At 46.0% G+C, this 144179-nt stretch overlaps 1 protein-coding gene across 1 annotated transcript; it reads left to right on the top strand.

The window, feature by feature from the left end:
- Positions 1 to 43171: 43171 nt before the first annotated feature.
- Positions 43172 to 137742, top strand: PIN4 (peptidylprolyl cis/trans isomerase, NIMA-interacting 4). Its single transcript, XM_069211843.1, has 4 exons — positions 43172 to 43315; positions 49991 to 50061; positions 119519 to 119638; positions 136374 to 137742. The coding sequence occupies exons 1-4, from the start codon at positions 43276 to 43278 to the stop codon at positions 136530 to 136532; spliced, it is 390 nt and encodes a 129-aa protein (XP_069067944.1). The 5' UTR covers positions 43172 to 43275; the 3' UTR covers positions 136533 to 137742.
- The last annotated feature ends 6437 nt before the right edge of the window (positions 137743 to 144179 follow it).

Here is a 144179-nt window from a genome sequence, read left to right as displayed (position 1 = left end):
TATATTCAGACCTTGCTGTTATGCAAGTATGAAATGTACATTCCTTCCTGTTGACTAGTAGCCTTTCCTATGGCACATGATATACCTTATTATCATAACGCTTATACGGGGTACCATCCAGCGTCAGTCTGTATGTATGAAAACATACCAGAAGCCATGAATGCATCTGCTGTCACATATGCCTTTTAATTTTGTCTCTGTAACTAGTACTGGATGCCATCTGAAACTTCGTAAGCTGCCAGGAGCTCAAACATAAAAAAATTTAACCACCACCCTGTTTACCTGTTTCAGTCAATTTAGTAATTTCATTTTTTTTAATAAAACTTTTTTTTTAGAATTTTCAAAATAAGCAACAAGGAACACAAATGGCTTGCAATCAAGGGATCCATTCTTATATACTCCGTTATATATCCTCTGTGTATGAGACTTGTGCAGACATCTATAGTTGAATTGTGCAACTTCAGACTTAGCAGCCACATTACTCTACAACATAGCTTAAAGACATTGGCAAAGCCAATAGATCTGGCTAAACACTTATAAGGTCCCAAAGGCGAGACCTATTGGCTATGCCAATGCTTGTTTTGGTCTGTTCCCCCGCAATGGGTTATGCTAAAGAAAATTCTCTTAGAGCAACTGTGTGACAAGCACCTTCAAAAAATAATTCCAGGTATTTCCCTTTGACTATCTTAAAAATGCACTGCACACTTTACAGGTATTATGGGATTCCTCAGCATCTCAGCGGCATTTCAAGGTTGTAATGAAAAAACATTTCAAAGTTTTGTGCTTTACATGGGACATTAGGGACATAAGTTTCCGAAATATTTGTAATATGTTGAGGGGACTTTTGTTGAAAAAAACTCCCAAACTAACTCTCTGGTTTTCTGGCTAAATCAACAAGACAACATTTTATTCATATTTGCATAATGTGCATACCCATATTGGAAATCAGACATACATGCTCAGCCTACATTCATTTGGAAATCTGTCTCCTTTGTGGATATAATACGAACCACATCCGAATATTCCTAGCCTCAGCTTTTTTCTTCTACCAGAATGACGAAAGTGGCTTTGACCTTTTTCATTAGGAAGGGATGTTGCCAAGTGACAGCAGCTGTGAGATATGTTTTGAGGGGTTTGACCTTCAAATGGCAGTCAAATTTATGACTGTAGCTTTTCGCTATATAAGGATTGAAATAGTCGATAACAATTAACATTTGCTCTCCTTATTTAATGATATGTTAGGCTTGTAATTTAGATGAACTTAGCCAGTCTAGCCTAAATTGACCTTACCCTTTATGCTGCTCTTTTAGCTCCTATGTTTTACTTATACAACTGTTAACACAGTGCTTCCCAAACGTTTTAGAACCAGGACCACTTTTTAGAATTACAAACTTTTACGATTCATCTGGTTTAATGGACATGAGACTGGTGATTTTTTTTTCATGTGACTAAAGTATAGTGTTGCAGCGCACTGTCATTTACAAACAGCACATTTGCCAATAAATGCTCAAAGACATAATTCAAATGTTCAAGGACATACCATTTAACTGATAAAACTACACTGCACGCAAATGATAATGTGTGGAAATCAGGTTTCTGTGAATATGTATCATTTGTGCATCAACAAGTAAAGTGCCTTGATGTGTTTTGATTTCAGTAAAATCTTTGCTTCCATCACAATTCAGAATTACAAACCAATGTGCTTAATTTTTGCTTTCCTAATTGCTGAATGTTAATTTACAGGTATTTACATTGTGTTGCACGTTTCAAAAATTGACATCCTACACACTTCCCTTTCACACTCTGTACTCAGGCAAGACTGTCACATAACGCACTTTACTTTTCTGTCTCAGAATGTGTAAGAAAAGTATGTAAACACCAATCCCCCTGTTGCAAAAATAAGCTGCAAAATGTCAGAAGACACAGCCTGACATTTGCCCACTGCCTTTGAAGCACATCAAATGTGACAAATAAATACAGAATTTAAAGCCATCTTTACTTATTGCTTGGACTTTCACGACCCACCAAAAATCAGCTCATGACCCACACATTGGAAACACTGTAATAAAGTATTGAATTTTTTTGTTGTTGGAAATGTGGATGATTTTAATTCTATGTCAGGACTGGAGGCGGGGATTTTGCATAACTTTCTTCACTTTATTAATACAGCAGATTTAAAGAAATAAAGAAAAAAACGTAATGAAATACTACACGTCCCATGAGGCTCTGAGTATCAGAGTCCAAACACAGTCCAATCGGAGTCCAGTCCAACATATATAAACATATGATGTTGCTTCCTGTTCCGTCTTTCTTCACTGCTCGTCAGTTAAGTGAAATCCTCTTTGTGACGTTTTCCTTACAACTAAAATGCTTTATTATTAATAGTTCTATAAGCGCTAATATCGTTTTGTGTATTTGCGCAGTAGTCTTCTCCGGGAGCGCTAGTTTATTATTTTAGTTCACAGGTCCGACGAGGGCGTGTGCGTGCCACTCGACAAGCTGTCAGGCGCATCAGCAGTGTCTGAGGCTGCTTCTTGGGGGCGCTCCAGCTGACTTCTGCATGCGTTTTGGGAGAAGCCTAACAGAAAATTCTTCGAATTCCTGACAAACCCTGAAGGATCCGCGAACCAACCCTTGCTCGATACACCCGTTAGTGTATATTTAAAGCAATAACACCACCTAGTAGTGTTTTCATTAATTCTACATATTGCTAAATATATTTTATTTAGGAGCACCAGCAAGGGGGCTAACCATATTCAAACTTGGGTGAATAAACAGATTATAAATATTTTTCAACATTCTAAAGATATTCTAATAAAAAACATAAAATATATTTTACTATTTTCAACAAAATATTTTTATTTTCTTTGTGCTCCCACCCTAATAATGGACCATAATAGTGGAAATGAAAATTCATCCTTTCAGAATGCCAAACAGGAGTGGCCTCCTCAACGTCTTCCCCAGAGGTGAATCAAACGCTTTATATCGCCATTGCGAATGCGCTAGCGCCTCTCCAGGAACAGGTAGACAAGCTCGCTAAGAGCATTCCATAGGTTTTTAGCAACCTTGCACAATCTAAACCGGGCCCTAGTGGTCTTAAATCAGGGGTAAAGAAGGCCACTAAGTGACACGTGGGGCACCTGGAAGGCTTTGATAAGCTTACAGAAACCTTCCATAACAGTGCACGCATGCGTAGATATCTGCCCTACTGGGAGGAAGATCAGCCCGGGGAAATGAGCGACTTTGTCACAAAAAATGCAGACCCTTTCTTTGGGGTCCCTTTTGGAAGGGAGGGTGTATTGGATGCCGAAAATTACTCGGACGAGGAACATGAGATAATTAGACCCTGGCATCCTAGTTCTGTTTCCCCTGATTCTCTAGAGGAAGAATCTGATATGTGTAATGCATCAGAAATTTACCACCCCAGATCCTCGGAATGGGCTCCTGAACCTAGGGTGGCTGATTATGTGGCCAGTAAGATTTTCCAGCCTCTGTAAAAAGAAGTCAGAGCAAAACTTAGGACCTTCCCTTCCCGGCAAGGTAGTCGTCACTCCTGACATTAACCCGAAACTATGTACCTTTTTCAGCAAATACTTTAAAGACCCCAAAAAAGCGGATTGATAGATCTGGGAGGGGTTGCCAGGATAAACTCCTAGACGTGGTTGGCCCTCTGACTCAAATCATAAAACTATCAGAACAGGCAAAGCACACCGCAACTCCTTTATCTGTGGACACTGTAGCTGGCCGTGCACAAAGGGCCATTTGCCTCCTTGGAAATGCGACCTGCGCTCTGGCAGCAGGACGCAGAAGATGGCTACTCATAAAAATGGACCCTAAACGGGGGAAATTGGCTATTCAAGAGGCAGGGGCAATTGTCCACAGCAAACTTTTAGGGAATCCTTTTGTTAAAGAACTAGGGAAGTTCGTTGCAACTTTCTCGGCCTTGGAAAAGGCTCAAACTTCCATAAAAAAGATTTTTCCTAATAAGGTTTTTGCTTAGGCCAGATTAGGAAGGGGGCACTCTTCCAGCTGTCTTTATCACCAAGGTCTCTTGAGACCTTTCACAAAAAGGAACAACGGCTGGAATGACGGTCGTCGAGGAACCTTCTATCCTTCCTGAGGTTCCGGAAAAGCCAGAAACAGCTGTGTCAGAGGAGGGGCTAACACACCAGGAGGAAATTCTGGTAAGCATTATACCTTTTTGGCCTCAAGATCTTGTGGGTAGGCTTCAGAGATTTGCTCACAGCTGGGAAATTATATCGAAGGTTCCCCGGATCCTTCAAACAGTTTGGGGTTTTCACATCGAGTTTTATGGCTCTCCAATCCAACAGACTCGACCCAGACCTTTAGTTTTCTCAACACCGGAAATTAATCTTAAAGTTTTGGAAGTGCAGGATCGTCAGCAAAAAAGAGCCTTTTACAGGTCGGTACTTCACCCAAACGGGTTTCTGAGCAATACTTTCCTTGTGGAAAAGGACAAGGGTTTTCGCCCTATCATAAACTTAAAAGAATTCAACAAATGGATAGTTTATCGTCATCTCAAGATGGAAGGTATTCATCTTTTGAGAGACATCCTTCTTCCGAAAGACTGGATGGTCAGGTTGGATCTCAAGGATCCATATCTTTCAGTTCCCATTTTTCACCCTCACCAGAGATTTCTTCAATTTGCATGGAGAGGGCAAATCTACAAATTCAAAGCTCTCCCTTTCGGTCTCTCCTCAGCCCCTTTGTGTTTCACCAAACTCCTACGACCAGTAGTAGAATTCCTCCATACCAGAGGAATACAGATGATTATTTATCTAGACGACATACTCCTGATGGATCAATCCTTAGGTCAGCTCAGATTCAATCTGAACACAACTATTATGCTCCTTCTAAATCTCCGCTTTGTAATCAACTCATCAAAATTTGAACTGATTCCAACCCAACAGATTGTATTCCTGGGGTTCCTCATAAACTCAGTAACAGCATCTCTCAGCCTTCCACTAACAAAACTGACCAAGATCCAGAAAGAACTCAGGAAGGTTCTCAAAAGAGAAAGAATATCTCTCCGCCAACAGGCCAGAATAGTGGGACTTCTAGCCTTGTCAATTCAGGCCATCTTTCTAGGTCCCCTTCACTACAGTGCATTACAGAGACTAAAAGTGTCTCATCTCCGGAGAGGACTGACTTATTCAGAGATAATCTCCGGAAGCCAAGACAGAGCTCCAGGGGTGGATAGACCACATGGAAGCTTGGAATGGGTCAGCAATATTCGGCACATCACCAGACATGGTAATAGAATTAGACGCCAGTCGTCTGGGATGGGGAGCCAGTTGCGGGGACATATCCATGGGAGGTAGGTGGTCAGAGGAAGAACTCTCTCTCCATATCAATAGCCTTGAACCTTTGGCGGGATGTTTTGAAATCAAATCTCTCACCAGGGACATGGGTGGTCATTCTGACCTCGGCGGTAAAAGGCGCCTACCGCCGGTCAGAAATCCTCCATAATCCCGCCGCGGTCGCGGAAACCCGCCACGGTCATTCTGACCCGCAGAAGGCAAACCTCCGAAAATCCGACCGCCACAACAGACCGCCAGACCAGCGGTCGGCGGAAAGGTGGAGGTGACCAAACCTCCACCGCCACGCCAACAGAAATACGCCCATGCCATTACGACCCACGAATCCACGCGGCGGTCATTCAAACGCGGTATTCCATTGGCGGGACACACCGGCGCGGTCAGAATACACACAAACGAACAAAACTCACCCACATTGGACGATTTGAATCCCACACACCTGATACACATACACACACCACTCCCACACACACAATACAATATAAAACACCCACCCACATCACCCACAAACCCCTACGCTTAAAAATTCGTAAAGAAGACAAGAGCGAGACACCAGCATCCAAAACATAACAGCCACAGCCACTCAACACCATCACCCACACACTATCCACACACAAAACAACACACACCACCACACTCAACTCACTTAAATACACATACTCCACCCCACACATCATACACACCACCCCATGGCACCCTAAAGACAACCCCGCTTCACAGACGAAGAACTCAGGGTTATGGTGGAGGAAATCGTTCGTGTAGAGCCCCAGCTGTTCGGCACACAGATACAATACACCAGCATTGCCCGGAGGACGGAGCTATGGCAGAGGATTGTCGACAGGGTGAACGCAGTGGGACAGCACCCCAGAAATCGGGAAGACATCAGGAAGCGATGGAACGACCTACGGGGGAAGGTGCGTTCCATGGTATCCAGGCACAACATCGCCGTGCAGAAGACTGGCGGAGGACCCCCACCTCAACCCCCACAATTCACATCATGGGAGGAGGAAGTCTTGAACATCCTGCATCCTGACGGCCTCGCAGGAGTCGGCGGAGGAATGGATACTGGTAAGTTGAAACTTCAATACTGCTTCCCCCCCACCTGCATGCCAAATCAGACCCCAACCCTCACCCCCATCCTCGAACCCCACCCTCACCCCCACCCCCATCCTCACCCCCACCCTCACCCCCACCACCATCCTCACCCCCACCACCATCCTCACCCCCACCCCCAGCACACCTATTCCCCGCCAATGTCTCACCATCACAACCCACACATCCCAAAACCTAGGCCTGCATGCGTCCACTAAGCATGGACACCCATCACCAAAGCATGCCCAATGCATATACACATCCCCCCCACAAGCCACCCTCACCAAAGCCCCCACACACGAATGCCAGCACTTGGGGACACGGGAACCCACAGATACACCCATATGCCACACATTGAAACTATAACCATACCTCTATACCCCTGCAGGACCCGACCGTCAACACACCGCGGCGGAGGGGCCAGAATTATCCACACCCCCCACCCAAGAGGCCGTCAGCGATGACAGCAGCTCTGTCGATCTGGACACCGATGACCAGCCCGGACCATCGGGGACCTCTGGACAGTCGGTTCCCCTCACACAGGCACAGGCCACTATAGACCCTAACCCCTCTGGGAACACCAGCACAGCTCCCACCCAGCGGGCCCATGCCTCTGTCTCCAGGGCGCGTCAATCTGCGGTGTGTCTACCACTACAGGGCACCCAGGATAACCCACCACCCCAACAACAACAGGGACCTGGGGGCAGTGGTAGTGGGCACACCGGCCAGGGGGCAGAGGCCCAGGGAAACAGGGCAACTCGGTGGGCAGCTGTGCGACAGGGGGGGGAGGAGAGGCCCAGGGAACCCACTCTCCATGAGGTCCTCACCACCATCATGGGAGCATACAACCGCTCCCAGGAGACGATGGCGACGGTACTGGCCCGGTTCCAGGAGATCCAGGTGCTGCAGGAGGAACACTATCGGGGGTACAGGGAGGACATCAGAGCCATCAACACCACCCTGGTTACCATGGTAGGGCTGCTGCAGGACCTCGTAAACAGCAGGGCGGACACTGAACAACACCCAAGGGCCCCTGCCACTAGCCTGGACCAAGAACAGCCATCCACCTCCGCCGGCGCTAGTGGACAGGAGGCCCCCGCACAGCAGCAGCCCACCAGACCCCCACCTCCTGCAGGAGAAGAACCACCCCGCAAGAGGGCCCTGAGATCTCGCAAGACAGAGTAGGATGTCAAGACCCCCGCCAGCAATGGATACCACCTGATGTCATCCCACTGTCCCACATTGTCACCCTGTCCATCCTCGAACTGCCCATGCTCCATCTCTCCACAGGCCTCTGGACAATGCACCTGTGTGACTGTTACTCTGGACTCTGCCATGGACATTCCTTCACCATAGCCCCCACCCACTTGAAACCACCCATCCCATTTTGAGCACTTCAATAAACACCTATTTTGCACCAAAATATCAGGAGTCTGGCTGTGATTTCAATAGATTGTAATTGACATGACAGTGCAAATATGTCCTTGTACATGGTGAAGTCAACAAACAGCTGCCACAAAGCTGTAGTCCATGGGGAAACGAAGCACAGGACTCGTAGTGGGGACCCCAGATCTGAAATAGGGAGGGAAAAGCCAAAACTCAGTCATCATACACTGGGGAAAATAGACAGGCAGCAGAGATGCTGCAGAGTAGTTAACATTTACTAAATTATCTTTGAAATGTTACCTGTGTCCTATTGGAAGTACTGTTCAATGATTCTGTCCCTGTTGTCTGTTTCAGCCCCGTCGTCTTCCTCCTCGTCACTCTCCTCAGGTTCCACCGCTGCCACAACACCACCGTCTCGACCATCCTCCTGCAGGAAAGGCACCTGGCGGCGCAAAGCCAGGTTGTGAAGCATGCAGCAGGCCACGATGATGTGACACACCTTCTTAGGTGAGTACATTAGGGATCCACCGGTCATATGCAGGCAGCGAAACCTGGCCTTTAGGAGGCCAAAGGTGCGTTCGATCACCCTCCTAGTACGCCCATGGGCCTCATTGTACCGTTCCTCTGCCCTGGTCCGGGGATTCCTTACTGGGGTCAGTAGCCACGACAGGTTGGGGTACCCAGAGTCCCCCACTAGCCATACACGGTGTCTCTGTAGCTGTTCCATCACGTAAGGGATGCTGCTATTCCTGAGGATGTAGGCGTCATGCACTGACCCTGGGAATTTGGCATTTACATGCGAGATGTACTGGTCAGCCAAACACACCACCTGGATGTTCATTGAATGGTAACTTTTTCTGTTCCTGTACACCTGCTCCCTGTCTCTTGGGGGAACCAAAGCCACATGGGTCCCATCAATGGCACCAATTACGTTGGGAATATGTCCAAGGGCGTAGAAATCACCCTTCACTGTAGCCAATTCGCCCACCTCAGGGAAAATGATGTAGTTCCTCACGGATTTCATCAGGGCAGACAACACTCTGGATAACACCTTTGAAAACATGGGCTGAGACATCCCGGAAGCAATTCCCACGGTTGTCTGAAATGACCCACTTGCCAAGAAATGTAGTACTGACATGACCTGCACCAGAGGGGGAATCCCTGTGGGTTGGCGGATGGGGGACATCAGGTCGGGCTCCAGCTGGGCACACAGTTCATGGATAGTGGCACGGTTAAGACGGTAGGTCAGGATAATGTGGCGTTCTTCCATTGTCGACAGGTCCACCAGCGGTCGGTACACGGGAGGATTCATCCGTCTCCTCGCCCAACCCAGCGGACGGTGCCTAGGAAGGACAACATGGAGCACACAGTCAGGCAACCCACAGGTACGTACTCACAGCTAGCACAGTATACGATTCTCTATGCAGTGAATGGCGTGTCTGAGTGGCTATGCAAGGCCTAGGCCTGTGTGACGCAGTTGAAATTGAGCCATGTGGGCCCTGGAAATGGCGGCTGCCTGACCTGTGAAGTGTGACAATGGGATGTGAGGTCAATGCGCTGGCGTGGCACACCGCGGCGGGCGGCGGGCGAAGACCGCGGCGCGAAGCCGCATTGGTTAACATTGAAGCCTATGGGTTTCAGGAGCCAATGGCGAAGGGCGCCGGCGGTGGCGGGACGCACCGCCGCGGTACGCACCGCCGCGGACGTGACCGCCATTTTCTATCTACTTATCCACTTGCGACTTGAACTTTCACAGGAGAGGACCTATACTGCAAGTGTTGCTGTGACCTCGGTCTGGAAGGGACAATGGCTGCTGCGACTGGGGAAAGGGCCCCTGCCTTCACTGGAGAGGAGTTGGAGAAACTTGTGGATGGGGTCCTCCCCCAGTATGCGCTACTCTACGGTCCTCCAGACCAACAAGTGAGTTTAATTCAATCTGGATTTGGGGCCACTGGCTGGCTTGGGGGCCTGGCGGGGATGGGGGGCATGTTGGGGCTGGCGGGGGGCCTGGCGGGGGGCCTGGCGGGGATGGGGGGCATGTTGGGCATGGGGGGGGCCTGGCGGGGGGCCTGGCGGGGATGGGGGGCATGTTGGGCATGGCGGGGGGCCTGGCGGGGATGGGGGGCATGTTGGGCCTGGCGGGGGGCCTGGCGGGGATGGGGGGCATGTTGGGCCTGGCGGGGGGCCTGGCGGGGATGGGGGGCATGTTGGGCATGGCGGGGGGCCTAGAGGGGGGCCTGGCGGGGATGGGGGGCATGTTGGGCCTGGCGGGGGGCCTGGCGGGGATGGGGGGCATGTTGGGCATGGCGGGGGGCCTGGCGGGGATGGGGGGCATGTTGGGCCTGGCGGGGGGCCTGGCGGGGATGGGGGGCATGTTGGGCATGGCGGGGGGCCTGGCGGGGATGGGGGGCGTTGGGCCACTGGAAAGGAAAATGCTGAGTAACTTGAACGTGGTATTTCTCCCTCCCTGTACGTGTCACATAGGTCCGCGCCCATGAGAAGATCGGGATTTGGCGTGCCATCGCCAAGGAAGTCCGGGCCCTGGGGGTCCACCATCGACGGGGCACCCACTGCCGCAAGAGGTGGGAGGACATCCGCCGCGGGACCAAGAAGACCGCCGAGTCTCTGCTGGGGATGGCCTCCCAACGTAGGCGGGGTGCCTGCCGTCAACTGAGCCCCCTGATGTTCCGGATCCTGGCGGTGGCCTACCCTGAATTGGATGGGCGCGTGAGGGCAGCACAGCAGACACAAGGGGGTGAGTACAAGCATTATCTACTCTGTTGTCGCGCAGTGGAGGTGTCTGGGTGGGGGAGGAGGGCTGGGGGTCCCCCTAGGCCAGGGCGATATCTGTAGGCTGGGCACCCCCGTAAGCCCCTGTGTCCCCAGCCACCACCCTCAGTAGTTTGTCAGTACAGCCATCCCTGGGCCGTGTCATCCATGGGTGCAGTTGTCAACTCTAGGCGTGTAGGGCATGTTCCACGGAATGCGTAGCGGACCCCAAGTGCGCAACTTAGTGCAGGGGGCATCTGTGTCTGTCATGTCCGCTAACTGTACCGGAGATCCATGTAATCAATATCCCTTTATTTCTCTCTCCCCCCCCCTTTTTGTTTGTCTTTCTGTGCTTGTGTGCATCAGCATCATCAGGCGGAGGAGAAGTGGCATCGGGGCAGGAGGGAGCTGCATCTCACATGGCCCAGGAGGGCCATGCCACAGAGTCAGACTGGACCAGTGAGACGGAGGGCGAGGTAAGCTCCACGACGGGGACGACTGGAGCCTGCAGCGACACGGACACGTCCTCGGAAGGGGGCTCCCTTGCGGGGGTGGCACCATCCGTGCCCCCCGCCATTACAGGTACAGCCGCCACCCAGCGCACCATCTCCGCCCTCCCAGCAGCCCCTCAGCGTTCGCCCCGTGCCCGCTCTGCCAGGAAGCCGGGCATCTCCTTCGCCCCAGGCACCTCAGGCCCTGCCCCTGTTACCCCCGCTGCCCTCAGTGAGGAGGTCATTGACCTCCTCCGAACGCTCATTGTTGGGCAGACTACCCTTTTGAATGCCATCCAGGGGGTGGAGAGGGAGGTTCATCGCAGCAATGCGTACCTGGAGGGCATTCATTCGGATCAGGCTGCCCATCAGCGATCGTTCCAGGCTCTGGCCTCAGCACTGACGGCAGCCATTGTCCCTGTCTCCTGCCTGCCTCTACTAACTCCCTCCTCCCAGTCTCCTGTTCCTCTGCCTGTCCCACCCACACCATCAGACCAGCCTGCACACACCTCAACACCCAAGAGAAGCTCATCCAAACATAAGCACCACAGATCACGCAGACATTCACACACGCAACATTCCGATGCAGACATGCCAACAGTCACTACCACCTCTGTGACCCCCACCTCCTCGTCTCCCTCCTCCCTCCCTGTGACGTCTACACTCACACCTCCATTCACCTCACCATCAGCCAGTGTTTCCATCACCAGCACACCCTCCACTCCAGTCCGCACACGTGCAGTCACCACCCCCACTGCCATTTACACGTCCCCTGTGTCCTCTCCCACTGTGTCTGTCACCCCCTCTTCCACACCACACAAACGCAGCCACCCACCCACCCAACAGCCATCCACCTCACGACAGCCTATCCCTCCTGCACCTGCACCCAAAGACAGCAAACGTGACTCACCTACAACCACATCCTCTCCCTCCACTCCCATTCCCACTGTACCTACCACTCTCCATTGTCCCAAGAAGCTCTTCCTCGCCACTACTAACTTCTTTCCTGACCCTGAGCCCCCCCCTCCTTCTCGTCGGGGTAAGAAGAGCACCTCAGCCACCACCAGCCCTGCAGCCCCCTTGACAAGGGTGCAGGGGTATTGGAGCCCGCCAGCCCGCATGTCTGGATCTTCGCCCAGCAGCAAGGGGACAGCCAGCCCACCCCCTGGGAAGAGGAGCAGAAGGCGGAAGGGGCGCCGCAGGAGCCCGCCTTCTACATCCCCCCCGGACACCACCCAGAGACAGTCACCAGCCACAGCTCCAAAGGGAGGAAAGGGCCACAGGCCGACGACTAAGGAGGGCAAGGGCAGCAAGTTGGAGAGGTCAGGCAGCAGGCCTGCTGCCCAGGAGGAGCCCACAACCCCCATAGCCGCTGCCCCGGGAGGAACCGGCACAGCTGCCCCGGGAGAGCCCACCAGCCCCATAGCCGCTGCCCAGGGAGGACCCAGCCCAGCTGGCCAGGAGGGCCCCACCACCCACAGCCCAGGTGGGCAGTGAAGGAGCACCATCCCCGCTGCCCAGGAGGGCACCACCAGGCATTTAGCAGTTGGCCATAGACCGTCCGCCGTCTCAAGAACCGCTGAACTGGGCCCTTCAAGGCAAGAACCGCTGAACTGGGCCCTTCAAGGCAAGAACCGCTGAACTGGGCCCCGCCGTCTCAAGAACCGCTGAACTGGGCCCCGCCGTCTCAAGAACCGCTGAACTGGGCCCCGCCGTCTCAAGAACCGCTCAACTGGGCCCTTCAAGGCAAGAACCGCTGAACTGGGCCCTTCAAGGCAAGAACCGCTGAACTGGGCCCCGCCGTCTCAAGAACCGCTGAACTGGGCCCCGCCGTCTCAAGAACCGCTGAACTGGGCCCCGCCGTCTCAAGAACCGCTGAACTGGGCCCTTCAAGGCAAGAACCGCTGAACTGGGCCCTTCAAGGCAAGAACCGCTGAACTGGGCCCCGCCGTCTCAAGAACCGCTGAACTGGGCCCCGCCGTCTCAAGAACCGCTGAACTGGGCCCTTCAAGGCAAGAACCGCTGAACTGGGCCCTTCAAGGCAAGAACCGCTGAACTGGGCCCCGCCGTCTCAAGAACCGCTGAACTGGGCCCCGCCGTCTCAAGAACCGCTGAACTGGGCCCCGCCGTCTCAAGAACCGCTGAACTGGGCCCTTCAAGGCAAGAACCGCTGAACTGGGCCCCGACGTCTCAAGAACCGCTGAACTGGGCCCCGCCGTCTCAAGAACCGCTGAACTGGGCCCTTCAGGGCAAGAACCGCTGGCCCTTTGGCAGACGTGGCAGGGCAGGATCTATCTCGGGCAGGGCTGCAGGATGTCCTCTGGCCAACTTGCCTCCTCCAGTGGCAGTGGGGTCTGTTATGGACTGTATGGACTGTGGCTTTGCTCTCCCCAGGATGGCCCAGTGGGCAGGCCACCCACTGTATGGACTGTATGGACTGTGGCTTTGCTCTCCCCAGGATGGCCCAGTGGGCAGGCCACCCACTGTATGGACTGTATGGACTGTGGCTTTGCTCTCCCCAGGATGGCCCAGTGGGCAGGCCACCCACTGTATGGACTGTATGGACTGTGGCTTTGCTCTCCCCAGGATGGCCCAGTGGTCATGGAGTCCCCTCGTGGATCTGGCGTCGTGTACTCAAGTGGCTGAGGTGCCCCCCCTTCCCTTCCCCCTGAGGTGCCTGTCCTATTTTCTTTCTGATGCCCCTGCAGTGTTCTCTCCGTGGAGTTCTTGTCGTGGGACTGGGCCTTGCCCCTTTGCACAGGACCCCTGTGATCCACGGACAGTGGTTGGACTACATTTAGTAGCTGTATATATTTTGTACATAGTTTATTTATTTTTTGGGATTAATGGCGTACATATTTCAATATATCTGCCCGTTTATGATCTCTTCTTTTGGTCTTTGCATTATTTCGGAGGGGGGTGGTTTGTGGGTTGTGACAGTGATCTGTGGGAATGCATTGATGTGTGTGTTGTAGTGGGTGTGGGTGGGTGGGTGTGTGCCGGTAATCTTTTCCCTCCCCTGTGTCGTAGGTGCAGTACTCACCGATGTCTTCCGCGCCGCCGGGCGTGCTCCTGGTATATGAGGAGGAATAGGAGTGCGGGGATGACCTGTAACTCTGGCTCCATACTGCCGGAATCTCGCGTGGAGTGCGTAGAGGTGAGCGTTTTCCCTTTCGTAGTCTGTTTCCGCCGTGTTCTTATCGGCGGTGCTCCCGCCCCGGAAAAGGTGGCAGATTGGTGGGTCGTAATAGGGTGGGCGGTACTTTGTCTGCCGCCGGGCTGTTGGCGGGAACCGCCGCGCTGTTTGTTTGTACCGCTGTGGCGGTCGGAGTGTTAAGTTGGCGGGCTGTGTTGGCGGTTCCCGCCAGGGTCAGAATTGCATATTTTAGACCGCCGGCCTGTTGGCGGCTTGGCCGCCGCTTTATCACCGACCGCCATGGTCAGAATGAGGGCCAAAGTGTGTTGTTCCATTCTCCTGAGAATGGACAACATATCAGCAGTACAGTACATCAATCATCTGAGAGGCACTCAATCGAAAGCCCTCTCAGAAATAGCAAAGGAATTTTGGCATTATTGCTTTCAGAAACAGATCTCGGTAACTGCAGGACATATCTCAGGGATCAAAAACATTTTGGCGGACTTCAGAATACAGATTGGAAACTGGATCGGAACATTTTTCTAGCCCTAATGAAAATATGAGGTCCTTGCAATCTAGATCTTTTTGCTTCTCGACTAACTCACCAACTGATGAGATATGTCAGTTGGAGACTGGACACATGAGCAATAGTGATAGACACTTTTCTCCAGGACTGGCTGAAGGATCTTCCATATGCATTCCCTCAGTTTAAAATGATTCCCAGAGTAGCAGCTCAGGTAAGACGTCAAATTGCATCTTTGGTGCTAGCGAATCCGATATGGAAATCTCAAGCATGTTTCCCAACCCTGATGGAGCTATCCTGGGATCATCCAATAAAACTATCATCATTCCCTTCAATACTTCTAGATCATCAAGGCTCTCCTCACCTGTTAGTTTTCCAGGACCATCTTTCCCTCATGGCCTGGTGGATTTCTGGGGACGTTGGAAAAACAAACACCTATCAAAAGAAGCTACTAACTTCATTCAACAAGTTTGGTCCACAAGTACAACCAAGGCATATAGATCGGCTTGTCATCAATGGAATTGTTGGTGTATGGAGAAACATCTCGATCCCTTGAGGGCAGAACTTACCTACATACTGAGCTTTTTAGCCGAACTTGCCCCATCGGGTCTGTCTTATCGTACAATCAACTCTTTTAGGTCAGCAATTTCTGCTGGACATATGGCCATTGACAGGAAACCAGTTGGCAAACATCGGTGGGTATGTAAATTAATAAAGGGCATTCGCCCTTCTAAACCTCCAGAACCCAGATGTTCGGGTCTCTGGGATATTAACATTGTCTTAAATGTTCTCTCTCAATGGCAAGATAATCATTTCTTATCTCGGAAATAATTATCAGCGAGATTAGCTATTTTTTATTCCTCATATCTTGCAAAAGAGTTTCTGATGTTAGAACCCTCGATATATCAGCTAGGGCCTTCACTCCAGAAGGAGTTACTTTCACTTTTTCCAGAAGTATGAAAACTAATATCAAGTTAGTATCTTATCCTGCTTCCCCAGAGCATCTTAAATTATATGTAGTCAGATGTATCAAGGCATGGGAGGACATGTCACTCAATGTCAGACATACAGGTGAGAATCAACTTCTTACTGCCCTACAGAAGCCTTTTAAAACAGTTTCATCTCCTTCTATTGCTAGATGGGTTTTATGGATCATGACAGAGGCAGGTATTGACATTCGAATGTTTGGCGCACATTCCACCAGAGAGGCAATGGCATCTAAAGCCATCCAGGTAGGTGGTTGATTGGAGGATTGGTCATTGGAATCCACTTTCAAAAAATTCTATTTTAAACCAATATTGGAGGCCGCAACTCTGGTTGTTAGTAAGATTTAAACATGCATAATCCTCGCCTCCGGTCCTGACATAGAATGAACATTTCCTAGCTAACGAGAAGGAAATTATCAATTCTATTAAGGACAAGGAGGCAAGGATTAGCCCACCCAGGCAACTTTTCTTCTTAAAGTACCTCTCCCTCCCATGGACTAATTCTTACTTATTTGTAAGTAATATAAAATATATTTCTATTATTTTATCCTAAAGATAAACTTATTCTTCCATGAATATGTTATAGTGTCTTTATTCAAAACAGATAAATCATTATCTTTCTTTGTGGTGGTTTAACTGTAATACATTATATTATTTGAAGAACCTGATAATGTGGTAAATATTTTTCTCAATCTACGCAGGGAACAATCAAGGATTGGATTAGGATCATCATCAACTTTAACTTCCTCAAGTGAAGAAAACAGAGCAGGAAGCGACGTCATATGTTTATGTATGTTGGACTGGACTCTGATTGGACTGTGTTTGGACTCTGATATCCAGAGCCTCATGGCACATGTTTTATTTCATGGAGTTTTCTCTTTATTTCATGAAATCTGCTGTATTAATAAAGTGAAGAAAGTTATGCATAATCCTCGCCTCCTTGTCCTTAATAGAATTGAAACTTTCCTTCTCGTTAGCTAGGACATTTTTCATCAATCAGCAATACATTTTTTACTTACTAACTCCAATTACAATGTGGGCAGACTGGTTTTATGCAAATTAGAATTATTTTGTTTAAAATATGACAGGGAATGGTGCAGGACATTTTTTACACAGTGGCAGATGATAATGTTGAAAATGTGTGTGTTGGATTAGAGAACTGGAAGCTGCAAATTATCCCTGAAAAAGAGCCTTCCAAGTATATCAAGTATACACTATATCATAAATTATGTGCAACTATTTTCCCCAAAGTCTTCTTTCATACATCCACAAAACGTCTTGGTGAGATTTTAAAAGTACATCAAATGCCAAGTGAATGCATGACCTCAATGTTCTTAACAATTTGCAAGTTGTAATTTTCAAACAAGTCCTTGGGAGAGAATCCCTGCCTTCCCCTTTGAAGGGGTTTTGGAACCTTGGTGTGTTTCCAATAGTTTTAATGCTCCAAACATTTTGCTTGAAAATGCATCTATTTTAAAATATTTTTATTTGTTTTTTCTCCAAAACAACACTAAATAAAAGCAGAAAAAATAGAAAACAAATGTGCTGTGTCCATCAAGAGCACGAATTTGCCACACATCAGTTCTATGGCCATCAGAACGACCTCCCTCAACACATCAGAGCCTTTTGATTGCTTCTCGAATTACTTAAGAAGCTCAAGATCTAGCTCTTTGACTTAGGTTACGGGGCCCAGGGCCTACACACCATGCTCAAGAGCCTGGATACACTCACGGGTGACTCCTCACCTTCATCCTCTATCGCTTTGCACAACCATCAGTCCCAGGGAAGACAACATTTTATTGTACTTTACTAGGGCAGAGTCAACCCACATACTCAGTTGTGTCAAGGTGGTATGCTTTTCAATGTCTAAATGACTACTCTCTTTTCTACCTAAAATCTCTGTACCACTGTGCATCCCCAAATGGTGTTCAGAAAGTCATCTTAATACCTACTGTATCTTAGACTCTCCATTCTGCCATTCATCATATAATACATCATTTGTCACAAATATACAAAATACTCCTATTGTACAAAATACTCATATGTTACAAAATAGAAACACCTATGGGATACTTTTCTTAATTCTATCATGATCCTTGCCATGTTACTTGCCAGAAATGGTTTTAAATGCGCAGCCTGAGTGTGCAGTTTTAAACTGCCATTTCAACATGAGAAAATAAACTTTTTATCAGGGCTAAAGCCTCACTTTTTAATACTAATAGGTCACCCCTAAAGTAGGCCCTAAAGGCTCATAGGGCAGGGTGCATGGTATTAAAAGGTATCACATGTTACGTTTTACGTGCCCTGATGTTGAAAAACTCCTAAAGTAATTTTGCACTGTAGTAAGGCTATCTCTCTTCTAGACTAATAAGGGTGATCATTTCAATTGCAAAAGACATAGAGAAACGCTTCTAACACTCATTTGAATTGTAATTTAAAATCACTTTAGTGGTAAAGTCAGACTTTAAGTTGCTAGTCTGATAATTCCACTTTCATAAAGTTGGCATTTTTCTGCCATTGTCCAGGAGTGCATGAAGGTGAATGGCTCCCCTGTAGTGTTTTGTGTATTCCTTCCAGACATGGGGGTAGAAGGGGCATAGGTGTAGAGGGACTGGGTCTTCCTGATGGGATGGATGGGAAGGATTTGTGCCCTTCCCTGATTACACTTCAAAGGATCCTGTCTGCAGCACACACAGGAACCTGACACCAAGCCTACCCTTGCCTGTCACCCTAGACAGTCTGGAGCAAAGCCCAGAGGAAAATCTGACGAGAACCAATATGGGAGTAGGCTAGGGATTTTTATCCCACACAAAGGCTGGTACTAGATGTAAGGAAATGTCTCCCTGTTGCAGTTACCCCCCACTTTTTGCCTGATACTGAGGCTGACTTGACTGAGAAGTGTGCTGGGACCCTGCTAACCAGGCCCCAGCACCAGTGTTCTTTCACCTAAAATGTACCATTGTCTCCACAATTGGCACAACCCTGGCACCCAGGTAAGTCCCTTGTAACTGGTACCCCTGGTACCAAGGGCCCTGTTGCCAGGGAAGGTCTCTAAGGGCTGGAGCATGTCTTATGCTACCCTAGGGATCCCTCACTCAGCACAGACACACTGCTTGCCAGCTTGTGTGTGCTGGTGGGGAGAAAATGACTAAGTCGACATGGCACTCCCCTCAGGGTGCCATGCCAACCTCACACTGCCTGTGGCATAGGTAAGTCACCCCTCTAGGAGGCCTTCCAGCCCTAAGGCAGGGTGCACTATACCACAGGTGAGGGCATAGGTGTATGAGCACTATGTCCCTACAGTGTCTAAGCAAAACCTTAGACATTGTAAGTGCAGGGTAGCCATAAGAGTACATGGTCTGGGAGTCTGTCAAAAACGAACTCCACAGCTCCATAATGGCTACACTAAATACTGGGAAGTTTGGTATCAAATTTCTCAGAATAATAAACCCACACTGATGCCAGTGTTGGATTTATTAAAAAATGCACACAGAGGGCATCTCTCCCCTGTATTTTACCCAACTGTTCAGTGCAGGACTGACTAGTCTGTGCCAGCCTGCAGCTGAGAGATGAGTTTCTGACCCCATGTGGTGAGGGCCTTTGTGCTCTCTGAGGACAGAAACAAAAGCCTGCTCTGGGTGGAGGTGCTTCACACCTCCCCCCTGCAGGAACTGTAACACCTAGCAGTGAGCCTCAAAGGCTCAGGCTTCGTGTTACAATGCCCCAGGGCATGCATGCCCGCCCCCTGGACACAGCCCCCACTTTTGGCGGCAAGTCCAGGGGAGATCATGAGAAAAACAAGGAGGAGTCACTGGCCAGTCAGGACAACCCCTAAGGTGTCCTGAGCGGAGGTGACTCTGACTTTTAGAAATCCTCCATCTTGCAGATGGAGGATTCCCCCAATAGGATTAGGGATGTGCCCCCCTCCCCTCAGGGAGGAGGCACAAAGAGGGTGTAGCCACCCTCAGGGCTAGTAGCCATTGACTACTAACCCCCAGACCTAAACACACCCCTAAATTGAGTATTTAGGGGCCCCCAGAACCAAGCAAGATAGATTTCTGCAACCTAAGACGAAGAAGGACTGCTGAGCTGAAAAACCTGCAGAGAAGACGGAGACACCAACTGCTTTGGCCCCAGCTCTACCGGCCTGTCTCCCCACTTCAAAAGAACTGCTCCAGCGACGTGTTCCACAGGGTCCAGCGACCTCTGAAGCATCAGAGGACTACCCTGCATCTAAAAGGACCAAGAACTCCCGAGGACAGCGGCTCTGCTCCAAGAAAGAAGCATCTTTGCAACAAAGAAGCAACTTTGAAAGAACACACGTTTCCCGCCGGAAGCGTGAGACTTTGCACTCTGCGCCCGACGCCCCCGGCTCGACTTGGGGAGAACAAACACTACAGGGAGGACTCCCCGGCGACTGCAAGCCCGTAAGTAGCCAGAGTTGACCCCCCTGAGCCTCCACAGCGACGCCTGCAGAGGTAATCCAGAGGCTCCCCCTGACCGCGACTGCCTGCTTCAAAGACCTGACGCCTGGTAAGGACACTGCACCCGCAGCCCCCAGGACCTGAAGGATCCGACCTCCAGTGCAGGAGCGACCCCCAGGTGGCCCTCTCCCTTGCCCAGGTGGTGGCTACCCCGAGGAGCCGCCCCTTGCCTTCCTGCATCGCTGAAGAGACCCCTTGGTCTCCCATTGAACTCCATTGCAAACCTGACGCCTGTTTGTACACTGCACCCGGCCGCCCCCGTGCCGCTGAGGGTGTACCTTTTGTGCTGACTTGTGTCCCCCCCGGTGCCCTACAAAACCCCCCTGGTCTGCCCCCCGAAGACGCGGGTACTTACCTGCTGGCAGACTGGAACCGGGGCACCCCCTTCTCCATTGAAGCCTATGCGTTTTGGGCACCACTTTGACCTCTGCACCTGACCGGCCCTGAGCTGCTGGTGTGGTAACTTTGGGGTTGCTCTGAACCCCCAACGGTGGGCTACCTTGGACCCAAATTTGAACCCTGTAGGTGGTTTACTTACCTGCAAAACTAACAAACACTTACCTCCCCCAGGAACTGTTGAAAATTGCAGTGTCCAGTTTTAAAATAGCTTATTGCCATTTGTGTGAAAACTGTATATGCTATTTTGCTAATTCAAAGTTCCTAAAGTTCCTAAGTGAAATACCTTTCATTTAAAGTATTGTTTGTAAATCTTGAACCTGTGGTTCTTAAAATAAACTAAGAAAATATATTTTTCTATATAAAAACCTATTGGCCTGGAATTGTCTTTGAGTGTGTGTTCCTCATTTATTTCCTGTGTGTGTACAACAAATGCTTAACACTACCCTCTGATAAGCCTACTGCTCGACCACACTACCACAAAATAGAGCATTAGAATTATCTCTTTTTGCCACTATCTTACCTCTAAGGGGAACCCTTGGACTCTGTGCATGCTATTTCTTACTTTGAAATAGTACATACAGAGCCAACTTCTCACACTAGGTATACACGTGGCACCCTCAGAACCTCTCTTCAGAACACTCCTGGACGTGTGGAAGATTCAGAAGGTAGAACGGTCTGCTGTCTGAAGAAGGTCTGTCTTACTTGCCTTGAGACCAGATTCTTAAGAGGAGACTCCAAGGGTCAGGTTGCTGGCTCGCTGTTTGAGGTAGAGGGTAACAAGAAGTTTCCAAAGGCCTCCTTGCAACTGCCCAGATAACCAGCACAAGTTAGACCTGCCTGAGCCCTACTGCTGGTCTCTGCTGGAGTAACTCCTGATCCCAAGGGGTGGGCACCAATCCTGGACACCTTGTCTGGCATCAGAGTGTATTCTTCCTGAACTCCAGGTAAAAATACAGAGGTTTTGGTTCCCCATGATCCGGAGCAGACCCTTTGCACCGTTAAACGACTACCGCCAAAGGAAAGCTCCAGTGACGACCTACTCTTCATATCAGTGACAACCGTCCAAGACCACAACGGCAAATATGACTCCTGCCAACACAAAGCTCCAGCAATGGCCTCCTTTTCATGCCAAATAGAGACCGCGTGCCTTGACTGGCCAACGTGAAGCTCCAGTGGAGAAGTGCTCCTGCACCAACAATGACCTCCTCGCAAACGCTAAGATCCAGTAGTGGTTCTTCATGCTGATTTGGACTCTGAGAAGGTAAAACTCCAACAAGGACACCCTGGTCCCTAGCTCTAATCCATGCTCCATCACAATCGGCCAGACCTGTGACTCTGTTCCAGTCCACTGTGACCAGATAATGCGAGTGCCGCTTTGTGCTTTTTGGCACTATTTTCACCAGAAACTTTCAAAATTCATAACTCTGGTTCTGCTGACTGTATTTTTGCTGTTTTGGTGTCATTTTATTTATAAATATTTACTCTATTTTTCTAAATTGGTTTGGGATTTTGCTGATTTTTTTAACTTTATTGTTTCTTGAGTGCTGCATTAAAACTTTACATAGTGCCTCTAAGTTAAGCCAGACTCTTTTTCTAACAACCTACCAGAGGCTTAAGCACAGTTTTATTAGTGACTTTTGTGGTTCACCCTGACAATGATTGTGCTCACACCCCACTTAATAATCCAGTGTAACTTAAGGACACACTGGAAAAAGCTAATTGGCATGTTTGACTTTTATGCAACCCCTCAGCAAATGTGCATGATTGCAAGTGATATAAATGCCAAATAAGACATGCAGGACACTGCATGGCCTTCCACCACCCATGTGAGACTATCAACATAGAAAATGGGCTGACAGGGAACAATGTAACAACACAGACACATCTGCAGTGTTGTCAACCCAACCCATTCTGACACATTTAACAACTTTCCAGAAATACACTTGCTCCCCATTCCAATATGGTGGGGTGTGAATCAATAGGCGACCAGAGTGGTTGTTATATTGTTGGAACGGGAACATCCCCTGTATGGTAACTGGGTATGTACCGCTGTCCTGAGTGCCCAGCTGCCTGTAAAACTGATATATTGACTTCTTATTTTGGGCCTGGTGTCACTCTAATCTACCAGGTGCGCACAGGCCTTGGTCTGTCCCTGTTCTGTGACCTAGTTGGGCACACCAAGCCCTCATAGTGGGTATTGGATCCCCCCCCTGCCCTGAGTGCATCATTTAAAGCAGCGCTGGCGGCATATCGTGTTTTGTGAGTCTTTAATGTGACCACAACTTTTTCTCTGTCAGAGAGGGTGCCGTCTACTGAACCCTTTCATGCAAACGTCTGCTGTTATATGAAACCGAGACCCTTGCCACTGACATTCTGTGTGAGTATGAATGTGCAGTGAGCCTGAACTACATGCTTGGTAGCAGGACTCTCTGTGCCGCATGAGACACATGGGATCCAATTAGGATGCCCTAGGGTAGAATGACACAAGATGAAAGATAGGGACAACTTCCAAAAATGGTGGACGTGTATTGACTGCTTTCCTGTGTCTGTAGGGTGGAGAGGCTGATCCTGGAGTTAGGAAGGATAGAAACAGGGCTTCCCTTATAAATTCAATGATGATCATGTTGTCCCAGGTCTGCTTATTCGTTCTTCCTGAGCACTGTCATTTGGTAGGTGTTAAGAGAGAGGTGTGGGACTAAGGGCCAGATGTAGGAAACTGTCTGCGACTCGCAAACGGCAAAAATTGCCGTTTGCGAGTCGCAAACCGGAGTTTCCTATGCAGAAATGCATTCTGCGAGTCGGGACCGACTCGCAAAATGCATTTCCGAATCGCAAATAGGAAGGGGTGTTCCCTTCCTATTTGCGATTCGTAGTGGTATGCAATTCCATTTGCGACCGCGTATGAGGTCGCAAATGGAGACGCAGTTACCATCCACTTGAAGTGGATGGTAACCCACTCGCAAATTGGAAGGGGTCCCCATGGGACCCCTTCCCCTTTGTGAATGGACCACAAAATATTTTTTCAGGGAAGGTAGTGGTCCCAGGGACCACTACTTGCCCTGAAAAAATTCCGAAACTAAAGGTTTCGGATTTTTTTTTAAGTGCAGCTCGTTTTCCTTTAAGGAAAACGGGCTACACTTAAAAAAAAAAAACTGCTTTATTGATAAGCAGTCAGGAACATGGAGGTCTGCTGACTACAGCAGGCCTCCATGTTAGCGAGTGCCCATAGTCGCTATGGGGCCGCAATTTGCGACCCACCTCATTAATTAATGAGGTGGGTCTTTGCGACCCCATAGCGACTTGCAGACGGTGTCTGAGACACCGTTCTACATACCAAATTGCGAGTTGCAATTTGCGAGTCGGAAGGACTCGCAAATTGCAACTCGCAATTTGGTTTTTTGCCACATCTGGCCCTAAGTTCTGTTCTTCAAAATGAGGAAGTTTAGACGCCTTGCCTTTCCCCAATTACTGATTCAGGAAGGCTGATACCAGAGAAGTGGAGAGATCTCAAACTTCATTTACCTTTGTTTTGAATACTCCTGCTGAAAAAAAACACCCTTGTGACTAGCAGTGAGATACATCGCCGTGCACAAAATCTGTATCTGAGGAGCGCTGAGAAAACTGGTTTTGGATCTATATAACGCCTGGAAAACTTGTATGAAATTGGGATCCAACCCACCCCATTTAGCTACAGTACCAGGTTTTTCTTTGGTAAGGGAGTGCTTCGCGGAGTACTCAAGTGACCACAGATGGTGTTAACATGCGAGACAGTCTCCCTCAAGTAAGGAGCCCTCTACTAAATCTGCACAACTTGCAGGAGAATCCGAGTCTGCACGTAGAAGCCTGCCTGCTCCAGAATCGAAGGAGATTACCTGGTCCTGCAGGAGGAGAGACTGTCTAGGAGGAAAAGCCACCTGTGTTCCCGGAGTGAGGGAGACCCAAAAGTTGCTGAATGCCCTAGGGTCAAAGCACAGGGCCAACCCATACTGGGCTGGACAATACATTTGCTGCATCTGCTGCCTGACTGTCAAGTTCTGAGCTCTTACTTCCCATATTACCTCCTTGGGAATTTTTTGACTGCTCAACTTCATTATCTGGGAGTCAAGTGTGGAAATTATTACTTTGCCCAGTTGCAGAGCCACAGTTGGACAGACCAAAAGACATCAGTGGCAAATTACTTCAACCACCAGAGTTGGGGTCCAGCAGCCCCTGTCTGCTCCAAGACCACCACCCCCCACAACTCCACCCCCGCCAAAAAAGAAATATATAGGAAATGACAGATATCCTTTGATGTGGAGAATATTGCTACTGGTTAGCACAGGCAAACTAGGAGACGGGTTTTGTAAGCTTATGCAATTTTAGAAAATGTACTAAGTGCTGCAAAACATTGGAGAGGACGGTTTGGGAATATATGAGTTATAAGTGTAGGTGCCACATTTGCTTCAGTATTATTACTATAAAGTAGGGCTCCCACCTTCTGGAACTCAGAATGCTGCTAGAATTTGGAAAACAAAAAGAATGCTACTGGCACACTCCTATCACATAGACCTAAGACTGAAAAACTGATTTATTTTGGCTTCCAAGATCTGAAGGCTAGGTTCACGCTCTAGGGAAACTGGCATCTTGCTGGTTTCACAAGGATAAGAAAGACCACGCACTGATTGAAGAGGGCCACTGCTGTTTATCTACTCCCATGAAGGTAGAAGCATAGAGGCATGGTCACAGCGTAGCGTAGCATATGGAGGGTGCGAGGAGCGCCTTCGATCCCCGGTCCGCCCTCAGCCTAGCTTCACTCGGGAAACTTGGGGACAGCAAACCCAGACCCACGGCGACCCAGACCCAAGTCACAGAAACTAAGGTAGTGGTGGCAGCAGCGAAAGACGAGGAACGTGAGACCCCGCAAGAGCCTCCCCCTTCTCGCGGACACAGACATGCGGGGCTTGGACCACGGACCCTGACATCTCCGCCAGCGCCGGCATCCCTCAGACATCCTCCAGGCACCTTACAGGCACCAACTGGTCGGTGGAAGGGCCTTCGGAAGGCGTGAGCAGAGCCGAGACGTGCCATATAGTTTGGAGGCGGAGGTGAGTGAGGGAGTTGAGGGAGGCCCTGAAAGGACAAAGCGTGGAGGCCTTAGTCAGACTCCGCTAAGTGCATGCTCCAGAGTGCTGCGAAAGCAAATTGACAATCAATTTACACTGCTACCAGCCCAAGTTGGTGCACGCAACAACGATAGCACAAGTACAAAAGCCTTGTGGCTATACAGTTCCGCAATTATTCGACAATCAACCCACATAGCCACTGGCCCAAGTTAGTGCTCATGGCATTACAAGCACAAAATCAAGCGAGTCTCGAGGCCACTTAACTTCAACAAAAATAACAACAGATTTCAAATTGCCTATCTCTGCTGGGGTGAGCATCGGCTTCTCGCATTACAACCCTGAAATGCGTGGGTTAACGGATCAATCAAATGGTGTGTTACAATCTGACGCAACAAGTGGGAACAAACTAAGAGTACCAAAAGTCACTGACAAAGAAAGCAGGGGAACAAAACAACCGAGGAACAGCGCATCTTCTGTTGAGTTAGCCCTCACACCCCAATACTGCTCTGAAGGTAACCATGACATCTTGAACCGTTCAAACTTACTAAGGCTATTCAAGGCACTACCAGAGGTGAGCAACATAAACTCTGACGATATCTTAAGAGTAGCATTCAAGTTGCTACCTGAACACAGCAATCACAGAGAATCTACCATAATGACTCCAAGCAGTCCCTCGAGGAGTGGTGCATAATGGTAGAGCTGATGGGCCATCTCAAATATCCTTACCCCCTTAAAAAAACAAGCAAAACCGTCCATCACAATCCAGCACCCGCAGTATCTTAAAAGGGGTAGGTTACCTCAAGGCAGACGAGTGGAATACCAAACTCTCTATATCCTGTACTTATCCAACTTCAACGAGCTGCATTAGAAAGGTGTATTTTGATCAAGGGAATGTAAGCTACACCAACTGGAGCACCATCACTCCTAATAGAACAACTCGGTATTATGCCTAACAACAACAGCCAATCCGAGAGTGGCGATCACCACTTGACAATCATTTCTTGGAATGTTGCAGGCATGAAGAGACTCCTAAAACATGATGCAGCTCAACAGCTTCTAACAAATGATGATATACTATGCCTACAAAAAACATGGCTAACCTTCCCACTGGTTATCCCAGGATTTTATGAAACACAACGACTAGCAACAAAAATAAATATTTTCGGGAGACCTTCCGGTGGCCTCTCGATCTACTTAAACATTAATCTAGATAAGATTGGAAATCTCTATACCAAAATGCCACATGTCAAAATCTCTTAAAGTCAACCTCTACTTTAACATATTTGGCCACACAAGAGCAGAAAGTATGGCACAAACAGTTGATACCTTGGACGGAGCATTTTGCGATTACATTGTCTATAACATTATAATTTGTGGGGACTTCAATCAAAGATTTTTAGCAACAATAGCAGACCCGGATCACTTGGTATGCTTGGTCACCCAACAACTCCATTTCCTTAGCAAACACGGCCTCGTCTCTATTCAGCATTCTCAAAAAGCAAGCTCCTCTGCACAACGGTTTGTTTTGCTTTACTTTCGACTGAGCCAAGATATATACACTGAAAGGAGTCGAAAAAATTCTCTGGAATGCACTTCTTAATCTGAAGGAGACATTTATTATAGCTTTTTGCAAGGTTCTTGAAGGAACGTTTGAATAGTAAAAAGTGTACTTTCAAAATGTACAACAACAACGTGAGACCATGAATAAAAAAGTCTTCAATCTATAAACAGCAAATATATACAGGCAAGGATACAAACACTTATATATTGATATATAGATATATATTCATATGCAATGCAAAGCAAAGCAAATAATTAATAAAAATTCATCACTTTAGGGCCTGCCAGACGCTTCATCCTTCTCATGCCAGCAAGAAGACGACCCCTGTTCAACTGCGAGAAAGAGATCCTCACCCTCACAGGAAAATGTTAGGCATTTGACATCCAATCCTGACCGAGGTCTCGGAAATCATCGCCACTGAGCAGGGCCATCTTTTTATATCTTAAACAACCATGAGAGAACTTTCTGGAAAGCCCTCCCTCTCAGATGGGAATATTAAAAAACGCTGGCTAGTTTAGGTAAACCTTGACAGGAATGTGTCAGAAGCTGGCCATCGTCCCAAGACATGCCTCTCAAAGTCAAACTGTTCTCTTGCCTATGATAAACACTAGCTTGTTACGGCCTTATCGTACTAACTGCTCACCTCCTACATGTCGTGTACCAGCCGTAGCTCTTCGGTGAGAAGAAAAACACGTAGAAGTAGAAAAACACATTGCATAACTTGTTTTCACAGAAAAATACTTTAACGTGGAGGCAAACCTAAGCTGAACACAAAATGGAGTCTAGACTGAATACAAAAATGGAGTCTGTAACCAGTGACCACTAAAGTGACAATAGGCAGCTAGCCAAGTGCAAAGTGCTGTGACACGACATCAATGGTCAATACTCAAATAACATTACATTCTACCCTTTGACCAATGTGTCGTATAGCCTACAGGTTTAAAATCAACTTTTTTCGGTCTAAACATTGCAAGCAAATTAGGAATACATTGTACACAGCAGCATAATTATATCATAAGAACTAATGCTACACAAATTCCACCAAAAGCTTTGCATAATTGTCCAAAATCATATAACCATTGAAATAACCAGTCCTACAATCCCTGATCAATATCCTGCTTTACCCCTTTCATGAATGTATGTAGTGTATCAATGTGGGCTTGGATTGATTTAGATTGGTCAGAAAGATTGAAACAACACATGCCTTCAAACTCATTACAGCCATTATTGTGTTTTAGCAAAAGATAGTCAATAGCAGCTCTGTTTTGTAATGCAGCTCTCCTGGTACCACGCACATCTAGTAAAAATTCAGATAAAGCAATAAAAGTATGATTAATATTTTTAACTATTAGACACGCTAATTTATTGATCAGCCTGGTGTTGTATACAGTTAAGCCAGGCACGCCTACTATGGAAAGACTTAAGCTTAGATACTCTGATTTGGATAATAGTTGAATATCTGAATCGCATTGTTCATCTAACTGCATAACATCTCTGGGATAGCGAGTATGTATTGAGTTAGATGGAAACATCATGAGTCCCAGGCGTGTAAAAGTACATGGCACGCCCGCTATATTAGCTGGAATGTAAGTGAAAGTCAGGTTTCCACATGAAAACAGCCAGCCAACTGGAAATTTGACATGTTTAATGTGACTGGCGGCAGTCACTAGATGACGACAAACCATGTAATTTAACATATTTTTGCAGTGTCTGTCCATTCGGTAAAAGCACAAAACTCTGTGTTCCCATGGTAAGTTTTGAGAGGTTGATGTTTTCTTTTCTAAGTACAATTGAATGCATTTTCGATGTCACGAGAATTACAAGACATGTAGTAGCACACGTCACCGGGGGTAATGTTGTAAGTGATTATATGAGTGAGATTATCCCACTTTTCATTGGTTGTTTCCTGACACTCCCTGCAATACTCATATGGACTGAAGTGGGTTTCAACATCATGTTCTTACACGTCTTTGTCACGATAAGTAGCACTGAAAATTTCTAACAAGATGCTTGTTGCCGTTGGTATGGCGATCAAACATGTTGACAAATCATCCACAGTGCTTTGCATAGCACCCATGCAAAAATCAGATCTGTTGAGTACGGCCTGCGCCAAATGAATCCAAATGTTGTCATTCAGATGCAGCAAAGGTGTTGCACGACGTGGTCAATCAATCAAGTTGAGATTGGGTGTGTTGGGTCCCTCCAGATGACACACGCCCAAAAGGAGACCACACGGAACACTCACAGCAAAAACAAACTGTACTAGGACCTGTAAAAGAAACAAGTATGTTCATTCTCGCAAATAACATTTATCAGCTGGAATATGTTCCCATTTTTCCTGGCCTGGTTTCATGATCAACAGAACATTATTGGGGCCCTTTGCTATAATTTCTGCAGGTTCTGGAGGGCCATTTGGGGATTCAACCCACACTTTAGCACCAGGGTTTTTATCAGTGGAACCAAAGCCTCCCTCCCCACGTACAGTAAGAAGGGCTGGGACGGTTCCCTGCCTTACCAATCCTCCATACACTGGAATTATGACAAGTTGGGCAAGTCTGTCTCCAATTTGAATGAATAAGTTAACTTCTCCACCATTTAACAGAATAACTGATTTCTCCTTGGTAATCTGCATCAAACACTCTCTCTAAGATCTGAATACCTTTAAGGGACAATCCGGATCTGGGAGCAATCAATCCAAAATGCTCTGGGAGAATCTGTACTCCAACACCTGTTTCACACAACACTATGTCTCGGGGTTTTAGTCTGTAAGCTTGTAAAGCATGAAAGTCAAGACCAGCAGCTTCGGGTGTGGCTCTGTAAGGAGCTAATGCTCCGGGTTTTATTTCCCAGTATGTGATGGTATTGGTGGCCACAGGTGGTTGTATTTGTAAAGCTGGAGTTAACATTTGCATCAAAGGTATTTCAGCATTTGTTAATAGTCTATTGTTCAGAATCTGGAGGGCTTCATTTAAATGCTCTCTCCAGTTTTTCAAAGTTCCATCAGATCATTTTCGCAATTGAGCTTTCAGTAAACCATTAATTCTCTCAATCAATCCTGAGGCCTGTGGATAATAAGGAATGTGATATATTCACTCAATATTGTGCTGAGAACAGTAGAACTGTACAAATTTGCCTTTGAAGTGTGACCCATTGTCACTCTGGATCTGGAGTGTTACTCCATAGTATAACATTAACAAGTCCAGAGATCTGATCTGATAGTATAGTGCTGAGTAGCACGTTTGCAAGGGACAGCAATCAAGTGCTGAGTAGCACGTTTGCAAGGGACAGCAATCAAGTATCCAGAATAAGTGTCCACTACGGTGCAGGCGTATTGACACCCACGACTAATCGGTAGTGGTCCAATGTAATCAGTTTGCCATATCTGTCATGGTAACTTGTCTCTCCCCAACTGACCTTTAACTGTCTGCGGGACAGATCTCTGTTGTGTGTGCTGACAAATAGGACATTGCAAAATTACAGTTTTTATCAAGTCTAGGGGAATGTGCATCCCTATAATCTCTGCCCACCAGTAAGTGGCTTTTTCTCCCAGGTGTCCACATTTTTGGTGCGCCCATTTAGCCATCCCCACCAAGTCAGAATCCGGTATTGCCACTTCTGTCTCTGAAATTTTGGCTTTATTATCTGCAAGGGAATTGAACCATCGTTCTAATGAGTCAATGGGACAATGAGCATCCACATGATAAACTGTGACTTTACTTTGTTCCAACATTTCCCAAATTTCCTGCAACAGCTTTTTGCCCCATACCTCCTTTGAGTGAATGAACCAGTTATGTGAGTGCCATGTGGGACGCCAGGTGGCTAACCCATTGGCAGTAGACCAAGAATCAGTGTAAATGTGACAAGTCCCAGGCAGCTCTTGCTTTAGAGCCTGATACAAAGCATACAATTCTGCATCTTGGTTACTTTTTCCTTCTCCTGGGGTGGTCAGCAACTTTTTGGTAACTGGATTGTATGACACTGCTTTCCAATGTCTTTTGGTACCCACATATTTGGATGAACCATCCGTGAACCACACATGTTTCTTATCCTCAGGGGACAAGGATTCAAATGGCCCACCCTATCTTAATGGTGACTCTTTTACCTGCGGTACCTCCTGCACCCTCTCCTCATCCTGTAAAGGGACTTGTGACACCTGTTCGTGTAGGGCTGCAGTGCCTGCCGGTCCTATCAAGCCCTGTCTTGTATGTACCATTTCCAGCATATGGTGCTAGCCTCTTGTGCATGTCTTTTACTGTGAGATTTAGGTGAACTTATTACCCACTGCATAATTGGGATCTCCGGTTTTAGGATTACATTATGACCTAATGTTATTTGCACAGTATCCACTAGAGCCCAATAACAGGCCAAAAGCTATTTTTCAAAAGGAGTATAGCGCTTCCCAGAGTCAGGTAGCTCACTGGTCCAAAACCCCAGGGGCACTCTTGTCCTTCCCTGTTTTTGCCACATACTCCAATTTGCATTTTGTCCCTGAACAGTTACATGTAACTCAATGTCTCCATCCTGCACTGGCCACAAGTCTAAGGCCTGTTGAATTGCTTCATTTGCTAAATCAAAAGCATGCTCTTCACCCCATTCAAACTCATGTTTCTTTCTTGTCACTTTGTACAGAGGGGCCAAAATCTGACTCAAATGAGGAATGTGCTGTCTCCAAAAATCAAACAATCCAATGAATTTTTGTGTCTCCTGCTTAGTGCGGGGTGTGGCAAACTCAAGAATCTTTTGCTTTGCTTGTGGTAACACCTCTCTGTGTCCCTGGTTCCACTGAATGCCTAGAAACTTCACATTTTGACATGGTCCTTGTGTATTATCTGTGTTAATCATCCACCCCTTACTCTGCAAGAGTTCCACTTCTCTCTCCAACTAAATTTGCACTTGTTCTTCTGTCTCTCCCTGAATCATCACATCGTCAATGTAATGGGTCAGTTGCACACCCGGAATGGCAGACACTTCATTCAGGTGCTCTGCCACCAGCCGGTGACAGATAGTGGGACTATGTAAGTATCCCATAGGTAAAGATAACATCTTACATTTTCTGCCGGCATGGGAAAATGAAAATTGCTCTTGACATTCTGAAGCCAATGGTATTGAGAAGATCGCATTGGCGATATCGATGGTAGCGTACCATGTCCCTGCATGTTTCTGTATCTGTTCAATCAAAGTGATGGTGTCTGGGACCGCGGCTGTCAAAGGTGGTGTATATTTATTCAGCTCGCAGTAATCAATTGTCATTCTGTACCGCCCGTCAGGAATGCGCACAGGCCATAGAGGACTGTTCCATTCAGTGGTAGTTGGAGCTATTACACCAGCCTCAAGCATGTCTTTTATGGTTTCACTTATTTCATAATGCCCTCTAGGAATGCAGTATTGTTTCAAATGAATTACTTTAGTTGCCAAGGGCACCTTCACTGGGGGAATTTTAAACTACCCACTTTCATGACAGCCACTGAAATGTATCGTTTTATTCTAAACTGACAGCAACCATCATCCAAATACAGAGTCATTCCTTTCAAAATGTCAATTCCAAGTATGTATTCTAAAAGGGGCACAATCAGCACAGTATATTCTCTTTTTGCTGTTCTCCCTATTTTCATTTGTACTGTGGTTGGTACAGCGGGGGTCTGCCTACCCTCCAAACCTGTGATGGTGTAATGCGGTCCGTTAAACTTCTTAGGGTTCCCATAAATCAAAGAGGCCTCCGCTCCGGTGTCAACTAAGGCTCAAACGTTTTGCACATTTTTGTGGTTCCAGTGTATTTCTAAATCAACTTGTGGTCTGTTATTTTCACAAGCCCAACATTGTACCGTAGTTTGGCCATTTTCCTAGTCTGATTTAAACCTGTCAACTTTTGCCCAAGTGAGATCTGGATATATGCTTTCATATTTGCGAGCAGGCTCACCCCCGTCTCTGTTCTCAGAAGTCAACCAGTCACTGTCCAGATTTTCCTCACTCTCTCATGAGGAAATAATTTTCTCCCTTTTTTTTCCTTCCCTTGATATCTGTAACTGACTCTGCGTTTCATTCTTGTTATCTTGCTTGCTTATCTTTCTGCTGCCTTCCTTTCAATCTAAGCCCCGCTTACAGTACATTTCCCACAGGCTTTTGGTATCTATCCCATCAATCTGTTCTTTTTTGACATATCTTTAAGTAGCGGCGCAAACATGCCTTTTCTGAACACTCGGTTGTTATCTGTGCAACCTCAGACCTTGAAGATCTCTCAGGTTTATCCCATATTCCTAATTCACCTAACTCACTGACGGCCTCTAGCACGTCTTTTAAAGCCTACCCTGTCTGGTTGATTAATAAAGTCATAATTACTGGCTTATAGGCAGGTGGAGCAAGGCAAATTATTTTATTTCTTATTGGCACAGTAAGCTGTCCATCTAACAATTGGTGTGCAGTGCCCAGGAAAATAGCAGATATCATTGCCTCTTCCTTAATTCTCTGCATTGCATCACGTAATGTATATCATGGTTTCTCAATAGGAGGCCACTCTATATTAGTGGTGTATTTCAAATTACATCCCTCAACCAATGGTTGTAACAAAGTAGTCTGGTGGTTTCCTTGAAAACCCCTGAACTGTTCCTGTATTACTGGATCAGAACTTAAAGTACAGAACTTGCGAGAGTCCCCAATATCTAACATAACACCAGAAGCACCAGTTTCAAACAGCCTCACAACCCAAGCAAGTAGGGACTCCCCTCTTCTCTGTTTAAAACGATCCATTATGTCATTTACTTCTTGCTGAGTGTAATCTTCTAAAGCATGTTGCAACTCCTGCTGGATCTTGTGGTGAGTGTTGCAGTTTTCGTCTAAAAATAGGTTACGCACGCACCACATTGTGTTCAAGTAAGTTCCCCTGTCCCCCACCTTTCTCACTCTCCTCTCCACTAGAATTAGATGACTCACTGCCTATCCAAACTGTATCCGTCCAAGATGAATCTGGGCACCAATCCAAACCAGCATTAGCAATGACTAAATTAACTTTTTTCTGATTTATCCTTCCTCTACGTTTACGGTATCTGTGTTGAGCTACTTTGATCGCAGCTCGTTCTGCAATGGTTTGATACGTGTCTGCCTTATCTTGTAATAATTTATTTTGGCAAGACAACATAGTAACAGTATTCTTTGAATCCACTAGCTTCTTTTTCAGCTGCTCATTTACTTTTGCTAACTGATTATATTTATCATGCATTTTTCTGTAGGCAGACAAAAGTATCCAACCTCATCTGCCAAGAACTGAAAGATCATTTCCTTCAATCAGTACTTTCCTTAAGCAGGTCAGAACATCAACTGGTTCTGCTTCATCCAAAAATTTGTTCCAGCTTTCTGACAAACCAGCTGAATGTGAAAATTCACTAGCTAACTCAACATAAGGTGCACGGCACCATCCAGGAATTTGAGAAACATTCTTTTCACACACGTTTTTAGAAGCAGATGCTTTAGTTTTCCTGCCGAACATATATTCACTTCTAAATGTACACTTTTGACCTACCAACCCTTCCCTTGCCGACTCACGCCAAATTGTTTTGCTTTACTTTCGACTAAGCCAAAATATACACATTGAAAGGAGTCGGAAAAATTCTCAGGAATGCACTTCTTAATCTGAAGAAGACATTTATTATAGCTTTTTGCAAGGTTCGTGAAGGAAGGTTTGAATAGTAAAAAGTGTACTTTCAAAATATGCAACAACAACGTGAGACCATGAATAAAAATGTTTTCAATCTATAAACAGCAAATATATACAGGAAAGGACTGTCGAGTGAAACACTTAGAACTAAATGGCCAGACATTACCAACAGTCTCTTACAACAAGCAGGGTCCTCTATCATCTCTTCACAGCATTTTGCAAAAGTCTTTCCCCAGCATTTCATAATGGCAAGTAAGCGGAATCTTTGTAGACTGAGAGGACTATATGCCAAAACAAGGGACCCTTCAATAACAAAAGAGCTAGCATTAAAATTACAAACACTTACCAAACAACATAAGCAGCTGATCTGGTCCTTAAAACGCCAACAAGAGGAAAATGAGTCTGCTCATATTTATTCCCTGATAAGCAAACACAACCATGGTGACCTATGGAGATACATTAAAAACAAGATGGGCCAGAACGATCAACGAACCAATGTAATAAACGAAGCTACGTGGCTAAAACATGTAAAAGAATTATATACAGTTGACCCATTCTCCCCGGAACAACTAAGGGAAGAACCAGATATTTACGAACCTCAACCGGCCACGGGACTTGCTCCTTCCTCAGGTGAAATTTACACCATACTGCGCAGAATGAGGTCGTCTGGTGCCCCCAGCCCCAATGGAATTCCTGCATACATCTTCAAGGAAGACCCAAAGTTCTGGTCACCAATCCTCTCTGCACTGTATTGCTCCTGTCTTGATTCTCAGGAAGTACCATTGAATTGGAGAGGCCCCATACTACATCCAATTTACCAAAAAGGGAACAGGAAAGATCCAGCTAATTATCGTCTTATCACCCTTTTGGATATTGAAGCAAAAGGTTTTGCCTCAGTCCTCTTGGAAGAACTACAAAGTTGGACAGAGGCCAAGGAGATAGTGCCACTTTATCAAACTGGCTTTAAGGCGAATTCCGCGACCACAGACAACATTGTAGCCCTTTCTTTTTTGGCTCATGAAGCTGTTGCTAAAAAGACACTATCACTCTTTGCTTGCTTTGTGGACTACTCTACAGCATTTGATGCAGTGGACAGGAATTTACTATGGAGCAAGCTATAAAAAATTGGGATATCCCAAGTAAGCTTCTACGTGCAATACCTCTACTGTACACATCCACCTGGGTAAGGGTCAAGTTGTCGAACTCCACTGTCAGCATAGAGATTCCCACTACTAACAGCTTAAAACAAGGATGCATATTAGCACCACTATTATTCAATCTTTACACAGCAGACATGTCGCAGGCGCTAAGACAAGCAAATCTGATTCCACCAAAAATTGGAAATTTTAAAGTTACCCTGCTGCAATATGAGGACGATATTGTTCTGCTGGACCCCACCAAAATTGGCTTGCAAAAAGCATTAACAGCCTTGCACAGCTATAATACGGCAAACAAAATAAAGGCGAATGCTACCAAAACTAAAGTTGTAATATTTGGTGGGTCATCGAAACATCAGCATTCTCGCTGGAGGCTGGGGCTACTTATCATCAGCAGCACAGATGTGTACAACTATCTGGGCGTCCGACTATCTGCCAAGTGAACGTCCAAAGCCCATCTCCATCATCTGAAGGCAAAGGCTGATTACATAACAACCAGAATATATCAGTTAGATAACCTAATAGAAAGCCCTTCAGCAAAATGAATACTCCAAATTCTCCAAGCTGCTTCCCTTCCAGCATTGAACTATGGTCATTAAGGGCCTGATTCCAACTTTGGAGGACGGTGTTAAACCGTCCCAAAAGTGGCGGATATACCACCTACCGTATTACGAGTTCCATAGGATATAATGGACTCGTAATACGGTAGGTGGTATATCCGCCACTTTTGGGACGGTTTAACACCGTCCTCCAAAGTTGGAATCAGGCCCTAAGTCTTTCCCGGCCAATCTACCGCCCTGATAGAAAAGCTCCATGTTAAAATCTATAAAAGAGTGTTCAAGCTGCCACAATACATTAGGAGCCATCTGATAAGGCTGGAATTTGGTCTGTAAGGTCAATACTGGGTTTTGATGGGGACCTTCCTGAAATACTATCATAGGATAGTCATGGCCCCTCCTAAAACCTTGAAATCAGCTCTTCGCCACATCTTTGAAACAAAAATGAATCCCTGGTCATGATATCTGACTGTCGCTTTAAACAAACTTCAAATCGACCAAGCAGAACTGATCAAACTGGCACAGTCACATAGCTCAATCAAATCTGTGCTGAGAAGACAGACAAAAACGCTCTCCCGGGCATGTGACTTGGAAAACCTGAGCAACACTCCTGTGCAAGAAGCGCTGGCTGCCTCTTATAGAAACATCTCACAGCACTTGGCACCATAGCCATACCATACACAAATTGCTTTTGCTAGGCTGCTTGGCCTGAGGCCAAAGGAACTAAACCCAAAATTGAATTCCCTCAATAACATAAAGGGTTGCAGGCTTTGCAAATACAAAACAGAGACTTTTGTCCACCTCTTATGCTGCTGCCCGGCACTGATGAATGCACAACACACTTTATTAAGACCTCTTTTTCTTCGCTGCGGCATAAGAACCTGCATAGAGGCAAGATCATTGGTGTTCACCTTAAAGGAACCAGCCCATCTGGCCAAATTTGGGAAGTTTATTACACAGCTCCAAGCAAAACTGACTGACCACTCTGCGCATCTAGACTTTCCTTTTAGCTATAAACTGCTGGTTACAACTGACCATAATACCATGATATTATCATTTTTTAAGCTTCAACATGTACATATGGGTTTTAGTGGTAATCCTTTTATTTGGGCTAGCCTTTTTTAATGGCAATGATATGCATTCAGGCATTTTACCTTCTATAATAAGTCATTTTACTGAAATTCCATCATGATGATTGCCTCCTGGGCTGCAGTCTATACATATTTATCTTTTGTATTTATTTTCGTGTACTCTTGAAAAGATTTCAAGTAATCACGCAATAAAGAATTCTGAAGGCTGTGATGGGATGAGGTTCCCAATAAACAAAGAGTGGACCATGTGATTCGGTTTTTACTATTATATGTGTGTTTACATGCAAAACAGAAAATAAAAATACATAAATATATTTTTTTTTATCTGGTCTCTTTTTTTAACTGAGTGGTAAAAAATGAACCAATCTGACCTAGTGGTTGTTTTTGAAAAACGCACCCAAGTCACAATAGTAATGAAATTAATTTACCATAAAGTGCTTAAACACAATAAAAATCTAAAGTCCTTGTTACAGATTGCCTCATTCACACATTAGATATGCTTCTTTTGTGCCATTTTAAACAAAACTTTTTTTAACTAAACTTTTTTTTTAAACATGTTAACATGATTATTTCTGAACTTTAAAGTTGTGTTTGTGTACCACTGTTCATAAGCCATTTGCACTTTCGCTGATGGAAGCCTGCACACTTCTGCCAAACTACCAGAGATAAACCCAGGATTCCTCACAGAAACCCACTTTGACTTTTTAGGCACTAAGGGCCAGATGTAGGTAGGAAAAATTTAGCGAGTCGGAAATTGCGAGTCATTGCGACTCGCAATTTCCGACTCGCTAAATGGCATCCAAGAAGAAAAAGCGACTTCAATTTGCGACTCGCAAATGAAGTCGCACTGCAGATTGCGAGTCTGCTGTTTGCGAGGTCGCTTTTTGCGACCGTGCTAAAAACGAACACGCAAATTGCGAGTGGGTGTCGCAAATTGCGACTGTGCTGGAAATTGAATGCAGGTGCAGCAGAACACTCTGGATAACACTTCCTGGCTCCTGATGATGACATCACAGCCAGGAAGTTTACAAATACACCTGGGAGGAGGGAGAACCACACCCATTTTCAACTGCTACACTGCAAACAGGAGGAAGAGCAGCTACCATGGCAGAGATACCAAGAAAGTGCAAATTGAAATTTGCAGAAAAAGAGCTGTAGGTACTGACTGAGGATTGCTGTCAGTACCATGAACAACTGTTTGGTAGGGCAACCCTCAGTGTGCCAGAGGTGGAGAAGAAAAGAATCTGGACCGAAATCCAGGACAAGGTGAACTCCATGGGTGTCAGCCACCGGAGTATAGAAGAGTTAAAGAAACGGTGGTATGACCTGCGCTCCCGGACCAAGGAGAGGGTGGCAGAGCGGCTCCGGGAGATGAGGGGCACTGGATGGGCACCATCCACTGTACCACCACCCACACCCCTGGAGGAAAGTGTGGAGGAGACCTTGGAGCCAGAGGCAGTGTGCGGGATGGGAGAGCTGGACACTTCAGAGCCAGGACCATCAACCGGTGAGTGCCATGAGACATGCATGTACACCCATATATGCCATACCCCCACCCACCTTGTACACAGCAGCATGCACAACCAAAATAGCTCCATTTCAGAGTAGCAACCACCTGCATGGTGCATTATGGGCAATGTAGTCAAGTAGGCAGTTGATAGGCAACAGTTTATTAGGAAGTTGATAACAGATGGTAGATACTGACATTGTGTTCCCTATGTCCTACAGGTCTCCCACACGACAGCACCTCCAGCCAAAGCGTCCAGGGGCCACAGGTCAGCCACCAGCCTGCAGAGGACTCAGGACAAGCCACCACAGGGACCTGCACCACCCACACACAGTCCCCTCATGATGCACCAGTTGCCATCCTGGTGAGTGAGCCAGCACCTGGTCCCAGCCACAGTGCCGTTGTAGATGACACAGAGCCTCCACAGCGTCGCAGGCGACGTGTAAATGTCCATCCAGTGCCGCAGGCTGAGTCAGGGGGCGCCTCCATGTCGGCCGCCGAGGCTGCACTCCTACGGGGTCAGCGCCTGCAGACACAGGAGATAAGGAGAATATCAGGGGCCATGCGCCGCATGGAGCAAAACCAGAACAGTGGCATGCAGCTGGTACACACAGAGCTGCAACAACTCAATACCCACGTCGGCGACCTTGCACTCTCAATGAGACAACTGGTGGCAGAACTCATAACAGAGAGAGAGGGTGCAAGGCGCCGTGACAGGCAGCTAATGCACCGGCTGGACCGAATGTCTGCCTCCATCGTCAGGCTGGCAGTGAACACCACTGGCCTTTCACGGCGCACGGTCAGCCTCCAGGTAGACATGGGCCACTTTGCCAGTGATGTGGCACGTGGACTGGGACGTCTCAGCCACGCCGTAGATATCATGGAGGCACAGCAGGTGGCTAGGGGCGCGGCTGACACGCCGCAGGACAGCGAGGAGGGCTCCACCGTCAGCAGTGTCTCAGCCAGTGACACCAGGGTGTTGCGCAGTGGTAGCGCAAGGCAGGGCACTGCTGACCCACCAGGCACCAGCCATGCTGGGCGAGGCCGGCGTAGAGTGTGAGCTCCGCACTGTCCTGTAGTAGGGGCACATGAGGTCAATGTGTCTCATGCCAGGTGTGCTTTTACAGCCCCTGAACTGTAGTTAATGTATATAGTTTTTTTGGTGCACATTATTAAAATGTCTTGTTAGTTCCACTTCACACCTGGACTCTTTGTGTGTGACATTAGTGAGTGTGGTGACAGTTAGCACGTACCTTCCAAAGTATTGGTTTGCAATGTGGTCCCGTCTCAGTCTGCCTTGATTTGCAATGCTTCTATCCCCATGATGGCGATATGGTAGCTCTTGCTCTTCATCCTCCGAATCTGGGTCTTCTGGGGTGAGAGGTAGCCCACGTCTGGTGGCAATGTTGTGCAGGATAGCGCATCCGCCAACGATCTTGAAAGCTGTTATTGGGGTATACTGGAGGGCACCTCCACTTCTGTGGAGGCATCTGAATCGTGCCTTCAGCAGTCCAAAGGTCCTCTCTATGATATTTCGGGTCCTCCTATGTGCACTGTTGTATCGCCTCTCTTTCTCATTGCTGGGTGTTAAGTACGGGGTGAGTATCCATGGTCGTAGTGCATATGCACTGTCACCTGTTTGGCACAAAATGTACAATGTTAGCTGGGCATAGATGGTTTCCACATTGACCTGTGTGTATGTCTGCAAGGTGTATTCAGCTATACCTAGGAGGTATCCGTCTCCAAACTCCCCACGTTCTAGGCGTTGGTGTATCCCCCTGTGCCTGAAAATGTAGGAGTCATGTGTGCTCCCTGGAAATTTGGCAACCATGTCAGTGATAACATAATGGGCGTCACATACCACCTGGATGTTCAGTGAGTGGGTACACTTCCTGTTGCGGAACAGATATTCCAGATTTGCAGGAGGGCAGATTTGTATATGTGTCCCGTCCACACACCCTATGACATGGGGGAAGTTGGCAATCCTGTAGAATTCCAAATTGGTGCTGTTGATTTCTGCCTCATTCCTGGGTAGGTATATGTGTCTGGACATGTGTGTGAGTAAGGCATCTAGGAATGCTCTAAAGAACCGTGAGAGTGAACTTTGGGATACCCCACCTGCCACAGCAATGACCCCCTGATAGCTACCCGAGGCCAAGAGGTGCAGTGAGCATAGCACTTGCACATGCGTAGGGATGGCGCAGCCGCGCACAGTCTGGCGTTGAAGCTGCGGATTGAGTAAATCTATTAAATCTAGTATTGCTGAACTGCTGAGTCTATATTTATCATATATCTCCTCCTCTGTTTGTTGGAAAAGTGTCTGCCTGGTTCTGTATATCTTCTCCTGTCTCTGGCTCCTCCTCCTCCTCCTCCGCCTCTGCTGTGCGGCGTGGGCTCTCCTCCTCATTGCTATCACATATATCTCCGCCATCTTGAGTAACCCAGGTGCCTTCTGGGTCTCCTTTTATACTTTGGTTCTGGTTACCACCTGCTCTGAGTTAGTGGTAAACTGGAAGTGCAAAATGGGCTTTTTGCGACTAGTCGCAATTTGCGAGTGGCTATTGCATTTGGTTTGCGACTCGCAAATTGCGACTTCCTATTTGCGGGACGCAAAATGGGGTCGCTATTTTTGCGAGTCGGTAATGGCTCGTGTCGCATTTTGCGAGTCGGAAATGGGATTTTTGCATCCCATTTCCAATTTTGCAGGGTCGCAAATTGCGATTCGGGCCATTTGCGACTCGCAAAAGTTTGCTACATCTGGCCCAAAATGATTACATTTGTGGGAGCGCAATCACAATTCAAATTAGACCTCCATTCCAACCTTCCCAGATCCCATTCCAGTTTGCTACACAGCTATGTTCAAGATACTGATTTCTCTGCAACAGTACTGACCCAACTTGTCGTTAAATGCGCTACTTACTGCATCTTCAAGTCGCTCTAGATCTTGAGAACAATCTCAAAATGTCCCTTTAAAGAGACATCGGAATGCTAACGTATTATCATACTTTAATGCACTGTTACAAATAATGTATCACAACAGTTTCTTCCAGAGACTCCACAGAAAAACAGACGCGTCTTTCAACACGTCTTAAAATGCACCATTAGTCACACAGATGTCACAAAGCCACTTAAGTAGAAACCCTCATCTCCCCTATCCGCATGTATTACTGAAACTAGCTTTCAGAAATACAAGGGAAAAAACATGAGAGATCCCCAAACCACCACCAAACACTTGCTCTCTCTTTCGCTCAATAAACATCTGTTGCAAAACCTTTGGTGGGTGGCGTCTCCTGACTTTCAAATTCGGGTACTCTATACCACTCAAGAAGATTTTAAAATAAAACGTACGTTAAGGCTGTAATAATACAGTATTATAAGAACTGGGGCGCAATAAAAGAAGATACATTTGAAGTTGCTCGAGAGAACAGGGTGTCTTTCAGAATAGTGAGTTTAACTGTGGGTTAGTTTCAATTTAACGGAAAGTGACAAATCTAATCGGTAGCTGTCTGGATTTATCTAATCTTTTTTGAAGGCAGTTACAGCCCATAGCTAAAGTTTGGGAACAGACTTCTGTACTCTAATCCAGAACTACAGCCATACACACCAAACCATTGAAACAGCAATGAAATAAGAGAATCTTGTATTTTTATTTTTATTTTATTTTAATTTTTTTATTGCCGGAAATTACGTACACGATAATCGAAAGTAAAAACAGACCACGGATGCCGGGAGACCACGGGGCCTTCACAAACCACGACTAGGAGCGGCCATCTTGGAACAGTTATAGCGGTCTATAATCATACGGATTGCCGTGGAACGTACATAATTGTTATAACTATACTTAGTTCCAATTTTGAGTTAATTTCCTTTGTTTGCTATTGATAATTCTGTAGGTTTGGGGATTCCCCTCCTCTTTTAAAAACGGAATGCATTTCAGCGTTAAGTGGCAATGCGCGCGCATTGCTCGCACTTCTTCCATGTCCATGCTGCTGGAGTCCGCTCAGTACTGTGTGTACGCGGGTAGTTTATGCTGCTGTAGGCTGCGGAATGCCTCCCAAAGGGAAAGGTGGTGCAAAAGGCAGCAAAGGTACTTTGAATGGCTTTGTCTTGTAATCTTCTAGCAACCACTGTTTGGGGTGAACCTGATCAGCACCTCAGTGTCTTTTCCGAGATCTTCCCAACTCTATGACCATCATTAGCCCCATTATCGCTGGATCCCCTTTAGGCTTTATAGCCTACTTTCTTTTTCACCTCGTGTGTTCTGACTATGGTAATGGGGTGTACTCCTTTGAAGGCAGCAGAGTTCTTTTAGGTTCTGTGGTTAATCTTGTATGCTATTGTGAAATGAGCTGCATTCTGCAAACTTCTGTTTCTATGTTGAGTAGTGAGTACCTGATGATTAATTTACTTGCTCCGTCCACTAGTTTGCTGCAGAGGTCTCCTTTTTCAGGTGTCTACTGATTTATTGGCCCTAGCTTCTAGCTCTTTATATGGACATTTTCATGGAGGTTAAACCCCATGGTCTGCTGAATGAATGAAAACATTCATAATTGTTCAAAAAGCAGAAAACCAAGGTTTTTTTAAAGATATTCTACTCCGTACTTACTTTTCAGACAGCCATCAAGAAGACAGTAAACCGGTATTCTCCAAGTTCTAAGGGAAGTCCTTCTCTCCATTTATATATCGCGCTCTCTTTTTTGGCAGCTAATACCCGGAATTAGCTTCCTCTTGAACTTAAGACCCTGGGCTCCGAATCATTATTTCACAGCACATTGAAAACGTGGTTGTTCTCTTCTCATTAATGCTATTGAGGTTTATTTGAGCTCTGAAATCCTCAGTGAAGGGGCACTCCTAGGAGTAGCTGTGCGCTCTATACACATATATGTATATATATAATTAATTTTTTAGAGAGCATGCAGCTACCCCTGCCGAATTTTAACTTCTTAGGGCCATATGTACGAACACTTTTTCCCATAGACACAGAATGGGTAAAAACCTTTGCTACATCTGGCCCTTAGTTCGTAAATGAAAAGCAGTAAGTACAATAGTCCTACGGAGAAGTATTTTGCCGATTCTTCTCCACAGGTTTCTTGCAAAATGTCTACTACTGTCAGCAGCTGAAATACCCTGGTAGGGGTGTATCTTAAAGTTCTGAAGTAATTTTGGGGATCTCCTAATTCCTAATGCGGCCGGTAATAGAGTTACCAAAACCATCAGGAATTCTGGACTCTCAAACCACTGTCTGGATAAATATTAACTAGGAATAGCTGATCTCAGTCAAGGAGAAGATAGCAGGTACTATAGAGCAATTAAGGGAGTTTGTGCACAGTTTCAGGCACCAATATAGAGATATATATAAATATGTGTATATGATACAAATATATATATATGTGTGTGTATGTATGTGTGTGAGATATATAAGTGTCTGTGTGTATATATATATATATATATTTTTTTTTTCTTTTCACTGAAAAGAACAAAGGTTTACGTAACGTTATAGTTGACTTTTTAAACTAAAAAACACAGAAATTCACCAGTTATAGTTGGCAACGTTATGTATAACTTGTGCCATGCATTGCTTATGACCTCACATATGACCTCACTCGTATCATGTCCTTTGACATCACTAATAATCCAATTCCAAAACTGCTAGCATATTCAGAGCCCTATTTTGGTTGGAATGCTAGCCTAAACCAAACCCATTCGTAAGCAGAGCCTCTGCAAATGTAAAGGCAGTGAATATTAAAAGATTTGAGATAACTAGGGACCAGATGTAGCAAGCGTTTTGCATGGTGCAAACAGCGAATTTTGCTGTTTGCGCCATGCAGAACGCACATCGCAATGCTCATTCCCATTTTGCGAGTCGGTAACCTGGTTACACACTCACAAAATGGGAATGCGACTCGCAAATAGGAAGGGTGTTCCCCTTCCTATTTGCGATTCGCATCGCAATGTAGAATTGCTTTGTGACCAGGGAAGGGGTCCCCATGGGACTCCTTCCCCTTTGTGAATGGCCCTGAAAACATTTTTTCAGAGCAGGCAGTGGTCCTATGGACCACTGCCTGCTCTGAAAAAATGAAACACAAACGTTTCATTTTTTCGTTTGTGTTGCAACTCGTTTTCCTTTAAGGAAAACGGGCTGCAATACTACTACAAAAAAAAAAAAAACTGCTTTATTAAAAAGCAGTCACAGACATGGTGGCCTGCTGTCTCCAGCAGGCCACCATCCCTGTGAGTGCTGCGAATTGGAAGCGGGGTCGCAAATTGCGACCCGCCTCATTAACATTAATGAGGTGGGTCTTTGCGACCCCCTTCCGATTCGCAGCTGGTATCAGGGACACCATCCAGCATCCGATTTTGCGACTCTCAAATTGCGAGTCGCTCAGATCGCAAAATCGGATTTTCCTACATCTAGTCCATATCTCTGGTACTTTCAGAGTTGCAGATAATCAGAAAGGTGCATGATCAGAGCCCTGCTAGAATCCAAACTAAGTCAACATGAGCCTTGCTATAATTAGAAATTTTGGAAAATTCCACAACACTCTGGTTTCTACTTAGTCAGTCCTCTGAATACCCTGTAGATTCTTAAGGATGCCACAAAAAAAAACATTTGCCACAGTCGCCAGTGAAAATCTATATTCTTATGGCTATTTAATAATAGTACAATAAAAGCAAGCCTTTGACAAGAAGAAGAGTGTGTTTCTGATTTTGCATTTAGCATTCTAGCTGTGGTAAGCAAAATGCACAAAGATCACAAGGAGAGTCCTAACCATATTCCAATAGCCTCAGGTCCTGATTTCTTTCAGGAGTGAACTGCATTCTCAAATGCATTGTAACCAGTTTTAGACATAGCTTAGTGATCAAAATCACGTTTGACAGCTGTAGTCTTCGGTCAACTCTAGAATTTGGATTAAAGCTTATATATGTCATATTAGAGGGAAAATAATACTAAAATTCTCTTAGTTTGAAATTTGGTCCTTCAATGTGAAATTAAACTACAAATTAATTTGTGGTGTTTTGAGGACCATCAGGTTCTTTTTAGGTCGAGCAGCTAAGTACTTCAAGTGGGCATTCTAAAAGCTTCCATAAGAATGTATTTTGCCCCCCCTTACTTACCATTGGTTTTGTGGTTTCTAACTCACAGTTGATTGCTTTCTATTTGCTGGCTTTATTTGCTTTAGGCTGCCCAGCTTGAATTTGTCCCCCATGATTCATCTTTTGTATACTGTATCCTTCTGAGTACTCTCTTTCTGTAAACCGGCCTTTAAATGTTTTTATTTTATCACATTTGCTGTGCATTCAGAGACTGAGATCAAATGTCAGGCTCAGTTGTCCAAGGGGAGCTTAGTGTTTACTTTTCTTTCTGTGACTACAAAGGGAGAGAATTTCCGACAACCCTGCTGAGTACCCATGTCAGAGGAGAAGCTGTTATTTTGTTTTATAGCACACAACAAAAATGAACTGTGCTGATGTTTCAGAATATATCAGCATTATAAAAGTACAGATGAAGCACATTTGTTTGTAATCCTGAAGTGTGGTGGAAACAAATATTTGAATACGGTCAAAACACATCAATACACCTGGTGATGACTTTTCCACACATTGTTTGCGCGCAGTAAAACTGTATGTCTATGCCAATGTAATTGTGATTGTAATTTAAATTGAAAATGTGTGGTCTGTAATGGCAGTGTGCTACTACACCATGCATACTCCACACTATGCCACTCAACTCTGTGCCCTTTCACTCTGTCACAGCACTCCACTCTACAACATGGCAATCTACTCTATGCCCCTCTAGTCTTAAAACACTCTAATCTATGCCACTTTACGACATGCCACTCCAATCGATCCCACGCTGCTCCAGTCTACCCCACCCACTCAACCCTATTCCGCTCTACCCAACTCATCCCCAATCCACTCCAATCTACCAACTCTACCCCACCCCACTTCAATCTGTCACAATCCATCCTAGTCTAAAAACTGTACCCCAATCTGCCTCCAGTCTACTCCACTCTACCCCAATCCACTCCAATATACCCACTCCAAATCTACCACAATCTACTCCACCCCAGTTTACCACAGTCTACCCCACTCATTCTGCCACACTCAACTCCAATCTTCTCCACTCTAGTATACCCACTCCATTCCAGTCTACCCCAAACCAGTCCTCTATGATCCAGTCTACTTCACCTGAATATATGCTCCACTCCATGCCAGTCTACCACACTCCAATCTACTGCACTCCACTCTATGCCAATCTACCCCACCCCACTCCAACCTACCACTCTCCACTTCCGTCTCTTACTCCACTTCAGTCCAGTCTATTCCATTCCACTCTAGTACAATCATGAGTGTGGAATTCCTATAGCCTGATGCCCAGGACATATTGTTTGGGGCCAAGAACAACAAGATTTCATGTTTATTTTGTCCTTGGAACAAGTAGGCCCAACCCCTGCAGCACAAACCCTTTGGCTGCCAATTTAGATAGGCAACTGTCTGTATTTGAGGTAATATTTGCATCCATATGTTAATGCTGTTCAACATGGATTTATGGTTCATTAATGCAAAGCGTTTATTATTAGGTTGAACGCTCTAAATAAACATTGTATGAACACACAGCACTACTGGCAGAGGTTCCAGTAAAAAAACAAAGTGTACACATGTTTGAAAAGTTTAACAATATGACACTACATATAATGCTCCCAGAATGTTCTCTGATTAGATGCAGATGTTTGCAGACGTTTGTAAATAAGATTGAGGATTCTTTGCTTTCATAATAAAATGTTGAGAAAAATACAAGTAGGGAAAAAACGTTTTTTTCTAAATTACAGTGAAATTGTAGGTACTGTTTCTTTGAAGCATCATTTAGTAAAATTTGTTAATGCATGCCAGTATTTCCCAAAAAATTCCTAATGGAAAATCAGTGTAACCATTTTCAACAAGATTATCGGAAACATGAAAATAAACGAGCACTAGCGAAGCCAACTGATCCAACATTGGTTGTCAGTCTTTTGGTGTTGTCAAAGCGTGTCTTGTTTTTACATTGTTTTTTGTAGCACTTTATTGTTTTGGGAGCTACCGGGCTTTCACAAACATTGGTAAAAAGCAAAAAAAAGTTTTTGGGTCTCAAAAAGCACACATTGCCCCAGTAGTTCCTGGCACTGAACAAAACTACTTTGTGTGCCAATCTGCTCCTTGTGGAAAAGTAGAATACTATCACTCACAGTAAAGTCACCCGCTAGCTAGAGAGTGAAAAATAGAATTTTAATAAAAGCATTTCTTGGTTAACGCCAGGCCTAGTTAGGGGCCCAATTCTTATAGAAAGTCACAAAAGTGCACCTATGGTACATGTCTTAGAATTAGTGGATTTCATGAAGGAAGAATTTACAGAAGTAGACCAATCTACTTCACTCCACCCCATTCTTGTCCACTCCACCCCAATATGCTTCAGGCCACTCCAATTTACCCCACTCCAATCTCCTCCAATATAAATACACCCCAATCCACTCTACCTCACTCCAGTTTACCCTAATCCATTCCCCCCACCCCAATCTGCCCCACTCCACCCCAGGAAAACCCCACTCTACCTGACTCCACTGTACTCTACCAAACTCTACTGCACTCTACCCAAATTCACGCCAATCTACTCCACTCCAATCTACCCTATTGCATTCCAGTTTCTCACTCTAATCTCATCCACTTTAATACTCTACACTCTAATCCAATCTACCACACTCCAATCTGCACCACTTCACCCCACGCCAGTCTACCAGAATTTACCCACTCTTTTCTAATCCAGTCCGCTGCAGTCTACCCCACTCCGCTCCAATCTACCACCCCACTTCAATCTACCACACTCCACTCTACCCCACTCCATTCTAATCTACACCACTCCAATCCACCCAGTCCATTACACTCCACACCAGTCTGCCACAGACTACTCCATTATGATCCAACCTTCTCCACTCCCCAATATACCCCACTCCAACCTATCCCACTCCACTCAACCTCACTCCAGTCTTCCCCCTATCCACTCAATCTAACCAAATCAACCCCATTCCACTCTATCCCTCTAGAAATTTATCCCACTCAACTCTAACCCAATCCATCTCATTCCAGTCTCCCCAAATCAATTCACTTCACCCCATTCCCCTCCAAACTACCCCACTCCATCCGTTCCATCCCACCTATTCCAGGCTATCCCACCACATTCCAATCTATTCCACTCCATTACAGTCTACTCCACTCCAATCTACTACATTCCTTTCCATTCCAATCTATCCCACTCCACCCTGCACAGACTCCTAACGCAGTCCATCCTACTTCAGTCTACCCCACTCCTCCTACTCCAGGCAACACCACCTCACCACACTGCACCCCACTCATTTCCACTCTACTCCACTACAATCTACCCCACTCCAGTCTAACCTTCTCTAAAGACTCCAATCTACCCTACTACAATCTACACTTCACTCTGCCTCAATCTACCCTATTCCGCTCTACCCCATTCCACACCACCCCATTCCACACCACTAACCTTAAGCCTTGCTGAATGAACACCAGCCACACTGGTGTATGGCATGGCTAAAATTCATTTCCAAACCCTCTGGCTCTCACATAGGTGAGACCTTTTGTCTTTGCCGATGCTTGTTTGCAGTTAGCTTGTGTGCAACTGAAATGCAATGGTGTCCTCGTCTTGCAAAACTGTGTATGTCCGACCTAACTGTGATAGCAGTCTTTTTATTTTTTTATTTTTTTGAAGGTGGGGGAGCATCTGGCAGTGATGGCGGCGATAAAAAGGCTCAAGCTCCCAAGGGTGGTACTGCAGTAAAGGTGAGTGTACATTCCAGCCCTGTAGCTAATTCTCCCAGTAAGGACCTTTTTAGGTCTTGTCTAGACTTTGCATATGCTGCCTCGAAGAGACATGTTTATAATCAGTGGGCTTCAGCCCGCCCATAGGCTTACCATTTGTTCTCTCCAGCGTCGCTCTAGTATCCTTCGTTCCCATTTGTCTATGACATGCATGCCTCTTATTGTGTTTAGCTTTCCCCCAGAGTATATTACAAGTACCTGTGTTTAACCACTACTACCATTTTAGGAGCTACGTTTTTCTTTGTGTTTGATCATTCCCCACTAGTGCTAGTGTTTTCACTCGCTCCGTTATCAGTCTCCTCTTGCCTCTTTCTCCAGCCGTCCCACACCAGCCCAACCCGAGCCAGATAGCCCTCACACTTGAACAAAGTCCAACTCGGTATATAAGGTTCATGATTAAAAAACTGTTAATGTTAGGGTGAGAAGTAAACAGTCAAAAACTGGTCACTATGCATGACTGACATTACTGACACACAAACTTGAATATAAATGTATGTAGCCACATATTTACTTTCAGAATATTACTTTTTTTGGCTATTCGCAAAATGCTCCATGCCTATGTGCAAAGAGCTGTGCATCCCCTCATTGGGGGTTTCGTCTACCCTCCTTGCGTCCATCCCCCTTTTTTTGTTTGTTTGTGCTCCTCCATTGTTCCTTGCTTAAATTGTGTCCTCTTGGGCTACAGTGCTAAACAAAATAGCTCTCACATCGTGATTATAAGCAAGCTCAGTACATTTATATACATATTTTGTTTTCTTCGAAAACAAAACTTCTCTTGCCCAATGAACTGCAGTAATGTGCATGGTAAATTTCACTGCTCACTAAAAAACTATTAGTTTTAAATCTGCCAGCACCATTACTTCCACTGCAGTTCCATAAAGATGAACCCTCACAAATGGCAAAGTTTTGTTGATGGGTCTGATTATGTACTTATGTGATACAACCTGGTGATAAATGCTACAATCTTAAGTAACTCAATAATCCAAAAAGATGTTTGTAGCTGCAAAATTCACTAAGGAAACAAGGCTAGGCAAAGCCAATTGTCTTGCCTTTGGGGCCTACTATCTTTTCCATTGGTTTAAAGCCATGCTCAACAGCATGGGCAAAGAATTAAAAACAAAAAAACGCTTTAGGCGCAGCTACCAATGCTATTTTGTGGGCATATAGAGGAAAATACCCAAAATATTGCTACATTTTGTTTATATTTGGAAGCTAAAATGCAGAGAAATCCAATTGGTAATAACAAATGTTCTACTGTTTTGTTTCTAAAAAAAACAAAAAAAACAGTACCTTGCTTGTAGGGCTGGGCCTGGCGCCTCTGACACAATACCCAAAATCCAACCTGGAGACATAATTCCCCCAGCATAATGCACTTTTCTTTTTCTTTTTTATTACAATGTGGATAACTGTATATTTTGTGCCCTAGCGTAGCCACCACCCAATGAAACCTACCATACCTATACAATTCTGAAAGCTAGACACCCAGGGAAGTCCAAAGTGTTGTGACTTGTGTGGCTGTCATCAGGTTTCAGTGCATAGAAGCCCTTCTAAACCTCAAACTTTGACTAAAAGAGGAAACGTTCCACAATTTGCTGGGATCCTCAAATTTCCTACCACCTATCATTTATTTCCCCAGGTCTCCAGATAAATATGGTACTTTATTTGTGTGGGTGGGCCTAGCGCCTGTGACAGGAAAGAGACCAAAACGCAACATGGACAGATCAAATTGTTTTATTCAAATCTGACACCATCAGCCGCTGGGGACCACATGTCCCATGATCCTCTGCTGATAGGCCTCATTGGAGTAGCACTATAAAGGCGTGCCGCAGCCCGGGTGCCCTGGGGGCATTATTCTTGAAATTGACTAGTCACGCTGCCGGGGGAAGCTGTAGACACCATCACCTGCTGAGGACCACATGTCCCATGATCCTCTGCTGCCAGTCGTCACTGGAGTACTGCTATAAAAGTATGTGTTGGGCCCATCCTGTGCCTGGAAGAGGCTGGGCTGGGCCACCTCCCTTGGCTTTTTTTTCTGACATGTACAGTACTGTGACTAGTATAACTTTCTGTCTGCCAAACTTATTGTTACTTTGTGTTTGGGACTGCTTTTATTATTTTTTTTTTTTCAGTTGTTATTTTACACTGCAGTACAATCAGTGTCCCATTAACTCCAACTTGTTTTATTGATTTGTTACCGGGGTTACGACCTATCATTTTTGTTTTTCCCCCTAAAAAAAGCCCCACTAATCATGGGGAAGTGCAAAGCATCTGAACCTGCACAGGATATCGCAAAGCACAGAAAGGCTTCAACACATTAAAGCAATTGCACCCTTAACAAAATTGACCTAATAGAGGAGGTCGAATCTATCCATAGTGTGGATTCCGGTCCCAAAAGTGACCCATTGGGCAACCCAAAGATATCCTCACAAACCCTTCCCAATTATTTTAATAGGAAGTCGGTAAAGAAAAATACCAGTAAAACTCCAACACCACATGTTGATGCCGGTCACCCCCATGCGGACGAGCATCTAGCTCCAGCCCCTTGGCACATTCTTCCTCCAGGAGATGCCTTACTCTGTAGCAACCGTTTTCTTCCTCGGCTGGAGCTGACTGAGGAACAGGCAACTCTCCAGATGCTCCTGGCAAGTCTAAACCCATATCTACTCTGCTTGTCTCCCTTTCTGTTAACCCAGTTACTTATACATTGCATATCATGAGACTATAGGCAGAGGTGGGGGAGCTATTGCACTAGACTAGTATGATGGACCAACTTTTAATACTTAATGGCAAAAATACTTTGAATGCTCAAGAAGCACCATGCAGTCAGGAATCCAAGCTTTTTGAACAGCCTCCTTGACCTATCTTGGGAAACATTAGCCGAGGACTACCTACTGAGATTGGCGCATGGCAATTTAAAGACCTTGATGAGTGCTCTTGGAGGCATTACCGTCTACAAGATCCAAGGTCAAATAGATCTCTGGGCAACTTCCACCTCTCAAAGCCATCTAGCACTGATTTAAAAACAGATAGATCAGTATCTGTACTAACCTGGCATGATGTGGAAGTAGCCATCAGCCTGTTCTGAATCCCAATAGTAGACTCAACTCCCCTGCTAACTGAGGTGCTATGACCAATGGAGAAGACTGTAAAAAACAGTAATACCCTGGATAAGACATTTAAGGGGCTGCCGATCAGTCATTTGGGACAACATTATGAGTGCCAAAAGTAATCCTACAACCAATCTGTACTGTGACATAATTGAGCTAATGTTTAGGTTTGAGACTACAGCCAACAGTCTGGAGGCTCTTGACATCAGGTCCTGCCCTCCAAAACATCTTCTTCAAATACTTTTGCCCTGGGATGCATCTCCCTACTATCATACACAATAATATGCATCCCACATCCAGCTCCTCTCCTTTGTGTGATGTTAACTGACTAATGGACTTTCCTAGAACCACCTCACAATATACCCCGCCAACTACTTTGTTTTTCTAATAACACTCCTTTTGATTGAGGCCTCAAGTAATCATGTACTTCCAGTCTGTCCAACAACACTAGATGCTAAGACAAACCCTTATATAGCCACTAGCTTTACAAATAAATTTCAACCCAATGCCCTTCTAACCCCACTAACCACCTATAATGACTTACCCATCGCAATCCCTTCAACATAGGTGCATCCAACCAACACAGCTATTACAGCAGAAAAAACACACTAACCATCAGTGCTGAGTTACCTGTGGCAATCCGTTTGGCCTAGATGTATTCAGCCAACTTGGCCACTGTTGCACAAAAGTCCGCACTGATAACACTTATGTCATGGAATGTGGCTGGTCTAGGTCAGAAATACTGACCTGATTGGAACAGGTTCAATGGCAACTGCGACATGTGCTTGTTCCAAAAACATGGAGTATACATCCAGTTTTTAAACCAGGTTACCTAAATTTTCACGTTCGAGCGGAGCCAAGCCCATCTGGGAGATAGTCTGGTGGACTAACTATTTGACCAGAACTTCACTAAATTGTAAAATTCTGCAACTGGTTAACGATTGTCCAGATATCCTGGACATCCAACTAATAAATGAGAACTAGTTTTGCCATTGTTTTATTTCTATGCTAGAGGGGTTAAGGGTGGTTTGGTTTTGAAGACTTTAAAATCCCTTTAGGGTTATCTGGAAAAGCATCCACCTCAATCTTACCTCATCCTATTGGGGACTTCAACACTCCCTTTGAGCCCCTAGACAATAATGATGTCAGATTAATGCAGGAAAAGAATTTTAAAAAATGGGCCATTCCTCAGTTGGATATAGCTCCTATAAAAAGGTGGACTCTGGTTGCTTTGCAGTGAAAGGGCCTTTCTTTTGAACTTGGGGTCAGGGCCACAAATGGTCAGATGAGATCAGATGCAAAAGGGGCCATTACGTTTAATAAACCCAAACATATGAGTTGTATCAACAATATTTTAGTTGATCTGAGGTTATGACCCCTTGTTGATGACATGGCCATCATGGAAAGAATAGAGAGTGATCATAATCCTCTGTGTGTCACTATGTCAGTCCTCTTTGGCAGACATTTGTCCAATCCTCTTCCGCTCACCCTTACCTGGGACATTGAGCCTACCACTGATATACACCGTATCAAATGGTGCCAAGTTGCTGTCCATCCGGATATTCTATCTGCCATAGGCCCGATCTGCAAGTGGCACTACACAAAATTCTTGTTTCCCCAATAGTGAAGCAGTTCCAACAGCTCTAAGTGATCTCCACAAAAAATTATTCAAGCAAATTTTGACATACTTTACAAACCTCACTTCCCAACTAAAAAGCGCATTTCCAAATCTAAGTCTTGCTTTAATTGAGAATGTAGACACCTTAAGCGATCTCTGGCGATGGCTATAAAATCAAAGGACAATGCCCAAATTCCCTCCATTAGAAACGCCGACAAAATGAGCTTGTGCAAAGCTAAAATAGATTGGGGTGAATAAAGGTAGCAGGTTATAAAGGAAGCTTGCTCTGCCAAAGATTCCACCATATTTTGGTAACTGGTTTCCTGACACAGGAATGATTTTGCGCCTGAACCTATAGATTTTGTATCACCAATAGATTGGTCCAACTGTATTAGGATTTTACACCACAATGGCTCTCCAATTCCTTCCGAGGGGTTCCCTCTTGTGATGGGACCCTCGAGTCACGCTCCTCCATTGTTTGACCTTTCTCACATTCAAGCTTCCTTGAATGTTACCACGAGTGGCAGGGCTCCCAGGCCTGATAGTATACCAGCTGACATTTTTGTGCACAACATAGACGCTTGGTCAAAATTCATGTTCGCCCTTGTCATCGCTATTGCTAAGGGAGCCATCATCTCAGACTCTTAGAAGGATGCTGAAATAATACTAATCTATAAAAAGGGCGATTGAAATTCACCAGCCAATTTTAAACCTATCTGCCTAATACACTGTATCCAAAAGGTTTTCAGTCATCTAGTATTATCTAAAATTCAGGACTGGATCACTCAGAATTATTTTTTTAAGCCCCTTCGAAGCTGTGTTTCGGAAAAAAAACTCCACTATTGATCAAGTTTTTAATTTTATTTTAAAATACTGAAAACAGTATTGATTGTCAGAGGCAGCCTTTATGCTGCCTTTTTCGACCTAAAATCAGCCTTTTTATATTCCCCTGAATCAGGCTATGGCAAGTTCTTCGATATGTGGGCATATGCCGCCTTACATTTTGTCCATAGCTATACGTTTGTGTGCTTATAACTATGCCCGAATTCGATGGGGAGCATAGGGCAAGCTGGCTGAAATGATCCCTGTCTCCTAAGGGGTCTGCCAGGACCGTGTCCTGGCCACTGCATTGTTTTCATTGAACTTAAATGACATTGTACATTTCCTTTCCCAGAGTCCAGCTTATGCCCCTTCTCTAGCTAAAGTGAAAACACGTATTCCCCTTTTTGTATATGACACCTTACTCATCTCCAAAACCCCGAGTGGGCTTCAAAAACTCTTGTATTTTTTGATGAGTTTTGTCACGACCATGGATTGGAGATCAATTCAGCGAAAGCAATATATTTGTCATTTAATCAACACAAAGCATACAAAGAGAAACTAGCTTTAGGTGGAACACCACTTGAGAGGGTGGACATGTTTGATTATCTGGGTATAAAACCTTTTCCAACATGACATGGAAGCCACACATCAATAAGGCGATAGTTAAACACAGACAGATGGTAGGTGTTATTCTCAAGGAGCATCACACATCTTTCAGCAGACCTATAGCACCTGCTCTCCAGATCTACGAAGCTAAATCTCTGGGCTCTGCCCTTTATGGAGCAGAACTCTGGGGCTTTACCAATATTATTGTACTAACAAGATCTGAGAACACATCTCTAAGAACTTTAGCTTCATATCCACTAAGCACCCCTCTTTATCCTCTGTAATTGGACCTGGACATGAAAACCACTGAATGTAAAGCCGTGCTGCCCCCATTATCATTGGGGAAGAGAATCAGGTCCACCCCTGAGCTTGCTCACTATGATGCTGCCTTGCAGGAGATCATCAGGGCAGACAAATTCAACACAATTACTTGACTTTCCAACATCAAACGCTCTTGATTTCTTTAGTATTGATTGATCTGTGGAAGCCTCCATCTAGTGAACATTCCTGAAAAACAATATTGGTCACAAACAATGCAAATTGAGGCACAAAATACAGATAGTGCTACCTTGTCTGGGGGATTTCTTGATTTCAAGACATACCTGCGCATTTGAGCAGTTCTGGGACTTTATTACTGTCCCACTGGACAGGAAGCTGTACTTTCAATTCAAAGTTGGTTTCCTACCCTTGAAATCCTTCACATGCAAATGAGTGGTACTGGGATCCCCAATCTGCCCAGCTTCCAACTCTCTGAAGGAAACTGCTTTTTACTTTCTTTTTGCCTGCCCAGCGTATGCTCATCCATGATCCACCTGTTTATCACCTATTTGCAGACAAGTGGGCACAGGCAGTCATTGTACTGCTCTTCTAATGCTGAGAGCAGATTCTTGCCCGTTGTACACTTGCACAGTTGCTAAATAATTGGGTTTAATGTAGTTGATAAGAAGAAAGGCTCTTCTTTCCCATCAAGCAGTGCGGCTTAGTTCTCCCTACGGCCAGTCTATTAGCACATTGATTTTACTATTGTATTTGCTAGCTGCCATGTTATGCAGGTGACACCTATGTTTTTTTATACATCATTTTGTCCTTTTGGCTTTTAACTAGTGTATACTGCTTTGGATTAACTCATACATTATATTAATTTATGATGCTCCTAGTTGTCTGTGAACTTTGATCCCTGGCAATTTTGTACATGCGTAGCAATCTGACCTTTTCATTGTTTTTATATATGCATTCTTGTATCTTAACTTATTTTTGTTGTATACTTTTATGGCCTTGACGCTGAAACAAAGTTATTTTGGACGTGGCTCTTTTTTTGCACTTTGGATAGCTGTGGATTTGGGCCCTAGCTCAGCCGGCACCTAGGGAAACCTACCAAACCCACACATTTCTGAAAACTAGACACCCAGAGGAGTCCAGGGTGGCTCTCACCAATTTTATTTTCCTACCCATTAGCCTTTGCAAACCTCAATTTGTAGCTAAAATCATACATTTTCCTCACATTTCTTTTTGGAGTGGGAACATAGCCATGACTTTGGTGAACAGCCCCCGCCCCTATGTTTTCTTTCTACCCCCTCCAATCTGCCCCCTCATGGGCAGAAAGACTGTTGCTATATAAATATATATATATGTTTGATGGCATGTGTAGCTGCAGATACACATGCTGTGCACATCCCGCCATCTGGTGTTGGGCTCGGAGTGTTACAAGTTGTTATTCTTCGAAGAAGTCTTTTTTTGAGTCACGAGACCGAGGGACTCCTCCCATTTCGACTCCATTGCGCATGGGCGTCGACTCCATCTTAGATTGTTTTTTTTCCGCCATCGGGTTCGGACGTGTTCCTTTTCGCTCCGTGTTTCGGGTCGGAAAGTTAGTTAGAATCTCGGAAAAATCGGCGGTATTGTTTGCGTTCGGTATCGGGTTAGTTACAACAGATCTACACCGAATTAAGAAGAGCTCCGGTGGCCCTTCGGGTTTTTTTTCCATCCCCGTCGGGGCCTGGTCGGCCCGGCCACGTGTCTCTTCAAGGCTGATGGAACGGACCCCATTCCCCTTCTGTGCAAAATGCCATAACAAGTATCCATATACAGATCAACATCTGGTCTGTAACTTGTGTTTGTCACCAGAACACGAGGAGGATACTTGTGAGGCCTGTCGAGCGTTTCGGTCCAGGAAGACACTCAGGGAACGAAGAGCAAGAAGACTGCAAATGGCGTCGGCGCCGACAGGACAAGAGCGTTTCGAGGAGGAGGAAGAAACATTCTCCACCCAGGAGTCGGACTCTGAGGAGATCGATCCCGAGGAAACGCCTAAAACCGTGAGTAAGACGTCGAAACCAAGAACTCATGAGAAAAGCGCTAAAGCCCAGGGGACGCCACCGCCAGTAGGCCATGGCTTAATCCGAAAAATAGGTGACCGTTCATCGGCACCGAAAAAGGGCGAACTGGTGTCGAAGTCATCCGACTCCGGTCGAGATACCGGCACACAGCAATCTCGGGCCCGAGATAGTGGCTCAGAGAAGATTCTGCACTGAGACAGCGGCACTGAAACGGGTCGGCACAGAGAGAGCACGACGCCAAAAGTAAAGAAGGTTTCGTCTGAGCCGAAAAAAGCAGCCGAAAAGGTTTCGGTACCGAAATATCCGGCCTCGGAACCGAAAACAAGTTCCTACACTGAGGAACAAGGACTGTCCACACAAATGAAGACACATAGATTTGGACAGGAATTAGAGACAATAGAGCCAGATCACACACAAAGATGGCTCTTTATTCAAAAAGATACAGGGAAGATCAGCACTCTTCCTCCAGTCAAAATGAAACGCAAGCTTGCCTTCCAAGACCAGGACAAACAGCCACACGCAAAGGTTGCTAAACAAGTAACACCGCCACCATCCCCACATCACTCTCCGCAACCATCACCGGTAGCCACTCCACCAATGATGCAATCCCCAACTCATACAGGAATGAGTCAAGATGACCCTGACGCATGGGACCTTTATGACGCACCAGTGTCAGATAATAGTCCAGAATGCTATCCAGCTAAACCATCGCCACCAGAGGATAGTACAAGCTACGCACAGGTGGTGTCAAGAGCAGCGGCATTTCATAATGTCAGACTTCATTCATAGCCCATTGAAGACGACTTTCTTTTTAATACACTGTCGTCCACACACAGCCAATATCAGAGTCTTCCTATGCTACCCGGAATGCTAAAACACTCCAAACAAGTGTTTGATGAGCCTGTTAAAGGGAGAGCCATTACTCCAAGAGTAGATAAAAAATATAAACCGCCACCAACAGACCCAGTGTACATTACACAACAGCTAACACCAGACTCTGTTGTAGTGGGAGCAGCGCGCAAAAGAGCCAACTCTCATACTTCAGGAGATGCACCACCTCCAGATAAAGAAAGTCGAAAATTCGATGCTGCAGGCAAAAGGGTGGCGGCACAGGCAGCAAACCAGTGGCGTATTGCAAATTCGCAAGCTTTGCTAGCCAGATATGATAGGGCCCATTGGGATGAGATGCAGCACCTTATTGAACATTTACCCAAGGAGTTCCAAAAAAGAGCGCAGCAAGTAGTAGAAGAAGGACAAAGTATCTCCAATAATCAGATACGGTCAGCAATGGATGCTGCAGACACAGCTGCTAGAACTGTCAACACAGCAGTAACAATAAGGAGACATGCATGGCTGCATACATCAGGATTTAAACCAGAGATACAGCAAGCTGTGCTGAATATGCCATTCAACGGACAGCAGTTGTTTGGGCCGGAGGTGGACACTGCGATCGAAAAACTTAAGAAAGACACTGACACGGCCAAAGCCATGGGCGCACTCTACTCCCCACAGAGCAGAGGCACATTTGGAAAGACACAATTTCGAGGGGGGTTTCGAGGGCAAACCACAGAAGCCACAGCCTCACAAACAAAGCCCACTTACCAGAGCCAGTATCAGCGGGGAGGTTTTCGGGGACAATATAGAGGGGGACAATTTCAAAGGAATAGAGGAAAGTTCCAAAGTCCCAAAACTCCTCCAAACAAGCAGTGACTTCAAGGTCACAAATCCCCAACACATAACACCTGTGGAGGGGAGACTAACCAAGTTTTACAAACATTGGGAGGAAATAACAACAGACACTTGGGTCTTAGCAATTATCCAGCATGGTTATTGCATAGAATTTCAAAATTCCCTCAAAACATCCAACCGAAAACACACAATATGTCAAAACAACATATAGATCTTTTAGGACTAGAAGTTCAGGCATTGCTACAGAAAGAAGCAATAGAGTTAGTACCAAAACAACAAATAAACACAGGAGTTTACTCCCTGTACTTTCTGATTCCCAAAAAAGACAAGAGTCTGAGACTATACTAGATCTCAGAACATTAAATACCTACATCAAATCAGATCACTTTCACATGGTTACATTACAAGACGTAATCCCACTGCTCAAACAACAAGACTACATGACAACACTAGACCTAAAGGATGTAAACTTCCATATACCAATACATCCTTCACACAGAAAGTACCTAAGGTTTGTATTCCAAGGGATACATTACCAATTCAAAGTGTTGCCATTCGGAATAACAACTGCACCAAGAGTTTTTACAAAATGCCTAGCAGTAGTAGCTGCACATATCAGAAGGCAGCAAATACATGTGTTCCTGTACCTAGACGATTGGTTAATCAAAACCAACACGCTAATACGGTGTTCACGACACACAAAATATGTCATAGAAATCCTCCACAAACTAGGTTTCTCAATCAACTACACAGTCACACCTTCTGCCGTGTCAAACACAGAAATACTTAGGAGCAACAATCAACACAGCAAAAGGGATTGCCACTCCAAGTCCACAAAGAGTTCACACATTTCACAATGTGATACAGACCATGTATCCAAATCAAAAGATACAAGTCAAACTGGTGATGAAACTACTAGGCATGATGTCTTCATGCATAGCCATTGTCCCAAATGCAAGGTTGCACATGCGGCCCTTACAACAGTGCCTAGCATCACAATGGTTACAAGCACAGGGTCAGCTTCTAGATCTGGTGTTGATAGACCGCCAAACATACATCTCGCTTCAATGGTGGAACAGTATAAATTTAAACCAAGGGCGGCCTTTCCAAGACCCAGTGCCACAATACGTAATAACAACAGATGCTTCCATGATAGGGTGGGGAGCACACCTCAATCAACACAGCATCCAAGGACAATGGGACATACAGCAAAAACAGTTTCACATAAATCACTTAGAACTGTTAGCGGTATTTCTAGCGCTCAAAGCATTTCAACCCATAATAAGCCACAAACACATTCTTGTCAAAACAGACAACATGACAACAGTGTATTACCTAAACAAACAAGGAGGCACACACTCGACACAGTTGTGTCTCCTAACACAGAAAATATGGCATTGGGCGATTCACAACCACATTCGCCTAATAGCACAATTTATTCCAGGAATTCAGAACCAGTTAGCGGACAATCTCTCTCGGGATCACCAACAGATCCACGAATGGGAGATTCACCCCCAAATACTAAACATTTACTTCCAAATGTGGGGAACACCACAAATAGATCTATTTGAAACAAAGGAAAACTCAAAATGCCAAAACTTCGCATCCAGGTACCCACAAGATCAGTCTCAGGGCAATGCGTTATGGATGAGCTGGTCAGGGATATTTGCTTACGCTTTTCCCCCTCTCCCACTCCTTCCATATCTAGTAAACAAATTGAGTCAAAACAAACTCAAACTCATACTAATAGTACCAACATGTGCAAGACAACCTTGGTACACAACACTACTAGACCTCTCAGTAGTACCTCATGTCAAACTACCAAACAGACCAGATCTGTTAACACAACACAAACAACAGATAAGACATCCAAATCCAGCATCGCTGAATCTAGCAATTTGGCTCCTGAAATCCTAGAATTCGGACACTTAGACCTCACACAAGAATGTATGGAGGTCATAAGACAAGCTAGGAAACCTACCGCTAGGCACTGCTATGCAAATAAGTGGAAAAGATTTGTTTATTACTGCCATAATAATCAAATTCAACCCTTACACGCATCTGACAAAGATATAGTAGGATACTTACTACAATTGCAAAAGTCAAAGCTAGCTTTCTCTTCAATAAAGATACATCTTAGCGCAATTTCAGCCTACCTGCAAATTACGCACTCAACTTCATTATTTAGGATACCAGTCATAAAAGCATTTATGGAAGGCCTACAGAGAATTATACCACCACGAACACCACCAGTTCCTTCATGGAACCTCAACATTGTCTTAACACGACTCATGGGTCCACCTTTTGAGCCCATGCACTCTTGTGAAATGCAATACTTAACATAGAAAGTTGCATTTTTTATTGCCATCACATCTCTAAGAAGAGTGAGTGAAATTCAAGCATTTACCATACAAGAACCATTTATTCAAATACACAAGCATAAAGTAGTTCTACGGACAAATCCAAAATTTTACCAAAAGTGATCTCACCGTTCCACTTGAATCAAACGGTAGAATTACCAGTGTTCTTCCCACAGCCAGATTCTGTAGCTGAAAGAGCACTGCATACATTAGACATCAAAAGAGCACTAATGTACTACATTGACAGAACAAAACTAATTCGAAAAACAAAACAACTATTTATTGCTTTCCAAAAACCTCATACAGGGAATCCAATTTCTAAACAAGGCATTGCTAGATGGATAGTTAAGTGTATTCAAACCTGCTATCTTAAAGCAAAGAGAGAGCTGCCTATTACACCAAAGGCACACTCAACCAGAAAAAAAGGTGCTACCATGGCCTTTCTAGGAAATATTCCAATGAACGAAATATTTAAGGCAGCAACATGGTCTACGCCTCATACATTTACCAAACACTACTGTGTAGATGTGTTAACTGCACAACAGGCCACAGTAGGTCAAGCTGTACTACGAACATTATTTCAAACAACTTCAACTCCTACAGGCTGAACCACCGCTTTTGGGGAGATAACTGCTTACTAGTCTATGCACAGCATGTGTATCTGCAGCTACACATGCCATTGAACGGAAAATGTCACTTACCCAGTGTACATCTGTTCGTGGCATTAGTCGCTGCAGATTCACATGCGCCCACCCGCCTCCCCAGGAGCCTGTAGCTGTTTAGAAGTTGATCTTGAACATTTGTAAATTTGTAAATATATTACTTTTAAACTTCATTACGTACATACGTATTCACTCCATTGCATGGGCACTATTACTAGCATACACAACTCCTACCTCACCCTCTGCGGGGAAAACAATCTAAGATGGAGTCGACGCCCATGCGCAATGGAGTCGAAATGGGAGGAGTCCCTCGGTCTTGTGACTCGAAAAAAGACTTCTTCGAAGAAAAACAACTTCTAACACTCCGAGCCCAACACCAGATGGCGGGATGTGCACAGCATGTGAATCTGCAGCGACTAATGCCACGAACAGATGTACACTGGGTAAGTGACATTTTCCATATATATAAATATATATCTTCACACCAGTTTGACAATTGAGTCAAAATTGCGGCACTCACAGGATTACAGCAGGTTACTTTTATTTCATGACAGGACCCCAAACAAACTAACACCAACGCGTTTCGACCCTCACGGTCCTGATCACGGTAACCATGAAGGTTGAAACGCGTTGGTGTTAGTTTGTTTGGGGTCCTGTCATGAAATAAAAGTAACCTGCTGTAATCCTCTGAGTGCCGCAATTTTGACTCAATTGTCAAACTGGTGTGAAGATTATTGATGGGAATGGGTCCTTCCCATATGCAGGCACTGACATGAGAAGAGCGCGCCTTTTTGGATCTGTTTGAGTTGTGTATATATATATATTATTTTTTTCACTGATAAAACCAAAGGTTACAGGGACGTTATAGTTAGGCGCACGTTTTAAATGTACAAAACCCAGGGATGTGGAATTCCTATCGCCCGACGCCCGGGACATCTTGTTTGGGGTCAAGGGCAACAAGTTTTTATGTTTACTTTGTCCTTGGGACAAGTAGGCCCAACCCTCTGCAGCACAAACCTTTTGGCTGCCTGTTTACAGAGACTGGAACTCTCTGCAGTTGAGGTAATGTGTTTCCAAAAAATAATGCTGTTCGAACTTGTATTTATGGTTCATTATTTGAAAGCCTTCATTATTAAGGTGAGTGCTGTAAATAAATGTTTTAAGGTCACACTTCACTACTGACGTTGGTTCCAGTGCAAACAAAAAAACGTGTATACACGTTTGAAAAGTTTAGGCTATGAGGCCAAGTATAATGCTCCCAGAATGCTCTCTGATTAGATGCAAATGAAGCGTCATTTAGTAAAATGTGTTGATGCATGCTAGTATTTCCTAAAAATATTTCTAATGGAAAATCAGTGTAACCATTTTCAAAACGAATATGGGAAGCATGAAAATAAACAAACACTGACAAAGCCAACTGGTCCGACATATTTTTTATAAGTCTTTTAGTTTCATCAATGGGTGTCTTGTTTTGACATGGCTTTTGTAACACTTTATTGTTGTGGGAGCTACCAGGCCCTCAACATTGTAACAAACACTGGCAAAAAAAATCCAAAAAGTTGTTGAACTCTAAAAGCACACGTTGCCACCAGTGGCATAACAAAGACCCCGCTGCCGCCCTCCAGGGGGCCCCTTCAGCACAGCACCTGCCCTGAGTGAGTCTGGAGAGGGGGCTCCTCTATGTTCTTTGCAAAGGGGCACCCTCCAGTTTCGTTACGTCACTGATTGCCACTGTAGTTCCTGACACTGAACAAAACTACTTTGTGTGCCAATATGCTCCTCGTGGAAGAGCAGAATGCGATCACTCACAGTAAAGCCAGCCGAAAGAGAGAGAAATAGAAGTTTAGTAAAAACAAAATGTCTTTGTTAACACCAGACCTAATTAGGGACCAAGACCCACATGTAGGTAGCTTTTTGCATGTCGCAAACAGCGACTTTCGCTGTTTGCGACGTGCAAAAAGCACATTGCGATGCACAAACCTTGGTTACCGAATCGCAAAACGGGTTTGCGACTCGCAATTAGGAAGGGGTGTTCCCTTCCTAATTGCGACTCGCAGTGCAATGTAGGATTGTTTTGTGACCGCGAACGCGGGCGCTAACCAATCGCAGTTTGCACCCATTTCAAATGGGTGCTAACACTTTCGCAAAAGGGAAGGGGTCCCCATGGGACACCTTCCCCATTGTGAATGTCACTGTAAACATTTTTTCAGAGCAGGCAGTGGTCCTGTGGACCACTGCCTGCTCTGAAAAAATGAAACGAAAACGTTTCATTTTTCGTTTTTGTAATGCATCTTGTTTTCCTTTAAGGAAGCAGTCACAGACATGGTGGTCTGCTGTCTCCAGCAGGCCACCATCCCTGTGAGGGCCGCTATTCGCAAGGGGGTCGCAAATTGCTACCCACCTCATGATTATTCACTAGGTGGGCATTTGCGAAGCCCTTGCGAATCACAAATGGTGTCAGGGACACCATCCTACATTCGGATTTGCGACTTGCAAATTGCGAGTCGCTCTGACTCGCAATTTGCGGGTCGCAAATCTGAACCTACCCACATGTGGCCCCAAATTCTTAAAGTCACAAAAGTGCACCCATGGTATATGTCGTACCCCTATAAAATATTTGTGAACTGTATTTTAGCATGGGTAAATACGCATGTGTAGATTTGCTCATGTGAAAATCTATTGAGCATTTGCAAGTTCATTTTCCCTCCGGCCACTTTCTTCCCAACCCTGGAAGAAGTTCTAATTCTGCCAATGTCAGGAGTAAATGTCCAACCTTTCTTATTATGGGAAAATATTAGAGAGAAGCTGGTGAAAATCTTTAAAACATGCAGGTTAGTAGGTTTGCAGACTCAAAGGCATTCCAGCCCTGGAACTATTGCTTAATGATTCCTCCAGCCCCAGTATGCAGATCTGCAGAAAGGTGGCAAAATAAGGAAATTGCTACAGTAGGGATTGAAACTGCAAGTATTCAAGCCCTACTATGGTAGTAGCCCTGGCATAATCAAAGAGGCTATTATCAGAGCTCTTACATAATGAGATTGCTGCCATAATTTGTCGCCACACTACATGGCACCAAAGGGACAAGTAGATCTTTTTACAGGACAAGTAGATTTGAGAAGCAACCTGTCCCCTGGACAAGTAGATATTTTAATAAATTCCACACCCCTGAAAACCATAAAATAATTCACCTGTTATATGTTATAGAGCGAGTTATCTCAAGTAACTATAACTCACGCCCCCTCCATGCACAGTTTTTTCATCTAAAAGTTTACTGAAAGTATTGCAGTGATATTATCAATGATGTTATCAAAGATGGCATGAGTGCCGTAATTTGTGGAGTAATTAGCAGTGCATGGTGAGGGCGCGAGTTATAGTTACCTTAGGGCATGAGTTATAGTTACTTAAGATAACTCGAACAGTTGAGTTTCTATAGTTTTGTACGTGTAAAATGTGAGCCTAACTATAACGTCCCTGTAACCTGTGTTTTTTTTTCAGTGAATTGCTATAGTTTTTTAAAATTCTGTTTCCTAACTGTAATGTCCCTGTAACCTTAGTTTTTTTTCAGTGAATTTCTATGTTTTCTATGTTTTTTTTAAAAAGTATAGTAATTTTCATTACTATATGTTAATCCAACCACCGCCGTTCGGGCGATGGTTGCCTGCAGAACCTGGCCTGTGACCAGGCCCTGAGACTAACCCCGTATAAACACCCAATTTTGTGCCATGCACAGTCTTCAGCCGTACGCTGCAGGGGTTGGCTTCAAGGCCAGGGCTGTGGCCTCCATTATGGAACACACAGAAGATGTGACCAGATAAAAACAAGATTACTCATTCACTTTCTGAATGAACATAACAAATGTTCCTTGCCAACAAAAGTTTACTCGCCAGAACAAATGGACGAGTAGGCCCTAACAGCTAGACCTGATCAAATCTGACACGCCATAACGTATGAACGAGTAGATTTCTCAAGGCCTGGAACTTATGATTCCTTGTTTGTCTCATATTTTTGAATGATCCCCACAAAATAAATTTCAGAAAAAATATGAAATATAAAAAAAAAAAACGTTTGTTGTTAGGATCACCTTTGAAATTTAAAAGTTAGAAAAATAATGTGTTGTTTGTCATCTCAATGTATAATGTTAGTATATATTTGTGCTCTGCCAGAGCATATTATTACAGTAATCAATAAAGCTCTAGTCTACTGTTAATAGGTACACAGTGAAGGTTAACACCGATAAAAGACATGCTTTATTTCCGGGCTGCTAAACCTTTTTCCCTAGGATGCTAAGGCCTTTTTAATAGGGAAACCTAGCAATCCTGTATATGATTTACAACTAGATTCTGGTGGGGATTCGGGGTGGGGTGACTTGTGTGACTCCCACCAGGTATTCCAACCCAGACTCCCTTGCAAACCACAGTTTGACTAAAAAATACATGTTATTCTCATTTCTGTGAAGAAAGCTTCTAGAATATGCAGGGAGGCACACATTTCTTAACCGCCCAGCATTCATCCAAGTCTCCTGATGAACATTGTACCATACTTGTGTGGGTAGGGCTAGTGCCTACGACAGGAAAGGCCCTAAAGCGCAACATGGATACATCACATTTTCCATTGAAAATGGACCCCTTTTTTTGCAATGTGGATAGCTGTGGAGTTTGGTCCCTATCTCAGCCAGCACATAGGGAAACCTAGCAAACCTGTACATTTTTTAAAACTAGACACCTTGGGGAATCCAATGTGTGGGGGTGAATTGTGTGGCTGTCACCAGGGTTTTGTACCTAGAAGCCCTTGCACACCTCCGTTTGACTTAAAACACACATTTTTCTCACATTTCTGTGTTGAAAAGTTCTGGAATCTGCTGGAGCAATACATTTCTTATCACCTACAATTCTCCCAAGCCTCCCGATAATAATGGTACTTCACCTGTGTGGCTGGGCCTAGGGCCTGCAGAACACACAGATCAAACCAGTCAATGAATGTCCTTTAGCGAGGACTCCCATTGACCATAGTTGGATCCATTTCTGCCGCGGTCACTAGGTCCAGCCACACAAGTGGGGCAGCATTTTCATTGGGACAAGTGGGGGAACAAAGGGTGCTAGGAATTGTGTGGATTCCTTTGGATTCTGGAAGAATACATCACAGGAGTGCAAGCAAAATGTGCAATTTTGGACACATTTACAGGTTTGCAGGACATTGTGGGTATGAAAACCTTGTGGGATCTACAAGAAGCACTCCACCTTGTACTCCCTAATTGTCTAGTTTTCAGAATTGCCTGGGTTTGGTATATTTCCTAGGGTGACCACCAAGCCCAGGTCCAAAACCTGCAGCTATCCCTTTTGTTGATGTTACCAAATTGTGCTTTAGACCCTGCCCGTTTGCAGGTGCTAGGCCTACCTATACAAGTGAGGTACCATTTTTATTGGGGGACAGCAGGGAACACTGGGTGGCAGTTAATGTACAGCTCCCCGCAGATTCCTGTACTTTGAGACACATAAATATGATGAAAGGTTCTGTTTTTAGCCTATGTTTGAGGATTGGAAGGACTTCTGGGTAAGAAAACCTCATGGGATTCACTCGAGACACACCATCCTGGAGTCCTCCTGGTGTCTAGTTTATGAAAATATCTAGGGTTGGTAGTTTTTTTTCTAGAGACAATACACTCCTTGGCTGAGAAAGAGAGAAAAGACAAAGATTACTGCCCAACCATTTACTACTCCAGTACGCACACATACTTTTTGCAGTAGTCCTTGAACAATTCTTAGGGTGGGGGTGCTGCCATCAGTGCTATATCACTGAAGTCATGAAGATAGTGAAAGATCCAAGCATCATACAAAAAACAAATGTAGCAAATGTGCCACGCCAATTTAGCAGGAGACTGCACATTTTCCATTGAATGGCCACTAAATTTGCATAGACGTACAGTTTACCAATATAAATCAAGAGCGCAAAACCAATATGCGTGGAATTCAGTGTATAGTGAACATTTATCATTCACACATTACCAAGTAAAATGTATTGATTTCTTTTGATAATATTAAAATCTGTTTCCATCACACTTTAGAATTACAAAAAATGCTTTATTTCCAAATCATTGATATAATTTAAAATGGGTACAGTTAATTTCCCTATATATGAATGTTATGTGTTAGAAAAAAACTGACATGCTACAGCCTTTCCACCAAGTGCTTTACAGGCCGTTCACACACCTTTCATGCATCACACACACAGCCATTCACACCAACTGCAGTTGACATAGCACATGACAAAACTTACATCAACAAACGGCACTATTCATGGGCCCATCACTTTCATATGCTCACAGGTGGTGGTGTGTGTGTGTGTTTGTGTGTGTGTGTGGACTTGAGTTTGGCCTCTAGTGTTTGTGTAGTGACCAGCAGCAAGTCACTACAAACAAACACACTGCCAGCCAACTGCCACTACACACACCTTCAATGAGCCTCTGGTTCACACACGCCGCCAACCAAACGCTAGTTTATACACCCCCCCCCCAGCCAAATGCTAGTCCAAACACAAGCTAAAAGTCAGTTCACACAAACACCGTCAGCCGAATGCCACTCAGCCATCACCATGAAGCTCCACACCGCTTTCATTTCTAAAACACTCCCACAATTAACAGATTACATACACCAAGCAGACACAGGGAAAACATCCAACTAATAACAGTACATTTTATCAACTATAAAAAACAACCATTTGCTACAAGATGAAATACCAACTTTGACTGCATACTCTACACATCAAACTACTACCAATCAGGGATCTGGCAATACAGACCACAGTCAGTTCCCTTTTACTCTTATGGTTGCTCCCAACACTTGAGTTGGGTATGGTACAGTTGAGAGCATGTGGACACACATATGCCAGGATTAGAAGCATACTGTGGGCAATGCATACAACCCTCCTTTCGTACTCCTTTTCGTACAGACTCTACATCTCCAACAATGATAGTATTTTGTGGGTGTTGAGGAATGTCCTCCACCACTCCGATTCTAGGAGCACTTACCTGCTCTGCTGCAACAAGGCTGCCTATCACATACTGCTAAAACTGTGCAAAACTCATAATCTGGCCAAAAATCTTTGAAAACAACGTAAGTATTAAAGAATGCTAAGTGAAGTAGATGAACAGCCAAGCCAACTTCTTACACCAGCTATTGGACTTTCAAGCAGCATTGATCTACTCTGTCTACACCTCCCATGTGCTTTGTGTAGTCTAGTATACGCACTTGTTTGCACACTTCTGCTAAATGAGCCCAAACAGTCACAGGCACATTACTTTCATCATAAATAGCTGTGAACATGTGGACATCTCTTCTGTCTGAAAATTTCAACACAGGTAGTTCATTCCTACGCAAGTTGCTGTTCTGTCCTCTTTGAAGTTTCTTACACACAAGCTCTTTAGGATAACCTTTGCGGTTAGAGGTGGATTGTGCCACATGCCACAGTGCCTACTCTGAACAGTTCTTTAAATAATTGCATGCCTGTATAGACATTGTCCATATATAAATGGGGGCCTTTGTGAAAAAGGGCTCTGACAAGTTACCACCTTTCTCAGCTCCTAGTTGCTTCTTCAACCTCTGCCCTGGTTATGCAATTCTTTCAGTGATTATATACCACTGATGCGTTCCTTAACCCTCCATATCCAAGTGGTACCATCACCTCCTGTCACTGCCCATGTTTAATAGTTAAGCGCCCCACCTTCCAAAACCTCTCTCCACCAAGTGCCCTTTTATATGTACTCTGACACCCTGCCCTTTTGCTCTTCAAATATTATATCCTAGCCTTCTCCCTTCTTAACCCTTTGTACTACCTTTCCATCTATGTTCCAACTGCCCTTCCTACAGGCCCAGCACATCCTCCCTCTTTTCACTGGGCATGTGCTATGGCACTATCCCAGTACAATGTCAATTAAGAAAAAAATGTATACACTCCTTTAGTTCCTGCTAAAATAGCCACATTTTGCCACATTCAGTAGTGCCAATGTACTTGACTAGCTTACTGATAAGTGTGAAAAGTTTAAAAAAGAATGTATTCATTTCTTACCACATATTTAAATATACTCCCCCGTGTAATAATTTTAATGCTACATTTTTTTTAACCACTATGTAAATTTTTATTTAATAACATAGATTTAATCAAACTGTAACTCCTCAATCCATAAAGAATAGAATGACAGTGTAAACCCAAATAGAAACATTCACTTGCAACAGACATTAAACCCTCCCCCATTACCCTCTACTACTGCACAGCAGTTAGTTAGGCAACCAAGTAAGAGCAGCTTATAAGTATCACACCAATAAAACCGTTTGCAAAGCATAGTGTGCTCTAAGGCAGTTTCAAGTATCTTCATTGAAAGTCCACTGGTTCTGTTAAAGTGTGTAAACTAATGCAGCTGATGTTTCACTTAGTACCTCCTTTTTCCAATCAGAATTTACAATAGAAATAGCAGTTAATTACTACCTAACTTACTGTTGTATCTCACCTCACTAACAGCAATCAGTCAGACACCTAAGACACAAAGGCTTTTTTCCCCTCCTCAAAATGCATACTCTTCCAGAGCATTTCTTATTCGGCTGCTGTCTCCTTCTGTGTCCTGTACTGGCATAAAGGTATCACGTTCTAGCGTAACGGCATCATGGCTCAGGTGTGAATTCTGGGCCACTCTTTTGTCTTCTGGGCTAGAGGACATGGCAATAATTGTGGTATTTCCTCAAGAGGATAGTATTTGGATTGGGCAGAGGGGTATGAAATGTTATCAACTCTTACCTATGGTGGAACTCAGTTAGCATTGCGAGCATCCTGATCTCATGATTGTGCAGCGTGGTCACAATGATTTGGGCACGATCACAGAGATAGTTTTAGAAATCCAAATGAAAGAAACCTTGGCAGAGTTGATGACTTTATTCCCTCGCACAGCCCTTGTGTATTCTAACATGCCAACTGCAAAAGTGGCAGTGGTCAAACCAATTTTGTCCAAAGATTGTGAAATCTCAGAAATATTTTAACAAAATAATTTTGTCATTGCTCTGAAGCCATGGCATGTGATCATCTACCACAAAAAAGCCCTCTTTGCCATGCCTGAATGGAGTCTATTTCAAGTCTAGTCAAGTCAATGAAGTCTTTATTCGATATTTCATCATAAAAGACATGCTACACGTCATAATACTTATAAAATTATCAGTGCTAACAATTAAGACAGTAAGTACAATATTTAATAAAAGCTACTAAGAACGTATTAAATCTATCTAATGCTTCATTTGTTAAATATTTTAACATATTGAAAAAAGAAGTACATTGCTTTAAAAACTCAGTTCTATAGATCAAAATAATTTACTTATCTAAAACATGTAGCTGTTTTAGTCATTCAGAACGAATTATCCATGCCCACCCCAGGAATTTGGCCACCCCTATTACTATAGTAGGTGAGAGATCAGTTTTAAAGATCCTACAAGCAGTCTCGGCCGATTGTGTGCCCAGACTTTTGCATAGGGGTACCAACCACTTCTTTCTTGGGGCAGCATATAATGGACAGACAAAGAACAAATGGCTCACATTTTCCCGCATTTCAGTACACAGTGGGCATTTATCTGGGCCTCCAATGCCCCAGGTTGAGGTTAAACACCTTAATGGTATTGAGCCCACTCTAACTTGGTGATATAATTTGCGGTCCATAGGTTTTGTAATAACATCCCAGTACTTTTCAATTGCAGAGACATCTTTCACGTGTACAAATGTTGTTGTAAGGGAACTACCTATAAGGGATGAGTGTCTTATGCCTACCACCCATTCCCAATATAGTTGTTTCAGCTCTTTTTTTGAAGGAAAAGTAGCTGAATCTGGGTTGTGCCAAAGGGAACCTAGACCCATGGCACAAAGGGTGGTTCTAACACCCTTAAACCAACCAATCTTATCGGATCCTAGGGTGTCCCTTACCTCGAGGCATGCTTTCGCATACAATAACAGCTCTGGGGTAGACCACAACCTCCGCCAGAAGGCCAAGGGCCGAAATCTCATAAAGGAGCGGGATGCGTGGGGATGACCTCGGAAGACCAACCGCCCCTCTTGTAAATCTGTTTTGGGCCAGCATCAGTCGGTCCAGATTGCTATAACCCCAAAGCTCTGCCCCATACAAGACTGAGGGAAGAATTTTTGACCCATAGATTTCCATAAGTGGGGACATCGGGCGGGTAAATGATCTTTTATATTCCTTAAGAAGGGCACCGCCTAATTGAGCATGTTTAAGTGCTTGGATATCAATCTGGGGTTTCCAACTAAAATTATCACTAAAATGCACGCCCAGATATGTAAATTCATTAGTTTGCTCAAGAATAGCACCACCCATTTTAACCCTTGCCACAGTTTGTGTTCGACCTCTTAGTACCATGAATTTTGTTTTAGAAACATTTACTTCTAGCTCATGCTCATCACAAAATAACTCAAATCTGAGTAGGGCCTGCTGGAGCCCTTGCCTTGTCTTTGATAATAACAAGGTATCATCCGCGAACATGAGCAATGGTACTTTCATTCCCGCTATCTGGGGAGCATCCGTGGGATGTGTTGTAAAATATTTGGTTACCCTGTTAATAAACAGGGAAAACAAAATGGGAGCCAGGACACATCCTTGTCTAACACCTTTCAAAACAAGGAACCTGTCTGTAACCTCGCCAGGCTTACCCCAGCGGACTTGGGCATAAGTGTATGCATGAAGATTCATTAAGAGTCGCACAAGAGCCCTGGGCAATCCCTGTTCCAGTATGCAATCCCATAATTTAGTCCTAGGGACCAAGTCAAATGCAGATCTTAGATCCACAAAAGCTGCATACAACTTGCCCTTACCCCAAAAAACTGTTTTCCAATATAAAAGGGCAAAACGAAAGGCTTGATCAAGGGTGCTTACATGAGGTCTAAAACCCGCCTGCAACAGAGTCAAAATATCTGAGTCTGTTGTCCATTCCTGTATCCTCCCTAAAATGAGGCGCGCTATGATTTTTTGAATCGCATCAATAAGGCTGATAGGCCGATAATTTGAAGGTACTGAGCGATCGCCTTTCTTGTATATAGGAAGGATTTCTGCCCCATACCATGAGTCAGGAATTTTAGCGCCTGCTGCAACTGCATTCACCAGGTGGAGTATATAAGGTACCCACAGGTCCTGGTCTTCCAAAAAAATGTCAGCTGGAATACCATCTGGGCCAGGGGCCCTCCCTTTGGGAATGTTTTGCAGGCAATTGATAACTTCAGTAACTGAGAATATTAACGGCTCGACGGGCTCAAGACAGTAGGGTATAGTCACTTCTACTGTATGACACTTAAACTGATCCTCGAAAAATTTTACCCACTGATGATTAGAGACAGATGCTGGGCTATAGTGGGCGTCCTGCGAGATACCCCATTTTATGAGGTACCAAAACTGTTGCATATTGCGTTTACCACAGGCTTCTGACAGCATTAGCCAGCGTTCCTCGTCCCACTTTTGTTTTGCTTTACGTTTTGCCTCATTATAGAGTTTTCTACAAGATCTAATCTGGCTATGATTTTTGTTTTTAATAGCCTCAAAGAGAACTCTTTTTGTCTTGCTACACTCTTTATCAAACCAGGTTATGGATGAGTATTTCTTGGTCCTAGGTTGTTTAGGGATAAATTTGATGAACAACTTTTTAAGTTCCTGAAACAAGTCAGAATGGGTACGTATAAGTTCGCTGTTAATCTCGTCCTGAGAGCCACAATTGTTTATAAGCTCCATAGAACTAGACACTAAGGTTCTTATCGCCCTGCGGGCCCCAGCGTCCACAGCTATTTTGGGCCAACGTACCCTGCGCGAATCATTGCTCACAATGACCACTTTTTCTGTTATATTAGGACCACTGCCCACAGACCTCTGAAAACTGGAATCCCTTAAGGTCAAAACCAGCGGGTCATGATCGCTCTCTGGGCGTTCCGTAACTAGCATATCAACAACTGCAAACCACTGCCTCACATCGACCAAAATATAGTCGATACGGCTGCTATGTCTGCCGTTGTTGAACGTATGCCTGCCCTTCCTATCTGACTTGACCCTTCCATTAACAGCTCTTAGACCCATATCCAGGCATAGCCCCTTGATATAGGTGGCTGAGCTCGACCACTTAGCAATCGGAGGTAACTCAAGTTGGGGAATACCCCAGGATAGGTCCTCATCCTCGGTGAGTGGGCCGTCCTCACTACCCAAAGGCTCAAAACAAGTATTAAAATCCCCCATCACAATCTTGTGGCCATCGGTCGTTGTTCCTGATAGAATGTCATCCAACAGGAGAAGGGTCGGAGAAACCCTTCCTCCCTGGAGGCCCCTGACATAAATATTAACCAACAGGATGTTTGTACCTTGGTTGGACTTTATCTTTAAGGCAATTATGTCTGGACTATCAATTGTCACTTCTTCAACTCTTACACCCGCACTTTGGCGGACCCAAATTGTAAGACCTCCAACAGGACGCCCTTTCTGGCCTCTAATTGCTGGCTTGCTAAGGTTCAGATACCCCACCCGAAAAATCGGTGTGAGAGCCCATGTTTCCTGGAATGCAATTATATCGCCCTGATCTATGAAGTCCCTCCAATCAGGAATACACTGGCTGGACCGGCTATATTCCAGGATATATACCTTGATAACATATCAACAGGCTCAGCTAAAGCAGAGGGTGAGTCCGTACTAAAATTGGATAATGCAGACAATGTACCAACAGGGGTAATGTCAGGATTATTACTTTGATCTGTGGCAATAGCCTTCCAACTTATATTTTCTATGTGGGGGGATTTCAATAAAGTTAAATTAACTATTTCTTCTCTACCGATGAGTCAATCATTCTCATCTAGGCAGGATAACGGCCCATATCTCCCGGCAGTAATCAAGGGTTCAATGCTTTCTGGTGCGGACCAACCCCTGAGAGGGTTAATGACATTTTCGTTAATCTGGGAAGGCACCTTCACCTCGGGATACACCGTAGGATAAAAATCTGGTAATTTCCACGTGACTATTGGTCCATCTGCAAATTGCGGACACCAGCCTCTCAAAAATGGGACCACATTAGTACTCCTGAAATTAACTATTACCAGATCACCTGGGATATCTTTAATCATGTGGCCAAGCCAACCCACCCTTCTCACATTTAAGATTTTACCATCAATGGTAGGAGGGAGGGGTCTATTCTTAGTAAGCCAGAAGGCTACTTTATTTTTTAAGTCATTGTAACCTTCTTTTTTTCCTGAACTAAGTTCTGGGACTCCTGACAATATACATACAAATGAAGCGGCCTCCGGTGGGAGATCAATCCTAACATTATAATTATTGTTGTGCTCTCTTGCTTCCTTATGAACTCGAGTTGGTTGAGGCCTACCCTCTAGGGACCCTCGGATCACTTCGGGTTCCCTAGGTATAGTGGGCTCCGCCTCCAAACTTGTTTCGTTACATGGGGCTTTATGTCTTAAACTGCTGCCCACGAGTATTGCCTGCTCAACACAATTTCCAGATGGTAAATCTAGAGGTACCGTTAGTACATCTGCTGGTGTCGATGTTGCTTGTACCCTCAGACTATGAACCTCTTGGGTAAGTACTTCAATTTTCAGCAATAATGTGCTAAAAATTTCAGCCATTTTTGTCACTAACTTATCCTCTACTGTTGCCAGTATATTTTCAATATACTGCCTGTTATAACAGCAACCCACTGGCTTAACAGATCCCCCGTCTAATCCTTTTGTTTTAATAGTATGGGTTTTTGCTTCGAGGGGCTTTCGAGAATTGCTAACCTTCCCCACTCCTCTTTTGCCCAACGACTTTCTGCAAGCCCTAACTGCTCTTGCTGGTTGGGGGGAAGTCTCTGCCATAACCACGGGGCTAGATGGACTCTCGCCAATTATACCCGTGGAGTCCATGGGATCAGAATGTATCTGTGCCTCAATTAATATCATATCCTTTTCAGTGTTGGCACCCAGATCCTCAAAAGTAGACACTATATGTGGGGAGGAACTAGGGTGTGTCTGAACGAGGGAACCTCCTTTCCCTAGGGAGACTCTGCGATCGCTATTAATCTTTTTAACCACCTTAACCAGGTAGTTATCAAGCATAGTAGCCCCTAGATTTTTGGCGGAGTTATTACAGTTAGCCATCATAGGTTGGTTGCAGTAAATACCACCAGCTATAATTCAGCAATACGAAACACAAAACCGCGTAATCAAGATGTAATACAGCTAATTTACAGTTTAGGCAGAGTCCCGTGCCCAGTCCAGTCTCTTCAGGCCTCTGAGGGCCACAGAGGGCCCGCCCTTTGCCCGGGCTTAGCCCGGCGCCGCCCGCGCGCGTCCCGCGGTGCGGTGTACCTTGTTGCAATTTAAGGGCCCGGGGGGCGTAACAGCACTTTCGCGCCACTTGGCGCACAGAAAACCCAGATGATTCTGGGTATTGTAGTCCTCCCAGCGTGTTTTAGCAGGCAGCCTACAACGGCGGCAGCCGCAAAGCGGGTGCCGCTAGTTTCGGTGGTCCGTGCCGGCAGCCCTGTGTCCTGTAGCAAGGTAAGCAAAAAAATGACCAAAGTTGCAAGTCCCGCGGTGCGGTGTACCTTGTTGCAATTTAAGGGCCCGGGGGGCGTAACAGCACTTTCGCGCCACTTGGCGCACAGAAAACCCAGAAGATTCTGGGTATTGTAGTCCTCCCAGCGTGTTTTAGCAGGCAGCCTACAACGGCGGCGGGTGCCGCTAGTTTCGGTGGTCCGTGCCGGCAGCCCTGTGTCCTGTAGCAAGGTAAGCAAAAAAATGACCAAAGTTGCAAGTCCCGCGGTGCGGTGTACCTTGTTGCAATTTAAGGGCCCGGGGGCGTAACAGCACTTTCGCGCCACTTGGCGCACAGAAAACCCAGAAGATTCTGGGTATTGTAGTCCTCCCAGCGTGTTTTAGCAGGCAGCCTACAACGGCGGCGGCCGCGAAGCGGGTGCCGCTAGTTTCGGTGGTCCGTGCCGGCAGCCCTGTGTCCTGTAGCAAGGTAAGCAAAAAAATGACCAAAGTTGCAAGTCCCGCGGTGCGGTGTACCTTGTTGCAATTTAAGGGCCCGGGGGGCGTAACAGCACTTTCGCGCCACTTGGCGCACAGAAAACCCAGAAGATTCTGGGTATTGTAGTCCTCCCAGCGTGTTTTAGCAGGCAGCCTACAACGGCGGCGGCCGCAAAGCGGGTGCCGCTAGTTTCGGTGGTCCGTGCCGGCAGCCCTGTGTCCTGTAGCAAGGTAAGCAAAAAAATGACCAAAGTTGCGAGTCTGTTTCACATGAGAGGGGAATATCTTCCTTAACATTATCAAGGAATTAATCCTGTTCTAACTATAAGTGTGCACAACACATTATCAACACTGTGGCTCTTCTCAGAGCCACACCTTCCTCCCAGTTACACAAATTATTTGAAAGAAACTTCATTTTCTAATACATGTTTTAGTACTGTGATGTTGTAGCGGGTAAATCCCCTCTTTCACAGGTATTTAACTGGAGTACCTTGGTAACATTCTAACATTTATTTATTATTATTATTTTAAGTATTTTACCCCACCCTCCCCTCTAAGGATTTTACCACCTATAGGAGCTTCAGTGTCTAAAGAGACTGTCCCATCCGTAAAGGGTTATATTCAGAAAAAAATACCAGGTGCTGAAGGGCTTGCCCACCCCTGTCTGGTGTATTACCCACAAGACGTCTACTACCCACAAAGGGTTTGGTGCATCACAAAGGCTGTGTGTAGTACAGGTTTGGTGTTCTAAGTGGCTGTCTATATCCGGAGAGAGTTGACTTTGAGAAAAGTTTTGCACAGTGAGAAGACAGCCCACTGCACATGTGATACGTTGGTTGTCCACAAGGGTCAGCTTGCCGCAAAGAGACGTATCGAGTAAAGAATGTTTATAGTCTGGATTTCACTACCTAACTGGGCTTGTGTTTCTACAGGGAGTGCTCTTCCAGAGGTGTTGTGCATAGAAGCAAAGACTTTGCACAGCAGACACTTGCCCACTGATAAATAAGTTGCTGATGACACATTGGCTATCCACAAAGGGTTTAATACACAACAAAACACTTTCTGTAGGGGGAGCTTGGCTTCCCGAGGCAGGACTGGGCTCTCCAGAACTGGTTATGCCCAGAACAAAGACTGTGTTACTAGCCCACCTGTTTATAGTTAGTTCCCTAAAAGAGGTGAACTATCCATGAAGGCATCAGTGCAGGTAAGTGACTGTCCTTAGTAGGGATTTGGCCATCTGATAGAGCTTGGATGTCCGGAGGGAGTAGGCTCTCTGTCGGGTTGTGCACAAAACAAACATTGTGCACAGCAGTTACTAGCCCATCCATGTGCGGTGGGTTGCCCACAACAGGTTGCTTATTTTCAAAAGGTTTGGTATAGTGAGAAGGCTGTGTGTAGTAGGGACTTAACCACCCAAGTTGCCTAGGAGGTCTAGAGGGCGTGTGCTGTCCAAGAAGGGGTATGCATAGGAGCCAAGACCATATGCAGCACCTGAAGAAAATTCCCGACCTGTATGTGCTTGCTTCCCCTTGAGAGGTTAGATATCCAAAAAATGTTTGGTACAGGACGAAAGCTGTGGATAGTAGGACTTGGCTCCCGAATGGGACTCGAGTGTCTGGGGGCAGTGGGCTTTCCGTGAACAGTTATGTAGTTGGCCAAGGCTGTGCATAGTATGATCTTGGCCACCTAAGGAGACTTTATTGTCTAGAGGTAGTGTGCAGTCCATGATAGGTGGTGCGCAAGATTAAGACCATGTGCAGGAGTTACTAAGTCGCCATGTGTGGTTCATAAAGAGAGAAACTTTTGGTGTAGAATTTGATACAAGGCAAAGGCAGAGTGTATTAGAGGCTTGACCTCTCCTAATGGGGCTTAGATGTCTGGGGAGAGTGAGCTTTCTCTGGAGATGTCTGTATGAGGCAAAGGCTGTGCGTAGTAGTTGCTTTGCCATCCGTTTCTCAATAATTGTTCACAAGAGGTCGTCTACTTGCAAACAAACCGGTACACAGGGGTTAAAGATATGTGTAGTGGGCCTTGGCCCCCAAATAGGGTTTGGGTGTCTGTAGGGAGTGGGCTGACAATAAAGACTTTCCTACAAGGGGAAAGCAGTGTGTAATAGGGGTTTCACCATCTGTGTCTCATTGAATGTGCACAAGAGGTCGGCTACACGCAAAGGGTTCAGTACAGGATGCAGCCTATTCGTAGTAGGGGATTGACCACCTTAGGGGGCTTGAGAATCTGGATGGATTGGACTCGCCGTGAACAGTTGTGCACAGTGCAAAGGCTGTGGTTAGTAAGTGCCTAGCCACTTAATGGGGCTTAGGTGTCTAGAAGCAGTGGGCTCTCCATGAAGAGTGGTGTGCATGGCAAAGTCTTTGTGTAGTATGGGCTTCTCCACCTAAGGACTTGTGGAGAGGAAGTGGGCTCTCCATGAAGAAGGCTTTGATTAGTAGGAATCTTAAGCACCCAAGGGAACTTATTTGGAAGGAGCCGGCTTTCAATAAAGGGTTGAGCACAGGGCAAAGGCTGCCATAGTAGGGGCTTAGCCACCTAAGAGGGTTTGGCTGTTTGGAGAGAGTGGGTTCTCCATTAACAGTTGTGCCCAGGAAGAGGACTTGTGAGTAGTAGAGTCCTGAGCCCCTAAGGGGCTTTAGTGTCTGAATGGAATGAGCGCTCCTTTAAGAGATGTGCACAGGGCAAAGGCTGTGCGTAATAGGGCAATGTCTGTTTGCCCATAAGAGGTTGGCTACCCGCAAAGGGTTTGGTACAAGGAAAAGACTGTGTTGTATTAGGGACTTGGCCTCAGATAAGGTCTTATTGGTTGGAGTGGGCTCTGCGTCACTTGTGCCCACAGGAACATGTGTTCATGTTTTTTTTCTTCTTTAGTTTGTCAATGGTACCACACAAAGGTCCTTGCTGTCTACCACAAAGCAGTTGTTTTTTGGCCATGGGGGCCCCTTTACGGAACCACCTCTTGCCACCAGGAACTTAAAGGGGAAGGTCAGGGTACTGCTACTCTGCCTCCTTATATGTTATGTGTTTATTTTTAACAGTTTCAGGGCACAAGGACAGACTCCAGATGTCTTATCATGGCAGCCACAACATCTCTATTTGTGTGTGGCCAGCGCCAGTCTGCACACTTGGTCCTGTGGGACCAAGATATCGGAAAGGAAATTGAGCCATGTAGGCCAACCAGATCGCTCTGTTTTTTCGATTTGCGGTACTGCACTAGTCGCACAGTACCAACTGTCCAGACGTTTAAACCATTATTTCTCAGAAATGTCTGAACGTATTTGCACCAAAGTACAACAAGCATTTGCAATGCATTAGGTCTTGCATTTAGGAAAGTCAGAGGTGTCAGCGTTGCAAACGGCATTTTTTAAAAAAATTTTTTTTTTAACTTTTGTTTTATTTTGTATGCAGTGGAATGCTCATATTTGCATAACGCTATTGCCATTCGTATGACCTTGCACCGCTGGAGAACCAGATAATGGAGAATAAGTTATGAGGAAGGGTAGACGAGTAATATGCTGGCTGTGAAAAAAGTAACAACATCCTGGAAAAAGCAAACACTAATAGAGAATGCAAGATTAAGTAAAGCATGTGAAATGTAAGCTGGAACAACATGGTTACCTTAACGTTTTTATACTTGTAATATGCTGGCTGCAAAAAGCCTGCAATATTTACTGTTGTAATGTGCAAGAAGCAGGGAAAAGGTGAAATACCACAGGCTCTCCTAGGTGTCCCTTGGGACGTCTTTTGACCACATAAGGTACTGCACCCTGCAGTGGTCAATTCAACACATCCCCAATGAGTTTTTGGGCCATGTCCTGCATTCGGGTTATGAGGGAAGGGAGACGTGTAATATGCTGACTGAAAATATAAGTAGCAACATCCTTACATCTCCTCGCTGTTGTTACTAAGTAGAAGTTGGAACTGGAGGGGCATTTTTTAATCAGCGTGACACGTGCCAATCTGTGCAAACAAACTTTTTCATCCCATGCTTTCAGTGGCTGAAACATACTATTATGTGGTAAGAAGGGCGCACAAGTGGGGCAGCGGAAATAGAGAGGAATGTGGATTTGTAGTTTTAGTAGGTGGGATAAACTACATTACTTTGTGAAATGCCCAACATTTTTGAAGCATTTCCAAACGGAGAGTGTGGACGGGTTTTTGCCTGTGTGTAAAAATTCCTGGTGAAATCTGACAGACATCACACCATACCAGACCGAAAGTAGCTTTTCATGCCACAAAGGATGACCGGATATACATTTTAAAGTGACTTCAAGCTCGCCATCTATGTGAATTCTTGGTTCTGGACGAATTATGGCTGAAAATCTTCTCCAAAATCACTGCAGTTATTTTGCAGTTTTATATAGCGCGAACACAGCCAGCAGGCATCGAAGCACTTTACAGGAGCACCATTTATATTACACAAGTGCAAATGATTGTTTTGGGAGTCACGGGGAGATTAAGTGAATTGCCCAGAATCAAGGTATGGTGAACAGATGGCAATACTCAAACTTTGTTCCCAAGTTACAAAGGGAGCAGCTTTGGCACTACACCACATTTGAGACCTCTGTTGACAGAGTGTAATTACAGTGGGAATGCTTTGGATAGCATGGACCAAAAAAAAAGATTAAGTCAAGTATGTGAAATGTAATCAGGAAGAACACAGTTATGTTATCGCTTTCACACTTAAAATATGGTGGCTGAAAAAAAAAAAAACTGCAACATTTATCATTCTAATGTGCAGGGAGAGGGTGCAGTACCGCATGCTGCCCATAGGTGTCACTGGGGACCACTTTTGGCCACATAAGGTACTCTACTCTGCAATCTTGAATTCAACACATACCCAACGACTTTCGAGCACATGAGGAAAAATGAAGAGTGGCGCCCGTTTTGATAAAAGTTTTACGATGTGCATTCAGGTAATGAGGGAGGCGAGTCTAGAGTAATATGTTATTTGAGAATAGAAATAAGTACGAGGTCACGCTATATGTAACTTCACATAGGGATGTAAAGCGCTCTTCCGATTGAGGTTGTACTATATCTACACAGAGACCGCCATTGTATATTATATAATCACAGAAAAACCTAAAGGCTAAAGGGACATTATAATTGGGTAACAATGTCAGCCATGGAGTTACATTTCAAAAATGAAAAACCACTGACATTCGATACTTATAATTTAATGAGGTAACTTTAACTTGTGCCCCGCCATGTACTGCTTAAGACCTCACATTTAACGTGACTCGTGACATGTTCTATGACCTCTTTGATATCTCAAATGACATCATGGGTGACATCTTCCACTGGCACATAATTTGCCTGGGTTACAGGCAGAACTAGCCTCTTTATGAACAGCTTTGAAGAGGTTAAAATTGAGCATAGTAGGGGCTCGGATACCTACTTAGTGTTGTCTGTCTGGGCGGAATTGATTTTCTGTAATTCGGTTTGCACAAGACAAAGGTTGTGCATAATAATGGCTTCCCAAGCTAATGGTGTTTAGCTGTTTTGAGGGAGTGGGCTGTTTATAGAGACCGCTATACAGGATGAAGAGTTTACATAGTAGAGTGGGATGATGGCGTGGCCTCTGCACTAAAACATCTTTCCAGGATGATTGATGTGAGTAGTATGATATGATGATGGACTTGCTTGTGTTGAGACTTCTGTACATGGTGACAGCTGTGTGTAGTGAATTGAGATGAGGGACTGTTCTGTTTTGTGAGCCCTGTTTGCAGGGTGATGGTTTTGTGTAATAGGGTGTGCGAAGGAACTGGTCTTATTGCTGTTTTTACTGTGATGGCTCTGTGTAGTTTAGTATGGTAATGGAGTGGTCTTTCTTTTCAGATATTTTAGCAAACCAATGTTATGTTAGGATTTGTTAATTACATTTATTAAGCTGAAATAACTCGCTCCAAATGCAGTATTCTGGTGCTGAAGCCTAAAGAATAGAATGTCCCAAAAAGGGCCATGAAGTAGCAGCTACTGCTTTAGGATAGCCAAGTATTGAGTATTTTTTAATGTAGGGACATTTTGACAAAATCAGATGTCTAAAGGCAACTTGTTTTAGTAAGGCCAAGCAAGATATGAGAAGGAGGGGCCACACGACAATGCTATGCCTGTATGACGTGGAGTATTCAGTGCCATGTCAGAAAATCTAAGGCTTCCTGTTTGCTAAGAAAGTTAATCCTCACACATAAGTAAAAAGGGCTACCTCTGCACAGTAATTGATGGATGTGAAAGAGGAACTTAAGTGCACAGTTCTTCCTAGTGGGTAGCCAGTGAAGGAAATTTCCGAATTTGGTCCACTCTACTTAGGGGTGGAAGATGGCTGAGCAATCTGGCACCTACATTTTGGACTACTTAAAAGCCTGACATTTGTTGTATGTATTGGGGTCTGGTAATGTAATTGTCTATCCTGACAGACCTCAGTGGAGGGCAACGGCTGTGCGTAGTACAGTCTGGTTAGAGGTTTGTCTGTGTTGAGGGACTTGTTTCTTGGTTAAGAATTTTTCTTTTTAAGGGAAATGTTATAGCTGTTTAAAGTGTATTTGGAAGAGCAGTGTGGTGGATAATGGCAGCAGTTATGTCATCAATGATGTCATATAAAATGCCATAAGTGATGTAATATGTAAGGTAGTAAGCAGTGTATGGCCTGATGCAAGTTATAGTTAGATCAAAAATTGTTATAAAAGAAAAAATGTTTGCGTAGATTATTATTTTTTTTGCCCTGTTTGGCCTGGAAATGGCGGGAAAGGAAGAGATGGAGCAGGGGCATCAACATCTGCTGCTGGACCTTCTTTAGGTCCTGGAGACACTGTTCCAGCTGAAGTTACAGTGTGACTTGCTGACAATGTACCCAAGCTTCAAGACATTATCAGGCCCTCATTACAACTTCGGTGGTCTTTTGCAAAGACCGCAGAAGCGGCAGGTACCAGAAGACTGCTGTGTTACACGTACTGAAGGATTTCCGCCACAATATTGTGTATTCATTTTAGTGCCATCTGCTCTACACCTTTGTAGCATTAGGATGACTTACTTACGATTTTGACTAACAATTTGAACTCTGCAGTTATTTTTGCACAGCTTATCAAATCTCAAATGTCACCAACTTGAAATCTGGCATGGTTAAATGCACAAATCACTTTGATTGTGAATTATTTATGAAGGGTGACCATTTTGACATTCGCATTGCCATGAGTAACAAATCATTAATGGGAATAGTCTCATTTTTTTTAGAATGCCTAACACTACCATTAGGAGTTTTTAAGCATCTTCTTGCGAATTTACAGAAAGTTGTGTGGCACCTGTACAAATGTCAACACAATCATGTATACCCATGGAAGAATGAGATACGAGTAGTCAGAGATGACAGTGCTCTATATAAGGGCGTGTCTCTATTTTCTTTAATTTTCTGAGATACTTGAGGTTACAGAAATGGGGCATTCACCACTCCTGAAACATTTGAAAACTGCTATCCTACCATGATGTGTGTATCTGCTTACAGTTTTTTTATTCACTTCTTGTTTGATCTTATCAACAGTTCTGCTTTTCCAGTCTTCAGACACTTCAGTAAATGTATGTTTGTGACAGATGATACATTTTTTATAGATTGGGTATTGACCTGGATGAGGAGCGTACATACTTTGCAATAATTACACTCTCTAACACATGGGCTGTTTGCTCTCATCGAAATCTACAAGGTACAGCCCTGAAAGTGGCCTAACCTGTGACAGTGCAACACAATATGTTCCCTCTTTGAAACCTTTTGGCCAAAATAAGTGCTGTTTCCAGACTTAATCCTTGAGATTTATGAATTTAGGGCACTTTGACTAACAGGAACCTAGCACTTCATATACCTGTTTCTTTTGTTTCCTCTGTAAATTCAAATCTTATCAAAATATACTAAAACAAGTCTACTACATTTCTCATAGCAGCAATCACTAAGCCCTCTTCAACAGTCAAAATTCCCTTGTAGAATAATTCTACAATTTTTACAGAAGCTTAGTGTTTTCTAAGCCAGCCATACTTGACACACTGATTTCTTACATCCTTCAAGCTTGTTTACCACTGTTTGACATAGTTCTAAATTTAAGCCTTGATGCTCCATCTTATCTTTGCATGGAAGGTTAATAATGTCCTCTTGCTGTAACATCAGCAAATCTGCCTATCAGTATTGAACTGTGCACACTCTACCAGTGTTGGCATGGGGAACACAATCTATTTACAAGATTTAAGGAGCTCCTCAATTGCAGCTTCTGCAGACTTTTGGTGTTGGAAAAGAGTAGTTAAAGTATGACTGTCAAGGTTCAACTTACCTTTTTATGACACTATTCCTATACTGATGTCTTTCAATATATTTCCATAATCCGCATCTGCAGGCTGTCTCATAGTTCTAGTTAATTCTTTGTATTGGAAATTTGACCAAATTTTAACATTCCAAATGCTGCCTAAAGAGTTTGTTTGTTCGTGAACAAGTGAATTAAATACTGGCTAACTTTTGACATGTGTCAACTGAAGAATATCTCCAAACACTACATCTTTCCCACCAAAAGGAGTATTGTAGTTTTTTTTTAAGAATGTCTTGCATTCTCAGATGAACAATGAACCGTGCAAGTATCCAAGATGGGGAAAGTGATGGAGTCCCACGTATGTAGATCCCAAGGTATAGGATCATGTTTGTGTAAAGCCTTAATGGTCTACAATCATCAAAGCACCATAGCCCACTGGTGATCGGAGTAGCACAGACAGTCCAGGACTGAAAGTGATGAAGGGCGACCGTCAAAAGCCTGTAAGAGGAAGGAGGCAGTCCATGACTGGACCCTGAGCGCGAAACATGGATCAAGACTAACCTGTGCAGAGCTGCAAGGCAGGCACACAAGACCGTGTCTTGACACAACAAAGGAAAGCCAGCCACAACAGGAAGGAAGATAGGAGATACCAGGCACCATAACAAAGGCAACATAGTGGAAAGAGTGGTCAGCATCTCTCATAGTCAGATGGATCCTAGTCATATTGAGAAACACAGAGTAGCCCAGGGCGGGGGATCTGACCCAACATTATGCCTCCTTGGGCATACCCCAGACACAAAACACACAAACAAAGGGAGCTGATCTCTACCTGCCTTGATGTGGAGGGCACTCCTACCGTTCATATGTCATTGTGTGCACTAGGCCTTTTAGGGAGGTCAGTTTCCGGAATGAGCATTTGCCCCCCAACTCCTCCCCACTACCCCCCCCCCCCCCCTCCCCTCCCCCCAATCCCTCCTTGGAAGTCTGACGCCATCTTGCATAGGAGGGACAGTGCAAATGCAGCAAGGTTTATCTCTGGTGTGCCTGGGTGGAAATACCATTGTCCAGCCTATGTGGAGCTGCCCTCAAATCTGCTCCATCACAAGACTCGACTAATTGATTGCAAGGGAGCAGATTGCATCAATTTAAACATCTAGGCAGACCAAACTAATTGAAGAATGATGACCATGAAATAACTAGACTGAACAAATCAATTAAACACAACCAAACACATTGGATTGGAGGAACCATGACATTCCCAAAACACGACACACCTAACTAAGTGAATAAGACCCGGTGTAGCAGATCCGAGGAAATAATTAAACAACAAATCGAGCAGACAGTATTGAATATTTACAAACAGGAATATGTCAACCCAAGCATGCGGACTATAAATACATTTGGGCAGAGTACATAGGGCAGCACAATCCAACTGTTCTTGTGCCTTAAATCAAACCAACAAATCAACTGGTGGCAAACAATAGATAGAAAGCTCAGAGAATAAAAAAATAACCTAGCAGAGGATAGAGTATAACCAGGCAGAGGAAAGAAGGTTTTACATTACAAGGAATAAGGACACCCTATACCCAACCAAACTGCCCTAAAGATAAAAAGATAAATTACCACTGACTAGCCAAGTGATAGGTGAGACTAACACCTAGACACCAAACTCAGTGACCACATAACCTTGTCAGGCACATCAAGAAACACCCAACCTAATAACAAATCACCACCAGCTAGACAGACACAATAGAAAATAAACAACCAACCAGCACTAAGCAGAGATAGGCACTACCCAGGATATCAATTAAGCTGACAATGCCCCAAATACCCATGTACATTAAAGGAAGCTCAACAACATCTGACACACAAAACCTATAACAGAGCAGAACGATATATAGATCACTCAGTAAGCTAAACCACTCTCACCCTTACTCAAATACTGACATAGGCATAGCCTTCACGACGAACAACAAAAAGAGGCACACCAAACCACTTGTCATACAGGCTAAAAGCCACCTGGTCCCCACTCCTTCAGAATAATCTACTCACCAAATCTCGCCAAACATGCATCAAAAACCTGAAACAGACTGTTCTAAAACGACCCGAAAAGTTCATAAAACTACCCTACAACCAAGTCCACTATACAACATAGACAGTATGACCAAGCATGACACAGCCGACCACCAATAACAACGAAAGGAACTCAGACACACCAGAACTAAGTCTCCACATGGCTTATGGAATTGATGAATACACCTACTCATCATGGTACTAGGCCACACCAAAACATTCACAACCAACAAAACCTGGCACACAAACCAGGAAACAGATAACCAGATCTCCCCTTGCATCAATCTTACTCTCAAGATGAAACCTAACAAAACACTATGGAACAAAAGTACTTTAGGAACCTCCTCGCTGACTCAATCAATGTCCGGTCAAAAATCCAAGGAAGAAGCTCCCCACAACACCATCAAACAGGTCTTCCAAGAGCACCAACCTCTTAATATCAGCCTAGATACAACAATGTAACACCCAAAACTGAAGAAGTACCAGCTTAATAGATCCACTAAGCCCCCAATAACCTAACAAACCCACTCAGAATCACACCCAATAAACATACCATATCAAAGACGCAGATTGGAACGTTTCCCATGGCACAACACAACTCGCATGATGACCCTACCAAACACCCACCAAACCCAAACATATGTCTCCCCCATCAGCTTCCCACTTAAGAGCCCGACACACATAACATGAAGCCCAACGTACACCAACACACCGTACTCAAGGCATAGTCAATACAAATTACTTACCCCTGAACCACATACCCTGCTCAAACCACAGCCACCCGTTGAGCCCAAACAGAAGAAACCAGAACCTCTATCTGAATATCACACAAGAAAACTAACTCAAAGCATCAGTGCCTCGCAGAACCATTGAGTCCACATTCAGTCCAACCTACCACAAACACCACAACTCCATACACAACTCGCATAACTTAAACTATATCCCAGTCAACACCACTGCACCCACACACACAGTTGCCTACAATTCTCCAACAAATAAAATACAACCTTGACAAGCTATCCAAGGAAATCAAACCAGTGACCATCTGCATCAACAGGACAACCAGCTACACAATGATCACATGTGAGGAAGAATTAGAGAACCTGAATCCCATTAAAAACCCAAACGTGAGAAGCCTGCAACACGTCAACTCACACAGACCATAAGAGACCAACAATAGGATCTCACAAGAAGACATGCCATTGTACAGTGTCACAAGGAAACAAATACATAGGACACGACCAAAAGAACCCATAAGATACCAATAAGAGAGACAGTGAGGCTCAGAGAGAGCCGATGATGGGAGAGAGCCCCCCCCCCAACAAATCATCAATATATTAGTATGCCCAGGCCAAGCAGTCAACTCTATCAACCTCCAATAAAATGTATTCTCCACAATTGCAGATTCTCTCTTAAAGATTGCACAGAAATAGTGGAAGTACTTGTTTCAGATGAAATTGATAAAACATTTCTTACAGAAAAATGGCAAAATGAAACTGCAGCACCCATGATACTTCTACCAATCCCTCAGAGGTTTACTGTAAGACGCTGTAACCGAAATGGAAGAAAATTAGGAGACCCAGCAGTCATCTTAGGGGGACGCCCTACAAATCAACACTTTTTGAAACTGGGAAATACTTCGCTTTTGTCTAGGAGCAGACCTCACATCATCAGGATTCTCACCAATCAAATTCCTCATAATTTTTCAATCACCAAGAGATCAGCATCACTTCTCAAAATAACTAATAGACTTCCTAACACTACAGTCACTCCTGGAAACCAGCAAGTGACTTCAACATCAACTGGAACAACACCAATAACATCCTGAGAACAAACTGAAACATTTCATAGGAAACAATGGCATAAAGCAACACTGTGTCAACCCCACACACATAAAGGGAAAAACACTAGACCTGCTAATAGCCACAGATGAATCCCTAATTATAGACCCCATCCAACCAGTAGTCTGGTCATAATACCACATTATTTACTTCCACCTCAACACAGGACATGCACATACCAAAAGCCTGCTCACAGACCCAAATCTTAAATAAGACACACAAAACAAATCAACACAAACATTAGCCTAAAAGATCTGCCTCCACTTCTATCCCTCCTGTGAGCTCCTCTCAGTGGAAGTCATAACAACACATTACAACTAAACACTGTCAGACACATAAATGAAGTAACACCACTAAAAGTCAAGAGACTAAGAAACAACCATGAATGCCTGTGGTTCATTAAGAAACTAAGGGGGTGATTCTAACCCTGGCAGTCGGTGATAAAGCAGCGGCCAACCCGCCAACAGGCTGGCGGTCCAAAAAATGGAATTCTGACCCTGGCGGGAACCGCCAACACAGCCCGCCACTTTAACACTCCGACCGCCACGGCGGTACAAACAAACAGCGCGGCGGTCACCGCCAACATGCAGGCGGCAGACAATGTACCGCCCACCCTATCACAACTCACCAATCCGCCACCTTTTCCGGGGCGGGAGCCCCGCCGATAAAAACACGGCGGAAACTGACTACGAACGGGAAAACGCTCACATCTACGCACTCCACGAGGAAGGAAGACAGCATGGAACCCGAATTGAACATCCTACCTGCTCTCGTCTACCTGCTCATCTACCACGAGTACGAACTCCGGCGCAGACGTCAACGGTGAGTACTGCACCTACGACACACGGGAGGGGGGAGGGGGGAGGAGGAAAGGGTTACGGGCACACATATGCGACACCCCCCCCCCCCCCAATATGTACACACCAATGCAGAGCAACAAGTCACAGTGACACCACCCAAACCCCCATTAAAAATGCAATAACATAATCAAATTTGGAATAAAAAATTATGTACAAAATAGCCTCTGAGAAGTATTGGTCAACTATAAAAAAATATTTACATTTTAAAATGTCCATATACACAGCAGTGGATAACCGAAGCAATGAGTCCTGCAAATGGTACGAATTTCGAATAGTCCGTGGGCCAAAGTTTTGCGACACAAGGGCAAAGCCCACACAGGAGACCTGAGTCCTTTGGAGAGAACACTGCAGGGGCATCTGATGACAAAAGCTACAGGCACCTCAGGGGGAAGGGAAGGGGGGGGCACCACAGCCACATGAGTCCACGACGCCAGATCCACGAAGGGGCCACCATGCCCACTGTGCCATCCTGGGGAGTGCAAAGCCACAGTCTCTCAATGTCTCTACAGTGGGTGGGTTGCCCACTGGGCCATCCTGGGGAGTGCAAAGCCACAGTCTCTCAATGTCTCTACAGTGGGTGGGTTGCCCACTGGACCATCCTGGGGAGTGCAAAGCCACAGTCTCTCAATGTCTCTACAGTGGGTGGGTTGCCACAGTCTCTCAATGTCTCTACAGTGGGTGGGGTGCCCACTGGACCATCCTGGGGAGTGCAAAGCCACAGTCCATCAGGTGGATAAATTTCTCCACTGGTCAAGGAGGATGCATGGTGTGCACAGTGAACCGTGAACAGTGCTTGCAGGAAGGGCCCAGCGGAGCGGTGCTTGACAGGAAGGGCCCAGCGGAGCGGTGCTTGAGACGGCGTGGCCCAGCGGAGCGGTGCTTGAGACGGCGTGGCCCAGCGGAGCGGTGCTTGAGACGGCGTGGCCCAGCGGAGCGGTGCTTGAGACGGCGTGGCCCAGCGGAGCAGTGCTTGAGACGGCGGGGCCCAGCGGAGCGGTGCTTGACAGGAAGGGCCCAGCGGAGCGGTGCTTGAGACGGCGGGGCCCAGCGGAGCGGTGCTTGACAGGAAGGGCCCAGCGGAGCGGTGCTTGACAGGAAGGGCCCAGCGGAGCGGTGCTTGAGACGGCGGGGCCCAGCGGAGCGGTGCTTGAGACGGCGGGGCCCAGCGGAGCGGTGCTTGAGACGGCGGGGCCCAGCGGAGCGGTGCTTGAGACGGCGGGGCCCAGCGGAGCGGTGCTTGAGACGGCGGGGCCCAGCGGAGCGGTGCTTGAGACTGCGGGGCCCAGCGGAGCGGTGCTTGACAGGAAGGACCCAGCGGAGCGATGCTTGAGACGGCGGGGCCCAGCGGAGCGGTGCTTGAGACGGCGGGGCCCAGCGGAGCGGTGCTTGAGACGGCGGGGCCCAGCGGAGCGGTGCTTGAGACGGCGGGGCCCAGCGGAGCGGTGCTTGACAGGAAGGACCCAGCGGAGCGGTGCTTGAGACGGCGGGGCCCAGCGGAGCGGTGCTTGAGACGGCGGGGCCCAGCGGAGCGATGCTTGACAGGAAGGGCCCAGCGGAGCGGTGCTTGAGACGGCGGGGCCCAGCGGAGCGGTGCTTGAGACGGCGGGGCCCAGCGAAGCGGTGCTTGAGACGGCGGGGCCCAGCGGAGCGGTGCTTGAGACGGCGGGGCCCAGCGGAGCGGTGCTTGAGACGGCGGGGCCCAGCGGAGCGGTGCTTGACAGGAAGGGCCCAGCGGAGCGGTGCTTGACAGGAAGGGCCCAGCGGAGCGGTGCTTGAGACGGCGGGGCCCAGCGGAGCGGTGCACTTCTGCACGGCGGGCCCTGTTCAGCGGTGCCTGTCTTCACGGCGGGGCCCTGTTCAGCGGTGCCTGTCTGCACGGCGGGGCCCTGTTCAGCGGTGCCTGTCTGCACGGCGGGGCCCTGTTCAGCGGTGCCTGTCTGCACGGCGGGGCCCTGTTCAGCGGTGCCTGTCTGCACGGCGGGGCCCTGTTCAGCGGTGCCTGTCTGCACGGCGGGGCCCTGTTCAGCAGTGCCTGTCTTCACGGCGGGGCCCTGTTCAGCGGTGCTCTTCCAGTAAGTCTAGGGAGCCAGACCTGGCCTGGACTCCCTGCTCCCGGAGACGGCGGGGCCCAGCGGAGCGGTGCTTGAGACGGCCGGCCCAGCGGAGCGGTGCTTGACAGGAAGGGCCCAGCGGAGCGGTGCTTGAGACGGCGGGGCCCAGCGGAGCGATGCTTGACAGGAAGGGCCCAGCGGGAGCGGTGCTTGAGACGGCGGGGCCCAGCGGAGCGGTGCTTGACAGGAAGGGCCCAGCGGAGCGGTGCTTGACAGGAAGGGCCCAGCGGAGCGGTGCTTGAGACGGCGGGGCCCAGCGGAGCAGTGCTTGACAGGAAGGGCCCAGCGGAGCGGTGCTTGACAGGAAGGGCCCAGCGGAGCGGTGCTTGAGACGGCGGGGCCCAGCGGAGCGGTGCTTGAGACGGCGGGGCCCAGCGGAGCGGTGCTTGAGACGGCGGGGCCCAGCGGAGCGGTGCTTGACAGGAAGGGCCCAGCGGAGCGGTGCTTGAGACGGCGGGGCCCAGCGGAGCGGTGCACTTCTGCACGGCGGGCCCTGTTCAGCGGTGCCTGTCTTCACGGCGGGGCCCTGTTCAGCGGTGCCTGTCTGCACGGCGGGGCCCTGTTCAGCGGTGCCTGTCTGCACGGCGGGGCCCTGTTCAGCGGTGCCTGTCTGCACGGCGGGGCCCTGTTCAGCGGTGCCTGTCTGCACGGCGGGGCCCTGTTCAGCGGTGCCTGTCTGCACGGCGGGGCCCTGTTCAGCGGTGCCTGTCTGCACGGCGGGGCCCTGTTCAGCGGTGCTCTTCCAGTAAGTCTAGGGAGCCAGACCTGGCCTGGACTCCCTGCTCACTCGCCCTCCGACCGTGCAGTGGCAGGCCCCTTCGGGGACGGAGTCCTGGGCCCTTTGTTCTCGTCCCTTGCAGCCGGGATGGGGCTTGTGGGGCCCTCCTGCTCCGCGCTCCTGCTGGCTGACCTCTCCGACCTGCTGCCCTTTCGCTCCTTAGATGGGGCTCTCGGGCCCTTGCCTCCCCTGGCTGTTGTGGCAGATGAAGTGGCCGAAGTGAGCTCCGTGGGGGCAGCCTTGTCGGTCCTCTCACGGCGGCCCTTTAGTTTCCGGGTCCTCTTGCCTGGGGGGGGGCTGGATGTGTCCTTGCTGCTGAGTGAAGTGTCACTGCCGCCAAAGGGTGGACTCCAGAACCCATGCACCACTGTGACACTCGAAGCAGGGCTGGTGGTGGCTGAGGTGCTCTTGGGACTCTTAGCAGATGGAGGGGGTGGGTCAGGGAAGGGAAAGAGGTTAAGATTAGAGAGGTAATATTTCTTAGGACCAAGGTAAAGGGTAGGAGTAGTGGTGATGGAAGTGGAGGAAGAGGATGTGGTTGTAGGAGAGTCAGGTGTGCTGTCTTTGGGTGCAGGTGACTGAGACGTAGGCTGTCGTGAGGTGGTTGGCTGTTGTTTGGGTGTCTGCCTGCGTTTATGTGTCTTGGAAGAGGGGGTGACAGACACAGTGGGAGAGGACACAGGGGACGTGTAAATGGCAGTGGGGGTGGTGACTGCACGTGTGCGGACTGTACTGGAGGGTGTGCTGGTGATGGAAGCACTGGCTGATGGTGGTGTGCATGCATGTGGGAGTGTAGACGTCACAGGGAGGGAGGAGGGAGACGAGGAGGAGGGGGACACAGAGGTGGTAGTGACTGTTGGAATGTCTGCATCTGGGTGTTGCTTGGGTGAGTGTTTGTGGGATCTGTGGTGCTTGTGTCTGGATGAGCTGCTCTTGGGTGTTGAGGTGTGTGCAGGCTGGTCTGATGGTGTGGATGGGATAGGCTGAGGAACAGGAGACAGAGAAAGGGTGGAGGCAGTTAGAAGAGGGAGACTGGAAACAGGGACAATGGCTGCCGTCAGTGCTGAGGCCAGAGAATTGAACGATCGTTGATGGGCAGCCTGACCCGAATGAATGCCCTCCAGGTAGGCATTGCTCCGATGCACCTCCCTTTCCACCCCCCTGGATGGCATTCAAAAGGGTAGTCTGCCCAACAATGATGGTCTGAAGGAGGTCAATGACCTCCTCACTGAGGGCAGCAGGGGCAACAGGGGAAGGGGCTGAGGTGCCTGGGACGAAGGAGACGCCCGCCTTCCTGGGCGAGCGAGCACGGAGCGAAGGCTGAGGGGCTGCTGGGAGGGCGGTGCTGGTGCGCTGGGTGGCGGCTGTACCTGTAGAGGCGGGGGGCCCAGATGTTGCCGCCACCGCTAGGGAGCTCCCAACCGAGGACGTGTCCGTGTCGCTGGTGTCTTCACCGGTCCACGTGGTGGTGCTCCCCTCGCCCTCACTGGTGCCCTCGGTGTCTGTTCAAGTGCCCACCGGGGCCTTGTGACTTGCAGCTCTCTCGTGCTCCGATGCCAAATCTCCTCCGCCTGAGGATGCTAATGCACACATGCACAAGAAGATGAAGAAAAAGGGTGGGGGGAGAAATAAAAACAGGTTGAGTGCATGCCTTGTCAACACCGTTGGCGGGGAGGACAGACACAGGTGCCTGATGCACTAAGCCGCGCAATCGGGGTACACTACTCAGTACTTCTGACTGGGCCAACAGGTCTAGGGACAACAAACACGCACATGTGTGATGCAGGACCATGGTTAGCTGTACTTGGCACCCTACAGAGGTGGGGGGCGGGGGCACAGGGCCATGCCTAAAGGAGAGGGCTACACTACAGAAAGCGCCCTGGCCTAATGTCACCCACAACCCTCCTCCCCCACCCAGACGCCTCCACTGCGCATAAAGATAGCAGAATGTGCTGATACTCACCCCCTTGTGTCTGCTGTGATGTCCTCAAGCACCCATCCAAATCAGGGTAGGCCACCGCCAGGATCCGGGACATCACGGGGGTCAGGGTACGACTGGCACCCCTCCTATGTCGGGAGGCCATCCCCAGCAGTGACTCGGCGGTCTTTCTGGTTCCGCGGCGGATGTCCTCCCACCTCTTGCGGCAGTGGGTGCCCCGTCTGGTGTAGACCCCCAGGGCCCGGACTTCCTTGGCGATGGCACGCCAAATGTCGATTTTCTGATGGGCGCTGACCTGTTTGACATGTACAGGGTGGGAAAGAAAACACGTTATTTTTCTGCATGTTAGATGTGAATGCCCCCCCCTCCCCAACCTTGCCATGTGGCACATTCTCTCATCTGACGTGCCTTGCACTCCTCATTTTCTCCCCACCCCACCAACTTACATCCACCCCACTCCACACAGGCATAACCCATTCAATGTGCACTCAGTGTACTTACCTGTTGGTCTGGAGGACCGTAGAGTAGCGCATACTGGGGGAGGACCCCATCCACAAGTTTCTCCAACTCTTCAGAAGTGAAGGCAGGGGCCCTTTCCCCAGTCGCAGCAGCCATTGTATCTTCCAGACCGAGGTCACAGCAGCACTTGCAGTATAGGTCCTCTCCTGTGGATGATCAGGTCTCGAGTGATTAAGCAGATAGAAAATGGCGGTCACGCCCGCGGCAGTGCGTACCGCAGCGGTGCGTACCGCGACCGCCGGCGCACATCGTCATTGGCTCATGAAACCCATGGGGTTCAATGTTAACCAATGCGGCTTCGTATAGCGGTCTTCGACCGCCTACCGCCACGGTGTGCCACGCTAGCGCAGTGACCTCACATACCATTGTCCCGCTTCACAGGTCAGGCAGCCGCCATTCCAAGGGCCCACATGGCATAATTTCAACTGCGTCACAGAGGCCTAGGCCTTGCATTGCCACTCATACAAGCCTTTCACTGCATTTCGATTCAATTACTGTGCAAGCTGTGGTTACGTACCTGTGGGTTGCTTGACTCTGTGCTCCATGTTGTCCTTCCTAGGCACCGTCCGCTGGGACTTGCAAGGAGAAGGATGAATCCTCGCGTGTACCGACCGCTGGTGGACCTGTCGACAATGGAAGAACGCCATATAATACTACGCTACAGACTTGACCGAGCCACTATACATGAACTGTGTGCCCAGCTGGAGCCAGCCCTGATGTCCCCCATCCGCCAACCCACAGGGATCCCCCCTCTAGTGCAGGTTCTGTCAGTCCTACATTTTTTGGCAAGTGGGTCATTCCAGACAACAGTGGCCATGTCATCTGGAATGTCTCAGCCTATGTTTTCTAAGATTTTGTCCAGAGTTTTGTCTGCCCTGATGAAATACATGCGTAGCTACATTGTTTTCCCTGAGGAGGGTGATTTGCCCACTGTGAAGGGTGATTTCTATGCCCTTGGACATATTCCCAACATCATTGGTGCCATTGATGGGACCCATGTGGCTTTAGTACCCCCAAAAGACGATGAGCAGGTGTACAGAAACAGGAAAAATTACCATTCTATGAATGTGCAAGTGGTCTGTTTGGCTGATCAGTACATCTCCCATGTAAATGCCAAATTCCCAGGGTCAGTGCATGACGTGTATGTTATGCGTAATAGCAGCATCCCCTATGTGATGGAACAGCTACAGAGACAACGTGTGTGGCTATTAGGTGACTCTGGTTACCCCAACCTGCCTTGGCTATTGACCGCAGTGAGGAATCCCCGGACCAGGGCAGAGGAACGGTACAATGAGGCCCATGGGCGAACGAGGAGGATAATAGAAAGGACTTTCGGGGTCCTGAAGGCCAGGTTTAGGTGTCTGCATATGACAGGTGGATCCCTAATGTACTCACCAAAGAAGGTGTGCCAGATCATCGTGGCCTGCTGTATGCTTCACAACCTTGCTTTGCGACGGCAGGTGCCTTTCCTGCAGGAGGATGGTCCAGATGGTGGTGTTGTAGCAGCTGTGGAGCCTGTGGAGAGTGAAGAGGAGGAAGACGACGGGGACGACACAGACAACAGGGACACAGTCATCCAACAGTATTTTCAGTAGCAGACAGGTAAGAATCACCCACGCAATTTAACATTTCCTTAAAGCCTCCTGCATCTCTACTTTCTGCATTTACCCCCAGTTGTTCTTTAACTTATTTTTGCTTTTCACTTCCCTTTTCAGTGCTGTTTGACCCACTGCGTGACTTCTGATTGTTTAGCCCATGGACAAAAGCGTATTGACATTGGTATGTTGTCATCACAAATTGTCTGACCATCATTGTACAGTATTGTGTAAAACTTTTGTAAATAATACAGGCTGACTCCTGAATATTTTAAGTGCAATGAGTGTTTATTTGTGTTGCTAGATTTTGATGCATGATATTAGTACGGTGATGGGAGGGGGTGGGGTAATGTCCATGGCAGAGTCCAGTTCTCAGTTTCACAGGTGCCTTGTCCATAGGCCTGTGGAAGGATGGAGCAGGGGCAGTTCAAGGTTGGACAGGGTGACAATGTGGGACAGTGGGATGACATCAGGGGGTATCCTTTGCTGGCGGGGGTCTTGGCATCCTACTCTGTCTTCCTGTGAGATCTCAGGTTCCGCTTGCGGGGTGGTTGTTCTTCAGCAGGAGGTGGGGTTCTGGTGGCCTGACGTTGTGGTGGGGCCTCCTGTCCACTAGCGCCGGCGGAGGTGGTGGGCTGTTCCTGGTCCTGGCTAGTGACAGGGGCCCTTTGGGGTGCCACATGGTCCCTCAATGTGGTTTCAATCCGGTTTAAGACCTGGACTATGCTCCCCATAGCGGTACCGATGGTCGTGAGTTCATTGCTGAACCCCATGTAGCGTTCCTCCTGCTGTGCCTGGATCTCGCTGAACCTGGCCAGTACCGTCGCCATCGTCTCTTGGGAGTGGTGGTATGCTCCCATGATGGTGGTGAGGGCCTCTTGGAGAGTAGGTTCCCTGGGCCTCTCCTCCCCCCCCCCCCCCCCCCCCCCCCTCCCCATGTCGCACAGCAGCCCTCCCAGTTCCCCTATTTCCCTGGGCCTGTATCCCCTGGACGGTGTGCCCACTACCACTGCCCCCAGGTCCCTGTTGTTGTTGGGGTGTTGGGTCAACCTGGGTGCCCTGTAGTGGCAGACACACCGCTGATTGACGCGTCCTGGAGACAGAGGCATGGGCCCGCTGGGTGGGAGCTGTGCTGGTATTCCCAGAGGGGGTTGGGTCTGGTGTGGCCTGTGTCTGTGTGTGGAGAACCGACTGTCCAGAGGTCCCCGATGGTCCGGGCTGGTCGTCAGGGTCGAGGTCGACAGAGCTGCTGTCCTCACTGGGGGCCTGTTCTGGGGGTGGGATGGACAGATCTGGACCCTCCGTGGCGGTGTGTTGGCGTTCGGGCCCTGCAGGGGTAACAGAGTATTGTTATAGTTTTTGTGTGTGCCATGGCGTGCATTTTGTGTGTGCCCTTTTCCCCCGGTGCTGGCATTCCCTTGTGGGAGGGGTTGTGAGGGGGGGGGGGGGGGAGGGCATGTGCAGTGGTCATGCATTGGTGATGGCTGTCTATGGTTTGTGTTGTAATTCAGGGGTTGGTGTTGTTTAGGGTGGGTTGTGCTGGTGGGACAATGGCAGGGAGGATGTGTGCTGGGGGGTTTGTGATTGTGGGGTGAGGGTGGGGTTGTGGGTTGGCATGCTGGTGATTGGGGGGGGGGGGTTAAGTAGTTGAGATTGTACTTACCAGAGTCCATTCCTCCGTGTACTCCAGCGAGGCCGTGAGGATGCAGGATGTTTACTACCTCTTGCTCCCATTCTGTAAATTGGGGTGGAGTGGGTGGGGGTCCGCCGCCAGTCTTCTGCACCGCGATGTTGTGTCGTGACACCCTCGAGCGCACCTTCCCCCGTAGGTCGTTCCATCGCTTTCTGATGTCGTCCCGATTTCTGGGATGCTGTCCCACAGCGTTGACCCTGTCTACAATCCTTTGCCATAGCTCTGCCTTCCTTGCTATAGTGGTGTGCTGCACCTGTGTGCCGAAGAGCTGGGGCTCTACCCTGATTATTTCCTCCACCATGACCCTGAGTTCTTGGTCCGAGAACCTGGGGTGTCTTTGGGGTGCCATGGGGTGGTGTGGATGTGGTGTGGGGTGGTGTTTGTGGTGATGTGCGTGGTGGTGTGTGCGTAGTTGTGGTGTGGGTGATGATGTTGGGTTCCTGTGTGTGTGTTGTGCTTAGCGTTCCCTGTGCTCTCTCTCAGTCTCTCTGGCCTTCTCTCAGTAATTGTGGTCGTAAGGGTTTGTGGGTGATGTGGGTGTGTGTTTTATATTGTAATGGGTGTGTGGGAGTGTTGTTTGTATGTGTATCAGGTGTGTGTAATTCAAATTGTCCAATGTGGCTGTGTTTTGTAAGGGTGTGTGTATTTTGACCGCGGCGGTGTGTACCGCCAATGGAATACCGCGGTTGAAAGACCGCCGCGTGGATTTGTGGGTCAGAATGTCATGGGCGTGTTTGTGTTGGCGTGGCGGTGGATGTTTGGTCTTCTCCAGTTTATCGCTGCCCGCTGCTGTGGCGGCCTTCCGTGGATGTCGAGTTTTTGGCGGGTTGACAGTTGGAGGTCAGAATGACCGTGGCGGTTTACCGCGGCCGCGGCGGTAGTATGGCGGTCTTCTGACCGGCGGTAAGGGCCTTTTACCGCCGAGGTCAGAATGACCCCCTAAATCAAGAAAGAAGACAGCTCAGACTAGTAGAAAGAAACTGGAGGCAGCACAACGTCCCCCTCTACAGTTACAGATACAAAAAAAGTCTTCAAAAACAAAGCTGACTTCTTGCGATCACAACTAGATAAACCAAATAATCTCCCAACAAACATCGCCAAACACCACACCACACCAGAACAATGGCTACAGTGAAACAATGTGAAAACCTATCAAAGTTCTTCACAGAAAAATATCACAAAATTAGAAACATTCTAGACCACAACCTTGACAATGAAGAGTCCCTAGCAGACATACACCCACACCTAACACAAAAGACCAACAATACAGCATTGCAGATATTCAAGACACTTGAAGTGAATTAAATCATCAGCATCATATCCAGTCTAAACCCAACTACTCCAATTGCTTAACCCTTCCTGTCAGTTCTAATAGGAGAACACAAGCACATCATAGCACCTATGTGGGCCAGCATCATCAATGCCTCGCTGACCTAAGGCACAATGCCATAATGTCTTAAACTAGGACAAATCGCTTCACTCCTCAGGAAACCGGGTTCAGACCCCAAATGCCTAAATCACCGTCTGCCCAGTAAGCTACCTACCTTTCCTAGCAAAAGCCCCTGAAAAATGCATGCAATCTCAGTTTAGGCAACACATAGAAAACCGCATTGTTCTCGACATTCTACAGTCGGGCTTCAGGACAAGCTGCTGTACAGAAACAACTATGCTAAATGTAAACAATGTTATATACAGGATGCTTGACACAGGGAACTCATGTCTGCTAATACTTCTAGATCTTTTCTCCACCTTCGACACAGTACACAATACTACTAAACACCCTAGAATCAGACATGGAAATCAAGGACAGTTTCCTAAAATGGTTAATTTCTTATTATGACAGATTATCACAGTATTCAAAATGAATGACTCACTAGCCACACAGTCCTAGTCAACAAAAGTGTGTCGCAAGGCTTAATTCTATCCCCCTTATTATTCAACCTCTCCATGGAACCGCTGACAACGATCCTGGAAAAAAAAAAAAAAAACTTTAACTACCACTTAAATGGTGAGGACAAACAACTATAACTTAAAATCACATCACCAAAGAATATCCTCCACTTAAGTCAGACTCTAATGGAAGTCCATCAGCACTGGCTACATACTAATTAGCTAAAGCTCAGTTGCCAAAAGATAGAATTTCTGTTACTCTTCCCTCAAAATAACACGTCAGAAAAATGAACGGATTACTCAATTGAACGCTCTTAGCTACCAACTTCAAATTGTAGACCACACAAAATCACTAGGGATCATGCTAGGCAAATATCTGAACATGACTACCCACATTATTACCACAGCATGAAGTCAAACAAATTTAACCCTTCATATCTGAGGAAGACCTTAGAAATGTGATCGAAGCCATTGTTATATCCAGACTAGACTACCGGAGCTCAACCCTCACTAGCACACCAAAAACCCATCAAGCCCCTAGAAAGCAACTCTCATTGCAGCATCTAGGCTTATTTCAGGAGAGAAACAATCTGACCACATTATACCCACTCTTGCAAGGATCCAATGGCTACCAGTTGAAACTAGATGTACCCTCAAAACAGACTGCATCACATGCAAGGCCCTTCACCAGAATACCTATAAAAACTGACTAGATGAGGAAGAAACCACATACTCAGGAGCACAGATACAATGCTTGTGGAACAGCCAAAGTTAAAATAACATGGATCATAACCACTCTCTTTCATTGGAAATACACTGAGAATATAGAACTCAAGTCCACCACAAATCAGTGCTAACCTATTAACGACCTACTCCAAGAAAAATGTAAAATCCCTACTTCTAGAAAGACAGAAAGACACCTTGGCATCTTCAGGAAATTAGTATTTCAACACTAGTCGCCAAACCCACTAGGATCTTAAGACATCATATCACTGGTCTGCACCCTCGAAGGAAGGATAAACAAAAACTCCACCTCCATACAAGGAAGCTCCCCAAACTCCAACAAATGAACAACTAAAAACTACGGGGTGCAACAGAGTACCTAAGACTGCAGTGGGGTGACAAATAGTCTGATCCTTGGACACGCATAGCAAACCTACTCCTCATACACTTTACAAACTTTAAACCCCTATCTGCAAGCAACTGAGGCCTGAGTGAAAAATAGTCACTGTGCTCATATCTTTAACACTTCTGTACAAAGGAACGTTCTATGTGTATTGTACAGTGCCCTAATACCTCCGGGTCATGTATGTGTTATATAAAACAAAAAAAAAGTCTGCTCCATTCTTTGCCACTCTACAACACTATTCCACTTTACAATGCTTTACACAACTCCCTCTACGCCACTTAATGCCCCTTTACTCCACTCTATTCTATGACACTCTACTTCACTCTCAGCCACTCTAATGTTCCACAGTACTACACTACTCCACTCTATAGCAACCTACTCCGCTCTACACCACTCTACTCTACAACACTCTACTCCACTCTTCACAAAACCCTCTACACCCCTCCACACCACTCTCCAACATTCGGACACTTCACTCTACTCTACACCACTCAACTCTACAACACTTTACTCCACTCTACGCCCTTCCACTCTACGACAGCCTACTCCTTCCATAACACCTTGCCACTCCACTCCGAGCCACTCCACTCAACTTTACACTACTCCGCGACTCTCTATGCCACTCCATAACACCCCATTTTACTTTGCGACATTCCACATAACTCTTCTTTACTGCACTAACGTTCAGCCATGCTGAGCAGCTGCCAAGCTGGTGTACAACATGACTAAAACATATTGGCAAAGCCAATAGCTGTTGCATAGGGAGACAAAATGGCTTTGCCAATGCTTGTGAATACTTGTAAGCCACCCCAAAGGTAGGCCCAAAGGATTATAGGCCAGGGTGATTGCATTTAAAAAGTAGGATATTTGTACTTCTACATGTCCTAGGAGTGAAAAACTCTTAGTCATTTTTCACTGCTGTAAAGCCTAACTCTGCCATTGACTAACACTAAGTTACCTTTTATAAGTGCTAACTTTGGATTGGGAGCAGTCAGAGAAATGTTGTGTCCACTCAAATTAATTGTAATTTAAAATCCTTGTTAATAATGAATTTGGATTTTAAGTAACAAATCTGAAAATGCAACTTTTAGAAAGTTGGCATTTTCTTGCCCAAACTTCTATCCATTATGCCAGTGTCCTGGGTCACGTAACTGTGAATGGCTTTGCTGTTGGCGTTTGAGTAATGTTTCCAGATAGTAACACATAGGAGGCTTAGGTGTGGCCAGGATGGGCCATCCTGACAGGATAACTGGGGAGGGGCTGTACCCAGACACACTTACAAGTCATGGACGTACTGCCTCCTGCACACACAAAGGAACCTGATATCAGGATTGCCCTGCCTTTAGTCGCTCCCAGACCGTTTGGAGCCTTGACACAGGGTGGGTAAGAACTCTCCAGAACTGGATGTGGGGGTAGGACAGGGAGCACCACCCCCTCACCCTCCTCCCCCCAAAAAATAACACACACACAAACACACACGCGCTGTCACCAGGTATAAATTTTGGACCTAATCAGAACACTCCTCGTCCTCTGGAAGTTACTTCCAGAGGACTGCCCTGCTGCTTAAAGGACTGCCTTGCTATCTGAGCAAGGATATTGGATCTGCTTGCCCTGAAGCCAGGCTACCCTGAGTGATCTCAAAGGCTCCTGCGTGAGCTACACAACAAGCTTGAGAGGCCTCCCTTCAACTGCCCAGCTGTCCTGTTGCATCTGGACCTGCTGCTGGCATCTGTTTGAGCAAGTCTGCGTCCCCAGGAGGTCCCCCACCCCGTTATTGGACCCCTGGCTGTCATCCGTAGAATCTCCTCCTGTAAGAAAAGATTAAGATCCTGAGGTGTGTCTGTAACTGTTTGGGGGGGGGGGGGTGTCTTGGTGTATGTGTAGGTGTAGTGTGTTTGTATGTATGAGGGAATGGGTGTTGAGGTGTGCATCTAGCTGTGTGGGGATGTGTGTTAGTACATGTGTGGGGATGTGGCTGGGTATAGTTTTGTGCATGAGGAAATGTGTGTAGAGGTTTCTGTAGGTGCATATCTGGATGTGTGTGTGACTGTGTAGGGGTGTGAGTTTGTGATGGGGTTAGGGTGTATGCATGCGTGGGAATTAGTGTGCATAGAGGGTATATGTGGGGGGTGTATTTGGGTAACGGTGTGAGTGTGCAATGGAATGAGCGTGGAGATGTGCGTGTGCGAGGGGATGTGTGTGCGAGGTACATATCTGGAGGTTTGTGAAGGAGTGTGGGGGGTTTGTGTCTGTGTGGGGCTGTGTTGGTATAGTTGTGTGAGGGAATGTGCGTGTAGGTGCTTATCGGTGGTGCTGTATATATGTTTTTTTTGTTAAATGGGAGTCTCGATACATGGCGAAGCTTCACTGTGGGGGGGGGAGGGGTGATTATGCTGCACATCAAAGTGGATCTGCAGATCCTCTGCACCGCCCAAATATGTTTTTGTTAAATCAGCTTGCACCGGAGGCAGGGTCCCACTGCAACTCCAATTCCATCCAGGGAATTAGTATATCCCTACCATGTCCCCTTTTATACTATGTTTAATTTATTTGTTTGGGACCTGGGGACTGAGTCCTAAGATGATGGCCTTAACCTTTCCTTCAAGTTGTGGCCAGCCAATCACAATGCATGCTTGAGCTCGCAGACCCGCTGCGGGGGTTCCATGACAATAAATATAAATGCATTTTAAGCCATAATTTTTCCAAAAATCACCTTGTCCACCATGTTGCTTCTCCCACATCCCTCTCCTAACCTACTCCTTCAATACAGTCACACTTACGTTTTATTTTTTTAATTAAGCATTTAACACCCGCTTCATTTTTTAGGTGAGAGCTTGTATGCTTGTTCACCACATGCACTTACCTACAAAATGCGACAGCAGTGTAATTTAGCAAAACCAATAGGTCTACTAGGCAAGCTTTCTTGGCTTGCCAGTGCTGGCTTATGCTAGAATCGAGTTCACCTTCTGAAATGAATTTCTATGCATTTATGACTTTAACTGCCTCTCACATTCCTCTGCAGAAGCACTTATTAATACTATTTTTGTCAGCATGGAGAATATTATTTCCAGTGTCTTGGAAAAATATTAATTGTCCCAAGTAGTGCACTGTTTAGACTTCCTAAATCTGCCGCCACCTCTGCCTCCTCAGACAACATGCCAGCCAACTCACTGTGCACCGCAGACCTCTCTATCAATTTTTTTTGTTGCAGTATTGAAATCAGTAGACTCCTCATTCATCTTTACCTTGTGCCTTTCATCTGCTTAAACACAGCAACTCTTCACCCTTCCATCACAAACCCAGCATTGCCTCCTCACTACTAGCTGCAGGGCCTCAAGCCTCAGTAGTTTACCTTACTGGCACATGTTTGAAAGTGGGTTATTTGGTTAAGTGGGATGGTAGTCCTCTTCAAGTAAGAATGGCAGTATTCCATACTAGGTCCATGTAGGTGGGATGGGTGCCTCTCTGGCTACTTGGACAATGGCAGGGGCAGGCATAGGAATAAGTTACACCTGCATGTGACAGGGGATGCCCCTTTGAAGCTTGTGCATTTTGTGGGTAGATCCCGCAGGCCATCAGTCAGGAGGAGATCACACATCTTCCCAGCCAAAACCATTTTGTTCCCTTTCCTGGGAGCCATCACAGCTTGCAGGAGGCCTTTAGGCTGCCAGGTGACCGTTGAAAAGGCCACTAGAGGCTTTTTAAGCAGGAAAATGCCAACTTTCTAAAAGTAGCATTTCCAGATATTTAAAATCTGACTAAACTTTCAGATTGGATTTTAAATTCCTATTAATTTAGAGTCCTTCAACTATGAGTTTAGCTAAACTGACATTATGCAGTATAAGGTGTTATAATGTACCCATTGCTTTTCTTGAAAGTTATTTTTTTATTACGTTTTCCTGAAGCACAAAATACAGAGCATTATCATCAATAGCGTACCAATATGTGACATAAAATGTAAGATATGATTTAGAAAACATATTTGAGAAGGGGAAAAAGAAGCTGGGGGTCAAAAGATAAACAACACAGTTGTATCCATTTTCCTTCAGAACACACTTATCCATTTATAAGCACAGTAACATGACTTGTCGTTATTGGTTAGGACTCCAGCATGCGCTGAGGGAAAGCTGCTATTCCCCTGACTACTATTTGGAGGAATAGCAGCATCCCCTCAGAGTGTACCTACATGGTACACCTGAGTGAACTAAATTCAAAGTAAAAGGTTAACTGGATGTTGTCAGTTGGGAAAGCAGTGAAGACCATCTTCTTTCAAATGGGTCAGAGTTTTCGGAGAGGCTGTATATAATATGTTCGTGTGATGAACCCACAGACATGTCACGCTTCTAATTTTGGTGCAGGATAATGGTAATCCTGTTTCTAGCGTCTAAGCGTTGTCATTGAACCCACTGTAATGCTGCGTCAATCCAGTTTTGTTTTGTTATGATCAATGTCTGGGATGTCCAAGGTATCGTGGAGAAAGATCAGTTGTACTGAAGGGCCAAGTTTCAAGCCTGAAGCTTTGTTGATAGTGATCAAGACCTGGTACCAAAAGTCTTGGAAAGATGCACGAGTAGATTAGGTGAATAATGTCCCCATTAACCAGACCTCTAGCAATCTGATGTTTGTGACCAGTTGGCCCTCTGCAGTTGTTGCACAAGCATTGCAATTATGGGGGAGTTTGAAAAAGCTTAGTTTAAACTTCACTTCACGGAACCCTCTGTTGCATGTCTCAAGTATTTCACTTTAGTCTCATTCAGAGTAGTTTGTTTCCAGTTCCCCCTACTACTTCTCTCTAAGAGAAATCTGAAGGGGACAGAAGTAGTGCTATTTTAACAGGGCTCTGTAGAGAAAGGAAACAACCCCAGAGCAGGGGCTCCATCTTTTTAAGTATTCAGTTAGTGCCTTGGGGCACAAGAAGTCTGTCTCTCAATATGGACAATATCTCCAGTGTTACTTTTCCTCCAACTGGAATTCTTCCTGTAGTGTTACAAAGGGTTTCGCGTCCATGTCATGGATTAATTGATCTACAGTAAGCATACCCTTACTGATACTGGTCGAGAGAGTTCTCTCAAGTTCCTGGCGACTCGACTTGTGACAATCTTGCTCTTGGTTGAGTGGAAGATTCCAGGAACGATAACATAGTCCGAGATCCTCGTCGTACTCAGTCTTTGGGTCATTCTGGTAAGTCCCACCGCAAGAAGAAGAGCGTGAATCGAAGAGGTCTTTGACCTCACCTTGTCCGTTGGCCGACGAGAGAGTGTCTGCATTTGAGGCCTGGCTCCACGGTTGAGCCAGTGCCTGGGTCTGCTTCTCGATTTCCCAAGTATCTGGGGGGGCCCAAGCGACCCCCACTCAACTTCAGGAATCCTGTGAGGCTTTACGCCTCATATTTGAGTTGTCTGTTGCTCCTTCTGTGCCGCCACGCCCCACAGGTTCAGGAGGGCCCCCCGCTGGATCCACACCGACAGCTTCCGCCCCAGCGCCAGTTGCCCCCCTTGGATCTGGACCTGCACTAGTCTTGCCACCTCGACCTTCCCCGGCACCGGTCCCTAAGCTGACAGTCCCAGCAGCACTGTCCCCATTCTGATCCCCGACTCTGACGTGGAGCCGAAGCGGTGTCGTCCAGTTCTGGCACTGAGTGGAGCTACGCCTTCCAAGCTGGAGCCTGAGCCCTATTCTTATGAATTGGGACTCTGGGAGGATTGGGTGGGGTCTCTGGACCCTGAAGAGTACCAGTCTTTCGACATCAACATGGACTGGTGTAAGGATTTTGCAAAAGCCAGCATACTCACGGTTGTGGAATTCCTATAGCCTGACACCCAGGACATATTGATTGGGGTCAAGGGCAACAAGTTTGCATGTTTATTTTGTCCCTGGAACCAGTAGGCTTAGCCGCCTGCAGCACAAACCCTTTAGCTTCCAGTTTACAGTACCACATATGAATCCGGGAAGGGCATTGTATACAGGTAAGCTAACCTTTGTGCCCATATGTTAATACTGTCTAACTTGTATTTATGGTTCAATAATGCAAGTTTCTAGTATTAGGGTGAGCACGCTAAAGAAATGTTGTAAGCTCAGACTGCACTGCTGACAACAGTTCCAGTATAAAAATGTGTATACACATTTGCAAAGTTTAACAATATGAGGCTATGTATAACGCTCCCAGTATGCTCTCTGGTTTGATGCAAAAAAGTCGGAGACGCTTGAAAGAAAGATTGGTAATTCTTTGCTTTCAGAATAAAATTCTCACATAAAAATGCAATAGGGGGAAAACGTTTTGCTAAACTACTTTGAAATTTAGGTACCATTTCTTTAAGGCATCATTCAGTAAAATGCGTTGATGCATGTATGTATTTCCCAAAAAAAATATATTATGGAAAAATCTATGTAACCAGTTCCAACCAGAGTAATGGAAACATGAAGATAAACAAGCATTGGCAAAGCCAATAGGTCTGACATTGATGGTCAGCGTTTTGGTTTTGTCAATGCGTGTCTTGTTTTGACATGGTTATTATAAGACTTTATTGTTGTGGGAGCTGCTGGACCCCCACGATCATAATAAACATTGACAAAAAGCAAACATATTTTTGGTCTCAAAAAGCACACCTTACCACTGTATGTCATACTCCTTGTGAAATAGTAGAATGTTGTCTCTCACAGTGAAGCCAACAGATGAACAGAGAGAGAGATAGAACTCTAATACAAACAAAAGGTCTTGAATAACCAATTAGGGGCACAATTCTTAAAGAAAATCAAAAGAATGCACATGTAGTACATGTCCTTGCAGTAGTCCAGATTTACGGCTTTCATGAATTCACACTAATTTACAGAAGTAAGCCAGGAAATCGTACTCATAGAAAATATTTGTGAACCCTATTTTAGCACGAGCAAGTATGCATGTGTAGATTTTCTTATGCGAAAATCTGTTGAGCGTTTGCAAGTTCATTTTCCCTCCAACCACTTTTTCCCCAACTCTAGAGGAAGTTTCACTTCTGTCAGGAGTAAATTTCCAACTTTTCTCTGTATGGGAAAATATTAGAGAAGAGCTGGTATAAACCCCTAAAACATGCAAGTTAGTAGTTTTGCACAGACTCAAAAGGGCATTTCAAGCCTAGAACTATTGCTTACCCCTATCTCCAGCCTCAGGACGTAGATATGCTTAAATGTGCCAAAATAAGGAAATTGCTAGCATTCAAGCCCTACTATAGTATGATCCCTGGCATGATCTAAGTCTAACATCAAAATAATGAGATTGCTGCCATAATTTCTTGCCTCACTACATGGCACCAAAGGGACAAGTGAATTTTTTTTATAGGAGAAATAGATTTATGAAGTAACCTCTCCCATGGACAAGTAGATATTTTATCAAATTCCACATCCCTGCATACTGGACACTTCTCCATCTACTGGCATGCTTTCTTACCCTACCATGGCTATAGAGGAGGGAGCGTCATTTGCAGTGGTGGTGAGGGGGCAGCCGAAGTCCTGGACCCAGGCCTGCCTTCTGCGGCAGTCCAGATAAACGTCTCGACGGAGGTGCTTCAGCTGGAAGTGACCCCTTCAGACCTGTTTCTCCTATTTAAAGAAGCCCTTACAGATGTCCTGCTTGAAGCTTGGTCCACACCCAGCACTGGGGCTCCTGTGGACAAGAAATGGCCCGCCGCCACTGAGGGGGATCCCCAACTTCCTTACACAACACCCTACCCCGGAGAGCTTGGTGGTCCAAGCTTCTACCACCCACGTAAATCCTAGTGCATACCCTACCATACCACCAAATAGAGGATCCAAGAGGCTGGACACCTTAGGGAATATGATGTTTTCTTCCTCCAGACTGGCACTGAGGGTGGTGAAAACTGCGTCTTCTTTTTGGCCGCTACTCCCACACTCTGGGATATAGTTGCACAGGTACTGCCAGTTGTTCTGGGGGAAGCCCAGGCCGTACTTCCCAGGCTGTTGTCAACAGGAGAGGTACAGCTAAGGTCACGGTAAGATATAAACTGGATACCACCATCGCTGGGCAGAGCGGTTTCATCGACAGTGACCTTACACCATGCCTGGTTGAGGAATACTGACTTTTCTGGGAATGTCCAAGCATTGCTTATGACATGCTCTTTGATGGCTGCCATCTCCTTGAAGACAAGGCAATTCAGCGTTGAAGCACTTTAAGGGCAGCAGGGCTTCAGCTCGGTCCTGCGGCCTCTCCATGGCCCCTTGCCACCCCCAAACCACCTTTTGCCCCTTCTGTGGCCACCAAAGGGTTTCCAGCTGCATCTATACCCTCCCAGCCACCATGGTGTGCAAGCTTCCCAGCCTCTGTGTGGCTGAGGATGCTGGGTCAGGCAGCCAAAGGTCAGGCCAGTCCACCATCACCCCTTCCCTGCCAGCAGCAGCCTCCAAACCATTATAGTCTGCCCTTTTACCATCACGGGTACCTGTTGAGGGGCAGGATCTGCCATCACCTGCCCCACTGGCTTTCAATAACATCAGACCTGTGGGTTTTACAGATTGTCCAAAGGGGCTACTCCCTCCCCTTCTTAACGATTGACGACAGACAGGCTGTTGGAGGACCACCTTTCCCTTTTCTGCCGGAAAGTGACGGAGCTCTTGACCAAGGGAGCTATAGAGAGGGTGCAGGTGCCAGAAATAGGTTGTAGTTGCTATTGCCGCTACATTCTGGTGCCCAAACGGATGGAGGTCTTCATCCTATCCTAGACTGAACCCTCTTAATTTCTACCTCAAGAAGGAGAAATCCAAAATGCTCACGCTTGCTCAGGTCCTGTCTGCCCTCGACCCGGGAGACTGGATGATAGCTTTGGACTTGCAGGAAGCATACTTTCACTTACCCAGCCTGCCTGCCCACAGGCGTTAACTGTGGTTCACATTAGGCTGCACGCACTTTCAGTACACTTTGCTCCCCTTTGGCCTTACCAGTGCCCCTCAGGTGTTCATTAAGGAGATGGTGGTGGTTTCAGCTCATCTGCGGGGATCAGGGTTGCCTGTCTTCTTCTATCTCAGCGGCTGGCTGTTGAAGGCGGGCTCGCCCCAGGCTGTTATCTCCTACCTTTAGACTACAGTGGATCTCTTGCACTCACTGGGGTTAACCATCAACATGCCAAAGTCACACATGAGTCCTTCTCAGACTCTCGCTTTCATCAGAGCTGTTCTGGATACGGTGCAGTTTCAGGCTTATCCTTCAGAACTGTGAGTCCAGTATATTCAGGCTATGATAGCAATGTTTCAGGCTCTAACTGGGATTTTGGTGAAACTGACTGAGGCTGCTGGACCTCATGGCCTCCTGCATCCCACTGGTGACACATGCCTGCTGGCAAATGCGGGCTCTGCAGCAGGACCTGAAGTTCGAGCGGGCACAGCATCAGGGTAATCCCCCTGGCAGGGTCCAGATCTCTGAGAGAACTGCAACAGACCTGCAGTGGTGACTAATGACCCACAATTTGGTCAGCAGCAGACCCCACTGCCTTCCCCAACAAGGTCTGACAGTAGTGACAGATGCATCATCTTGGAGAGGTTGAGATCAGAGGCCTCTGCTTTCTGGTGGAATCCGGACTCCACATCAACTTATTGGAGCTCGGAGCGATCCGACTGGCATTGAAAGCCTTTGTACCCTCCATGAAGGGAAGGCTAATGCAAGTGTTCATGGACAACACCTGCGCCATCTGCACCTGCAAAAAACAGAGCACGATGGGGGCATGGAGGCAAGAGGCCATGTGTCTCTAGACATGTCCAGAATGTCAGGGCATATCCCCGGTGGTTCAACAACTGGTGGGCTCTCTGAGCACCAGGGCGGACAAACTTGCCTGAGGATGCCTCGCAGATCATGAATGGCGTCTCTACCCAGAGGTGGCACAAGGTCTCTTTCAGCAGTGGGGAGAGCTTTGGTTAGATCGGTACACTACCAATGAGAACGCACAGTGTCAGCAAGTTTTGCACGCTGGAGTTTCCTAGGCAGCTCTCACTCAGAGATGCTTGTTATCTCGAGTGGAACCTTTCTCCACATACCACATACCACTCCTGCCCAGCGTTCTTAATAAGAACATCCTTGTGGCCCTGGACTGGGCACAGAGAGTTGGTATCTCGAGCTGTTGAGCATGGCCATCAGTCCTCTGATCAGGCTGCCCCTGCAGGAGGATCTTCTGTCGCAGCAGCAGGGGAGTGTTCTTCTCCGGAACCTGTCAACTCTTCACTTTCTTACATGGAGATTGAGCAGCGATAGTTGGCAGCATTTGACTTTCCTCCTAAAGTGAGCAACCTTATCTTGGCAGCCAGGCGTCCCTCCACCAAGACGGTATACACCTGCCATTGGGGAAAATTTGTGGCATGGTGTACTGAAAGACACATTGATCCCCTTTCTGCCCCTATTTCTCAGATTCTTATCTTTATTCTTTCACTTGCGCAGTGTGCTCTGCTCCGGGCACTTACAAGAGCTTTCTATTTTAGTTTTTCTGCAGTTGCCATTCATCTTCAAATACCCTATTGTAAATAGATTCTTGAAATATTTACAACATGTGTTCTCATCTTCTCCCTTCATTATGCCTCAGTGGGACCTCAATCTTGTCCTCACCTTCCTGATGTGTGCTCCTTTTGAGCCTTTGCACAATTGTCCCCTTAGGCTCCTTTCCAACAAGACGGCCTTTCTCATGGTAATAACATTTACCCGGAGGGTCAACAAGCTTCAGGCTTTGTCATCCAAGCCTCCATATTTGAACATGTACCCAGACAAATTAGTTCTTCGTATGAGAGCTTTCTTTCTACTGAAAGTGGGCTTTCCCTTTCATGTAGGCCAATAGATAATTGCCTACTTTTTACTCTCCGCCACCCCAACCCCCCCAGGAGGAGGAGCAACGTCACTGTCTAGACCCAAAAAGAACATTGTTGTTCTACCTTGATCACATACACGAGTTCAGGTGGACGACCAACCCTTCGTAGGGTATGTTTTAGCTAAGAAAGGACAAGCCGTGCAGTGTCAGACCATCTTCTGATAGGAACAACTCCCTGAGGACCTGCGTGCTCATTCCACAATAGCTAAAGCTGTGACCACTGCGTAAGCATGCAGAGTTCCAGTCCTGGACATTTGCCAGGCAGCAAAATGGGCTTCTTTGCACATGTTGACAAAACACTACTGATTGGACAGTCAGGTTCATCGGGACAGGCACATTGCCCTTTCTGTCCTACAGGACTCCCTCAAATTAAATTGATCCGCAGACCCACCTCCAGGGAGATATTGCTTGGGTATCTATTCAAAAGCTAAGCAATCTGCGGCTAGAAGTCACCAACCTTTGGTAACGATTTATCTGGTAGAGACTCCATCTAGCTTCAGATTCTTTACTGACCCACCCATCCTCACCGCCCTGTGAGCAGATTTCTAGGGACAGGAGTTTTTCTCTCTTTCAGGGCCTTAGCTTTCCACATCAGTGATCAATGTTCTTTGGGGCTCAGCACCCCTGGTGTGGAAAATTGCATAAAGAAACTGACAAGTGAGCTGGAGTGGTGCCCATATAAGGAGCATTTACGTTGCTTGCAGTGCTGATTATGCCACGTGCAGCCAATCGAAGCCACCAACCAGCGTGCAGGAGTACTGCTTGAAAAAAATTCTGAATCCAGTCAGACGCCTAGAGGTAATTCAAAAGTTAAGGTTTCTGCGGCTAGAAAGTCTGTACCACATAAAGCGTTACCAAAGGTAACTAACTTGTTCATCTGGATCATGCTACACAGGTAGTTAAAGCGAGGCACCATCACCATTTTTATAGTTTGTACTCTCCACAAAGAGACCTGTTTAAGTGAGACTATCTCTTGAAATCTAGTGCATTTTCTTTTAATCAAAAGGCCCACATTCTTGTGGGATGCTGATGGGAGATCATTGCCAATGTTGATCCCCAGATATTTGAATGTGGTGGTTGACTATTAGTACTGTGCCCCCCTGATAACACGTACGGGGTGGTTTATAGGTTATGAGGAAGGTCCCCACTTTTCCCACACTTTATCTTCTAGCTTGTCATGTTCCTTTGAAGGTGATGGATTTGTCTGAAATAAAGCTGTTTCAGTTGATGGTGGCTGTCAAAGAACAGTACAATTATTTAATCTGTTGCCCAAATTGTTATGTAAAATCTGCACTCTGCAATGTTCTATATAGGATTGGCCACTCAATCTGGTCAAATGATTTTTCGGTGTCAAGTGAGATCACAGCCTTCTTTTCTTTATCCATGTTCACTTGCCAAATTATGTTGGAGAGCAAATGCATGTGGTTGGTTGATGACCTCCTTGGAGCAAAGCCTACCTGGAAATTTTTGTCGGGGTAGGGCTGTACCCTTTCAGTCAAGTAGCTACATTATTGGCTAGGATTTTCAAATCTGTATTTATCAGAAAAACTGATCTGGAACTGCCACATATTGCAAATATTTATTTGGTTTGGGAAGGACGATAATAGTGGGTTCAGTAATCCTTGGCGAAGGGTGGCTGTGGTCGTCATATAGTCAAATACTTTATTACTAAATAATGGCACCAGAAGTCATGTGTTCATTTTGTACAGTTCAGTAGAAAAGTCATCATCCCTTGGGGTGTTCCCCTTTGGCCAGGGACTTAATAGCCTCCACTATCTCTTCCATTGTTCTGTCTCAGCCTTGTTGTCCACAGAGTCCTCCATGAGACAGAGGAGGGGGTAGGGACTCAAAGAAGGTTTTAAGACTGCCATACATCACAGCTGTGGTGGGCCTACACTCATGTTTTACATTGGCACTTTAGTGGTCTCACAACAGTGCTGCAGTCTACTAGTACCACTCCACTTAACAAGTCCTGGGTAACAAGGTGCCATATACTAGGGACTTGCAGGTAAGTTAAATATGTCAATCAGGGATTAAGCAATTGTATGAATGTTATAGGGGCCAGAGCACATGTGGTGGGGCCTATCAAACTTAAGAACTGCCACCTGGTACCTTCAGATTAATCAAACACCAGCCTCTTCAGTTGCCAAGTGTTTAGTCTTCACTGCTCTACTATTAAAGTTTCTTGTTTTCTAAATCCAAAAGTGTTCAATGAGCACTCCATTGACTCACCAAGATTATCTCCAAAATGAGGTAGGATGTTTCAGGTCGCAGACTCACCAAATAGTCTAACAGTAACATCACCCAAAATTACATTGCATGATACTGGCCCTGATGACATCACAAGAAATTACATAACAAATCGTTTGACCCACATCAGGAATTGGCAGTGTATCTTTGAAATCCACGGGACGTCATGTCAGATAACATATTTGCAACAATTGTAATCAGCTGTTTCAGTCCCTATAAATATGTCTTTTGTATGTAATCTAGCTCAACACCCCAGTGACTAACCATGTTTTAATATCTGTATTGCAGTAAGTGCATGGTTACAATGAGTAAGTGGCCGTCTTGCATTTTAATTTATTTACCTGGAAAAAGCAGTTTAATGGATTGTAATTGGTTGTTTTATATGTTTTTACGTAATGGTTTTGAAGATTTCTTTTTTTTTTTTTTTTGCAAGACTTTCTTGTGGGACAGCTGTGAACACCTGCAGGAGCTTGAGTGCAGCTATCTCGAAGGGCATGGGTAAAATAAAAAAATGACTTATGAGTCATCAGCAGTGCACCACAAATCAAATCCCAAGGAAAAAGATTAAGGGCCTGATTACAGGTTTGACTGTTGGAAAACCTGACTGCCAGACCTGTGGTGAGGAGACCGCCGCGGAGCTGGTGGTCTCCCCACCAGCCCCATTATGAGTTTTCCACTGGGCCAAGGTTTCCACCGTTCAGCAGGTGGATAACATGCAGCAGCATTGGACTCTGCTCCACTGAAGGCGAGTCAGGTGCCGTCGCACAGGGGGTCCCCTAGCACCCTCAGAACGCACACAGTCTGCACAGCAGACCATTACTTCACCAATACGCTGATGTTCTCTGTAACAGACTCCAGGCTTCACTGCATACTTCCCCATTTGCACTCGCTCATGACCACCTTATTCTGGTGATATCCATTGTGGAACTCCGTTCCTGCCCTGACCTTACCTCCCTTGCCCCATGCCACATCTCATCTTTACAGATAGTTATGACCTGCTCTGACCCCGCTGCGACTCTGGGTCCCTCGACCTCCATTACTCTTTCGCCCTCATGCTTCAGCAGGGTACACCCTCCCAAGAACACCTGTACTGTATGTTTGCCACTCAAGCTATCGCCCAAAGAAGATTCCTTACAGGTCGGATGCTTTTGGCGCCTTCCTGGTGAAGATTCCTCCCTTTTGACTTAGTTATTTTAGCTAAGATTCCTTCAGCAGGCCAAGGCTACAAGCTGTAGCAGAACAGGGTCCAAAAAGGGCAAATGCCTTCACTGCAACGTCTCGCTGAAACTGCTTTGCTGTTGTGGAAAAGCTCAGAGTGGGAACAATATAAATATTTGGCCCAGCTACAAAGCATCTTCATCAGGTTGGCAGATATGTCCTGGTGTTCTGTTAGTTCTTCCGGCAATAATCCTTGAAAAAGTTTTTAAGTCCCAGGTTTTAGCGATAGGAAGGAGGAGTACACTATGCCACTTATCTAATGGCCCCAGGACTTTAGATACACCACTCAAAGGTCAGAACTTACTCCGGCAGAAGCCACCAGAAGGGTCCAGGGCAAGTCCGGTTAGAACTGGTCTGCTGGTTTTTCAGAACAGTGGGCTTCTTGTAAATTACTGTCCCTAAAGTTTAACAGGAGGTCAGCCAAATGACCTCTACATTCAGTCCTGGATACAAATGGGAGCAGGTCCATCTATTAGGGTTCTCCTCACAGGTTACAACACAGGTGCAGTCCTTCTCTCTTCAGCAGGTCCAGAGGTGTTCTGAAAAGGATACTGGGAGTGCCACATTTATGCTGGCTGAGTGCCCGCCGGTGGTGGCAGAAATTCCAGGCTACTCCCTAACCAATAGGATAAAAGATCCCAGGGCAACCCTGCCCACTTATGCTGCATTTCCTCTGCTTTTTACTATAAGCTATCCGACTATACTCCTGTCTACCTAAAACTAACATGTCAGAAAAGGAATTCACCTCTCACCCTTATGGTCACTCATAACCATTTCTTAGGGGGTGGGGGTTTGTCTGGGATTGGTGCCGGGCTGGCAAGCAGGAAAATGGAAGAGGCAGGCCCAGGTGTGGGCTACATCTGCCTGTGACAGTGTAGGCATCATTTGAAGTTAATTAAATTCCTGAGCAAAGCTGAGGTGGCCATCCTGCCAAGGGAATATCAGCCCCACTCCCTTTGACTCGGTTCTGGGAGCCACTTTACAGCTAATTTAAGGAGTCACTCCAACCCTGCGCGACAGTGAACACTGGCAGGCAGGCACATTTGGCTCGGGCAGGAAAGTGACAACTTCCTAAAGTGTTGTTTGCAAAATAGTAATGTAATTTCCGACTTTACCATTAAGTTGGGTTTTAAATAGCCAATAAAATGAGTCCTTCAATACTACTCCCAAAGTTGAGTTTGGCACTATGAGGTCTTATGATGTAACCAAGTGCTTTACTATTGGAGAGCCAGACTTGCTACAGTGAAAAACAAAAGTTATATTTGTCCAGATCGAATTGGCAGTTTTAAAACTGCAGATGCAGTCTGCAAGAGCAGGCCAGGAGACAAGTACAAATTTGCGGTGCAAACCACTGTTGAAATTGAACTTACAGTCCTTGGGTACCATACACTAGGGACTTATCTGCCAATCAGGGCTATGGCCAATTTGAAGATGTTTGAGGGGTCAGAGCAGTTGCACTGGGGCCTGGTAAGCGGAGTCCCACTGCCCAGAGAAAACAAAACAGCAGCATCTGTGCAGGAAAAATGGGGGGGACCATACCAAAAGTGTTATTTTCTTACATTTGTGTTTTTTACCAAAAGTAAATGGGCTTTATTGTGAACATTTTAACTAAATAGTTTAGTGAAATGATTTCTCTGAATTTATGTCCGATAAACTAGTTTTTCTATGAAATTCCGTGCAGTTAGAATTGAGAAGTAAAGAATAGAACATTGGAGTACACCAAATGAAATGTTAATGGAAAAGGTGTCCTGGCTCCAAGCAGGTGAGTGCAGACCTGCTGAGACTTCAATGGATCAAAGGGCAGGCATATGGTAATAAATGTGTCAAAAACAGGCAGTAGATAAAAAAAATAAAACTCAAACTAATATTTGAAATCTAGTAGGTTTGTATAGTTTAACTTGTAACTATTTTTTACATGCAAAAACATGTTTTTGGTGACGAAGCTTGACTAAGAAAGGTTTTGAACAAAAGGAGCACAATCTCGGGACAGGCCTGGAAGGGCTCTATTAAAACACTAGAAAGAATATTGTTGAAATTGTTAAATTTGGGAGTTTGAGTTGAATATCCACTTAACATAAACCAGTGTCAACAAAACGATGGATGCTCTGCATGGGTAAACACTGTTAACTTTATTTTTTTTATACTGTTACTGTTTCTTAGGTTCGACATATTCTCTGTGAAAAACATGGCAAAGTAATGGAGGCCATGGAAAAGCTGAAGTCAGGTGTACGATTCAGCGAGGTGGCAACACAGTTTAGTGAAGACAAAGCCAGGCAAGGGGTATGTATTCATCATCCACACTGCACTCGATAAGAATATGTAAGAAATTGAATTATTGGTTGAGGGGGTGAAACCTGTCTTAAGTAACAACCACAACCCTTGTCAGGGTGAACCACAAGTCAGTAAATTAACCTTTGCTTAACCTTCTGGTAGCTTGGCGTAAAGCAGCTGGGCTTAACTAACAGAGGCACTGTGTTTAAAGTATTTATGCAGCAAACACAATGTAATAAAGTGAAAACAGAACACAAAAATGCTAAACCAATTTAGAAATATAGAGTAAATTGACAATAGAGCAGCACAGATCCACGTAGTAGAACAGGACATATGTAATTTCTTAGGTTATCTTATCACACAGGACCAGGACAGAGTCACAAGTTCAGGCCAAATGCAATGGAGTGCAGGCCGGGCACAGGACTAAGTTTGGTCCTCTGGCAGTTGTACCTTATGTTCTTGGTGTGTGTGACATTGCTTTACGAGGCATCGGTTACACTGAAGCCTGCAGCTGTACGGTGAGTCTTCCCGCTTTGCATCGCTTCCCACCAGGTTTGATGGAACCTTCAGTTAGGCAAGGAGAGGAGTTCTGTCTGATTTGAGTGAAGGGTACAAGGCCTGAGGAGGCTTCTCTTGGGGATCAGGGACTCACTCCAGCAGGGCTCAGGCAGGTCCAATTGCAGGCCCAAGCAGGTCCAGTGCAGCAGGTCAGCTGGGCAGTTCAAGGGCGGCCTCTGTGACTTGTCGTCACAGTAGTTCATAATAGGAGATGAGCCAACTGACGCTTGGAGTCACTAGGGTAGCCTGGGATCTAGAAGATGACCCAGTTCTCCTTCAGCAATTCAGGCCGCAGGCAGCAGGACAATCTTCTTGGTAACATGGCAGGCTTCTGGCAGCAGGACAGTCCTCTGGTGGCAGCAGGAAAGTCCTCTGGGGGTCCAGGCAGGTCTCTAGCAGCAGGGCAGTCCTCGGGGGACAAGGCAGTTGTTCTGGAATCTTCCACAGGTCCAGGAATGTACTGAAGAGGTGCTACAAAAGTCTAATATTTATACCTGGTGCCAGCCTCTGAAGTGGAGTAAACATCCTAGTCTATGCCCCAGATCTCTCTCTGGAAAGGTCTTCTCTATCCCTTCCAGGCTGCAAGAAGTCTAGACGTAAACAAAAGACAATTGTTAGGTTTCTTTGTGTGTACCGGAGGCAAGCCTGTTTGAAGTGCCATTGGTGCAGGGAACAGCTACGCCCCCACCCATCTTGTCATGGTTGCCCATCCTGCCCACACCTAAGCCCTTTTGTCTCACTGTCTGGAAGGAAAATACAAAGCCTAACAACAGAATCATATGACACAGGACTGTGGCAAAGGCACCAAATGGTTAGGACAAAAAAATGCCAACTTTCTAAAAGTGTAATTTTCAGAATTGTGGCTTAAAGTCTGAATTTATCATTAAAGAGGATTTTAGAGTACAATTCATTAAAGTGTCAATGGCATTCCTAGCGGCTCCAAATAAAAAGTTATCACTTATAAAATGTAATAAGTCAACCGACAACAAACCAATGGCAGAGGGAATTTTTGCAGGCGTGAAAAATGAATTTGTGAGTTTTTCACTACCAGGACATGTAAAACATAAACCCATGCGTCCTGTGTTTTAAATACAGTGCACCTTACCCTATGGGCCTTTGAGGCCTACCTTATGAGTGACTTATATGTCTTAAAAAGAAAGGGTTCATTTTGCCAGGTCGAAATGACAGTTTAAAACTGCACTACCATCTGCAGTGGCAGGCCTGAGACATGTTTGTTTTACAAAGCTACTGTACTGCATGGCACAATGAGCAGGCCTCGAAATATCAGTGAAATTTTACTAGACCTGCAGGTCTAGTGACTTGAATAATCTATTCAACCCAGCTAACTCATCTCTTCCTTTGTTCCTAAGCACATTTTTTATGTTACTGACTTCAGCATGTCTGCTGTACAACAAACTCTCAGTCAAACAATCAATCAGGATTTGTAAAGCGTGGCTAATCACCTGACAGGGTATTTAGGTGCTTGCAGGTCCCAGAGGCTCATTCAAACAGCCAGGTCTTGAGGGCTGTTTGGAATTACAGAGCTGAGGTGATGGTCCAGAGTTGTGTGGGGAGCCTGCACAAACAAACGAGATGAAAAGCAGGGAGAAAGCAGTGAACATGAGGGAAGGCAAGGAGAAGACAGTAAGTGCAGCAGCACAGGGAGAACTGGGCCTGGAACCTGCTCAATAGGGTCACGCTGCGGATTCCATTAAGCAGGTCATGGGAGGAGTCCCGGGAGGTGGTGGACGGGTCTAGGCAGGAAATAATGGGCGGCATGCGGGAGCAGCAACGAGGGGGTAAAAGCAAGGAGAAAGCAGGGAAACCTAGGGAAAAGCAAGGAGAAAGCATGCAAAAATGGGGAAAAAGCAAGGAGAAAGCAATGAAAACGAGGGAAAAGCAAGAAGAAGGCACACAAAAACAGGTTTACAAGCAAGATGAAAGCAGTGAGAACGAGGAAAAAGGAAGTGAAAGGTACTCAAAAAATGGGGAAAAGCAAGGAGGAAGTGAAAACGTCGGAAAAGCAAGAAGACACACAAGCGTTGGAAAAAGCAAGGAGAAAGCATTAAGAACAAGGAAAAAGCAAGGAGCGGGGACCCAAAAAATAGGAAGAACAAAGGGGAAAGCAGTGAAAACTAGGGAAAAGCAAGGAGCAAGAGTGATGCAGCAGTATGGGGGGAGCTGGGCCTGGGCCCAAATTCTTGTTTGATTTAGTAGTCTAAAGTTTTGCTAAATGTATAATAAAAATATCACCCACGTACACATGACCCCTGATATGTCTTAGTTCCCTAATAGAATTGTCAGTAGGGCTGGAGGGGGCAGGAATGCTTCTTAGTTCATATTTAAGAACTCTTGTTTTTAGTAAATATATCACTAAAGTCGATGTGGTATCACACTATCATTTACAGACTAATATTTTCATTTGAAATGGCCACAAACGTCCCACTGACATTCAGTTTTACTGATAAAATCATATAAGTGAAAACAATGAGTCAAAATTGGGTTTCAGCAAATATTTATTATGTGCATATTACCAAGTAAAGTATTCTGACTAGTTTTGATCAAGTTAAAATCTCTGTTTCCATCCAAATTCAGAATTACAAAAAAGTGCTTTCCAAATTACCGAAATATATTTTAAAACAGTTGTACTGTTCATTTACAAGTTGATTGCTCAGCACACTTGTCATACAGTTCACAATACAAAATCATCTAACTTTACAGCCAAAGAAAGACAAAAAACACCAATCTCCAGGATACAAATAAGTAGCGATTTGTCATAAGACATAGCCTGACATTTGACCTCTGTCTTTAGACCCACAGCAACAGTGGCAAGATAGAAACACCTTCCAAATGAACTGAACACCTGTGTTTACCAGTATGCCAGATGGGCAAGTAGGTCCTAAAAATAGCTCATCCTGCTAAAATCTGATTCGCCATAACAAGTGGGTGTGTATATTTCTCAAGGCTTGACGAGTGCTGAATGCCCACTAGTGCATTTAATGTATAGGCACTGGGTGCATGTAGTACCACTGTACTTGGGGCCTACAAGTAAATTAAATTTGCCAATTGGATACAAGTCAATTTTACCATGTTTGAAGGAGTGAGCACATTTGCACTGGCTTGCAGTGCTATTCCGAAAACAGGATGGGTGAAGGCAAAAAGTTTGAGGGTGACCCTGCAAAGAAGATCAAGTCCAACAGAAAATATCCACTGTCTGTGAGGCACGCAAGTCTGAAAAGTAAAGATTGTTTCTATCTCATAATTGAAACTTTAATTACTATAATACACAGTGCTATAAGGATACTGTGATTTTATATGCATATGCACTATTTTTGTGGACAAGGAAAAGGGTGCCCTGGTACCAACTTCTCATTGCCCTAATCAGATAACCGCGTGCTGAAAGAAAGGAGTGCTGCTGGAAACTGACATAGTGAGGCCAGCCTTGAGACGAGGCAACTGCTCGCACTGATCACTATAAAGGGGGATTAATAGCTAAAAGAGACAGACAGCAAGGCCAGCCTGGAGACGTCCAAAGGATGGTCAGTAGGGAATCAGTATGCATGCCAGTGCCCACCACTGCAGCCAATGAGGAACCCCTTCACAGAAGCAGGTCGGCAGACCCCGGGGTGTCCTTACCAGAACTGGAAGCACATTACCAAGGATGGGTAGGCCCTCCACTTACCACCCTGAGGAACCCACCGACAGCAGCACTCTGTCAGCACAACAAAATTGACAAATACACCAGAGCGACTCCTAAGAAACTGGAGTGGGGCTGAGGCTCCCAGATATGGCAGAGTCTCTGACTATCCAAGACCAAATCTTCCAGGCTATCTCCGTGCCACTATGGAGACTCAAATTGGAGTAGGGGGCCTGGAGGTCGGGCTGCTTCGCAAAGCCATGAGAAAAATAGAAGGGTGATTCACAGAAGTTAAAAATTGGATCTCCAAAGCGCAAGAGACTGACGCCAGCAAGCGCAGATATAACCCATTGTTAAGAAAGAGTAGCTTATCTAGAACATCAAGCGGAGGCTGCAGAGGACAGAACTCAAAGGAATAACCTACGCTTTTTCAGAATGCTGGAGAGAGTGAAGGGCTGTAGTTGTCACACTTCCTAACTGTTTGGCTAGGTTCCAGGATGCTTAGTGATGCATTGTCTACCTACTTTGTGATCAAAAGGGCCTACAGATCCCTATGGGTCCAGCCACCCATGTGACCGCTCCACTACCAATGATTTTGCAATTCCTTAACTATGCTGTCAGGGACAGCACTTATATATACTCAACCCGCATCACCTTTTACCTGTGAAGATCCTGTGCAGCAGTAAAACAGAAGCTTAAAACAATGCAGTTAACCTATATGTTAATGTTTCCAATTAAATTAAAAGTTACACAGAATGAATATTGCGGTTTGGGGCTGGCTCAAAATATGGAGACCAAGACACCAAAACTGACAAACGGGGCTACCCTCGAAGGAACAGACCCAGGGAACGGAGTGATTGAGGAGCTCCAGAAATCGTAGATTATGGAACCAGAAGGCAAAGGTATTCTTTCAAGATAGGACTGTTTGTGAACTGATTTATATTGGGCCAGGGGTCAAGAAAGGGGCTGTAGTGTTCCATATCTGAAGCTGTCATGAGGACCTCTACGACCGGAGTTGATCACCCCTGTTTTAGCTTCATTTTTACAGTTCCTCTATTATTCATTTTAGTAAGGCTGCTTTTAGCAATGATTTTTACATATTTGTATCAGCTTGCTTTTATTCTAGGAATATGAGGAGCAAGCTGCTTGTTTAGTTAGCCTTTGCACAACATGTAATAAGTACTTTCTGTCCAAGGTTAAATAACACTGTACACAATATGGTAGTTTGTGTTCCCCATTTAGGACACAGCTTCTAACACCTAGACACAGCATTACATCAGAACTGTACTTCTAACACAGTATGGTTTATTATATAAATGGTGCACTGACCCAGAGAGGGCAGAGCACATTCCAGCCATGACTGTCCTGGGACGCATGTTGTGCAACATGCAGCTTGGCTGGCGCTGATCTACCAGCCTCCTGAGAGGATTGCCATCTACACCATGGGCCGACTCCTGACACTGTCTCCAGGTATGGCATTGGGGCTAATCCCTTAGATCGGGCCTAAAGCCTTAGATCGGACCAGGCAGAAAGCACACGCGTTATGCTCCCAGCGTAAACATAGAGTTAGGTAGGAACCTCTAGAACCACATTCACCATGGCTGGACTTTGTGTCTTCTTTATCATGTTTGTAATGCACATTACTTTGCTTTGTTTAATCTGCCTAATTATCACATCTCTTTCACTATATGCCAGAATGTGATTGTTTGAATAAATGTATTGGAAACTTATATTGCATCTTTTGTGTCTTGCCTTGGCATGCATATGTAGCAGATCAATAGGGAAAAGGTCTGTTTCCATGGCTTCCTTGAGGAGTTTGAGTATCTTGTTTAGGTTGCTATAATCTCCATTGACATCAGTGGATCGGGGTTTGGGTGAGACACTGTGAGCTAGCCAGAAGTTAGGCCAACACTCCCTCAAGGTGTGGATATACTCAGTCTCCCACGCTCTGCTGTTCTGCGATCCTAAATATGTGGTCCTGTTAGCTGAGTAGAAACCGCATAATATGGTGCCACCAAGGTGAGGTACTTATTTAATGGATCTCCTGAGTAGTTTTCTCTGTATGCCTAAGGTGTACTACTCATCTTTTTATGGAGACCTCCATGTTTTTAAGGAAATAGCTTCCTCGACAATATAGGTATCCCCTATATTTCTCTGTAGGTTATACAAGTTTGAACTTTTAAAAGCATACCATACATAGTGTTTCCTTCTCCGAATTCCGTTTAAAAAAAATTGTGAATCCACTAGTTATTCCAGTAAATTGTAGACATGCGTCACACAACAGTTATTTCAAAATGGGCTACCTAATGGGGGTCGGGATGTTACATTTGTGGTTGAGGCACACGAAGTGTACAAAACTGAAACATTTTACTCGTGGGTCAACTTTCCTGCAGTCGATACAAGCACAAATACATTTCATACATTATCTGTATAGCCAATGCTCCTCAACAATAAAGAGCATACAACTATTTAGAAATACCATTAACATATCAGAAACGTCAATATTGGTTCCATGGCGCCCTTCCACATGTTGTTGAATATGTTAGATTGGGAACACTGCTCCAGCTGTCCAACAACAACAGTTAGCTACACCTTGGATTAACCCTGTGACTATTAATGATATCATGGGTAAGGCACCTACCAAATAGGAGGAAATTCCATTTTGGATTGCTTAAAAATCAAATCGGCTGGAAGCAGTTTTTCCCTGTACGGGACCCCAAAATAAACAGAATTTTCACAATGTGCTTGCCACTTGGGAGAGTACTCTTTATTGATAATTGTGCTACTTGGGACAAAGTTGTTGCTGCAATATATACCAGAACTCATTCTACATCTTCTCTTGCGGTTTTACCGGAGGTGTTAAAACAAATACAGGGCTTCCCCTGCCCTGGACTTTGGGATGAAATTAATTTGCAATTTTGCCACAGTACCCTCAATTATTTTAGGAAGCATGAAAGCGAAAGCAGCAGAATTGGCAGTTCACCAGCATCTCGTGCAAGTTCCTTTAATAGATCAGGAGTGTGAGTAATCAAAATTAATTGCCGAGACGTATATGTGTATAGGTTGTGATCTTTTAAGGACCAGACCAAATAAGCCACAGCTTAAAGGAATCCTGAAAAGGATAATATCAATCACGCACAGGAGTCTTCCCCAAAAAAAAAAAAATGCTGGGACAAAAAAAAAAAAACAACAATAAAGATAAAGTAAAATCACAGGGAGAATCTCCTTGCCGGAGAATTCCAAAAAACATTAAAATTTGCATAACTGTGATAATTTCAAACAACCTGACAGGTATCAGCTTACTGTTACACACGCCCCTCTCATTCCTTTCAGGACTCATCAGACAAATGGTCCGAGAGAGCAGGAGGATCAGAACGCAGACAAGAGGAGTACGTGGAACCAAAAAAGAACTCACAATGCTCATATAATGTCATAAAGAAGGAAGAGAAACTTTGCCTCAACAAACACCCCAATTCAAAAAGAAGACAATTTTCAGCAAATTATGCCACACATATTGAGAACATTACTGCAGAACTGGACTTGGGCAGTGACGTTTATAGACAGGACGGCGGAGTTCACAATAGTTTGCCAGTATCTTCAAGAGTTTGTGGATGTGAGAGCAACTGACTACTATGTAGAAATCGAAACCCCCGAAAGGGGAGTCACCCCTCCTTACCGCGTCTATAAATTAAACATACAAATAGAGGGGGACATAATGTGCACAATCCAAGTTATTTTTGGGGAAAAGATCAACAATTAGTTTTGACGTTCGCTCAGCTGAAAAACACTTACCACCGGAGTTTGTTAGAACCCTCCCACAAGAGGAAGTGTGATTGTACTGTCTTTCTCAGTCTTCGTTCCAGAGCAAGTAAAGCAACGGTGTGCTGCAGATTGGGCTCTTGCCCAAGCCCCGGCACTATACCGCAACCACGTGGGCTGATATAGGGACTCTCCCTATAATGTAAGATCCATAAAGACTAGCCTGCAAGTGTAACCACGGTACCCCATAAAACACCAAGCAAAAGCACCAGTACCAGGGAGTAATTGAAGCCTGCATATCTCCTATGAACAACCCTTTGTTCCCAGTAGCCAAGGTTGATCATTCCTCATTCCTATAGAATAGTCCTAGATTACAGACATTTAGTCACACATGCTCATTTGCAATACTAAAGAGTTTACATTATAATTTCACTCCCACATGCCCTTTGTGGACATGTACAAACTGATGGATGCCCAGATCCTTCCCTGAGACTTAACCGACCATGCCTCTGTAAAACTACTGTGAACAGGTAGCAGGCAGCCAGGATTATGGTGTCTGAGCACCTGGTTGCTATGTGGCATCGAGTTCGATGAATTTCTTAAAGGTTATCAACTATTTCAAACTTATTAAGGGCACGGTTGACTCCCTAATTATACTTTGGGAGGCTCCATAAACTCTCTTAAGAGGGGGCGTGATATTGTACCACACAGCAAACAAAAAGACAAAGACATAGCAAAATAGCAGCACTAGAAAGTACAGTAGAAGCAGCCGAAGAGGAATTAGCAGAGTTTCCAGATGACCATCTGAGACATAAGACAGAACTGCTGTGACTGTCACTGCGACAAAAGCTATTCACCTTGGCATCTCTGGCCTTTACAGAACCCAGTATAAAATATTTTATATTGGGGATAAGGCAGGAAAGGTACTTTACTAGCTAGTAAAAGGGAATAAGGAATTCAGACCCACCCCTAATATACTATCCCACAGGCAAAACTCTCAAGGAGTAATAGGTTGGTAACTCTTAGAAAATCAAGATAGAGTCCCATCTATATTCCAGTCAGCTGACGACTGGGACCGAAAATGACCATCCACTTGTGGAAGACGTGACACAACCTAGGATCTCTGACATAGATAGGCAAGCATTAAAGGAACTACTGACTGATGATGGAATTATGAGGTCCAGCAACTTGCTTCCTGTAGGGAAATCTCCAGGCCTGATGGGTGCCCGCTCAAAATATTTATGAAGTATGCTTTGCACCTGATCCCACTGCTAGAGATGTAAACAGAAGCACTAGTGCACTTATGGCATTCCATAATCATTTTTCGAATCACTGCAATCTGCCATTATCAAACTTTTAAGGGCGGGTGTACATCCACAAACCGTTGTCTTGCAAACTCCCAATATCGCTGACATACAGCTCTTTTACAAGCCAGGAAATACCAATTAATAACTAGAAATTTGCATATAGAGATGATCTTGCAGTAGTTGTGGATATTATTGCCCTTGACAAGTACAATATTTTCAGTCTCCTATGGCTCATGGAAATATAAGGCCTCATAAACCCCTCCCTTCGTAATATGCTGGTACTAGTCACTGAAATGGATCAAGTGGCACCGTGTGCCCCTGGCAAAAACACCACTATCGAATGGGGACAGACTCCAATGCACAACACAACTAGAAGGTTTCCATAAATGGGACATTATAGGCTTCTCAAAACTGGGTAATGTCTGGAAGGGAAGCTCCATACCCCCAATCCAGGAACCAATAGACCGGTACAATCTGCATAAGACGCAGTCCTACCGCTACAGCTATGCCACATGCTAGAAATGCATCAAGATAGCTTACAGACCCTCCCAGTTCACAACCCCTTGGTGTAGCACAAATCACAACAGGTAGGCTTGGCGGAAAACTCTGTTGCACAATGATGAATAACACTCCAGACCCCATGCTGCTGCTCAGGAAACAGTGGGAACAGAATGGGGGAGTACTGGAGGAGAAGGACTAGATAGAAGCTAAAATGGCTCCCAGGGTATGAGCTGTCTCTTTGAGGTTGTGATTATTATAGCTTAAATATTTACACATGGTATATTACAGACCCACAAGACTGGGCACGAGTATGCAACTTTTTATCAGAGATTGTGATCAGACAGATGGTGCCAGAGCCAAGAATGGTATTGTTGGGCTTGATGGACTAATGGAGAGAGGAGTGTGGGCGGTAGAGCCAGGACAGACAGCTCACTTAGACTGCTGGTGGCCATGGGCTTTAATTGTTAAGAGAGATATTGCACGGCGTTGGAGATCAACACTAGATCCATTGGTGACTAAATGTACTTGTGGAAAGGACTACAGTTTCAAGGCAGAGCAATGTGTGATGTTTCTCCGGACACACTCACCTTATACAAAGTCTGGGTGGCATTGGTTTAACTGTTCTACAACTGCTAATGTATGACACTTTATCCTTGCTACACACCATATGTGTGTGTGTTTATCTGAACCTGGGGGAGGGGTTGCTTGTTGTGTCATTTCTTTATTTTTCTTCATTTTTCAGTGCTTTTTGGTGCACACATTATGGCAAATAGGAAGTGTTATAAAAAAAAGTTTACTATTTGTGTTCTCTCATGATGCTGAACTATTCTTTCTCGAACAGCCGTCGTCCCACACAAAAGCAATTTGTGGTAACTATATCAAAGGCTGCAGGTACAAAAATCAAAAAAGTTAAATGCTCGCATTAACCAGTGGTAATTTCTTCGGACTGCATTTCAGTACGTTATGTTTTTGCTCTTTGCCACTGCAGACAAGGATCAACCAGGCAAATCAGCCTTGGTCCTGCTTCCATGGGGACGTTATAGCCTGAACAGCTCCTGTGAACGTAAACACAAACAGCCTCAGACCAGTCTCAAGGATGACTGGAGAAAAGCATGTAGAAAGAACAACTGTATGTCCACATAAGGCTGGAAGTCAGTGAGGCAAAACAAGATCTCTGGCAGAGAATGCTGCTGCGGAATTAGCCTAAACTATAACAAGTTGTATTATGGGGTCTCTTGCAGGCTCCAGGACCACTCCTCCCACGGTTTGTAGTACAAGAGCACATTACTCCCTGTCTAAAGTTTGATCTGGAAGAGATGACCCTGCAGTGGCTGCAAAAAACACAATGGTATCCTATCAGCTTGGTCTGTCATCACTAGTTCCAGTGTCCCACCCCAAGGTGTCGGTGAGAAACACTTGCAATAAAGATGCTGTAAGAAACTGGGTTTTTGATTCAGGGAGTGGAAACCCTTCTCAAGATACAACAACAATCCTTGTCCGGGTGAACAAAAAAAAAAATCATTAAATTAACATGTGTTGAACCTTCTGGTAAGTTGGCACAAAAGCAGTCCGGCTTAACTTATAGGCAATGTGTAAAGTATTTATGCACACACAAACAGTAACAAAGTGAAAACACAAGAGATATCCCACACCAATTTAGAAAAACAGAGTAAAACTTAATAAATAAAATGAGATAAAAACAATAAAAATCCAATCAGTAGAGGTTTAAGGAAAATAGCTCCAAGAAGCAGAAGGTGCTAACACTGGGTAGCTGGTGGGTGCTAGGCCAGGACTAAGGGCCTTATTACGAGGCTGGCGGTCACAAGACCACTAGCCTCGCGGTGGCAGTCGGACCGCCGCGGTTGTGGCAGACTGGTGCCACATTACGAGTTTGACAGGCGGAGCCACGTAAAGGCCGTCGTCCCCGCCAGGATCAAAGATCCCGACAGGATGACAGCGGTCCTGGTTGTAATCAGCCAGGGCAGCACTGAGCTCAGTAGTTTCCCCACCATGAAAAGGCTGGTGGAGAACAAGTGCAGGGGCCACAGAGAGGGGGCCTGCACTGCCCATGCCCAGCACCATTGGAATGCACACTGTCTGCTTTGCAGACAGTGTGCATTCCAAGGTACTGGTTGGCTCTCTCTGTGCTACGAGATAGCACTCGCCTCCTTTAAGGGAAGTCTTTATTTCAAGGTTTCCGCTTGTCAGCCAGGTCAAGCCGGCAGAAACCTTGTAATGGGGAGGAGGGGACACACCACCCCCATGGCAGTGGTGTGTTCCTAGCGAGTTTGGCAGCCCCATGTTAGGACTGCAAAACTCATAATGAGCCCCCAAGTCACAATTTCAGGCTGACTGCAATGAAGTGGGAGGGTCCAGGTTAGTCCTGCTGGTATTTCTGGCATGCAGAGTTTGAAATTTCAGGTTTTCACAGGAGGAGCTCAACTGTTGCCAGCCAAGTGTCCACGTCCTGAGGACTCACCTCTTGGGGATCAGGATGTCACTTCAGCAGAGGCCAGCAGACTTCAGGCAGATCCAATTGCAGCAGGTCAGCTAGGCAGTTGCAGGGAGGTCACTGGAGGTTGTTGTATCCCTGTAGCTCAGAACAGGAGGTCAGCCAACTGACTCTTGGAGTAATTTTGATAGTCCTGAGATCACGCATCAGGGCAGACATCTGAGGGTTCAAGACAGACTTCAAGCAGCAGGGCAGTTCTCTGGTAGCAGCAGGACAGCCCTTCTATGATTCCTCAGCAGGTGCAGGAATTAACTGATGAGTAGATCAGGAAGTCCAATATTTATACCTGTTGCCACCCTTTGAAGTGGGGAAATCTTCTAGTCCACCTCAACATCTGATTCTGGAAAATTCCTTCCTTCTCCTGCCCAGGCTTCAAGAGGTCTAGGGAGACAAAAGGATGGTGTCAGGTTCCTTTGTGAGTGTGCTGGAAGCAGCCCTTTGAAATGTAAGTGGGGCAACAAACAGCTCCTTCCCTACTATCCTAGCTGGATGGCCCCCTCACACCCACACCCACGTTCTGTGGTTCACTGTATGGGCCCAATATGCATTCCTGATGGTGGAGCAATAAACAGGCCAAGGCACGAAACTGCTAGAAGGCCTCAAACTTTAGAGCTGGTAAATGCCAACTCTCTAAAAGTTGAAAATTGTCATCTAAAAACCAACTTTACCATTAAACAGGATGTTAAATTACAATTCATTTGAATCATGACATTTTTACCTGCTCCCAATCAAAAGTTAACATTTATTAAATGTAATAAGGTAACCTAATGTTATATTTTGGAAGAGGTAGGCCTTCCAGTAGTGAATAACCCATTTAGGAGTTTTTCACTACCAGGGTGTTTAAACCTTAAACACATGTCCTACTTTTAAATACAATAGACCCTGCACCACGGACATTTTAAAGCCTACCTCAAGGGTGACTTGCATGTGTTAAAAAGGCAGGTTTAGGCTTGGCAAAAGGTTTCTTTTGTGAGGTAAAATTGGCAGTTTAAAAATGCACTACATGCTTCAATGGCAAACACGAGACATATTTTAAAGTCCTACTTTAGTGGGTGGAATAAGGAGAGCTTGCAGTCACACTAGTAGCATTCAATTTGCAGGTCCTAAGTACACACAAAAGACTTACAAGTAAATTAAATGTGCCAGTCAGTTGTAGGCCGCTTTTACCATGTTTTAAGACAAGAGCACAAGCATTTTAGCATTAGTTAGCAGTGGTACGGTGCACAGAGCCCTAATGCCAACAAAAATGGGTTGAGAAAACAAAAAGTTTGGAGTCGACCCTGAAGAAAGGGCCAAGTCCCACAAGTACCATTTTGTCTTTTTATTTGTCTTCTCACTAATCCTGATTGATTAAGTCAAAACATAGATCGTCAAAATGGTGCCCACAGAATCTACAGGGTCCTTCATGCACAAAACCAAAGGCTTGTCCCATTCTTGGTCTTATGGTCACCTTGCACCAGTATTGGTGCATCATTGATGGAGAGAGTAGCTGCTTAAGACATTTTAAGATAGACATGGGTGCATCTAATCAAAATAAAGCACACTCCTTGCTGTGGAGGATCACGTCAACAGTTAGAAGCTCCATACTAAACAGTATTCCAAGCTGCCATTGGGAGTTCTGGACAGTCTTCAGCCTATGGTGACGTACCCATGTTCATCATTTTGGAGTTCACCACACAGTTCGATACTGTGGACACAACACCACTCTGTCTCATCAACAGACATGCGCCGTTGATGCTTTGAAGTCTGCTGTGAGGAAGTGTAGTTTGTTAGGAGGTATGGGTGATTAGATTGGTAGCCTCTGCTAATTATGTCTCTTTCTTTCAGTTTTGACCTGTGGGGTTGTTCAGGGATCACTTTTATCCTTGTTCATTCGAGCACTACTTGATAACTTTTGGCACCACAAGCTGGATTTTCAGTCTGACGCAAAAGGGATCACAGTTTTTTGTGAGAGTACTGATGATCCGGTCAACCTACCAACTTCATCAGCTTCTTCTTAAGCCTAGAAAATTAAAAGGGGAGCTTGAATCCAGTTAAACCCTTTCAAGATTAAGGTCATTTAATTTGGTACCATTCACTGGCTGGGGAAGAAGTAACATATCTCCTTCAACCAGGAAGTGACCTTACATTCAAAGAGTCTTCTTGTTTTTGCTAAACTAAATTTGCATGACAAAAAGCGCTAAGGATGGGAGTAACACAGGTGCAAAGGTACATCTGTTAGCAGTGTGTTGTGTTTGTACACGTATCTGAAACTATAGCTACGTTTGTGAGTAAATTACAGCTAGTGCTTAGCGTGAGGAATGAACGGACTAGGAAGCATTCCAGCCCAAAGACTTGCCAGGATTTCAAGCCCAAATAGATGGTTCTCCAGTGGCTCTGGTTCGGCACAGTGTCTGCTGCCACCCCCAGCCTGAGACTCCTTTACCTGCCCCAGCCCCTTCTCAAATCTGAATACAAGGGTTGTAAGTTATTGGTTTAAAGTCTTTGCACACATACCAGGCTGTCATTAAATGTGTTGCTCCTGAACCATTACTTAGCTTCATGTGGAGTGTTTTTTGTCATGCAAATACGGCTAGCTGCTGATAGGGTTTGACACTCCCTGCCTTGCCCTCAATTGCATGTTGATATTTTTGCCCAGAGAGTAGCGTGTTTGTATTATCCTCTTCAGCTTAGCAATCTTCAGTTGTAATTTTTAACGAATCCCTAAAAAATGACGCTCCAAAACTGAGTATGTGTTCCAAATTATGGCCCATCTGCAGGAGATTTTGTCCACGTACCCTGGGATGAATTAACTCCTGCATCAACTGCACACCAGTTGGCTTTTGGGGATTGCCAATAAACATTTGGCTAATGTATAGAAGTCCCAGAATGCAGTCAGGCACGTACCGAGAGGTGTCAGCCAGAAGCACCCTTTGCTTGAGGTTTGTAGGAAGCTCCACTGGCTTCCCGCCCGTCTCCAGGAGCCCACCTCACATTGGTGGGAACCTCTGGATTGAACTTCCAGGTTAGTAGCTATAGTGTTTTTTCATACCAGAGTCCTAAGTTATCTAAGAGCTCTTCTTTTCTAAAGTTGTGCTCCTAAATCAGCAACAAATGTGACCAGGGCCCAGATGCGGTTTGTTGTAAAGTATCCTGTATGGATGCCTTCATGGACACCGGTTCACCAAAAAGCCAGGGGTAAAGGAAGTGCATTTACGCAGACTTTCACCACCAAAGCGTTGCGGTTTTGACCACTTGTTGCTTCTCTTGGGACCTCACTCCATGTCATTACAATCGCTCCATCAACGTCCTGGGCTTCTAACCTACAATTCAGTGTTAAAGGGTCTGTAAATATAAGCCAATAGGTTCTCATGAAATACTCAGACTCGAGATGGTGCCTGTGAGGACCTAAGATGAGTTGGACACCCTGCTTCCTCTTCCCCGCAAAAACGCTCATGCTCGTTATGACACTGAAGTTGTCGGAGCATCCTAACAATGCGTGCACACATACTCATAATAGCGCTTTTTTACTTTTTATTTATTTTTGCCAATGCAGTTCAGTATCAGTGAGCACATTTTTTTTTTTGCTTTCCATTGTTAAAGCCTGTAGGTCCACAATGGCAAAAATAAATGGTGATTCCTAGTGGCTTTACTAGTGCTTGTTCTCATGTGCTGCTATTCCCATCTATAGGTAGTTTGCAGCACAGACAGGTATTGATGGTTTGTACGAGTGCAGTATGGTTGTAGTAGAGTGCATTGTCCTCACAGTTCCATTGCTCTTCTAGGTGCTAACGATGTATATTATGTTTATATAAGTTAATTGCAGTTTATTAAAACCATAAAAATTGCACCACGAGATAAATGGGGAACAGCAAACCATGTAGCTATTGCTGCTTCATTGTACATGTGGGTATTTATATAGAGAAGTTTAATCAAGCGAACTATTTAAAAAAAAGAAAGAAACCCCTTCATTCCTTCTCACCTCTCCTCCCTGTCTCATTCCAAACCTTTCTGACAACTATAAACTCCCAAACATCCTTCTCAAACTTTCACCCCTCTTTTTTTTTAGCCATCCCACCCAACTAACAAGGTCACACACCCAATACTTGAAAAACTGCTTCCTACTTTCAATTGCCTTCCTATTATTATATCCCTACTAAATCTCCCCCTTTTCAAATCCATTCTTGTCATTCTATCCCTACCCCAAGCACTACTAAACATGCATGAAATCAAGAGCACAAACTTAACTAACTCACAAAGAAAAAAAACATTGTAATAGCCTAATAACTACTAAGCTTTGATTCTTGACTAGCATGCTTCTCGATGAAAAAGTGCTTTAATGTCTCATCAGTGGTCGTAAGAGCTATACAAATACAGTTTCAATTACAATATATGTAACGGCAAGTAACAATGATAGCAATCTCTAGTGATATATCAGTGTCTAATAGACCTTTTTTCTCTCATTTGCTCCCATTCTTTGGATTCTTGTAGGGAGACTTGGGTTGGATGACCAGAGGATCCATGGTTGGACCTTTCCAAGAAGCTGCCTTTGCCTTGTCTGTCAGTACCATGGACAAGCCAGTGTACACCGACCCTCCTGTCAAAACCAAATTTGGATACCACATCATCATGGTGGAGGGAAGAAAATAGACGTCCAAAAAAGTTTTAAAAAATATTGAATTCTCTTCAAGATGAAATGCTCCAGTCAGCAAAATTGCCTGTTTCGAGTGGCAAGACCCAACTACACAATACTTCCAACCAATAGAAAATTATCAAAACCTGGGTGCTGATATGACGCCAACAAAGATTGTAGAGTGTACCACAGTTCATTACTTTGCATAACATTTTGTGTACTCCATAATTAGCAGGATCTTCTGTGCTACCTCGCTTTACTGATTCATAAGACTGTAAGTACAGAGAGCTTGATGAGATAGCCTCAAGGCTGACTCTCGCTCCTCCAAGTAATTGCATGTGTCCTTTTATCCATCTCTTTTCCTGGCCTTCTTGGCACATGCACACACACCACGGGCTGGTGTCAAGAGTCCTTCATCATCAGTGTCACCAAACACCAACAAAACCAGTATGTAGAGACGTCCTAACTTGGGGCATGAAAGCCAGGGCCATGACAGCCTTTCAAAGTATCCAAAGAGATGAATGTGTATAGATTTAAAAGTCTACGTACTCAGTGGTTATCTTGAAATCTGGCATGGCTGTGAGCCACAAGAAGCAACCTTTGACACCCTGGATCTAGACATTGTTTTTGCTTGTGCCATGCACAATACTTTGCCATACTAACCCACTACAACATGTGACAAAATACCTATACATCACACATTAGTGAGTCACAGAATAAACATCTGTTGAATATAAAAGTAAAACATCCGTAATTTCCTATTGTGGGCTTAAAGGCGATATAACACCTCACATCATCTTCCTTAGGAGCAAGAAAGTCAGTAAAGACCATCTTCAGTGTTGTCTGTCCATTGCGGTGTGGCATCGTTTGAGTAAGTCCCTTCAAAATGTTTTGAAAGACAGTTGTACATATAGAACAGACATAACATGCTTACGATGCCATTTCAGTTTAGTAAGTCAAAGTTTAAAAAATATAAAATCTTTATTTGATACCTCCACAACATGTCAAATAATCGGTTTGCAAATAAAGTCTATGTGCTGTTCTTTCAAAACTGCTAAATATGTTTAATTGGGCTAAATATGGGATATTTTAAGCTGTACTTCCAAAGGTCTTTCAGACTCTTCTATGGCACCTATTTGTGTTTTTGTTTGTACGGGATATTTGTGTTTATTCAAATCTTACTGAATCTTATTTTACTGTTCAATAATAAAAGCAGTGCCCCTTTTACATGTCTAGCAAGATTGACTTTAAAATTGTCTTCGAGCTGACACCACTTAAAAGTCATATTTTTTAATGCAATTTGTTGTGTTCCGTATCTGACAGAAACTTTGTGGTGCCGCTAGATTTGCACTGCCAAACGACTAAACGTTGAAAAAGGAACAAAAGAAGGAGGGTATAACAGAGTATAACAAAAGAAAATGAAACTACATAAAGTTAGAAAGGGAGGTGAAAACAATGGATTGACAATATTAGAGGAGTGAAGAGATGTGAGGAAGGAGATGGATGAGAATGAAACAAAAAGGGAAATTGGGAGGGGCAAAAGACATTAAGGAGCGATGAGAAGGGGGCAGAGCTAGCCTTCCAGCAAGATGGCCGGCACCTCGTGAGGATCTGCTGGGCTTAGGGCCTCTCTTCTACATTTATCCTGTCAGGACGGGCTTTTTTATGGTTTTCTAGCTGGGTGGCACTATGGCAACGGGGGTGCTTTGACTGCTGTAGCGGAGACCTGGCTGCGGCTCCGGGCAGGAGGATACAGGCGGCGGCAGCGACGACAGAGGGCATGGGCCGCGTCTGATAGAGCGGCTGCGGACGTAGGGTCGCAGGCCATCCAGCCCGGGATGGACCACTGAGTGCGGAGAACGTTGCGGCGCCGCCACTTGCCGGGCGAGGGGAGCTCTGCGGTGGGCCCTATCGGCGGTCGGGTCGGACCGCGATCCCTCGCGACTCCCGTGGACTGTTGCTCCTGGGGTGCTGTGTGGCTTGGCGGGCTGTGCGGCCCTGCGGGACCAGGCCCTTGGAAGATTGTTGGGCCCCCGGCCTTGTGGTGGTGCTGGATGGCTGGGGGCCGCGAGGAGAGCGGCTGCCTTCCTGGGCCGCTTGCTGGAGGAGGGGGTTCTGCGGGGGACCCGATCGGCGGTCGGGTCGGACCGTGCCCCCCCACGACTCCTGCGGCCTCTGCCCCTGAGCCCTGGGTGGATCTGGGCGTTGTGTGGCTTGGCTGGCTGGGGGGTCACGAGGAGCGCAGCGGCTTCCTGGAGCGGCTGCTGTGGTTGCAGTCCTGGGGCCTGCGGGGCTGGGTGGCCTACGTTGTGGGCTGTTGGCTGGATTGGAGACTGCGGCTGGAGCCCCTGGTGAGGAGGGGAGGCAGCGGACCTGTCGAGGGTGACTGCGCCGGCTAGATTGGGCTGGGGCCGGTTGGACAGTTGGGAGCAAGAAAAGGTGATCTGCCCACACTGAGCGTGGAGCTGCGGATGGTGAGCGCCTTGCCGTGCCCGGCTTCCTTGCGGTTGGAGTGGGAGGGGCCCACCTGGAGCTGGGCTGAGTCTGGTGGCTGGAGCAGAGAGGAACTGGCGCTGCGAGAGACTGGCTGGTGAGGAGTGACTTGTGGTGTTTGAAGGCCACGGACTGAGAGACCAGTCTACGTTGGCTGTTTTTTGGCTGTACTGGAGGCGGGCATTCTGGCCGAGGGTTGACAGCTGCACGATGGGGAAAGCGGAACAACGACAAGCGAAGATCTCCTTTGATGGAGGTCGGAAAAAAGGGGGAGCAACTACTTCTCAGCCTGAGAAGAAGGTGGTGGAGGAGGGGTCACCTGACGTGTCGGTCAAAGCTATGTTTTGGGATCTGAAGAACAGCCTGGCAGGAATTGATGGGAAGCTTGACCATTTAACTGAGCAGTTGGACCGTATCAAGGCCCGGGTGTATGATCATGACTCCCGTATTGATCAACTGGAGGTGCGTACTTCCGGACTGGAGGATTTGCGGCATGGTGAGCGAGAACAATTGCTACGTATGGAGAGTGTTGGAAGTAATACGCGCTAAAAATGAATATTTAGAGGCTCGCTCGCACCACAATAATATTAGACTGATTGGCCTCCCGGAATCTACGGATATGGGCAGGATGGAAGATTTTGTGGAAGGTATGCTTTCCAAACTTTTTCCTGGTCAGCTGTCTCGCTTGTTAGTGGTGGAGAGGGCGCATAGGTCGCTGGGGCCCCGGCCTCTCCTGGGACCCCTCCATGCCCCATTATTATCCGGCTTCTGAACTATTGCGATAGGGATACTGTTCTACGACTGGCTAGAGAGTGCCGCCTGGTGGTATATAAGAACACTGAACTGAGCTTTTTCACGGATTACACCCCTGGTGTGCAAGCTGCGCGCAGGGCCTGCTTACCGATTAAACGCTCTCTTAGTCAAACAGATGCCAGGTTTTCTCTTATCTATCCTGCAAAACTGATAGTGCAGTATGGAGGTAAATTCTGTTTCTTTGCGGACCCGAAGCTGGCGGCTAAATTTGCCAAGACTCTTCCCCAGAAGTCTGCAGCAGTGACCTCAAGTGAACATGATGCGGAGCACGAGTCCCTTAGCGATAACGACTGAATAGCCCTGACTGTTGATCACTTACCTGGCCATCTGGATATGCTGTCCGCTGCCTTATTTGCTGTCCTGACGTTGTTCCTTTATTTGGGCCCTATGCCCGCCCATCCCAGTCCTGGTTGGGATGTTGGGTTGGGTGGCTAGCTGCACGCCCTTTGGATGAGTCTTGTTATCATGATCAGTTGGGTACATGTAGTTATTGGGGGGTGGATACTTGCTTTGACCCGGTTGGGGGGTCTGCGTGGGTGGAGGGTGGGATTTTATATGTATTTGTTGTTATCTGTCTTTCTGATTCCTCTTTACTGTTCTCTTTGTCTGAGCGAGGCTGGTCGGTTTGGGGGCATGGCAGTGCTGAACTATGTTTTGGAAGAAGTGTGGCGATGACGCAGGTGAGGGTGTCTTTGATCCGTTGTCTCACTTGGAATGTGCGTGGCTTGAATGGCGGACGCAAGGTGCGGCTTATGTCTGCATATATTAAGCGCCAGAATATAGACATATGCATGCTACAGGAGACTCACCTGGTAGCGGCTACGATGCATTGTTTGAAAGCTGGGTGGATTGGGGAATGCCATGGCTCTGTCTATTCGCGCTATGCCAGGGGGGTGGCAATTCTGCTACGGAAGGGGCTGCAGTGGCGCACTCTGAGGACAATTGTTGATCCTCATGGTCGATGTGTATTACTAAGCGGAACGTTGTTGGACAGGCCTTGCAGACTTGTGTCGGTGTACGGTCCTAATGCGGATGACCCAGAGTTTTTCTGCGAGGTCTGGCGGTTGGTTGAGTCGATGGGGGGAGGTGCTGTGATCTGGGAGGGGACTTCAATGTGATCCTTGACCCGGAGCGTGACCGGGAGAGCCTGGCACGGGTGCAGCATGTGGCAGCTGCCCGGGCTCTATCTGCGATTATGGCGGATGCGGCTTTGGAAGACTTGTGGCGGATGAAGCACGGCGAGACGAGAGGGGGTACATGTGTAAATTATGTACACAATAGCTGGTTGCGCATTGACTGCTGGCTGGGCTTGTGTGATGTGGCGCTGTGGACTTGATCGGTGGATCATCTGGCTCGTACGCTGTTGGACCACTCTCCGGTCAGATTGGAGCTTGCAGTGCCTGGTGGCCCCGTGCATGCCTTTTACGTGGCCCCGTCTGCCCCAGGAGGCGCTCCGGGATGAGATGTTTCGCGAAGAGATGCGTCGGAATATTGTCCTTTATTTTGAGGAGAATGGTGGTTCTGTGAAGTCGCCAGGCACAGTGTGGGAGGCCTTTAAAGTGGTCATTCGTGGGATTTGTATTTTGACAGGAGTTGGTTGATCTAGAGGCACAGATAGCGGAGTTGGAGTCTCGTCTGTTGGTGGATTGGTCTGGAGACACACTGGCGGCTCTTAGAGACGCAGTATCTTCGTATGAGGAGGACTCCATGAGGGAGATATGTTTTCTGGGGAGGTTTGCGAGGGCGAGGCATTACGGTGAGGGAGGGAGAGCTGGACATATGCTGGTGAATATGCTCCGTAGGCCCTGGGCCAGTAGCTATGTCACTGAGGTGGATGAATTTGGGCGAGAGCACGTGGTGGGCACGGATGGTGTTATGAAGGTATTCACCCAATTTTTCATAGATCTGTACTCCGCCCCTGCTCAATTGCCTGCTGAGGTGGTCTAGGACTACTTCTCTGAGACTAGCTTGCTCTGGTTTGACGATGTGCATAGGGTGTATTTTGATGCTTCTTTTTCTGAGGAAGAGGTAAAGGCTGCGATTCGCGGTCTGCCTGGGGATAAAGCCCCTAGCCTGGATGGTTTGACCCCTGCGTTTTACAAGGAATATTCTGATATCCTCACGCCTTATTTGCTGAGGAGGTCTATGCCGAGGCCCTGCGGAATGGAATTCTTCCGGCTTCCCTCCGGGAGGCACTCATAGTCCCGATTGTCAAGCCTGATAAGGATCCACATAACTGTGATTCGTATCGCCCACTCTCTATGATTAACATAGATGATAAGATCTTGGCCAAGATGATAGCGGCACAACTGTAGCCACTGATGATGAAACTGGTGTTGCCAGATCAGTCAGGGTTTGTTCGGGGGCGGTATACGGCGCACAACTTGCGGACATTCTTTGTTGCTGTTGGCTCGGTGTTGACAATGAGGCTGCGGCAGTGTTTTTGGATGCCACAAAGGCGTTGGACTCGTTGGTGTGGCAATATATGTTTGCGCTTCTTGACAGAGTAGGGATGAGTGCGCGCTTTGTGAGTTGGATCCGTCTGTTATACATGCAACCTGTTGCCCGACTGCAGCTGAATGGCAGTGGCTGGCCTCCCCGGGTTTCTGACAGGCTGCGCGATGCTGCGTTCTGTCAGGAACAACTGATGATTTAGTGTGAGCTGGCTCCGGAGAGTTCTAGGCCGCGAGATATTTGGACGCCCTGCGCTCTTATCTGGAGTCTGTTCATAACTAAGGGGCACTCTTGCTGATTGGGTACGCTTGTGGGAATTACTTGTGTTACCGCTCCTGTGTCCAGTTGCTGGCGCTGAAGTTTGATGATGGTGATGTCTGCTCCTTTTCTGTTGATTGTTATTCTGTTCTTCGCCCTTCTGGCCAAGGTGTTTATTGTGGCTAGTCCGGCTCTACGCTATTTGAGGACAGACATTTAATATTACATTTGGACTCTGTCTATTAGAACTGAGTGGGACCTTCCCAAGATCCTCCTTATTGTGAGCTGACGGAGATGTTTCATAGATGTAATAGGACATGTTAATGTTAATGTTGTAAGGGCTGAAGGGTATCTTTTGTCTGTTACTAAAAGCATAAAAAAGTAAATAAATTTAAAAAAAATAAAAAAAGGAGCGATGAGAAGCATACAATAAATGGCGAGATAATTGTTTTTGGTGGAACGAGGGAGAGAAACAGGTAAGAGCAAAAGTGTGGTATTCAGGCAAAATATAAGCCAGTTAGTAGAGGTGAGAGAAAGGTAGTGTAGAGAAGGAGACGAAGTTACTCCGGTGATTGTGACATGAATAAAGGATGTAATTTGTGTCCTCTACAGAGGGTGGCCAGGCACAATATGCCCCTCTTGTACAAATTGTAGACATTATGGTCATTATGATGGACCTCCTTGGCAAAGCGTGGCCACTCCAGGCATTGTGATGGCAGAAGGCTCCCTCCTTAGCGTAATGTGGGTTTTACAAACACTGCAGAGAAGTTCTGTGCCCCACCAATCTTCCTGTTTGCTCAGTGCCATTAGTGGTGGGTGTTTTACCTCTGTAGCTACTCTTAATCTAGAATAGTTACCATTTTCACTATTATCAAACTCAGCAGCAGCTGTGCAGGTGCAGCAGTTGCAGAAGGAGCTGCACTGTCGGTGCCACTTCAACATAAAGCTCCATCCCCACTTTGCCAGTTCTGAAACTGGAAAGTGTCTTCAGTTATGTTCCCCTGCTGCTGCATTTCGCTCAGCTTAACAGACTGAAACCATGTTGGTGTTTACATTTAATTACAAAATGCAAAGAACCGGGAAACACTGCGTTCGGTGGCATGTGTAGCTGCAGATACACATGCTGTGCATAGTCCGCTGTCTGGTGTTGGGCTCGGAGTGTTACAAGTTGTTTTTCTTCGAAGAAGTCTTTTCGAGTCACGAGACCGAGGGACTCCTCCCACTTCGGTTCCATTGCGCATGGGCGTCGACTCCATCTTAGATTGGTTTTTTTCCGCCATCGGGTTCGGACGTGTTCCTTTTCGCTCCGTGTTTCGGGTCGGAAAGTTAGTCAGAATCTCGGGAAAATTCGTCGGTATTGTTTCGTTCGGTATCGGGATAGTTAGGGCAAATCGACACCGAACCTTAAAGAGCTCCGGTAGCCCTTCGGGGTATTTTCGATCCCCCGTCGGGGCCTGGTCGGCCCGACCGCGTGCAACATCGAGACTGATGGAACGGACCCCGTTCCGATTCTGTCCTAAATGCCACAGTAAATATCCTTATACAGACCAACATTTGGTCTGTAACTTGTGCCTGTCCCCCGAGCACAAGGAGGAGACGTGTGAGGCCTGTCGCGCGTTTCAGTCGAGAAAAACGCTCAGAGACCG

The sequence above is a fragment of the Pleurodeles waltl genome, chromosome 10 (genome assembly GCF_031143425.1).
Source record: "Pleurodeles waltl isolate 20211129_DDA chromosome 10, aPleWal1.hap1.20221129, whole genome shotgun sequence".
Taxonomy (NCBI): Eukaryota; Metazoa; Chordata; class Amphibia; order Caudata; family Salamandridae; genus Pleurodeles; species Pleurodeles waltl.
The sequence above is the reverse complement of the archived record's forward strand: the minus strand, read 5'-3'. Positions and strand labels throughout refer to the sequence as shown.

Bases quoted from the DNA above. Each gene is read 5' to 3' on its own strand.
- PIN4 (XM_069211843.1), top strand. From the start codon at position 43,276: ATGCCTCCCAAAGGGAAAGGTGGTGCAAAAGGCAGCAAAG. The intron at 50,062-119,518 runs GTGAGTGTACAT...ACTGTTTCTTAG, and splicing joins AGGGTGGTACTGCAGTAAAG to GTTCGACATATTCTCTGTGA. The intron at 119,639-136,373 runs GTATGTATTCAT...GGATTCTTGTAG, and splicing joins AAGACAAAGCCAGGCAAGGG to GGAGACTTGGGTTGGATGAC.